General features: G+C 37.8%; 3 protein-coding genes across 5 annotated transcripts; 1 reads left to right on the forward strand and 2 right to left on the reverse strand.

Annotated features, from left to right (window-relative positions):
* Positions 1-1906: 1906 nt before the first annotated feature.
* On the reverse strand, positions 1907-7580 carry mettl9 (methyltransferase like 9). 3 transcript variants are annotated; one of them, XM_038277940.1, is made up of 6 exons: positions 7412-7580; positions 7058-7216; positions 4726-4916; positions 4437-4646; positions 3269-3453; positions 1907-3188 (listed from the first exon to the last, which is right to left on the reverse strand). In XM_038277940.1, exons 2-6 carry the CDS (start codon positions 7148-7150, stop codon positions 2959-2961), a joined length of 909 nt encoding a protein of 302 aa, XP_038133868.1. In that variant the 5' UTR covers positions 7151-7216; positions 7412-7580; the 3' UTR covers positions 1907-2958. The 3 variants fall into 3 exon arrangements, with proteins under 3 accessions (XP_038133868.1, XP_038133869.1, XP_038133867.1); XM_038277941.1 differs by having other exon boundaries at positions 7058-7219; positions 7424-7577; XM_038277939.1 differs by lacking the exon at positions 7412-7580 and having other exon boundaries at positions 7058-7405.
* Positions 7581-9507: 1927 nt separating this feature from the next.
* On the forward strand, positions 9508-83520 carry si:ch211-119c20.2 (caskin-2). Its single transcript, XM_038277942.1, is given in 23 exon segments — positions 9508-9579; positions 15046-15480; positions 45445-45496; positions 51341-51438; positions 54135-54280; positions 55780-55875; positions 56618-56751; positions 59632-59740; positions 59847-59955; positions 60046-60140; positions 61597-61714; positions 65541-65663; positions 68523-68600; positions 69709-69836; positions 69950-70013; positions 77014-77087; positions 77269-77379; positions 78118-78219; positions 78374-78512; positions 79054-80867; positions 80869-81271; positions 81372-81600; positions 83135-83520. Coding segments are annotated over 22 exon segments (4431 nt in total). The 5' UTR covers positions 9508-9579; positions 15046-15368; the 3' UTR covers positions 83232-83520.
* Positions 83521-87079: 3559 nt separating this feature from the next.
* Positions 87080-121202, reverse strand: LOC119778616 (Na(+)/H(+) exchange regulatory cofactor NHE-RF1-like). Its single transcript, XM_038277943.1, has 6 exons — positions 120548-121202; positions 98881-99051; positions 92745-92898; positions 92608-92657; positions 87941-88045; positions 87080-87863 (listed from the first exon to the last, which is right to left on the reverse strand). Exons 1-6 carry the CDS (start codon positions 120995-120997, stop codon positions 87702-87704), a joined length of 1092 nt encoding a protein of 363 aa, XP_038133871.1. The 5' UTR covers positions 120998-121202; the 3' UTR covers positions 87080-87701.
* Between the last annotated feature and the right edge of the window lie 10785 nt (positions 121203-131987).

Consider the following 131987-nt stretch of genomic DNA (forward strand, 5'->3'; position numbering starts at 1 on the left):
TAATTGGTAAAACTGAATTTGTAAAAAAAAAAAAAAAAAAAAAAAAAAATGAAAAAGATCCAAAGGACCTATCAGTAACTATGTCTGTTCCAGCACATATCATTAGAACTTCTTTGAGTATTATGTCTTCAGTACAGGGGCCAGGACATGATCAACAGGGGCACTGGCCCCCGTTGGCCCCTGTCTAGATCTACCTATGACCAGAGAGGATTCCAATGACAAAAAGCTACCCTTTCTGGACTATTTGGTGAGCATGGAAGGAGATGAAAACCTCTACATTGAAGTGTATAGGAAATCTGAATTATACAGACCAATATCTTTTTTTTTTTTACGCACACCACCCACTGGAACACAACTTTCAGTCATCAGAACCTTACAACACCAGGCAGAACATGTCCCTACAAAAACAGAAGGGAAGCAGAAGAACAGAAAGGAAGGAAATCCAAAAGACACGCAGCAGAACATAACGGTGAGAAGATTTAACGCAAAAACATCACCATCCCTTATGTTGCTGGAGTCTGTGAAAAACTCAAAAGGATTTTCTTCAAACACAAAATCTCAGTACACTTCAAACCAAACAAGACCCTCAGACAGAGACTACTGGATCCTGAGGACAAAAGCCTGAGACCTGCAATGAGCGGATTGGTGTATGCAGTTCAATGCAGTGAGGAATGCTCTGATCTTTATATTGAAGAAACCAAACAACTTCTTCACAGACGCATGGCCCAACACAGAAGAGCGACCGCATTGGGACAAGGCTCTGGGATACATCTACATCTTATGGACAAAGGACATTCTTTTGAGGACCAAAATGTTCACATTTTGGAAAGAGAAAGGTGTTTTGAGAGGGGCATAAGGGAAGCCATCTATGTTAAGAAAGAAAAAACAACCTTTAACAGAAGGGGTGGACTCAGATTTCACCTTTAAAAAACCTACAATGCAGCGATTAAGTTGATCCCTTCCCGCTATCATCGCAACCCCAACCCCTTTATAGTCTATAGCATATGAGTATATAGTCTATAGTATACTTTAATCCCTGAATTCTAACTTTTTTCAGAATTCTGACTTTAGTCTCGGAATTCAGGTTTTTTTTCTCAGAATGATGACCTTAATTTAAGAATTGTGACCTTAATCTTAGAATTCAGACTTTTTTTTCTCAGAATTCTGACTTTAATCTCAGAATTCTGATTTTAATCTGACAGCTAACAAACATGTTAGCATCAAGTCATAGCCATGTCTGTCACCTTCTGCTCTTCCATTAATGAAATAGCATCACCTGGGACCCCTCAGGCACGTAAAAAGTCGCCTAATTACGTAATTTTCCACCAATGTGTCACTGGCCCTCCCAAACAACTCACATCTTTGTCAGTGAATCTCTTCCTTAATGGTGCCCATCTACATTCAGAGTCAGAATTCTGAGATTAAAGTCAGAATTCTGAGATTAAAGTCGAAAGTGTGACTTTTTTCTCATATTATACTGAAATAAAAAAATCAGTTAATTCTTTTATTTTTTTTCATTGGCCCTATTTCTCTTCTGTATATAAGTCTACCCATAGATCACAGAGAAGTAAATACCACACCTTTTGCAAATGAGCCTTAAAAATTAGTCTCTCTGCCGAGGGGACTGAGTTATTTTGGACTTCAGGGGGGCTGTTGAAGAACTTTTATAAATGTGGCCACAGCCGTCTTGTATGGTGGATATTAATGGGAGCAGCAGCTTATCAACAGCTCATCAGGTAGTTTGACAGGAAGAAGCACTCACATCCTTGGCGCACAAAGGAGCGTCATCACAGATATTTCCTCCCCACTGTTGTACTTTATAACCACCACTGCTCCCAACAAATAAAAGTGTTATGTGATCACTTCCTTGCCATTTCTCCATTTTTTTTAAATAAAAAACACAAAATACAAATCAATAAATGCATTGTTTTTATTATTTTAATTCAATAAAACAATCCAACTATCATGGCACATTTTCAAATAGTGGTTTGGCAACATCTCAAAAGCTGTTAACAGGAAAGCATCTATGATTTTTCTTAGCTGTAAGTTCCAAAATCCATTCAGCTGGATGAAATACCTTATTAGGCCAAGCATGTTAGTGGAAGGACCTAAAAGTATTTCCTTATCTGTGTTTCCTACCCATACAATGACGGCCAGAGTAACAGAGAGGATAGGAGGTTCTGTGTCTGAAGCTTTTTGCAGTCTTTCCAAAACAGATTGCCTTTTATGTCTATAAGCAGCGTTTTCCAGTTATCAATAAGCACATTCTGACCATCTAAAAAGAACAGTGTCTAATCTAAATAATCACTAGAAAAATACAGAGGTATGCACCCAAAACAGCAAGAACAAAAGTTTCTGAACTGATAAAAAAGTGTCTCAGAATATCCAAGGAAGTGGAGACAATCACAGCTATAGATCTCACTGCGCCTGAAACCAACATATACAGAGAAAAGCGAACTTTTTATCGGTTAAAGAATAAATCCAAAGCGCTTTAAAGGACACCTTAATTGGCATTATATTACGGCAGGTTCTCATTTATTTCTGCTGAACTTTCACTGTCCATAGTCAGCAAATGTAAATAATTCCACAACAAACACCCACCCTGTACAAAAGTTTAATTAGACATGTCTCCAACTGAATTCCCACCACCATTTTTTAATGATGTAAACATTTAAATATTACAAGGAAACACTGGTACCCGACTTTACAGATGTAGACTAACAGCACAATGATATGTTAGAGGAGAAAATCTTCAGTAGTCATGACGGCCATCCATTTTTATTCTTTATTGCTTAAATAGATGAGGTATCAGGATCCTGAAGATCTGAACTGCAGCACTTGAGCTTCACTTCCGACTCCCCATCTCCACCAGTCAGACGCCAGAGGCTGTAAGAACGACGCAATGCGCTAAAATCCATGAGAAATAAAAAATTTTTAGGTTCATTCCTTCACAGCGTTTCATTTTCCCTGAGGAGAATCTTCCTCTGATGCCTTGAGAACAAAAACGGCATCGTCCAGCACATAATAGTCGTTATACATATCGCCTTCGCAGAGGTACGGCAGTCGGGTAACGGCCTCCAGCTCGAACCCGACCCGCTGGAAAACCTCGCTGCAAAGGTTTGTCACTTGCTCCTCCCACGTCTTTCCTGCGATCTTAAGGTGCTCTTTTGGACGCTCCCACTTCCCTCCTGAGAGAAAGAAAGACTGGAGATGAAATCAAAACTGTTAATACAGTTGCAAAGTGGAGAAAATTTTATTTTCTACTGACCGACTTCAATGTAAGGCTGGAAAGGAAGCACAGCAGCCAGAACCAGTCTTCCTGTCTTGGGAATCAAGGAGCTCCTGATGTCCCGCAGGAGAAGCAGTGGATCATCGCAGCGATCCAGCAGGTTCAGGCAGCTGATCACATCATACTGGAAACCAGTATGCTGCCACTCATCTATGCCTAGCAGCCTGTGCACAACACAGGTATACATAAAGGGAAATATATTTTGAGAATAAATTCATAACTTTATCAGAATAAAGTCGTAAAATTACGAGAATAAAGTCGCAACGAGAATAGTTATAAAATTACGAGAATAAAGTTGTCACCGTATGAGAATAAAGTCATGAAATTTTGAGAATAAAATCGTAACACTACGAGAGTAAAGTCATAAAATTACGAGAACAAAGTTGTCAAACTTTAAGAATAGTCATGAAATTTTGAGAATAAAGTCGTAACGCTACGAGAATAGTCATAAAATTAAGAGAATAAAGACGTAATATTAAGAGAAAAAAAGTCCTAAAATTACGAGAATAAAGTTGTATTTTATGACAACTCTTACAAGAAAAACTTTCTTCCGTAAAATGAGGAATGTTGAGCATCATATGAAGTTATACTTTGGCATCGGTTTGACAAGTAATTAAATCTTTTAGCACATAAGCATCAAATTGGGCAGCATATCAAAGTGGACTCAGGTTGCTGTTCTGTGCTGCAGGTCGGCCGTCATATGCTGGTTTCAAGTCAAAGGTTTCTTTCTGAAACTGGTTGTTGTATGATGACTTAATTCTCGTAATTGTACGACTTTACTCTCGCAATGTTGCTTCTTTACTTTAGCAATGCTGCGACTTTACTCTCGCAATGTTGCAACTTTACTCTCGCAATGTTCTTTTACTCTAGCTTTTAGTCAGTTTTAGTTGTATATTCATCCCAAAATCTGCATCTACTGCAGGACATTTGAAACCAATCGTTAGTTCAAATGCAAAGTGTCTGCTATTTTACTGTAAGGAAATCATGTTATGAGTTCTGGTTAATATCATTACAGATTTGTTCTGTATTTTACTTAAAATCAAGAGGAATATTCTGCGATTGTTTTCTCCATCTATCATTGTGTAAATGACCAAGATCCCTTAAAAGCCTTAATTGTAAAATCTTAGACGTTTCTTATCTCACTGACGTGTAATTCCTTCGCTGGAGATGCCACTTCATTGGTGGGGAGACCTCAGTTGCATAGACCTCCCTAAAGTGGACCCCCATGACCTCTGTGACTCCTCCATCCCCGGCTCCAAGGTCCAGGAGCCTCTCTGCCTTCCAGTCCGTCCCGATCCGTAGCAACTGCTGGAACTGGTTGGCAGAAAACACAAACATGGATCCCCGGCCCAGAAACCTGAGGCAGAGATACGGTCAGTTGGGGAGGCAGTATAAAATAACTCAGTTTGAAACCAAAGAAAGTCTCCAACACTCACCCGTTAATGGAGGTGCGTGAAACCAAAGGACTGAGGACACTTGATATCAGAGAGTGATAAAGTTGTGTGAAAAGCCAACTAGACTTCTCCTGACTACGCTTGAGAAATGCCTTGGTGTCAGAGTCCAGGTGGCTCTGGACAAACAGCGGGCGAACAGGTTCTCCCAGCAGGTCGGGACAGACCCTATACCACTAAACAAAAACAGGAAAAAACCAAGACCTTAAATGGGGAGTTAGTTTAAGTAAAAGGGTAAATGACTAAGATCTGTTGCTCATTACATGGCCAAAAAATGCAAATGGGTTATACATGTTTATCTGCAGGCAAAGCTAAATTAAAACAACCCAAAACAAAACAGAGTTAATGTGGGGTTCCTCATGGCTCCATCCTAAAGCTAGGCTTTTTTTGTGCTACTGGAAGTCAAAGGAAAAGAAAATGAAGTCATTTTATTTTACATTTCTATTCAATGGAACAAAACAGGAGTAAACTCTGGTCTTTAAAAGGTTCTAAATTATTCAAATCTAGTCTACTCTTTAGTGTAAAAAAAAAAAATACATCAGATCCACAACAGAAGAGGAAGAAATAAAGTTTATCCATTTTTCTTACACATTTAAATCCAGCCAGACCACTGACATCATTATTAAATGTTTACTTAGGAATTAATGTGATCAAACAACAAAAAGAAGCAAATCATTGAAAAATAAATGTTAATATTAGCTTTTTTGAACAAATAAATGTGTATCTGTATTTTGCACATACACTTTAATACCTCTTAGTGAAATTCAATTCTTTCTTTAGAGTAAAAAAATGTGCATAGCCTTATGTCGGTATGACTCCAGCTGTTCTACGAGGACTTCAGAGGTTTGTTAGAGAATATTAGTTTATAAGAAGCATCGGAAATACTCAGAAAAAACATTTGATTAATCAGGTGTAAAGATGTGGAGAAAATCAGAACAGCCGCAAATGCAGATTTAATTTGCTCATAAAACATTTTCCTGTAGAAACATTAACCGAAGACAATAATGCACATGTTGTGAAGGGCATCCGTAGCTCTGGTTACAGTGCGATCATTAATACAATCATCTAGATCACACGCTGCATTACTATAGTTGTAATAACTAAAGGGACAACTCTTTGGCACTGAGATGTTGGTTCTTTTTCTATGGTCAATATAAATATAGTTGGACCAAAGCAAAATACTGCGTTTTACAAAAATATTGTTTATTTTCTTTGGTAGTAAATTTCTATTATAAATAGCTCTGACCTATTATTAATGAAAATTATTAGTTTTAAAACATTTTTCCCCCCCAGTGTTGAGATCACAGATCTATGATCCATTCTGAAAATTACTGAAGCTAAAACTGTATTGCTTTAATATTTAAATCATAGTTAAAACAGAAACGTAAAAAATATATTCCAGAGACAGTTCAGTTAAGTTGTCTGTGTTAAAGCATGACAGTATAAGATTTTTTTTTTATTAGTATCATTATGTTTTCTGGCTGCAATAGGGGCCATTGGCCCCTGTTGGCCTCTCTCTAGAACCACTCTTGCCTAGGAGTAGCAGCTGTACTCTATAATCAGAGAGCCTGTGACAGAGTCCAGCAATGCATTCTACGGCTTAATGGAGATTAATCGATTACTGAAACAATCGTCAACTAATTTAGTAATCGATTAATCATTAACTGGAGTATAGAGACTCTAAAACATGCCTTTAGCTGACAGAGCGACCCACCTTGAGAAGCAATTATACAAAAATTTTGAAAAAAATTTGCATTTTAGATCAGAGTTCTTCAACAGGGGGCCCTCCACTAAGGGGTCCACGGAGGTACTGCATTGGGGTCGCAAAAGTTTTGGTTGATTAGACTTTTTTTATATCCTTCCCTGCAATTTTTTCCACTAATGAAAATGTCTTTAAATACACATTAACATGAATTCAACACACTGTAGTAAACAGATAAATGGAGGCAGACGATGTCTTTCAGTCATCAATGCACACATTCAGCGACACACAGGAGCTCTTCCAAGCTGGGCACCGTTTCATTCACAACACCTGTCCCATCAACCAGGAATCAGAATCAGAAATACTTTAATATAAATACTTGGCCTGGAAAACGTTGAAGACCTCTGCTTTAGAGTAAAACATTTTTTCATTTGTCAATATCTTCTATCCAGAACTCCTCAAGTGGAAAAGTTTTAGTTTCACAAGGTTTAATTTAGTAAAAAGTCTTCTTTAAGGAACCTTTGTCTATCCGATTATTAATCGATTAATAAAAAAAAAAATCGATTTGCCAAATCATGGTGACTGGCAGCCCTAATGCATTCAATCCCTCCTCACCTCCTGCGGGTCAGCTGCTCCTGCCTCCCCCTCCACCATGCTCATGTAGAGCGAGCGGACCAGCGGACTGCGGATGTGCTTTCCTGTCCACATCCTCCTGATGGAGAGCAGGAAGGCCACGTAGCCCAGCACCCAGGCCACAAAAACCAGAGTCCTTAGCTGCACGGGACACATAATTGAAGAAAAGGGGGAAAAAAAGATGTCTGAGAAGTGAAGCTGACAGAGAGCAACTGCCTCCTTCCAGGAGAAGTTCACACAGCGGCCAGAGATGTTTTCGTTAATAATAAATGGTGACAGAACAGAAGGAGGAGCACACCGACATGTCTCCGCTTTCAAAACAACAACTAAACAAACCTGAGGAGGGCGAGGTGGGCTTAAGGAGCCCTGCTACTGCTTAATTCTTCTTAATCTTCAGAAAATAAAAAGTCATTGTGTGCTGATAGAGAACAAACACTGTCATGCTTGGTTTTTAAGCCGCACGAGCCTCTGCTCTGCCCTAAGAGAAAACAAAAACAAAAGAAGTACTTCCGGGTTGTGCACTTCCTGACCTGCGCGACTAGGATGCGCATAGGTAAGCTGACAGGAGCAGCACTGAAAAGTGGCAATTGAACCAAATAAATAAATAAAATTAATGAAAAACATATATTTCTCCTAAATTAAAATGTTGTTATCTTCTTTTGCCTATGTTGTCTGCGGAAAAGGATTATGGCCACTGAAAAAAATAAAGTTAACAGATTTTTTAATTTTATTTCAGTTTAATTTGGGAAAAAGTCAGAATTCTGACTTTTTTCTCAGAATTTTAACTTTAACTCAAAATTCTGACTTTTTTCTCTGAATTCTGACTTTAATCTCGGAATTCTGAATTTTTCCCCATATTTAATTGAAATAAAATTTAAAAATCAGTTAACTTTATTTTTTATTTTTGAAGTGGCCCTAATCCTTTTCTGTAGCTGTCATTTCAGCGAGCGTTCGCTGCATTTCTCAGTAATGTTGATGCAGAAATTTAACCGAACTGATTCATATGAAAATTTTATCTCTAGTAGGAGAGAAATAAATAAATATTAAGGAGCTCACTCAATTAATTTTTTTAATCGACAGGTCTACGTTAGATTTAAGAATAAAATAAGTGAAAATTCTCCCTTTTTCTTAAATAGAAGACAAACATGTTCTCCATTAATAAACATGCTCTCACCTACCAGAGATAATGATTAAACAAAAAACATGCTCTTTGTTTTTAAACCATATTTGCTCATTTAGACTACAAGTAAAACTGCAACAACTGCTCCTTGTGTTTTATTTTAGTGTGGCAGATTAGATAAGATTTTATGCTTAAATATTGTCAACATTTTCTTTGCAGATTATATATATATATATATATATATATATATATATATATATATATATATATATATATATATATATATATATATATATATATATATATATATATATATATATATATATATATATTTTAGAAGAACTGCAATTAAAAACTGACATTTCCTGAATTGTGCTTCTGTCCATAGTTCTACTTTTCTAGTAAACCTTTCCTGCAATGCATGATATCTTGCTGCAGGTTTCATCTGCACGAGCAAGAGAGAAGCAATAGATTGTTTATTGACTGCAAACGTCATAACTTCATTTTCACCTATGATGAGTCAAGTCTAGTAGTCTAAGAAGGTTGAAGTTGCAGGCAAACACTCTAGATGTTCTGTGCATCTCCAGCTCTGTTTTCAACCTTATCCAGGTCTTCTGGACAATCGACCAATGGAATGGGGAAAAAAACAACATACAGTATATTGCACATAATTATGTTTAATTATTATTTCATTTAAATTTCATTTAAATATTTTATGTTAAAAAGGACTCAAATTTTCTATTTCTGATTTGATTAAAACTGATCACTTCAAAATATGGACTATTCCTGAATCATTAATGTACATTCGCATAAATAATTTGTTGTTTCTGATGGTCTAGAACCGCCAGTGTTTCAGTATGAGCAGGGGTCCAGATAAAATAGTTTTGTTTACATATGTAATTGCAGTATGAAGCCAGCAGATGTCGATGTTGCACAATTTCTATGTCATTTTTATCTATGTAAATAATTGCATTTTCTTTGTCAACATATATTCAGTCGCATAAATTTTATTGTTATTTCCTGCAGATTCTTAAGAGCCTTAACATCAGACATTGTTTTTTGTTTTAGTTTTGTTGAACTTGTCTACTTCCAGATCGACACTGGACAGGTTCTGTAAATGTTGTAGAAACAGAAAACTAATAAATAAAACGATTAATAAATAAAACGAGGACCGAACAGATGATTGATTTCCATTCACATATGAATTTTCGACTCTTATTGAAAAACTCCAAATGTTAATATAAAAAAAACCCAAGACTTTCACGTGACAATTAGGAGCATTATTTTGAAAGCAAAGCGGAAACGCTTCTAAGTTACTCTAATTGATGTTCCTCAGTGAGCGGCGCTCAGTGAGTTGCGCTCCAAGACTGCGCGTCCACATCAGGTGAGAACTCCATTACTTTCTATTAATGTCCTTCTGAAACGTTACTGGGTTCGGTAAATGAGAAGAAAAGGTTTGTTAAACCTCTAAAGACTGAGCTGGAAACATAGTGACAGCAAGGAAAGAAGTTAGGGAAGGGAAAGGCTGAGGATCCCTGAGGATCCCTAACAAATGCTGTTTTTCTCTCCTCGCTTTTCGTAAAATAAACTTAGAGCTTGTATGATAACTTTAATCCATATATTAGGCATATTTATTGATTTTTGTTTTTAATAAATTCAGAAAAAAATCATATATATATATATATTAATTGAAAGAAAAGATATATATATATATATATATATATATATATATATATATATATATATATATATATATATATATATATATATATATATATATATATATATATGTGTGTGTGTGTGTATGTGTGTGGGTGTGTGTGTGATTTTGAATTTGTTAAACACAAAAATCAATAAAAATGCCTATATGTTTTGACTCTTAAGTTTTTCTATAGAAGAAGGTTTCTCTACTATCACTGCAGCTCCACTGAGCCACTTGGGGATAACAAGCCAGATTTGGAGCCCTTGTTTACATTCTGGCTCATGTTAAGCAGGATCTGTGCAGTTGTTTACTGCCTGGCAAGGTGCCTGGCTGCTTTTAGATCATGTGTCAGAGGAGAGACATGCATTGGCATCTGCTGCAGGGCTGCAGTGCTGGACAACCACCTGAGGTGGTACTGACTGTGGTGCTGCTTCAACCAATCCGCACTGCAGGTTGGATTTTAATTCCAGGCTGATTTGTCAGTGGCAGAAGTAGATAAATCCCCAGAGACAGAAAATACTTTTTTTTGGGGGGTTCGGTTAGTTTCTTTTTGTAGTGATTCTGCTGTCAAAAAGAGGTGATTTTTAAGTAGCAGCTGCCTCAAAGTATTAAACACAACTAAAGCCTTTTTAGAATAAACTAGAAAATTGCTTAACTACTCTAAATAAATCCTTTCTAAAGTTTTTTTTTGCAGCAGAGGAAGAGAAACAGATCAGTTTCAGGCTTGTGACAGAGCAAGCTTCCAAGTTAAGCTCTTATTATTTGGGGTTTTCTCTGCTTTTAATGTATAACTGATGTTAGAGAAAATAAAATGTTTCAGTGGATTCAGGTATTTCAACCAACAACTAATATATGACTGACAATTCATATTAACTGTTAGATATATTCCATGTGTTGCAGTTTTGTAAAGGCTAGGCCATTAAAGTTCTAAAGATGGGGATTCCAAACCTGACAGTTCTTTCACAGACCGATAACCTTTGTAAATAAGGAGCCCACTTTAATATGTCACCACTAAGAAAAAGATTTGAATTTATTTCATTTTGTTGTAGCAAATAGAGAATATCTACAGTCACATAAATATTTTATCTCAATTTTAAGACTTATGTAAGTTTATTACATAAAGAAATCCCACTTATTCCTTTTGGATGAATTTTAAAACCAACCTATTTTGTAAACTTTACATGAGGAATATTCAATTGTATGATCAACTTTATTTCAGTTACATAATCATCAGTTTTTATATTTAGTATTAATAAAGTTTACCTACTTAAAATGACTAATAACGAAGGTATTTATGTTAAATACATAACGTTTGTTTGGGTTCCATAAAAGCAACCTTGATTTTTATGCAATTCAATAAATAAACTTTATTTCTTCGAAATAAAAGCACTTAGTGATAGTAGGATCAATTCCTAATGGATAAAATTAATGTATTTTATATAAATAAGCTATATCAAAATATTTAGTATGCACAGTGTAAGGTTTATTTAATAGATTTGTGTTAAAAAGTAAATGGGATCTTGTTTTGTAATAAAATTAGAGATGCAGCGATTCAGTTCCCCCCCCATCCAATCCGATCCGATACCCGACCTGAGTGTATTGGCCGATATCCGATACCAATCTGATTCAACTGTGAAATTAATTCACCATATATATTGATATGGAAGTGAAGGTTTTAGCCTTGAAATAAACACCGTTAAAAAAAGGTAACAAATGAACATAAATAAAAATGTCCCTTGTATCATTTATTTAAAAAATAAGCAGCAAGAAGAAAGAAATAACAGTTCCATGTAAAGTGCACTGGATTGGGTCTCCGATATCCAAAATCAAATCACCAATATCTGATCTAGCTAATTAGTCAATATTTAATATCAGATCCATGTATTGGATCAGTGCATCTCTGAATAAAATGACATAGAGTGAAATATTTTTATGAGTGTACAGCCTCAACCTACAAACATTTATTAAAGGGCCTTTTAGTTTCTTACAATACTTTTAATTGAAAGCAAAGAGTAAATAAGTAAAATACTTTATTTATAAAGTTCCTTTTACACCCGGAAGGTAATACATAGTGGAAAAAGAAGCATAAAAAGCACAACAAAATTTTGGCACAAATGCTGAGATAAAATAATTATGTTTTTATTCATTTATTTATTTTTTTAAGTATACCCAGAGAAGTTCAAGAGGGGAAACAGTTCTTTGAATGAAAGGCACCGTCCCCATTCAATCGTTGTGCTTGCACGGGGAACAGTTAAAAGACTCCGGGTTTGGAACTGAAGGCAACAAGCAGCAGAGTGTTTAGCTAAAAGCTGAAGCAGATAAACAGAAGGCTTCCCATTTAAAGCCCTATGGATGAGAAGAGCTTCTTTAAACCCACTTCTACAGGTGCTGGTCATAAAATTAGAATATCATGAAAAAGTAGATTGATTTCAGTAATTCCATTTAAAAAGTGAAACTTGTATATTATATTCATACATTACATACAAACTCATATATTTCAGATGTTTATTTTGTTTAATTTTGATGATTACAAATGACAACAAATGAAAATCTCAAATTCATCATATCAGAAAATTAGAATATTACTGAAGACTTATAGAAATGAAAGGATTTATAGAAATGTTGGCCAACTGAAAAGTATGAACATGAAAAGTATGAGCATGTACAGCACTCAGTATTTAGTTGGGCCTCCTTTGGCCTGTATTACTGCAGCAATGCGGCGTGGCATGGAGTCGATCAGTCTGTGGCACTGCTCAGGTGTTATGATAGCCCAGGTTGCTCTAATAGTGGCTTTTAGCTCTTCTGAATTGTTGGGTCTGGTGTATTGCATCTTCTTCTTCACAATACCCCATAGATTTTCTATGGGGTTAAGGTCAGGAGAGTTTGCTGGCCAATTAAGAACAGGGATACCATGGTCCTTCAACCAGGTACTGGTAGCTTTGGCACTGTGTGCAGGTGCCAAGTCCTGTTGGAAAATGAAATCTGCATCTCCAAAAAGTTGGTCAGCTGCAGGAAGCATGAAGTGCTCTAAAACTTCCTGGTATGTGGCTGCGTTGACCCTGGACCTCAGAAAACACAATGGACCAACACCAGCAGATGACATGGCACCCCAAACCATCACTGACTGTGGAAACTTTACACTGGACTTCAAGCAACGTGGATGAAGTGCCTCTCTTCTTTTCCTCCAGACTCTGGGACCTTGATTTCCAAAGGAAATGCAAAATTTAATTTCATCAGAGAACATGACTTTGGACCACTCACCAGCAGTCCAGTCCTGTTTCTCTTTAGCCCAGGCAAGACGCTTCTGACGCTGTCTGTGGTTCAAGAGTGGCTTGACACAAGGAATGCGACAGCAGAAACCCATGTCTTTCATACGTCTGTGTGTGGTGGTTCTTGAAGCACTCACTCCAGCTGCAGTCCACTCTTTGTGAATCTCCCCCACATTTTTGAATGGGTTTTGTTTCACAATCCTCTCCAGGGTGCGGTTATCTCTCTTGCTTGTACACTTTTTTCGACCACATCTTTTCCTTCCCTTCGCCTCTCTATTAATGTGCTTGGACACTGAGCTCTGTGAACAGCCAGCCTCTTTAGCGATGACCTTTTGTGTCTTGCCCTCCTTGTGCAAGGTGTCGATGGTCGTCTTTTGGACAACTGTCAAGTCAGCAGTCTTCCCCATGATTGTGTAGCCTATAGAACTAGACTGAAAGACCATTTAAAGGCTTTTGCAGGTGGTTTGAGTTAATTAGCTGATTAGAGTGTGGCACCAGGGGCCATCAATTTTGAACCTTTTCACAATATTCTAATTTTCTGATATGATGAATTTGAGATTTTCATTTGTTGTCATTTGTAATCATCAAAATTAAACAAAATAAACATCTGAAATATATGAGTTTGTATGTAATGTATGAATATAATATACAAGTTTCACTTTTTAAATTGAATTACTGAAATCAATCTACTTTTTCATGATATTCTAATTTTATGACCAGCACCTGTAAGATCCAGTGGAAGTTATTATAGAGACTGGCTGTCATGTTCTCAGTAGCTCACAGAAGTGAAATTATGACCAAAATACATGAAAAACACTTTCTGTTTCTGCTGTTTTTCACATTTAGAAACATTTCCAAAATAACATTAACAAGAAAGAGAAAAAAAATCTGATGTTTGCATCAAATGAACAAGACATAAAGCGGTGCAGCTTAATGGAAAATAAAACATATTTTTAGGACAACACAGAAAGCATAGTAGAATGACCTTTCCTCTTATTATTGTTTTATTTCTACTGTCTTTATTCTGTTTTTTTTATTGTATTTTGTCTAATGACTTACTTACTAAATTCTTTACTATTTTCTAACTCTTTGTCTTATATGCATGTTTGAAACAGTTACTCTTAAATATGGAACGATGTGTTTCAATGAGATATACTTGTAAAATTTAATTCATTTCAGTTTATTTATATAGCGCCAATTCACAACACATGTCATCTCAAGGCACTTTACAGATACAATTTAACCAGATCATACAGTCAAATTGTAAAAATTAAAGTGAAATAAAAAAAAATACATATAATAACAATGTTCATGCAATGCCACCCCTGACAACAGGGCTACACTGACATGGAGGCAATTTGATCAGGTAGTAATTAAAGGGTAACTCAAACAAGACATTATTGGGGCTGGTATCAGACTTTCATAGTAAGTATTTAAGTATTCTTAAAAAAACAACAACAAATATCTGCAGCAATAGTGCTCCTTTAAAATACTGCAACAGTGATGCCTCCCGCTGTTCAATAAGATTCAATAAGTAAATGGGTTTATCTCCTGTTTATTGCCCATCTGCTTTTTATAGCCTGATGGTGCACCAAGCTAATATTAGCTGGGTACTATCAGCAGAAGCAACTCAACCGTACGCAGTCAAATCCTCCTAATGACAGAATTGTTTGATTAAGCTGTGTTAAAGCAGAGCAACATCTAAAAGTTGCAATCAGTGAATTAAATGTAGCCCTGTGAAAGAGTTTAGGTCAAAATGTTTAAAAAAAGTCCCTTTTTTAATGTTCAGAGGCATGTTTCCATGGTAATGATGTAGGTGATTAAGTGTATCTTTAAAGGGAAAGACTTAAAGGGATTTCTCTCTGTGTATTTTCAACAGGTCACCTGCATTGTGATGGCAGGTGGGGCTACTGGTGCCACCTTCATGCTAACAGAAATGGACTATGACCATCCTCTAAACCCTTCTGCAAACTAAACCATCAGATAATGGACCTGAACGCCGGTGCCAAAAGGAAGGCTATATCCCTGATCACTGAAACCGATTATAGATGAAGCTTAAACATATGTTTTGATATTATTTAACAGCAAGGATTCTGGGGTTACCTTCTAATATGCAGACAGAAGTTTGCTGAACATCTGTTTATTAGAGAGACAGAGAAACAAGCCGCCTCTGCCTCCATCCTTTGGACAAGCTTTGCCTCTATGGTTTCATCCGCAGCCATGGGAAAGGAACATGATCTGCTGGTGGCTGCGAAGAATGGAGATCTTCTGCAGGCGCACAAGCTTCTCTCTAAAGTCAAGTGCAACAAAACTAGTGAGTAAAGGTTATGAGAGGCGGGTAATGCTGTGGTGTGTAAAGATGTTAGAGCTCTGTTTGTTTCCTCTAGGAAAAGCTACCGCAATCAATGCTGTTGTTACTTTCCAGCTGTATTTGGTTGGAATAATCACGGCAGCAGGTTTGGCTGTTGACTGTAAAAATAGCAGCTATAACCTAGATTTAAATGGAATCAAACTGCAGCATCAGCTTAAATCCAAGTCCTCTATCTTGTGGGGTTTAAAAAGGAATTGATTTAGCTGGAGTTTGTTTTTTTTTCTGCATGTATTCTGAATTGAACAAAAAGCCTGGTCTTTTTTAGTGTTGCATTGTTATAAATAACTAAAGTTTTTGTTTTGGCAAGAGTTACGGAAAGTAAGGGAAACGCTCGGCTGGAGCATCTGTTTGTGTTGTGATCTCAGTGACAATCTCTGGGAACAAAGCAGCAGCTGTTAAAGGACAGAAGGCGCTAAGTGAGCGGCCACTGCTTGGCAGGGAATAATTAAAGTGGTTCTGTTTGCTTTGGTTCTTCTCTGTTTATCTGTCACTTTAGCAGTTCTTAAAACAACCTCAAACAGGAGGCAAAAAGTTCTGTGCTGTGTTATATGAAGGCTGTGCTACACCAGGCTTTTTCCCAGGTTCAGTATTTTAAGCTTTGGAAAAATAATAATTTTTAAAAGGAAAAACAGATCAAACATTCTGTAGAGCCCTGATATTCATTCTTAATGAATGCTTTTTATTTTGAGGGCGGGTGCTGTAACTGCAGATTTTAACGATCATTGGTATATCTGAAGGCTGGCCACCTGACAGCTTTGGCTGGGCACAGGACAAGATAATCTTAGATGGGCCCCCACTCATGACATTTATTCTTTAAAGACATGATTAATACTGATACTGTATTCCATTAGCTTCTTTCTCCATTCATAAACCCTCCACAAACCAACCCTATTTGCACCATGCTTTAAATCTTTTAAACTATACTTGTTTGCAACACCTTCTAAATTACTGTATCTTCTATCTGACAGTGACACAATGTCTCCATTAATTCATTTCTTGGAGCAATAGATAAATGAATCTGATGTCTTCAACAAAGGCTATGAAAAAAAGTATTTACTTATTAATAAAGAGTTTTAAGGTGTATAAGTTGTTTGCTTATTTAAATGATTCAATAAATCCTTTATTTTGAAATTTAGAATTAGCCACAGCGGTTTAATCGCTTGAAAATTTTGGGCCTTTTTGCTTTCCGTATTTAACAGTTTTTAGAGCCCAAGCTTGGTAAAACAGTCTGATTTGGTCAACCAATTTATGAGGATTATCTAAAGCTGGTTTTCTACAGGTAGTATATATAATATCCCCACAGGGATAAATAGATCATTGTAATATTATGTACATTTGTATCCCAAGACCTCATTGCATGTCTGGAGAATCTTGATGACTTTAATGAAGACTTTGTGCCATGAGTCTCTAAAAGTCCAGCTTTTGCGAGGAGAAAGACACTCTTCTTTTTTTTTTGAGGTTTGCATTTCTTTCAAAGTAAGCCTTGGCCTCTTCCCTGTATGATTACTGACTTTACCCTATTCTTGTTTTTAATCCTCTGTCCTGTTTTGCTGAAATAAGTCTGAGTCATTCTGTTGTTCTCTGGCTATGTCTAATGGTGCTTCATTGACTATTTTTTTGTTGTTGTTGTTGTGGTCCCCTATATAAAATCCTGATAAGTATTCCAAATTGCTCATCTACAATAAATAAAAACACAAAGGAATTAGTAACCTTGATGGGTGCTGGTGCCTATCTGGCGGGGTACACCCTGGACAGGTTGCCAGTCCATTGCATGGCAACACAGAGACAAACAGGACAAACAACCATTCACACTCACACCTAAGAAGAATTTAGAGAAGCCAATTTAACATAACAGTCATGATTTTAGACTGTGGGAGAAAGCCGGAGTACCTGGAGGGAACCCATGCATGCACAGGGAGAACATGCAAACTCCATGCAGAGCCTGGAACCTTCTTGCTACAAGGCAGCATTGCTACCCACAGCACCACTGAGCAGGCTATAAAATTAATTCTCTATTTTTTATTTTTTTTTTCTGTTAAAAATCTATATTTAAACATTTTGTTCTTTGACCAGTACAATCAGCAATCGAGACTTTGTACTTCATTTGGTATATATGCAACTTCATGGTAACATGCAAATTATGAACTGCACTTATCAGCTATGGTAAGTGCAATTCAGTGAACTAAACTCCCTACCTCCACTACACAGAAAGGTGCCCTAGAGTTATTTCTAATGTGCTTTTATTCTTTATTTATTATTAAAAAAGTTAGGTTTCTCTATTACTGTAATATAAACCAAAGGATTCTTTAAAAACTAACTGAGAGTAAGCATGAGTCATAACCAATATGAAGTTATACCAAGATTAAAAAAGATTGATTTTTGAAAGTTCAAAAACTCTTTACCCCTATTGCTGTTTACATTTGCTTTGTTTTTCGTTTGTTAAAATATTCAGTTTGATTCTTTAAAACAAGCTTGGTTGTTTTATTTCTTCATCTATTGACCAGAAAACACTTCTGCTGGGTATTTGTGGGTGTTTACAGATGACAAAACTTATTTCTCAAAGGATTTGAATTGATCAGACTTAGAGTTATAAATTGGGTATTTAGCATGTCCATATGACACGCAACTAGACAGGCAAATTAATCAGCTAAAATCTGAAAAAAATTTTGTTATTGCAAAAGATATGAGCATGTCCTGTGTTCATACTTGCTTGGTATTAACTCATCTTTCCATGAACGGATGGATGATGTCAGACTGCAGAACTTGCTGCTTTAGTAGAATTACGACGGACGACTTAAATTTTCTCATAAAACTTACACTGCTGGATATTTGTTTTAAGTCTTTGTTTGAAAGAGAGTTAAATCAGTCAGTGCACCTTACCCAATGAACTAGCACAGGGGTTCAAGCAACAAGTCGGCACAGTGATTATGTAATAAGCTCAGAATATAGGACCCAGTATTCAGGTGAAACAAACAGTGGAATACTTGAAAAACAATTATTTAAACACAGGCAGACCTGCTTAACTGCAGCGACTAGGGTGTCGGAAGCAGGAACGTCTGTTGGAGAGAAACACAAGTTTGTGAATGCAATAATCTGATGGAAGATGATTATGAATGCTCGAATCACTAACCTGGTGTGACAGTTCAGTCCTGTGCCCAAAGAACGGGGATGGTTCCAGCCAGTCGACTGAACAGAAGCAGTAGTTGCTGCCAGAGGGTTCCATACCTTGGAAGGCTGCAGAGCTGACAGGAGATCAGATCCAAGTAGACAAAGACAGACAGGACAATCAAAAGGGCGAAGTCAAGAGGCAGTTCCAGGTTCAATCCACAAAACTATCCGACAGGAGACCAAACACAGGTAGGTAGGCAAACTAATAAGACAGGGGCAGGCGAGCTCAAAGTTCCCAAGACAGAAACTGATCAGGATCAGACAATCAGAACACTTAAGTAACGCTAGAAAACTCGTTACTCAAAAGGCTCAAAATTAATCTGGCACTGTTGGCTGGGAAACAGGCAGCCTAAATAGGAAATTGGAACAGGTAAATCTGATGAGTGAAGAGGAACGGGGCAGATTTAGGGAAGTGAAAGGAATGATCAATCAAGCCAGCCACTAGTGCCAAAATCTTGACAGATAATGTCTTAAACAACTGATCGACTGTTGTACGTGTCAATCATCGTACTTGTTGAGAAGTAACTGACTGCCATCTTTAATGGTACTTTTACCTTTCATGTAAGTCGGGCCAGTCATTGGTCAACTGAGCTGTAGTTTTAGAACAAAAATGGTGGAAATTGCATCTGCCTCTCTGTCAAATCAGCCATGTTTGAAAAAAAATTAAAAGGCAGTTTCTTTACAATGAAAAGACTTAAACTTTCATGATAAATGATAGGTATGGTCAGTTTGTTCGATTTCTCTAATAGCCCCAGCAGCACAACGGGGAAGCACAATGAGAACGTAAAGATACGATGTCCAAGGCCAGCTAATAAACCTACAAAAAAGTTTGTTTAATATGTATTAATTCACTCTATATTTATAACATTGTCTTTTTGATTTTATTTTCCCTGAATCAGTATCGAGGATTCCCCTCCCTCCATGTTAGATTGATAAATACGACTTCACCCATGGTTGAATGATTTCAGCACCTTCTACGGTAATCCATCCCACCTGGTGATTTGGTAGTTTTTCCCACACAAACCTCGCAGTACCTGATGCTGTCAGAGCATTGCTATGCTCTGACGGTGTCAGCTGTGTGTCCTCTGGCGATCTCCTCTTCAAGGGGGGAAAAATGGGTGCTATTGCACTGTCAGTAATGTTCTGGATGATAAAGTAAGATTCTTTTGGTTTTTAGAAGAATTTTTTTGCTTAGAGGAAAAAGTAGGTGGACTAAAAGTAGGTACTATATATTGCTCCACTTGTTAAGCTCCTTACATAGCTTCTAAAAATTTATAAACACATTTATTAAAATAAGTTATACATTTTGCACCTCTAGAAACAGTTATAAGTAAGTTTTTCCAGCATTCTGTTGAGGCATCACACTAAGGCCTCCCAGAGATGCTCTCATCTTTTCTCTCTGTCATGCTCTCACTATGACACGTAGCTTTCAGCTCATTCTCGAGAACTCTTGCAGGGTAGAATTCATGGCATGCTCATTTGTCAACTTGGGCAGAGCAACGAATGTCCAGCAGCAGCAGATCAGATGCTGCAGCTGCTGGAGAGGGCTTCACAGACGACCTCCCTTCTCTCCTATTTACAGAACCCTGTCAATAAGGCAGGATGGAATGGCTTGTATGATCTACTTTTAAAGGACAGAGAAACAACCAGTCCAAAAATAAGGTTATATTGAGAACTTGTGCTACCTGTTTACTAATATAGACTTACTCTCGATAAATGGTAACATAATTTTTCCCCCTAGTGGTAAAAAACACAACTCAATGAATACCCTACCAGAAACTACTTTTGATGGGAAAAGATTGCCACTAACTGAAAAAGCCATTATAAATTGTGATGAGGTTGAGTCCCACTTAAAAGCTTAAAGACTAACACACAAACTCTCCATCTGGATCTCTATTGTAAGCTATCCCTCCATCTTTCACACCTTTTTCCCCTTTCACTTACCTCATTACCACAAACATAAAGAACTATATCATAAAGAACTATGCATATGGCCTGTCATAAAAAAAATACTCTTAAAAGCCAATAAAAAATGTATCTGTGCGCTCCTTTAAAGGGGCCCTAAATTGACCTCTTTGCAAGTTTTACTGTCAGTCTGTCGGCAAACCCTGTCCATTAGTGCAGAACCTGTAGGAGGTCAGTTAGTTTTTAATTTTATAGAGCTGTTAAGCAGATCAAACCTTTCAACAAACTTCAGTGTAAAACTTTAGGCCTCATGTAGGTTCTGAAAAAACAATCTCCTCTTTGATTAAAGGTTCAAAGGTACAGGCATACACTGTACCAACAAATTGAAAAGGTAATACATCGATTGTTGTGTACCCCTGTTGGCACTTGGCGTGCTGTTAGAGGAACATACTTCTTCATGAATTACTTGCAAAGTAAGTGTGAAAAAATGAACATATAGGGCTAAGTAGCATAAAAATCCCCAAACAAAAGTTGTTTAAGGACAGGTGGGAGTTGTTCACTCAGCAAGCTGGATAAACCCTATTAACAATACTAATAAATATTAATAAAAAATATAAAATAAAACTCCATTATCGAGTTTTCTTATGATACTGCCACCTGTGGCCAAAACACAGAACTGCAGCACCTTTCTGCTCCTTTGTCGTAGGTCACTGGATTTAGTCGTGGATTTGCTATTGGTGTCTGAATTGAGCATAATTTCAGTCACTTCTCGGTATCTACAAAATCAATCTTGGACATAACACTTTGATTGTTTGCTAGCTTGGACCCATTTAACATGGACGACCTTGACTTCACATCCACAAAGCAGCACTGGAACTTCCATCTTTCCGTCTTTCATTTTTTTTGTGTGTTTCCTGTTTTGCCAGTATAGCTCTGGGAATATGTATCGAAATAGCTAGATGAAAGCCCAACAGACTTACTTTCACAAGCAGACCACTATGACTGTTGCCATAAGGTTCTGCTTGGTGTATGTACATGAAACTTTATTGAAAATTATTTAGTTAGTAAAATTGTATACAATTGAAACATAGACAGAAAAAAAGTGGTGTGAAAGAAGGAGGGGATAAGAACTATGGGGAAAGAGAAAGAGATAACAGACAGGAAAGGGTGCATGAAAATAAAATGAAGAAAAACAGAGAAAATAAAGAGAACAGCAAAAATAGACAACAGAGAACATATGCAGTAACTCCTATAAGTCTGCTTCTTCCCCTGTATGAGATGAGAGAGACAGAGAAAAGAGAAGATAACAAGAGCAAAAAGCAGAAAAGAACCAAAGTAAACATCAAAAAAGCTTCAAGAGCAGTGGGTATCCTTTAGATATCGATGTGTGTTGAAGTCAAAACCTATGGTGATTACACAATATTATAAAGGGTGGAATATATCTGTAGCTGCAAAGAAGTATTTAGTGTGTATCCATGAGCACCTGGAACCAAACTTCCATGGTATGTATGCATAGGCTTGCTCATGTATCAAAATTTACAAAGCTTCTTTAGAAGGTATATATGCTTAATAGCAGGTGTGGGCAGCCCCAGACTTGCCCTACAGGGCCCAGGACCGCAAGGACGGGACCGAACACTCTAATGCCCTAGACCCCCATCGAATGCCAGGAACCGGCCTTCCCCATCCCAGCGGATGGATGAGACATCAAAGCTCTAGTACGGGAACCAAAGGCCAGAGAGCCTATTTTCCCCGAAGTACATTCAGGAAAAATTGAACTAGTCTGCTCACGAAACAATATTTTAGTCATAAAAGGATATATTTCAGTACAATCTTGCATCATGTCTCTTTAATGTGCATTTCTTAGCTTTTGCACTTTCAGTCACTCCAGCTAATTTTCTCTAAAAAACAACTGTATGATAGTTTCTTTCCCAAGATATGAATATTTAACAGTGTAAACAAACTCCTATTTTTTAAATTTAGCTATCAGGGTTTATATGAAATGTTTCATTCGAATTTAGAGATCAGGCCGGTAAAAAAACAAAACAAAAACAACAACAACAAAAAAACCTTCCCAAATTCTAGAGTTTTCTGGGGGTTTTTTCTGTCCGAGCTAGTAAATTTCAACTTTTAAATCAAGATTATCCTGAAATTATACTGTCTTATCCAATCATAATTTTGATTCATGGGAAAGATTTTCCCTATTCCCTCTGGTTTTTGTTTTATGGTATAAATTATGACTGAAAACTCCTGTTACATTATTGCTTTAAAAAGGTTGTAAAGACAGTGCTCCTTCTTGGATGGTATTAAAAAAAGAAAGAAAAAGCAAAAAGATTTAGGATCCACTGCTCTAGTTTAGTTATTGAGTCTGCAACCTCATCCAAAAACACCTCTTTGCATACACTTCAGCTAAATAAAACTAGTTCAGAGCCGTAATTTTACGTGACCCTTTTAAACAAGACAACTCATGATTACTGAAAAATATCTACAGCAGGAAATGGAATGCCATTAATAGAGAGCTATAATTTTAGTAATATTTTAAGGTTTAAGAAAAAAAAACTTTGCAAAAAGACAATGGTATTGTCTTCTATAGGATGTAAAAATTAAAGCCTTTTTTTTACCTAATGAAAAAAATAGATCTCAACAACACATTACAGGTATTTTTACCGTCAATATTTATAGAAATTCAATCAATTATTCCACAAAAAATCTGCATAAAACCTGATTTTTTAGATCTCTTTCATGATTAAAACTACTAGCCCAGTCTTCATTGTTTTTAGTAATCAAGAGTCATTGTGAGAAAGTCCAAAGAGCCACTTACAGGTCAGGAGCTACAGGTTGCAGACCCCTGACCAAAATGCTGGAGAAGAAAAACTATTAAACAGTAATTTAGAAGTCTTTCTGGGACAGCACAAAACTAAGCCAAACTCTACACATTTCATACCATCTATATAGTTATGGAGTTAAAAATGTAGTCCATTTTACAAACATTCTAACAAAGATCTTTACACTACCAGGTATATACAGTGCTTGAAAGTTTACATACCCTTCTAAATAAAATCAATCAGCTGCTGGTAAAATAAATTTAAATTGAAAAAATTATTAATGTATAAAATTGTAACAAATGCAAATCATGTCATTGATTCTGAATACATATTTAAAGATTGTTTTATAGTTTTTTTTTTCCAAAATTTTTTTAAATTAATATTTTATTCTCCTAAATTAGGATTTACCCAATTTATGTTTCTTGTTGCTATTTTAGTTTTCCATCCATCCATCCATCCATCCATCCATCCATCCATCCATCCATCCATCCATCCATCCATCCATCCATCCATCCATCCATCCATCCATCCATCCATCCATCCATCCATCCATCCATCCATCCATCCATCCATCCATTTTCTTTCACGTTTATCCCAAGCAGAGTGGGGTGCTGGTGCCTATCTCCAGCTGTCTATGGGCAAGAAGGCTTTTTTTTTAGTTTTGTGTTATTTAATTTCTAGTGTGAATTCATCATTTCCTTTAATGGGAGGGTGTGTAAACTTTCAAGCACAACTGCATGTCACCAGTTACATATGGGCTGCAGGGTCTCTTAATGAGGCTGACTGGGAGCTTCCAGAGTGGGACATACCCCCCTAGCCCCCACCACCACCACCACAACACAGGTTGACTTGATGGACATGAAGCTGAGATGGGATGTTTCCTCTCTAATCAGCCAACTGCTGACATCAGGTCAGGGCTCAGTCAATAAGAGTAAACTGGCTCTTTTTGCTCTCCGTTTGCAAACACAGCTCATATAGAGACACTCTGAACAGCAGTGTATGGTTTACAGTTTAGAATATTTTTAAAATAGAAAAACTGGCCTCGATTCTTAACACAATACTTTTTAAATTGTGCAATGCACTGTGAATGAAATCAATGAATTCAATGCAATGAAATCAAACTAAAGGTCAACCCCTGCTGTACCTTACATTTAATGCTCAAAGTTTATTCTTAGTTTATTGATCCGAAATATATTCAAAATCAAAAGAATTATTGGTTCTGTTTTAGAACAGAAAAAAAAAAAAAAAAATTTCACTCAAAAAATATGATTTGTGATATGTAACCCCCCCCCCCTAGCTTTTAATGAGAAGGCCTAAAACACAGTGAAACTGACCATATTTGCTATTTTATTGCAATTAAACCTGCTAACAAACTATCCTTGACCAAGAGTCAATAGATAGATAGATCAAATCATCCCGCCTTTCTCACACCTTTGCTTCTACTTATTTGCCCAAAAACAGACTATGAGTGGGGATTTTGGCCACTGAAGATCAAAGGTTTTAATTTTTTCCCCCATTATTCCAACAGGTTTTGATTGGCTGATAAGATGACCCTCCCCTTTATGCCATGCTAAATTTAAAACCTTTTGGGTCTTGGGCTATTTCAAGTATTTAACCTCACTATAGTGGCCATATGAATCATATGGGCATTGTTCTGACAGGGACATTAAGAAGTCCATGTTAGAATAGAATAGAATAAAATAGAAAATCTTTTTTTGTCCCACAATGGGAAAACTCTGGTGTTTACAGCAGCAAGATTATATAAACAAAGTCACATAAATGTGGACCTTAGAAAAATGAATAAGAATAACATAATAGTGAATGGTTAAAAGATAAACAATAAAATACTGTACTGTAAAGTGTTTTAATAATATAAAACTGTACCTGGAGAATAAATAACCATATATGGCCATATATGACATTTTTACAGTAATGGATATTTGACAGTAAAAACAGCAAAAACAGAGATGTGCAAAATTAAAGCAGTGTTTTATTTAACTAATTAAGGTAAAATTGTGCAAAATCAGCATGAATGTAACAACTTATTGAAGTTTTTATGTCCTGTCGATCCAAATGTGAGGCAGAGGAATGGAGATTTTTTGCAAAGGTTTCATAAAAGCAAAAAGATTTCAACATGAAACTGAACCAATTGTTGGGAGAAATGTGTTTAGATTTTTAAAACACTTGGATTTCACCATAATATCCTCACAAAATTTCATAAAATTCAATATCTAAAAACCTTTTATTTATTAGGGACTTACCAGCTGACCAACCAACACGGATCAATCAAAAGCCAAGCTGAATTTGGATCCAAGGTAACTTCAACTTAAAACAATAAAACAAACTGTTTGCTCCTCAGGCTTGAGACAGGGTTACCCACATGTGAGGCCTTTAACCCATGCCTCCTCCTGCTCCTCTCCTAAAGTGTCCTGGGGCCTTAGAGAACTGATTACAGGTCAGCTCCTTCAGTAATGATCTGTGATTGTAAATCAGAGGGAAAACATGTAAAGCTCTTTGTAAACCGAGGTGGTAAAAGGTCAACAGCAGTGTTAATGGTTTCAATAGGTTTTATACCATCACTAAAGATGTCGACGGAATTCTTTTTATTACATGTAAAGAAAATCCATCTTTTTTTAATAAATTCTTTTACTATTTAAAGTAGCTACACCCAAACATGTCCTAGTGTTCTACTTTCTTAATGATTTTCAGCTCTACTTATTGTAATGAGTAAACCTTTTTTCCCACCTAAAGATAATAAACTCAACTTACTGCACTTCACTTAAACTAATGACAATTGGAAAACCTTTTGTACGCTGGCTAAGAGCAGCTACTGATTTTTTCAAATTTAGATCATTATCAAATCAATATATAAAAATGACACCTTGATCAGGGATCTATAACAGTGTGAAAAAAATAAGTGAGTAAGTGCATTCCTTTAACACTTTGAAAACGTTGAAGACCCCTGCTGTAATCAGTTAGCTTGGGGCAACCCCCCCCCCCCCCCCCAAAAAAAAAAAAAAAGGCATGAATCAAATTGATTATCCATCACCAAGGCTTTAACAGCTTGGAAGTGTTTGCAAAATGTGTTCGTTTTAAGAATGGGAGGATTTGGCACATCTATCATTTTTTTTCCAGCCTTAAAGACTCTTTTCTGAGTCGAGCAGCAACTCCATACATGCATGTTTTCAGATACATGATTTATGAGTGGATATATGTGCTTCAAAAATGTTTGCCTCCTTATTGCTAGTCTTTCTGCTTACCCCTGCATCCAATTAGCCGTGAACCAGGCACACCCAGGTTCTTCTCCTGCCTCTTGCAACCCCACCCCCCACCCCATAGTCTTCTGCTTTGAATTAGGAATTACCCATCTGTCCTAATGTCAGATTAGAAGCCTGTTTCACCTAAGGACACCCAAGAAGAAGCAAAGTTGTGTATGGTTGTGTAGAAATGTAAAGAAGAGTTGTTGGTCTTATGCACATATGTATGTTTTGATTGTTTATTCCGTTATTCCCTTTAACCTTTCCTTCCAGTTCACGTGTATTTTGCCTATTAGATAGCAACTATCTGGGATTAACAGCCTTGGCTGGCTAGCTGCCATGCAGTCTGTAAAGGGCTTTAGGTTTACCTGCTCTTGCTTTGTATCACACACACAGACGCACACACCAACGCACTAATCCTGAACCTTTACCTCCCGTGACAGATGGAGTGGCCTGTCTAGGATTGCTCGGGAATTTACCAAAGGAATTAACTTGTGTGTCGGAGGATTTTTGTGTCGGCCTGTGTTTGTGTGTATTGAGTCAAACGCATCACTTAATTTAGCATTAACAACCTTTTATTGCTGCCTTTAGGCGACACATAGCTCAGTCTGGAACTCGTCTTCATCTGGTTTTTGTCTTCTGAAGCTAAATAAAGCAAGTTGCCAATCAGCCAGGTGCCTAAAACTACTTAAAGACAATCCCTTACAGAAAACCTGTCTAAATTTTCATGTAGGTCCACCGAAGTCTCTTATACAAAGTCAGCAGATTGTCTGTTAGGTTGTTTTTTGTGTAAAAAAAAAGACACGATAATTGAGGGGGGTGGAGGGGCGTCTACTTTACAGGAATTGATCCGTCTCAGTCTCAGGCAGCAGTAATAGGAATCAACCATAGAAAATCCTGTTTTGTTATTCAGCTTCTTTCTTTTCTTGTTTCTTGCTTTGCTTTACTCTAGTCTTAAGACTAAAATAAAAAATGTCAGGATAGCAGCCTGCTTCCAACAAATTAGAAAAATGATTGGAGCACATGAAATTGCTTTAATGGCCTCCTCTTGAGTTGTGAGATTTTTCCGCATCTTCTGTCTTAAATATTTTACTTCCACACAGACAAACTGTATGTAGATTATGTCGATCTTTTAGCTACTTTCTGACTTTTCTTATTTATATTTTCGATTACTGTCAGAATGATGAACTGATCTAGGTACCCAGTCTACTTCCAAATACATGAATTTATGCAAATAATGAGGTGCAACTGTAAGGGATGGCTACTGATTGGATTTATGTAACTGTATTTATAGTTAAACAAATTTAACAAGAATGAAATTATCTGAAATTTATCATTAAAAATGTGGTCATGAACTCATTTGAGATGAACTAAAGTTCTCTTTATGAAAAACCATTGATACCACACTGAAAAAAGTACTTATTGACCATATACTGAAAAGGAAAGAAACATGAACCACATCTTCTGGTTAAGTAAATAAGCAGTGAACAGCTTTAAAACACAAATGAAAGACATTAATTATGGTCCGCCCATTACATGATACCCTTGATGGGAAGCCATATTACCCATATACATTTATAAAAAAAAAATCCCTCGGAACTTAAACTTGTAATGTTTGAAAACAACACCATCTCTTTTGCAAGTTAAAGCCATTAGTCCAATTAAAGCTTTACTTCCATATAGTTGTACCATCTGTCCCACCTTATCCCCCATCCATTGTATTTTATCTGTGACTCTACCCATGTAATTCTAAGACTGATGTGTATACATATCAACAAAATGTGAATTATTATAAGATTTCAACTCTAATATCAGGTTTAAGTATCATAATGTATGGAGTATTTGTTTCTCGTCATAAAGCCAGGGCTGGATAACAAGGTTAAAACTTGTATCACGATAGATTTCTTTTTCGGTCGATAGAATGTATTTTCAAAATCGATATGAAAAAAAAAAAAAAATGTACAAAAAACAGCATGAATACCCATGATAGATCCCCGTACGAAGTCATTACAATTATTTTGGCTCGTCTAGAAAACTCCTTCAGTGTAGTATTTTAGAAATAAATGCTGTAAAAACCAAAACACTCAGTGTATTCTCATTATCAGTTCGTATGAAATCGTACGAAAAGTTATGCACAGTATTTTGTACGTTTTTGATGTTTTTTTCATCGTATTTCGTCGTATTTTTACGTCTTGCCTTGAGACAAGATATCCTTGCACATGCGCATCTTACACACCATTCAATAACATAGAATTTAACATACAATTAACCCTAACCCTGACCCTAACCCTAAGGTACAAAACAGCAAGCAACCTAGTGAGAGACATCAAGAAGTAATTATTGCACTGTTTTTCCCAGTTTTACATCCGTCCGCGGACTCGTCTGTCTGGCTGCGCATGCGCACTGATCTGTTTTTTCGAGGAAAAACGTCAAAAACGTACGAAATACTGTGCATAACTTTTCGTACGATTTCATACGAACTGATAATGAGAATATGTTGAAACACTCCAATTTCTCCAATTTTATTTCATACCAAATCCGATTAATCGTTTTTTTTTCTCACTTAAGTGTGATAACAAAAATGAAAACAATTATGTATACTGCTTTCAAAAGCTAGCTTTGATTTTAATCTTCCCATTTTTTGAGGCAGGCTTAATTTAAAGAATAATTTAAGCTTTGAAACATAAACTAAAGGTGTTCCACAACAAACCAGGAAAATATAACACACTAAATGTTAGCAGCTCATAGTGTCATGCAGTGTGCTAATTTATTAGTTATGAGTACGCATATAAGAACAAAACAAGATAAATTGATGAATGGAAGCCTGATGATGATCCAGGTCGCATATGGACAAAAAAAATCGGATTTGGGTCACTTTAGGCTGCAATGTAAACGTAGCCTTAGAAAGAAAAATATTTAAATAGCTGAAATAATATATATATGTATATTTTGGTTTGTTTTGCTCTAAAGCTTAAAATTATGATAAAAATAGGCCCCTTTGCTTATAAGTTAAAGGCTCACAAAAATACTATTTCGATTAATAAATCTTCTATTATTTAAACTCAGCTCTGACAGCACCTCTTCAGGTGCATTCAGACCAAACGGTGTCCGTGACGAGAGTGGTTGATTTATATAGAGGAAATAAACTAGGATGAAATAAGCAATACTTTTTAGGGTTTTTTAAGTTACTTTAAATCTTATTTAAAAATGTGTTTTTTTTATTCTTCTCTGCTCCACTCATGTTTCTATTAAACACGTGCGAGACCGTGCATTTAAAACTTGCTGCTTGCATCGCTCATACCAGCTTACTTTCCAAAAGAAGATTTGCAATTTTTACACTATGTCAGACATTTTCACTTACCACTGGTAAAGTTAAAAAAAAGTTAAAAAAAAGTTAAAAAAGCCTTTATTGTCATCATATTCTGCAACAGATACAATGAGATTTTTGGGACTTCCATTTATTATCCATATATTAAAAGGAAAAGGAAATGTAAACAGTACTGGCACAGATTGTGGGGAGGAATAGTGCAAAACAAGTGTAAAGTGACCAACAGTGCAGGTCGGAGTTGAGGGGGGCAATGGCTTGGGGAATATTGCAAAACAGGTGAAAAGTGTCCGTCAATGCAGGTCGGAGTTGAGTGAAAATGGGGACGAGCACATAAGGCGGCCTTACGAAAAACATATCGCCAGAATGATTGACAATTAGGAGGAACACTTATTTTGATGAAACACCTGGAAATAGAACATCCTCCACTATTCCTTTAACTCCAGCATAGACCTTGGTCAGTCGTTGCCTTTACCCAGCACAGGTGCTTTCTGTGCTGGTAGATCTCAGGAAGTATCGTCAAATGCGACCATCATCCAGATGCAGCTCTGGATGAACCAAAGTGAGCTACTTTTTCAGTGCATCAGGAGCTTTTCCCAAAAAAAAATGATCATCTTCCAAAGCCAAATCAAAAGTTGTCCATAGAGAGCAATTTAGCTGCAGTCTATGATATGTTTCCCCTGTGCTTTTATTATGAAATGCCGACAACAAGACCTTGACAGGAAATGCTATGGGATTCCAAACAGTTCCAAATGGAAGAATCCTAGAGGCTCATATGCTACTTAATCTTGCTACTAAATCATTCCAGCAACTAAATAATGTAAACATGCATATTGTTATATTCAATAGCAACACAGGAATGACATTTGACATCATCCAATAGCTAACATCTGCTGGGATGGCGACGTCATTGTTCAAAATAAAAAATAACTCTATCTTAAAGGCATCCCCGCGGACTTGGGACCTAAAGAGTTGATGTCTAGGAGTTATTTTAAGTAATTCCTCAGACCAATATACAGCACTGGACACTGTCAATGCTACAAATGGGGCTCCCCTCTTGAAATACTGACTATATAAGTTGGGAGATGATGGACTGTCACTGGCTAGGTCATGTGACCTGGAAGAACGTATTGCTTTATGGCCACATGCTCTTATATCGTCATGGAGCTAAGGATTTTGCTCTACTATTTCCACCTGCTTGACTACTGGTCATGGCTGAAGCAAGGAAGGAGTTGAAACCTTCTAAAGAGGCTTAGAAGAGAAAGTGTGAAAGGGATCATGCATGAGGAAAACAAGAATCGTTCATGGAAAGGAGTTTATTTGTTGGCGCAGGCTGGAAGAAGAAGCCAATGTTAAACCCATTCTCTTTTCTCAACTTTATTCTTGGATTCTTCTATCTTTGCTGCTATTTCCGATGTTGTCAGGGTGCTGCGGTTCTTTCTGTGCAGGCACAGTCTTTTAGCCATACATGTTTGTTCGGTTCTGAATCCCACTTCGGAGCACCTTCCACGATTGAAAGGATCTCTGCCGAGCTGATCAGCCTCCGGTCCGCTCCGCAGCTTCTCAGAGATTCAAAACGTCACGCTAATCGTCAAGTCAATCAGCACAACGCCCAACTGACTGTCAATTCCCACCAACCTGGAGAATCGGCCATGACCTGCCTATCCCTCTATTGACCAACCTCCCGCTTTGCAGCCACCTTTGCAGCAAGCTCCTGCATTTCCCACATATGGACCTCCACAGCCCGGCTTACTCCCCCTGGTGGATTGTTCTCCTCTCACACTCCCTTTGTTTCCAGACGCCCTGAAGAAACCCTGCGGGTTGTCCATGTTTTTTTTTTTTTTGAGTAAGCATCCTTAAATCTGCCCTACCTGTCTCCTTGGTGTGTTCCTAATGTGGGTCAGAAAACAAGAGACCATGACAGAAGTAAAAAATGGGTGGTTACAGGTCTACTGCCCCTAGTGTCCAAAGGTTACAGTGTGCCTTTAAAAACCAAATCAGCACAAATGACAGTTTTACCACCACAAACACTGAAAAAGTTGGTATTTTTGATTCAATTTGGAGCGTAACGGGGTGGAAGGTTGACCTTTGGATGACCTAAAAATTATATTTAATATTTTGTAAAAAGAGTGATCATTTTAATGCAGAAACCTGCACTAATGAAGCTCTAACCATTCAGTCTATTTTGTTTTCACGGTGGTGGGTTTTCAGCTTCACGTAGCTGAATCTCCTCCTATTTGATGATATGGTCCAAGGTGTAAAGACTGTGCATCTGAAAAGCAGAGTGGTGAACTCCCCATGTGGCTTGCGGAAATCATCACTGACACCTTGTCCAGTCTGAATGCATCTTTAAAGAAGCACACTGTTTCATTGGAAGGAAAAAAAAATTATTACATAGTGTAGGACTAGGAATAGAAAATTGGTACTGGTCCAAAAGGTACCAGCAAGAGAGACCTAAATGGAAATCGGAAATCAGTACCAGCCTAAAAAAAGCCTGATTGATGCGTAGTACAGTGTCAAAATGCATTTTCACTCATATTTAGACACAACTGGAATCTCCTTTCCTTTCCTTTCCTTTCCTTTAGATGTTACAAGCGGCCACACAGTCATTCTCTATCCTAAGCCTTAGGGTGTAGCATCGGCGTCGCCAGACCCCATTTACTGGGGCACGTGCCCCAGTATAAATGAGCTGTGCCCCAGTATAAATCTCATGAATATTTGCAACAGTATTACATTTTTTTTATGCATCAATTTAGATAATTCCAACGGAAGGAGACGTATATTTCTACTCAAATGCGCAGCAAGTGTGTTGGTAACTCCAAATTGAGGATGTATTAGCGCCCCCACGTCAGCGCATGTCACTGCATGAACTGCATGAACTGCAGGTAAATTAACACGCTGCTCTCAACTGAGTTGGATGGGACACTGTGCGGCCACGACGCATGTTTAGTTCTGGTAACGTTTCTTACCTGTCAATTTTATTATTTTCCCAGTGAAACCACATGATTTATAGGCTACTAACTGAAAATTACTGCATTGGTTTGTAGATGGATATCAGGAAATTCCTCACATGAAGCAGAGACAGGGAAGCAGTAAAACAAGATGAGAGAGAGGGAGGCAAGGTCCCGTAATGAATTAGTGATTTAAGCTAAGCAGTTACATTAGGGACGTTATAAGCAATATGATAGATATTTACATAATTATAAATTTACGTTTTTTTTAATGTTTGCTGTAGAGAATGAGAATGCAGGTGCTGGAGTAGGAAAGGGAGGAGGAGTCGAGACTGACAGGCAAGAGACAGGTGAAGGACAGGAGAGACAGGACCATGAAGGTGATGAGGATGCAACAACCAGCGTCCACAAACAAGAAGGGGACATTAGTGACTTAGGGGGAAAGCATGATGGTCCTAAACAAGTGAAGTTGTCCCACCATCCCCAGCACAAATTTGGAGTAAAAAAAACGTTCATTTAATTCAAAATGGTTTGAGCTTTTCGTGGTTAAAAAAGAAAGCCTTGTCATCAAGGATATGCAGTGTGTTTTCAACTTGCTTGATAACATCATATTCCCAACACTAACGCAGGCCATCCAGATCTCCCTCACAATCCCAGTCTACAGCTGTAGTCGTGAAAGGTCATTCAGTGTGTTGAGAAGGATCCACACTTGGCTGAGGTGCACAATGGGACAAGACAGGCTCCATCATCTTGCTATTTTATCAGTTGAAAAGGAAGAACTTTCTAAGCTGAGTCACAAGTGATTGACCACTTTGCAAAAATGATAAATAGGAGGTACACTTTAATGCTCAATAAATAAAAGGAAAACTTAGCTCAGGATGAGTTCAAATTTCCCCCGAACTAAAACTCTGTAACCTAGGAATCAATGATTACTTCAGAATGTGTATAAGGAAACTTTTTATTTGTCAAAGTTGTTGATGTCTTATTTTTTATAGCTGCAATGTTGAAAATGTTCATGTTTGTTAAAACAAATATGCTCTTATACTCATTAATATCTCAACTGGTAAATTTTGGTAGGAATGTATCAGGGTTGGGCAGTGTGCTTGTCTGTATTTTAGTATGGAAGGAGGGGCATATGCACTAGGGGGCCAGTGCCCCAGTAAAGCTTTGTGCCTAGCAACGCCCCTGGGGTGTAGTAATAGAAAAATAAAACTCAGGTTCATGAGGCGTTCACTAAACTGAAATTTGTCACTTTATTTTTTGCACTACTAATGCTGCCTCATCACCACTTGCACCTTTGGTGAGCAGAGTCTTTAGTTTTGCTTGTTGTGTGTGGTTTGCTGCTTACTATAATTATCACTTGATATTAAAAACACATTTTCATACAGCCAAGGCTTTTATTTTTCAGTAATAGTTTTTTTTTTTCTCTCTATTCCTTTCAAGTTTAAGTTGAACAATAACCTCTGCCTTTTGATGGTAGGTCTCCATCCATAAAGAATTAAGAGCCAATTGGAATAATATCACAGATTCCAAATTACAAACAGTACCAAAGCCTCGAGCCTTTTTTCCAATTATATTACAAAGGTCTAATTAATAACCATTGATTGTACGTGATCTACTTTAGTCTGTGACCTACTCCAGCTAATTAGCAGGGATGTGATTATTTGACCTCCACCAAACACCACCAACAGAATCCGGAATTTTATGCACAGTGTTGGTAAATCATCATCATCATCATTTGAACAACAGATTTTTACAGTTTTTGGCAAATGAAAGATATTGAAATATTTTCTATGATGCTTAAAAATAGTAAGACGTAGCAATATTAAATATATGTTTTTTAGATAAATAGAAATAAGTGGATTAAATAAAAAAAATAAATCATTTATAAGAATACACCATTTTAAAGCCCTTCCTACTACTACTACACTATGAAAACTATTATTTTGTATTGATGATTAAACTGTACCATGTCTGGACTTTACCTGAGCTCCAAAAACACGCAAATCTTAAACATTGTACACGGCTGTTGATGTTTAAAGTTAAAACTCCCCTGAAGTGAGAGTGTCCAACTTTGGTCATGAACAATTTCTGAATATTTCCAGGAGTAAAATTGAATATTGCTTTATGCAGTGGAAGTTCTACGTACTTACAAAAAAACATGACTAGATGCTGATCCCTGATCTTACAGGACAAAAACTGTGTTCCTGTCTTAATAAGTAATAATTATATATAAGACGATATATTGAACTGGTCTAAGTGACGAATCAGTTATGAATCATTTAGTTGCTTTAGCTGCTTCTGTTTTTAGACATAGATCATCTTATTCTCTTGGCAAATTGTCTTACCTGTTTATATCATGGGAAAATAAAACTTTTTTCAATAAATGTATTTACTTAGATTTAAATTTTTGTAATATATGTTTTCAGTACAGGGGTATGGCGGTTTCTGGGACCTGTTCTACAGGGCACTGGCCCCTACTGGCCCCTCTCTAGAGCCGCCCATGAATTTATACAGAATTTCTTCTGTCTGGAAAAACAGCTAAGTCTTTAAATCCGAATGTTCTTGATTGGAATAATATTTAATACACAGACCTCTGCAAAGTATTTCTATTACTGTGTTTCAGTATCAGACTTAACGAACAGCAGACAATATGGAGTGTTTTATTTTCTGGAATGTGTTATTAAAGACAGAAATAATCCTTGACAATTTACTATGTATATATTTGAAATGAGATTTCATGTTTATTTCATTTGAACTATTACACCATGAAATATGGAGCCTAGGCGGAAGTTCAACTGAATAAACTAATTACTCACCTTCATTCGCCTACGACACAGCCAATCAGCTTTGAACCATGCCTCCACGAAAGCCAATCAGCATCCAGAGTTCATCTTAAAAGGCCACTATTGGAGCAGTACCACTCCTAAAAAGATGATGAACTTAAACTGGATAACTTAAGATCAATGTGCAAAAGCAAGCTGTGCTATCCGGTGGTGGGAATTTTTCCGACTTCAACCTATTCCTAAACCAAAAGTGTTTACACACTCAAGGTTTGAAAAGCTGAATCTAAATGAGACAAAACTTCTAAAAAAATGTTTTCCCATTAAAAACAGCACCATGTTAGCAGAAAACCAAACACAGCCTATAATCACACTCGTTTATCAGCCGCAGGACCTGGACAGCTTATTAACTATTATAACACTACCGCAAGCATTGAAACACACCACTGTAAACCAGCAGCCACCGCAGCTTTTGTTAAATATGAAATTATAAAATGATCCAGCTGTCTATATAACAAGATTATAAGATTTGCATAGTATCTTTTTCTGTTTAAAGTGGGTGTTAATTGATATAACTGTTTTATTGAGTATCAGTAGAAGTCTTTTGTGTTATATCTCTATATTATTATGAAATAGATATACCCAACACACTGTTTCCTTCCAGGACAGCATTTTTTTTGGTAGAAAAACAGCTCTGAACTGAGTGTTATATCTTCTAGTTGTTGGAAGAGCATGTGGAAATACAGGAGGGGCTCTGCTAAGCAGAGTAAACAGATGATTTGAATGGTATGTAAAATGTTCGGTCCCTAAGGTGCAGAGTTGAGATGCATCATGTAAGACAAGACCTGCAGGTGTGTTTATGCCCATCAGTAAACAGATGTAGCAAGCCTGGTTGGCACACACATGCCATAACAATATAGCAATAACACAGCCGATGATCTGTTTAATTTCCCCACTGGCTCCTTTTGAGCTCATATTGAATCCATCTGACCTACTTGCCAGCCTCATCCTCTATGTTGCTTACAAGGGTATAAATTATTTCATGTAGCATCCTGGAAATGGTATGAGGTACACAGAGCAGTGCTGGTCCAATTAATAAAGTGTTGATGAATCTTCCTGTGTTAATATATATGGTATAACCTTTGCTCTTTTCCTATACTTTGTGAAACATTGATTGTTTACCAGTTAAATCAGCTGTTTGGAAAGTCTTTCAATGATTACCACTTAAATACCTTCTTAAAGCCTGGCGATGGCCTCACTTATGGGCGTATTCATTGCTACAGACTCACATCAGCATGATGTAACAACACCAGAGTATTAGACAGATACAGTGCTGTGTAGAAAAACCTCCTTTTTTTCACATTTTAACCTCAAACCTCAGCGAACTTTATAGGGATTTAAAGAGACCAGCACATTTAAATTCCAACATAAAGTCATGAAAAAATGTGTGGTGGAAAGAAAAAAAATGATGACTTTCAAAATGTTTTGCAAATGAAAATCTGAAAAGAGTGATGTGCATTTGAATTGATTCCATTGGAGCTTAGCACTTTATAGAGATATCTTTCAGCTGTTAAGGATTTGGGGCATGTTTCTACCAGTTTTGTGAAACCAGACACTGAAATTTGTGTTTCTATACCTGAAGTTTATTTATTATGAATGTAAATTGTCTATTTAATAGTCTTGCTATAGATAATTTGGATTTGTATTATGTCCCCAGACTTGGACATATTAATTTATGAATATAGTTTGATCCACTGTTTTTCTGCTCATAGTCTTTTGCAGCCAAAACCAGCTTTTCTTTTATCACCTTTGACTGGGTTCCCTGTTGTTGTAGAAAACAGGTTTTCCTGCAGCCTGATGTTCAGAGTGATACAGTGTATTTTTAGGCCACTCTGATGGCTTGATTTTTAAAAGGTTTGCATTTATTAAAGCGTGAGCAAACTTGTCAGCAAACATAAAGCCTATTTACAAAGCAAGTGCAAAACGAATTGCATGTGTAAAATGAATTGAGCCGTAGCGCAAGCTTTTTAGCCTTTGTGCCTTCTGAATATGCATATTATATTTCAATGGAGATGTATGGGTGGAGGATATAGTAATGTAAAAATGTATACAAGTTTTTGATTCCAAATTTTTAATCAACTAATTAAATTCCTCAAAAACGTTTTTTGTTCACTAGAGATGGGTCTTTTTTTTTTTTTTTTTTTTTTTTAAGGAGTAAATACTCCAAAGAGGAGATGGCTGACTAATAATGCAAACGTTAGAATCACATTCTGTCCTTTGCATCTCTGGATGGCATATACTGTCGCTAATGCTGACATGATAAAGGAATTACAATTTGCCTGATTGCAACACCTTCATTAAAACCTCAGCCCATCTTTGCATCGCCTGGTTAATTCTCTCCATTGAAGAAAACAAGTCTTATTCACATTCTAAAAATGTGAATAAGACATTTGGATGGAAACACGTCTTTGTATACGGGCCAGCTTGTAAATTGGGCAAGTAATAATCGTGTTAATGTTTTTTTCCAACTTTGGCTTAAGAACCGGACTCGAGGTGGAGTTCTAAATCAACCAAAGTTGATATAAAAGAAAAAAAAAGAAAAAAAAAGGAATTAAAATGAAAGAAAACATTGATGAAGATCACTTTAAAATAACAAAAACAACCAAGAGATCATACCTTTTTTTAAAAATTGAATTGTGCTTTTGCAAGATTCTGCAGAACAATTTCTGCATTATTTCAACTTAATTGGTTTAATGCCTAGAATAAATCCTAGGTTCATTTCAGTCAGGAACGGCTCAGGCCAAGCTGACACATCCTGATAACAGGATGACGACCTCTTGGTGAGGCGTCCCATCCTTGTGTAATCACATCGTTTTAAACTCTTGAACACCCTCCTAAAGAGATTTGGAGATCACCTCCCCAGGACATTAGCAAAGCGAGGGTAGCACTGCTTAACACGGACTTTAAAGTTAGCCGCCTGTATCATCATAGACTGGAAAACTTTATCTTTCTCTTCATTCAGTAACAAGTTCAGACTGTTTCTTTCTGCTTTATTTTTACAAGTGTTTTGGAACAGCCAGGGAAAATTCAAGCCCACGCTCTGCCTTGGTGGTTTGGTCTAAGAAACTATGTTTACACTCTCAGTAATCAGTGCAGCAAGATAGATGAGTTCCTCCGATAAGCGTTTCCCTTGATGAGGCCCCTACCTAACCACAAGGAGACGGATGATGACCTGTAATTAACTCTCTTCTCACTCCTATGTATTTAGGTCCTACCCCAGCCGCTTGCGGTCTTGCTGTTTACCTTCTTCTCATTGCTTTGTGGGGGTTTGACCTAAAATCAAACATGTGCTTTTTGTTTTGTTTGTTTGTTAATAGTGAACTGGTATGGGTGGACGTTGATTTGCATGTCCTGTATAAAGGTATGTTTTTGAATATTGTGGGAAAAGGATCAGAATTCACTGTTTTCCTCATGTTATATTTATTGGGCATTCATTGGATATGGAGAACATGTTGGCAAACTTCAATTGAAGAAAACTGATTCTCTTTCTTTGTGTCATTTTTTTCTCAAAACAGTTACGAGGCAAAAGGCACAGTTACAATTTTGAAACTTTTCTGACACAAAACACCAAAGATTGATCCCCATAATATTACATTTCAGACTTGCAACAAGGTACAATATGTATTTTAGTTCAAACAATGGTTTTAAGGGTGATTTCACACTAAAAGAAGAACCAACCTGATTGTTGATGGTCTTTGCAAGGCATTCTGGGATGTAGCCTCTCCCTTATCTTACCACCAGGTAAACACTTCCCCATTAAAAGAGGAAAAAAGGGAATAATCTTTCCCCCAAAATATGGCTGAAAAACCTTCTCTTCCTTTCATGAAGCCAATATCCATCTCATTTCATGAGCTGTGTATAATCATAGTAATTAACCCTTCCTAAATTAAAAACTTATCTCCTCCTAACGTTTTCATGGAATTTTTTTTTTTTTTGTAGATCGTGATCAAAAGCCTTTCAGAGAAACCAAGCAAACTGAAGCAACAAAGGCATCAGCCTGCTGCGAGTCCTGATGAATGAGGAAAAAAAGACAAACAACCCAAAATTTCTTTGTTGTTTTTTATTGACTCTACCCCTGCTGATGTTCCTGTTCTGAAGAGCTTCAGAGCTATCTGGAAGCTTGTCTCATCTTGAAGCGTGTGTGTTTGTCGATGTCTGACACACACAAAAACCTGTTTCTTGGTTGCACCTGAGCCGAAGGACGGATTCATGTTTACCTCTCCTCCTCCCTGCCTATTAACCTCATATTAATGCAGCTTCTCTACATCAAAGCCTCTCTTGTCTGAAAAGCTTAAACTGCTTTCAGAAAGGCTCTATTGCTGGTGTTTTCTTTTGCTTGTTGTAAATAAAAAAACAACAACAAAAGAACAATAGAAATCTTCCACACTGACAGCTAAAGCTTCAAGCATTGAATAATTTATCTCTCCATGGACAGTGGGCTTCATAAGCTCATAATCACAATACCTGAGATTTACTGCTTCAACCCTCAAGGGTGCTGCTAATTTATCTGCAGCAGACATGAGAAGGAGGTTCTCCCGCCTTTTGGTGAGGGATGGAGACATGGAACATGTAGGATAGCATGGTGGGCACGCTATGCAAAGAATGCAGGACTCATGTTGGAACTGGAACTCCTGAAAGGCTCTGTTCTTTCCACGCTTCTGAGACAGCTCAGACCCCACTTTGGCGAGCAGCCAAGCGCCCAGCCCCATCCGTATCTGTCTCTCTATCAATGCGCTTTTCTGTGCCTTCAAGCTCTTGTTTTCAGGAATATGAGTCACCAGCAGCATTGCTGCTCAACAAAAGACCTGCTGCTGAACTTCACTGGGCTGCTGTTAAACAACCAATGCTAAATCTATGCATGACTGCACCCAGTTTGTACACATTGCTATCTACGTTTCCTGCAGGACTCTAGGCATAGCACTGGTGGTCTCTGTGGAATCTCAATCCACTGACTTCCATTTAAAAAATAGATAAGAAGCAAATTATGGAGTCATTTATCTTGAAAATGTTAGGACAGAGTAAAATATAAATGACCAATCTTGATTCTTAGAGGAACTGATAACAGAAACAGACTTTTTTTGTCTTTTTTTCGTTTTGTTTCCATTTATTGAAAAGGTATGAAAGAGGCTTTTATCAGAAATGAAGAGTCCAGATTAATCTAAAATGACTTAATAGATGGCTGGCATTGTTGTACTTATGGTCCCCCCCTTTGGTCGCAAAACTTCTGCTGTAAATAGCAGCATCAGTGAGGACATACCAACAAATTGTAAATATAACTTGCAGTGATAACGCCGGCAGAGACATCTTCTTATTAGTGTTGCACCGATACCAGTATCGGACAGGGCCCCGATACTGCACTAAAATAGTGGTATCGGTGCCATATTTGTCTGCACTCGCCAATACCGATACCCCCATTGTGGTGCAGTATCGGGGCCCTGTCCGATACTGGTATCGGTGCAACACTAATAAGAAGATGTCTCTGCCGGCGTTATCACTGCAAGTTATATTTACAATTTGTTTTACAATTACCAAACCAAAAGTTTATTCATCTATTGTCAATAATCAACAACTCCAGGTAGTCAATAAAAAAAAAAACTCTACTGGATTCACTTTGTATTAGTCTTTTTCCTGCTTCACAAAGGTAGGCCGCAGCTTGACAGAGTCATGATGGCAATTATTTTACGCCCAAGTAGTATGCAGTTCTTCATAATTACACATACATTTCAAACAGATTGTATTAGTATTGGCCAGTACTGCACAGCCAGGTATTGAGTATCAGCATCGGGGCCAAAAAAATGGCATCGGCGCAACACTACTTCTTATGGAGATTGCTCCCTCCCTAGGTGGAATACAAAATTACCAGTGGAGGCGTTCCAGTGTAGAGAACTTTTGCAAAGAAGGGGGCACTGACGCATGTGCATGATTAAAAAAAATACACAAACAGCCGTTGGACATATCTTCCACCACAGGATCCTCTTTCCTTACTTTAAACACTACACAGAAAATACAGCTTCAATGGAAGTCGGACTATTTTCCCTCCTCTGACTTTCTGAGAGCTGAATAATAAACCAGAAAGAATATTGGATCATGGCTTCAGTGGGAACTCGTTCAGATATTCTCTAATTTCTTTATATTCTAATATTCTTCTCATGTGTTTATGTAGTCCGCTATTTGAGCACAGAATGACTTTAATTTTTAAATATTTACTGCTGAATATATAATCCATCATTCGCCCCCAGAGGATTTTAAGCACATTTCTGTCTTTTATTGCAGTGTTGCTCTCAGTTCCATTGTTTAGCAATGCCTCCTTTTCCCTCTTATGGATAATAAACTCTAATATCTGGGATTAAGGGGGAGGTAATATTACTTATGTCAGTTAAATACGAAACAAACAGCAGGAGTTTCAAAACCATGTAAGTTAAATGCAGACATTTTCTTGGGAAATACTGAGTCATAGTCAAAGCAGCGCTTTTTGTAAATCATTTACCAGAGTTTGTAGTCCCTGACAAAGATGAGTGAAGGGTGTGTTTGTTATCTTCTGATGAGTTGATGACATATAATACAAAAAAAAAATATATAAATGAATTCTGGGGTACAAGACTGCTCTCGTAGTTTCCTTTTTCTTCTAGAGAGAAAAGAAAACCCTTACAACTCTTCTTTCTCTGATAAACTCCATTAAACAAGCTACATACATCTGTTATGGCTCTTTGATGGTTGATGTTTCACTGCCGTTTGCCCACATCTGCAGAAATGATTTCTCAAATAAGAAAAGCAGAAGAAGCTATCTTTATTAAAAAAAAACAAAAAAAAACAAAACAGAAGAAGTATCTTGAGCTTTATTTTTTCTTACATTGCTGGGCAGTTTTTCAGCAAATTACACCTTCAAACATCTAAAACTGCTCATAGGTTGTTTAAGGGCCAGGTTTGAATAAGCAGGTTATAATGACAGCAGCATTGAGCTAACCAGAGGGTAGGGTTAGTGAATCATGTTTATTTATTGCTCCATTAGTGACTTCAATTGCCCCATTGTTGCCCTTGTTCTGACTACAATTTATAAAGCAGTTACTTCCAACCATATTCTGAACTGAATAAGCCTTTAGGACAGCGGTCCCCAACCACCGGGCCATCGGTCATTTGGTACCGGGCAGCACAGAAAAAAGTATATATATATATATAATTTATCAACGATCAGAGTCTGAGTGATGTTTTATTTTGAAAAATATAAAAAATTGCGGTATTCTTTCCCAATTACATCAGTCGGTGCATCTGTGCCTCTTGACACAGGTTAATTCAGTTCAAGACTCATCCTACCTATAACATCCTATCTTTGAGAAGCGGGATTTTCTGCGGTTAGAGCGACCAAAACAAAGCTACGGAGCAGACTGGACATCAGGAGCACACTTCGTGTGTCATTGTCTCCGATTACGCCTAGATGGGACCGGCTTGTTGTTTTATTTTTATGCTCTTTGTATTTGATTTTATGCCAGTCATATCATTTTACTTGATCGTAAAACACCTGATCGATTTAAACACCTTTGAAATGATAACCAGCAACACTGCAGTATTTTCTGCTGACTAGTTGCCATTCATTTGATAAGGAAACATTTACTAATGTGTGTAAAATCTTGACTTGGGTTTGGAGCAACAAACCTCAGTCTTGGAAAAACCTGGAAAAACAACATTTTTGATGTTACTGGTGTTCAGTTAGGTGGTTTCCTAACGGACAACTGAATTAAACTGTTAAACAAACAAATGAATAACAGCAGCTGTTTAATTTTTCAGCAGTTCTACTGATTAGGGTCCGTTCCCTCCTACATAATGGGGTTTAATTAAACGGAACTCTGGGCCTTTTACAAACATGCTTAGTAGATTTAAATAACACACTCAGATAAAAAAAATCAAACAAACTATAGATTATTCTTTGATTTTAAGATTGTAGAACCAATAATACCAATTAGAACTTGACAGTTTCTCTCTAATAAATGTTGAGTTCATCCATCAGTCGCTCTCTAGATGTGTAAAAATCTATTTTCTATCCTTCTATAGTTTCCATTAAACCCTTTTTTAATGTAGTGATAAGAACAAAAGGATCATAGTACAGGCTTCAACATCTTATCAGTAACATCATCATATTGGCAATGAGTGCTGTTAGAATGGCAGGTCAAGATCCTAACATTTAACATGATTTTTCATCTTTCCAAAAGTATTCAAACCCATCTCTGGATCCTTTGATGGATTCATCATCCATTTTATCCAGTTCCTCATCTGTTTTCAGTAGCCTGAAGGAACTGCAATACATTCTAAAACTGAAACTGTACCAAAAAGTATTTCTTTCCATATTCTTGCCTCTATTGACTGGAAAGAAGACATTTTATATATTTTATTGTCCTGTAGCCGGTCAGGGCCTTTCACTCCCAAAAAACCAAAAAAATCCTCCAGCTCTGGTTTTGTTGTATTGGAAAGCAGTATCTACCAGCTCCCACAGTCCCACTCTATCTCTATCTCTTCCTCTTCCTCTCTGTCTCCATCTGCGCTGTCCAAACACACACTCCTGTGTGGTATTCTGCACCTCTGTTGGAGAAAACAATGGGGGTAATTTGCGACCATGAATGGAGTTGATCTGGAGCACTTGGCAGTCTGGTCGCTGTGTGGGTCCCACTAAACAGCCGATCTGTTGGAGCGGGCAGGGGCTGTAGGATGTCAGATCATATTTAGCCGGGTGACACAGGAAGTTTCAGTCATTGTTAGAGAAAGGAGAAGGGTTAGATTAATAGACTGAAAAAGATGTTTAATATTTGAAACATAGATGTCTAATGAATGTTGAAGGGTTGAGTAGATTTGAGGAGTTTACTGATTTAAGATAATACTTAAAGAACAGAGGATTAGGCCTTTGAAAAGGGAAGTTTATGTTTTGCGAGTACAGATCTTTTTTTGATACCCAGGATTAAGGAAATTATACAACACTGCTTACACTGCACACATTGTGCAGCTTTGCAGCCATGTTATTGAGGACAGGATCTTGGAAGTGCCGTTTGTTGATATTGTTGTAAGTTTGATAAAGAGTTAAAGCAGCATATAGTTTAAGTTGCCACCTCTTTGTGATCCTGGCTACAGTGGCAGTCGATGCAGAAGCAAGAATAGTTGGTAATAAGTGAAGATATGGGACAAATAGCGGCGTGTCGCTTTCAAGGTGAGTGGAAAAGCAATATTTACAGCCAGGCTGACTGAGATCTTGTATGAGCTTTCCCCTGGCATTCGTTTTTGTTTGTATGGTTGTCAGTTGAAATTCCAAAAGATCCCTGCGACGCTACCATTGTAAATGAGGTGGAATGCTACGTTTCTGTGCAGCGGAGTAATTTGTATATGAAACCTTTGGCTTCCACAAGGATGTCAGAAGCGCTGAGAGAGGGAAAGGGTGAGACGGCAGAGGGTGAGGAAAGCTCTCCATCCTGTCAGGGCTGTCACGATAAGACATGGTGATGAGGAGGGGAGCTGGAGGGAAAAAAAACACATAAAACACATGACTGGAAGGATTTCTGGTGGCGTCAGGTGAAAAAACAAACTTTGAACCAAAAACACTTATTGCCTGTTTTTCCATGCCCCAACCCCCCCACCCCCCTGTCTTTGTCTTTGCAGAGTTGCTGGGCTCCAACAAGAGACTCAACATCAATTACCAGGACTCAGATGGGTAAGAGGAGCGCGTGTGCAAGAAAAGCATGAAGTTGGAACAGTCCGACTTGATGAGTAGATGGGGCGGAAAAAATACTATTCTACATGTGACTGCCTACTGTTTGTTTGCAGCCCTCACTCTGTGACTCACAAAGCGCACACAAGTACCGACATATACTGTTGCTCAGAGTCATCATTTAACCCCAGGGGAGTAAATTACTGGGTACTGAGTCTGTGTAACTCATCAGCTGTCAGACTATTGGAAGAGAGTAAAATGTACTCTTTGTAATTCTGCATTAGGGAGGTATAATAGAATAAATCACAAAATTGAAATGTTTTAGCTTTTTCATTTTTGTATTCAAAATTAAATCGTGACAATTTTGGCACATGATTAAAAGGGGGATAGTTATATCATGTATAGGTAACACTGAGACACGCAGGACCAACAACGTGGAACCAAGGGGTAATCAAAAGTAAAAATCCCCCTATGCACTTGATAAAAATACAAACGCCATGATAAAATAGGTTTTCGTGGGGATTTAAACCCTTCTTTTCTTCTCAGCAATCTAAGCATGTGTGAATCTGGATCTGAAAACAATACTCAATTCTCCTCTTTCTCCTCAAGGCCATAAATATTAAGATCAGAAGCTAATGAATGCAAGGCATGTGAAGGCCAGACAAAGCAAGTTTCTTTCTGCAAAATATTTCATTGATGAGAAATTCAATGACCCGAAGATGAGAAAGGAAAATAAAGAAAAAAGAACATTGCATGGAAATAGTTGATAATAGAAGTATTGCACTAAAAACATGTTCTAATGATTTTTAATTTTTTTTATTATTTAATCTTGATTTAAAACTGTTGTTTCGACACTTTCACAGTTTTATGGAAGTTTGCTTAAAATTAATGGAGCATAAGAACTAAAACCTGTTTCTCCAAGTTCGGTTCTGGTTCTGGGTTATGCTGGGAAAATTTAATCAGAAGAACTGAATGGTTTGCACACTGTTTTTCAATGTTGAACCTTTTAGAGTCGCTGGTATGAAGGTGTACTAGAATCTGTTGCATTAAAGTAAACAGTAGACACAGGCCTACAGTTAGACTGGGATTAAGTTAGAGTCCAAATCGGGTTTTCATTTTCTTTTTCATTTTCTTTCACATTTAAACAAAAATCAAATTATAGAAATAATTTATACCTTTCAAAAAACAAAAGGGACAGCCCGTATTGAAATTAAAGCAGTTAAATGCCTTATAAGCATTATTATTGTTATTATCATCAGTATTGCCGATTTGTAGTTTTGCATCTTTCCACTGGTATTTTGAGCTATTTGTCTTTAGGTTTGGAAGGACTCTTTACCATGACAATAAACTTTATCTTCCTCTACATATTCTCTGTTTAACTAAAGTCCAGACTTAGAACATCAGAGGTCCTTTTCACAAAGCAGGTTTAAACTCTGAGTTGAGCACATGCCAATCTACTATAAAAACAACAATAGGAAGTGCCTATTACACACCATTGGAACTAGACATTTTAATGCAGAATAATAAAAAAAAAAAAAGACAATGTGTATAAAAGACAGAGCAACACCTCTACAGGTGCAAAGGAGAGGAAAATGGCGTAGGAGACGATTGCTGCTCGAGTTAAAGCGAAAGTTTAGTCTGTTATGGTTTCCAGTAAACCTGCTTTGTCAAATGGGACTTAGGGGGTGTTACTTTTAAATCAAAAATACATTGTCATTCATTTATTAAACTCTAGGTGTGAGAATAGTTTTTCTCTTATACAACAACAACAACACCTAAAAGGACAATGAGAAAAAATAAAAAATATTTGACCTGCAGAAAGAATATTGGCTTATTACCAAACTATTATATCCACAGTCTCATCTTTTTTTAAATAGAAGTGTAAATCACAGTTATTTTTCTGCTTAATTAAGAGAAATTATTAAACCTTTAATAAGATCAGGCTTAACTTTGCTTGAATATTTACATTAGTGAAGTTGGCGCTAAAACTGTGTAAACTTTTGATACCGGAAGAGAGTGAAAAAACGTACATGTTTGGGTTTTCAGAATCAGAATCAGACATACTTTAATAATCCCAGAGGGAAATTACTTAATGTTTTAAATTACTTACTATTAATTACTAATTAATTACTTTATGTTGCTACTGAACATTTAAGAGCAAAACCTGTAAGGAAAACGAAAGAGCAAAGCAAAGAAGAACTAAAATTGTAAAAAGGATTTAATAAATGCTTACAGTGGGATTTAAAGCAAGGAGATATTATCAATGGTTTAAACTAGGAAGATATTCTACATGTAAAAAAGTGTATTTCTAGTCATTTGGGCACTGGGGCCTGCAGTATTTTCTGGTAACACTCTTAGTAATCACTGCAGAGTCGAGTCCAATCTTTTAAACAAGCAGCCTGTTTAACTTTGAACGGTTTGTAATCTTTGTGAGGGGTTTGCACAAACCAGCGAGAAAACCACTGAAATTTTTCAAAAAAATGTATTTATTCCAAAAAAGTGTTCAAAAAATTATAAACTGGGCCCAAAAACAGAGGTCAACAAAACAGACTTCAATTCAGGTACTAACATAAAGAACTCAAGCACAAAATGACCTAACAAACAAGACATGAGGGAAACTTAAATAGTGGCTGACAGACCACTGTTGACACACAAGGGGGATAACTCTTGACTAAAAAACTAACAAAAAAAATAAACATAATTAAATAGATAAATACTGGCCAGACACTAAGTACTTTTTAAATGTAACAAATTAACAAAATTACCCAAACTAAGAATATTTAAACAAATGATAAAAAAATTTCCCTTCCCATCACAAATGGTTTGACCCGCTGAATAGCCTGCAACGATCAATATAGGAAAGCTGGAGCTCATTGCAGCCCTTCACGAGCAGATCCAAAGGAAACTGCCAACTCCAAGAAAAATAACGTAATCAGTTGCATCTTAACCAAAAAAGAACCTGACAAAGTTAACTAAATGTGTGCACTGCAAAAACCTAACTTAAAGTCAGGCTAATGAAAATATATGAACTATGTAACTCATTTTGAAAATGAAAAATATAAAAGTTACCGCACAGTTTCAGAGTGTGACAGCAGTCTGTCACATTTTTTTAGTATCTTAATTCTTTTGCTCCCACTCCTGTTTACTTTTCCTACATCCTGAAGTCCTTAGATTACTGTTTTAGATCTCAAAGCAGCTTCCTATTCTATAGAATGTATTTCAATGTGATGTGATCCACCAAAACAGTCCTTGAAAAATTCAAGGTCTGTGCCGATTGTTTTTGACTTCCTACATTGTGACCGAATTGAATGAAAACTGGTATGTGTGTCTGCATGCAAACACCACATAGGCGTTGACATCAGGTTGTCCATCTGGGAGAAGGCTGCTATGTGGTTGGATGGTGGGCAGGAAGGGGTTACATGTGCAATATGAGATCATTTCCTAGGGGTGAAGAGGATTGTAAAGCGTGAGTAAACAGCTGGCTGTCACTAAGTCAACACCATCATACTGACACGTATTCAGCACATGTCAGTGGAAAGTTTCAGCAGCAGGTGATGAGACATGGGTGAAGTGTATCGGCAAGTAGAGTTACAGCAGGAAAAATGCACATTAAATACACTTCTATTTCCTTATATGTTCAATTGATTCAAGTTAGGTGATAAAAAGGGTCCTTCTGAAGCTCTATTGTACAGTAACCATTTCAAGGTTTCTGTGTCAGTTAGCTGTGTGTTTGGGATCATTGTCCCGCTGAAATTTCAGAGGTTTTATCTAAAGCATTCCGGTAGATGAAAGTCATGAAGAGCTTCCTGGTATGTTTCTGTAGTCCAGAAGTGCATGGTGATTTGGGATTGATCAAGCAATACTATTTATTTTTATCACGTTCACAATGACAGTAGAGCGTAGAACCCCATTGTGGGTAAGTGTATTACCTGTTATTTTCATGGGAGCACTGTGCCCACTTCCTGCAGGCCTTTTCAAGGGTTTTTGTGAGGCTCCTTGGTTCTAGGAGAAATTTTGCAAGATGCAGGTGAATAAGTTCCTTTCCCTGATTGGTCCCAGCCATGGTCACCAGAAAACTCTGTAACAAAGGATGCTTCAAAACTTTAGCCCCCTCTACCCCTCTGAAACTGATCCATGCCAAGTTCGGACCAAGCTTGGATCAGTTAACCGTGCCAAGCTTGGTTCTTACGACCATTTACACATCACCTAGCACAGTTCCTCGCTTCCTATCGGGTGTCCACGACACTACAACTCTCAAGGCGGGAATTGTGCAAACAAAAATGGTGGCGCCAGGAACTTATGTGCCTGGATAGCGTCCCCTGCCCTGATTTAAATTAGAGCCTCGGTCATCATCCCAGGTCACACCACACTCTTTTGATGCCATTTATTGTTAATAGGCTGAGGAGAGGTTAGTGTTGTGTACAGTTGAAGAGATCTGAGAAGAGAGAGAACCAAGCCACAACTGAAAAAAAGCTGAGTCCTACTGTTGAACTATTACTAGATCCCAAGCGGTTCAGTTGTGTCTGGCACAGTCCAGTTCAGCTGCGTTCCATTTACACTTAGCAATTATCTCGGTTACTGTGCTCGTTCTCAGCACGATTTCAAAAGGTTGGTGTAAATGGGGCTTAAGGCTACGTTTACACTGAAGCCCTTAATGCCTAATTTCAGCAATTAAGAAATCGTCACATTTCCAAATGTATGCAACTTGTATACGCTCTCATGTGTGACCTGCTTTCATGCAACTTAAACGTCCCGCATGTGCATTAGAGGAAGCAATGAAGTTAAAATAGCGAGCTTGCTTGTGGGCTTAAACATGGGTTTCCTTAGAAACACATTTTGGATGTGATCAGCCATTAAATTGTTGTTATTATTAGTACCATGGCATGGCTTCAGACTTTGGCTCCTCTAGCTTCTAGTAGGTTTATAATGGCTGATAATATACCATTTATCGTTGATAATAGCCACATAATAATAATAATAATAGCCGGAGGATTTATTTACAATTTAACTACTTTATACATTTTATCCATTTCTTTTTTACCAAATACAAACTTTTTTAAAAACTACATTTCACAACTTTACTTCAATGAATTCCTCTTTTCAGTCATACAGATTAATTTTAATTAAATGTAAATCCATTTACTGTGCCACAATGGGGAAATCACTTTCTGCATTTGACTCTCTGCATGTGGCTTTTGAAAATAACTTGGATGCTGACATGCAGAGAGTCAATCCAGTACCTCAAATCAATGTATATACAATAGATGAAGAAATCCTATAATTCAGTTCAGATAACACAAATTTACATCAATTAATTCCACTGGCGAAAAAGGAATTACCTTAGGATTTGGCTTAGGTTTGATTTGGTGATAAAAACCAACTGATCCTACTGGGAGGTAGGAGGCACAATCTAAAGCCATTTAATGGGCTGATAAGATCCGAAGCAGCTGCTTTAAATTGAATTGTCTCTTTAAAGTCCCCGAGATGAGATGTGCAGTGAATTGGTGCCATTTAAATAAATAAAACTGAACTGAAATTGATTAATTGTGATGAATCTGATTCATTCTTTCAGCCCTAATTTAGATGTTCTGCTTCAGAGGAATATCTCACATTTGCTTAGGGATCAAAGTTTAAACCAGAATTATGTTGCTTATATAGTTGTTTTTATTATTAAATATGAATGCTTTTTCTGCTTGGTTGTATATAAACTTTTAATTGTAAGAATTCCTTTAAAAGAAAAAAACCTAATCTGCATTGAGGTCTAAGCATTTAGAGGGATTTATAATTTATGTCATGTTCTCGCCCTCCTCACCCATTTTCTCTCTCTGTATGTATTTTTGCTTTTAGGTTCTCTGCATTGCACCATGCTGCTCTGACGGGCACCACAGAACTCCTGTCACTACTGCTGGAGGCCCAGGCCACCGTGGATATCAAGGATATCAATGGTATCATAATGACAGAACAAATGCATCGCTTCTCTTGAAATCAGCCAGCGGCTCTATGATTTTAGAAAAAAAACATTTAGTTAAATACATGAAGTTCAGTTTTCACAAGTCAGTGGGGATTACACTGAGCCTGAAACGTCTTCATCGGCTCTAGTGCTCTGCAGGAAATATGCTCAACCGAAATGAAAAAAATAAGAAATCTTATTCGCTTTGAAGTTTGCATCCCACAAAATGACAGTGGATCTAAATATTCACTCACTTCCAAGCAGAACAGAAATGGTGGAATTCAGAGCTGCAGCTCACTGACTGAGCCCAGGAGCGTGTGAGGCTCATAAGCATGATCGTCTCGCCTCTGAGTTCAACCATCTATTCCACAGAACTCTGTGAAATGTAGAATTTAACCTCCAGCACTTCCACTGTTGGATATCCTCAGTGTAATTTAAATGCATAGAAAACTGCATAAAAGTGAGGACTAACAAATAAGAGTGATGGGTTTTTATAAGCTGACTTCTTCTTAGAAAGAGAATTGAATTAGTAAAGTTTTGTGGTCATAGTTTAGATTTAAAGAGAAGCCATATTACTTATCATCCTGTTGTTCAAAGCATGGTTGCTAAAACATCATCTTCTGAATACCAGATTATTTAGAATGTGCTCACAAGGCTAAGCAGCAGGAGGGAAGGGTCTGATTTCGATCTAGGTTCTTACAGATTCAGATCAGTGAGGTGTTTCGAAATATGCTGGTTAAGATTCTAAGTCTCCAGGTCATAGCCATTCCAAAAAAGTTTAAAAACAATCCACTGGACTTTATTTCCAAGTTTGACGATGTTTTGCTTCCCATACAAGAAGCTTTTTCAATTCAAAATGTCAGGAATAGCCTTGAGTTCGAGGTTTTATACCGTAGCCCAACAAAGACTTATTTTTGTTTTGAAAATATCCAAATTGAAACGGAAGAAGGGGTCCACCCCTATGGAATTATATTGGACCCCTTCTTCCGTTTCAATTTGCATGTTTTCAAAGCAAAAATAAGGTTTTGTTGGGCTACGGTATAAAACCTCGAACTCAAAGCCATTCCAGACATTTTGAATTAAAAAAGCTTCTTGGATGGGAAGCGCAACATTTTTATTTTGGGATGTTTGTAAATGTTTCATTTTTATTTTCAGTAGGGTTAAAATTTTATTTAAAAGGGAGGTGTCAAATACTTTTTTTTTTTTAGCTCTCTACTTACTCTGTACATACATTTATAATCTGATTAGGTCACAGTTTCAGAATTTAAATCAGTTTTTTTTGTTTTTTTCCCCTTTCATCAAGATGCACCCACCTTGTTTCCACAGGGGTTAGTGTCTAGGACAGAAAAATCAATTGTAGCTATTCCTCCATTTAGTTGAGTGTGTTATTGCATGCGAAATATGAATGCATTCCTCTTAAAATGTTAACAGTCTATAAAATACTGCATCCCAGGAGTCCGCTACGATTGCAACAACAGTGACAACAGAGATTTAATAAATCGCGCTGCTCTATTTGCACGTATTAAGCACTTCTTGTTGTTCAGCATTATGAATAAGTCACTTTTATTATAGGATGTGATGTCTGGCTCTAATTTACATTCCTACTTTTATTATGGCGCTGGAGGACCCAATATGTATGGGTGTCTGATGTAATAACTTTCCACAGTTTTGAGCAACATTGGTTTTTGCTTTTATTATCAGTCAGGCTCTGGTGTCTAAGTAACTATAAGCAAATAGAGCATTTTCTTTTCCTAAATTGTTAAACATGTTTTGCTGTTGTAAACACACTGACATTATACTAGGTAGTTAAGTTAGGTCACTAAAATCAGAGAGAACAAACATCAGAAATGATCAGTGAAATGTCATGACAGCTTTAAAAAATGAAATTTTGTTTTGTATACACTCTCTGCATACAAAATGACGATAAAAGTTGTCTAATTCTAAGTCATATGTGTAAATGTTGGTAGGAACAAGTTACATTTACTTCAGCAACCTTTGGAAAAAAAAGTTCTTTAGGAGTGGGTGTGATTCACTTTACTTTTAAATGTACTTAAATATTATTCTTAGAGAGTCTCGCTAATCTTGTTTTAGTTAAATATCTTTTTTACTCCACCCACCACAAATAATTTGAGCTGTGCAGAGATCAGGTAAAATATACTAAACTGTAGATAATAACATAAGTGTATCACCTACTGTAGGTTTAAGTTAAAAAAAAATGATGCAGAAAAATTGTTTCTTTTGGCCCAATTTGATCATTTGCAAACATGTAACTTATTTATGTTTTCATGTTATACTTTAAAATAGTGGAATTTTCTCATAACTCCCTGTTTGACTGCATACGTTAAAGCATCACATCAGATTTAATGACCCAACGATTGCTTGAGTAGCCATTTTACCAAGAACCTTTTTTATTCTTACTTGAGTAGTTTTTTTGGGGGGTGACAACTTTCTACTTTGACTTGAGTGAAAAATGTTTTACCCACCTCTGGATATGTGTCACATTTTACCAGGAGGTGTCTAAACAAATAAAGTGTTAAAGAAGAATAAGTCCTTTAGTTTAAATCTATATTCCACAGCTTAAATTATTTCAATTGGTTTAGATCTCAGCTAGACGTTTGCGAATAACACAATGTTAGCATTATTTAAAAAAAATTCCTTAATTCCTACTTAGCACCTCTCTGTCATCCCCAGGCATGCGTCCGCTCCATTACGCAGCATGGCAAGGTAAATCTGACTCTGTTCTAATGCTGCTGAGAGGAGGCGCTTCAGTCAACACTCCGTCCCATGATGGACAGATCCCCTTACATCTCTCTGCACAGTACGGACACTATGAAGTGGTGAGTTCAGAGCACACACACAATCTGATTACCAGGCATCTCATTTCACTGAAACTTAAACTCATCGTGTCATTGGCTGGTATTGTTCAACAACAATACAGGTAATTCCATTAATGCCAACCGGGCCGCACACATTTCTTCTAATAACATTTATTCTCCTTTTAGAAGTCTCAGTAGGACAGATACACATATATAAAACCTTCACAAACATAACTTTCTATTCCTCGTCCTTATTGTATGGAAGTCCGATCTCTGTACTGTAACCTTACAGGAGCTCAAGTCCCGTGGAAGCGAGGAACCATCGGTGCTGCTATTTAAACTCATTTGCCCTCACTAAGAAAAGATTGACTTTATGTAAACAGATCAGCATTAGCGCTGAACAAGGGAGACAAGGACAACTCAAGAAGAGCTTTAACTCTTAGGAGAGACACAAAAGCCAAAATGGCGACCAGGAGTTTGGAGTCGGTCAGTAGGGGTTAATAAAGGACGCATGAACTTCCCCTTCAGGTCATAATATGGTTCACCAGATAACTGCCCCCCAACGTCTTTTCTATCAAAATTGTCTACTTTCTTCTATTTCTGTTTTTTCACACACTTAGCCTCTGCTCTGAGAGAAATTAAAGCCTTCTTCCAGACTACTTTACATTTTGCCACTCTATTTGAGGTGTGGAACGGGTAAAAGATGGGGTACACAGCTTGTAAACACAAGCGCGCTTGTGTTCTGAATACTGGGGGAGAACTCATTTATGAACGGAGAGAACGTGTGAACTCCAAGCAGCATGGCCGTGGCCAAAAGGGCTCCATTTGTAGTCGCTAGATTGTTCATGCAACTCAAGAACAATTTCTACACCCTTCCCCTGTCTTTCTTTTGTTTGTTCACTCTCTATTTGTGCCATTTCAGATTATGAAAGTAACCTGGACTGATCTCTTTGCTCATCAGCTTTCCCCCCATATTTTTCTGAAAGTGTTAAGTAATTGTTCAGAATGTATCTGATTTTGAGTGAGTGTCCACACCCCTGTTCCTTTCCAAACTGTTTGATAAATATTTACCAGCAGGGGAATATTATGTCACAAACCATAACTAGTACATGCTTAACGCTTAACTTGCAGGTTACCTCTGATCTTCACCTCTTTCCTAAAAATAGTGTTTATCAAGACCTTTATCAAGACCAGGTCTTAGTTCCAAAGAAGAATATCTGTTCTATCAAGCTGAATAATTATACCAGAAAAGTTCAGAGGTAACAAAGACCATATGTGCAAACAGCCGTCCTCCTGTAACATGACCCCCTTTGAGGTCTGACCTCTTTAGTAGAACACAGTTTAACACAATGGCGACAACCCTTCCCAGGATCCACAGCAGCTATCAAATGTTCCTCCACTCTGGTAGGAAACAAAACATCAAAACACCTGTAGAGGATGACTGGTGTCTGGATGCACCTGCATTATACATGAGGTGATCCTTCTCACATTAGATTGCACTCTCTCCCTTTCACCCTCAGTCTGAGATGCTGCTGCAGCACCAATCTAATCCCTGCCTAATGAACAAGGCGAAGAAGACACCTTTGGATTTGGCCTGTGAGTTTGGTCGACTCAAGGTACTGGATTATTTCTAGCGTATTTTTCTATGGCTCCCATTTTGTTTGTTGGTAAAAAAAATCAAGCTGGCTCCCATACTAGTTCATATGGATATAAAATAGGGCTTTTGTGGCCCTATGCATCAGCAAATTTCAGCACAATGAAAGCTGAGACCTGTTATGAAGAGATTTTGACTCATAATCCAATTATTTGCATGTGAAAACACTCTTTATTCTTTATGTGTGGAGGAGGATTCCTTATGACAAACATGAGCCAGAGATCAGAAAGAAATGAAACTGCTCAGCTAAGCCTGTTGAGGGAAAGGACCTCAGTGGCTCTTTTTGGACATTGTAATGTTTGAAGACATTTGCACTTGGGGAAAAAATACTGTTTCTCTGCTATAGGAAAACAGATTAGCCAGTCTGCAGGATGTGCTGCTTATGCTAAGATTCAAAATTAGACACACTCTCCATGCTTTCTTAATGCGCTCTCAACTAGGTTGACTTTGGGCTGTTTTTACCGCTCACATTTTGCCTTTAGACAGCTGCTGGGCAGTGGATAAACCCTAATTTAGGAGTTAATCTCTTTCCACATAAATATCCTATAATGTCCAACAGTGGGGACATTCAGTACATATAGGTCAATGCACAAAGAAGAGGATGGTTTTGCATGTATTCAAATTTTTTTTATTTACTGCTCATGTCATAATTTCTGTCCTAAGTCTGTTGGTAAAACTTCATCCTCAGACATATTTCCCTTTAGGTGACTCAGCTGCTGCTCAGCAGTAACATGGTGTCAGCGCTTCTTGAAGGAGAGAGAGGAGACGACAGCTTGGATTCTCCCTCAACCACTGCTCTTCACCTGGCTGCTAGGAATGGACACAAAGACATCATCAAGTGAGATAACTAAAACCATCCAATCATTTCACGCTTGCAGATATGTGGTGGCTGGTGTCCATTCCTGGTGCAAATACCCAGGATATGGGAAAATAGCCAGAGAGAAATTATTTGCATTTATAGGGAGATGAGTTAGGGTTAGAAAGACTTCTGTATATTTGAACTTAAGAGTTTCTTGCTGCAGGGCAATGGTGCTAAAAACACTCTACAACTCCCTAACCACAACTCAGTGATGTTTAAATGAGAATTTCTCTGCTTACCAAGTCTGGTTAGGACATAAATATGTGGGCCTCGCCTGGTCTTCAGATGAAGGAAATGAAATGCTATATGAACAACATATATCATTACAAGGGCTGTCATCACTTGTCTTCCAAAATCTAAGCCAGGATGCAGAACAAGTTTACTTTTTAAGTATGTCCACCCCATGAAGCAATAGTTCTAAAACCAACTTCATCTGCTAGCTGTTATGTAATCATGCCCCTAATGTTAAAACACTTTATTTTGCAGGGATTTTAGACCCTGCAAAATAGGCGCTGGAAACAAAAAATACTGAATTATTTTATCAGCAGGTTCCTTATGCACCACTGAACCATTTGACTCTGGACCTCATTTAGTCATTGCAACACCTTGATTCCTTGAGCAGACCAGTCCTTGAGTCCTTGCAAGTCCCCATTTGGAATACTCAGACAGAGGGCTTCTGAATTACTTCGGAAATATAAAAAGCTTAATGTTGACTTTAAAGGAATAGTACACCCAAAACATGATTAGCCTTCATTTTCTACTCACCTCCATGCTGAACAACACTCTGGAGTACTTTTTTGATATCTCAAATGCATCTGGAGATCTGGGAGACTTCTTGCTGTCTGCTGACATTCAAATAATGGAGGTCTATGGCGCCCGAGACAGAAAGGTCCACAAAAGTCCACAAAAACTTGTCAATATTCCTCCATACTGCTCGTCCAATGTAATCCAAGTGTCCTGAGTGGGTAGCATCCAGAATTTACTCGAAACGAAGTCATTTAGAACGTTTTAGAGCCTAAACAGTAGTGTATAGGATTTCCTAATAGCGCCCCCATGCGCGCTCACGATTCTACGGAAGCCGGCAGACCAAACCAGCGCATTCAGCTCGGCAAAGAACTCATGCTCTTCCTCAACACTGAAGTCCTCAGACATTTTTCTTTCGTTGTTTCTTTCTTTGCACAGGTAAACAGCACATTTCTTCTTCTACGCTTGCATTATCGGCAGACCAGACGCTGAATGCGCACTTCCTTCCGGTTTGGTCTGCCGGCTTCCGTAGAATCGTGAGCGCGCATGGGGGCGCTATTAGGAAATCCTATACACTACTGTTTATGCTCTAAAAACATTCTAAATTACTTCGTTTCGAGTAAATTCTGGATGCTACCCACTCAGGACACTTGGATTACATTGGACGAGCAGTATGGAGGAATATTGACACGTTTTTGTGGACTTTTATGGACCTTTCTGTCTCGGGCGCCATGGACCTCCATTATTTGAATGTCAGCAGACAGCAAGAAGCCTCCCAGATCTCCAGATGCATTTGAGATATCAAAAAAGTACTCCAGGGTGTTGTTCAGCATGGGGGTGAGTAGAAAATGAAGGCTAATCATGTTTTGGGTGTACTATTCCTTTAAAGATGCTATGGTTTAGTCGCTGCAAAACAAGACCACACCATCACTCTTACCCAATTGTGCGATGACTACAGCTTTGGCTATTGCTGACCCCTTTGAGAAGCCATACATCTCCATTCTGGTTTTATTTGTGCTTTATTGATCATAACATTAAATGTGGCATTTTGCCCCTCATCAGTAACTTTTTTTAAGATGCCTTTTGAATAAAGGCAAAATGCTTACAATAAATGATAGCAGATGTCCATTTGCATTTAATTTAAGCAATCAGGATTTTCATATCCTGGTTGACTTTTAATATTCAAGGGATATTCTGCTAGTTTTTTACTCTCATGCATTCCTAACTACATTGAGCAAACATGTTCTGGATGAATGAGGTATTTGATCCTTCTTTAGAAATCAACCTGCATGTATCTGCAATGAGAGGGGTTTGCATGTGTGTTGGATAATGCCCTCTTTTTAAAGATTTTTCATAGATCAAATAAGTAATATAGATCATGGGTTTCTGACAACAACTGTTAGCTGTTGGAGATTATTGGATTGTGAAATGGTTAATTTACATCAATCCAATGATTATGAATGTCTTATACTTTTCACTTTTGAAAGCATCACTTCATTCTTTACAATTTTGGACTCAAGTTGTTCTTACTATGCATTTTTTTAAAGGGCAAACACCAACTCTGTTTTATCTTAAAATTCAATTAGCATTATTTATTTGATCATTTTACAAATTAGCCACCATGCTCTGCATAAAGAAGCCATAGTGTAAAACTGTGCATGGTAGGATAACTGTAGAGTCTAAATCGGCCTTTTGAGGTTAATGTAGCCTGGCCAACCAGACTGACTAACGGGTAAGGCTCAGACTCTGCCCTAAAGCAAACCAGTGCAATCATCGTGTGGGAGATGGGAGCACCATATTGCAACACCGCTGTTCTGTAATAATAACATTCAAGACTGCAGCTACGATGCAGTCATTATTTTACAAATTGATTAATCTGTTGATTATTTTTTTGATTGAGTGATTAATAATCGGAAAACCTTTAACAAAACTCCTGACTCAGCCCCATTCTGCATAAATGCCATGGTATGCTACTAGTAAGATTTTCAAATCTTGGCCTCTAACAGACCTGCAGAGATATTTTTTTGTGTGTGACTTTTGCATATTTTCAGATGCTAGATAGATAAAATCTGCATGCTAATCTCACAGCGCATGTTTTCTTATTAATTTTCCCAGGTTGCTGCTCAAAGCTGGCATTGACATCAACAGAGCAACCAAAGCAGGGACTGCTCTGCATGAGGCTGCCCTCTACGGCAAGACAGAAGTAGTGCGACTGCTGCTCGATGTAAGAAGGGCTTACTGTCGATAATTTTTCGGACAACTTTATAATTTGAAGCCTTACATTGTAATTTGCTGGTGAACACAATTGCTCTGACGTTGTATGTGTTCAGGCCGGGATCAATGTGAACATCCGCAACACATACAACCAGACGGCGCTGGATATCGTCAACCAGTTTACCACTTCTACAGCCAGCAGAGACATCAAACAGCTACTCAGAGGTTTATTTCAGCAAGAATGACTTCCTAGTTCTGATCTCTTAATGACAAAGAGCCGGTTGCCATAGGAGTGATGGTTCTTTGTCCTTGCAGAAGCATCCAGTTCTCTCCAAGTCAGAGCAGTGAAGGACTACTGGAATCTCCATGACCCTACTGCTCTTAACCTGCGGGCTGGAGACATGATAATGGTGACTTTTTTTGTGTTTCCTGTTACACTGTCTTGGAGTCGCTGTCAGCTTGCAGCAATTTCCTTTCCCACGCTGGTCCAAAGCCACAACATGATATTACATGAATGCTTTCTGTGTTTTATGACGACCAGGGTGGGGCCAAAGTTAAATTTAAAAATAATTCTTAGGCTATTTTAACTTTCTCTTCCCTCAGTATCAGACTTTACCTTCACTACAGCTTCAGATAAATGTGTGGCCTCTTGTGTAGGTAGTATCCACGCTTTGCCATTACGTCTTAACCCTAACCTGCAGAGAATATTGTAGCAGAAAGAAAGTTTTTGTCAAGAATTAGTGAATGAGTCTTCAGAAGCCAGGAGGATATTTTCTTCTACTTTTCCTATTCTCTAGAAAAAATTTTGCCACCAGTGCAGAGCTGGGTTAACATCAGCAGAAAACTGCATTTCTAGACAGGCTCGGGTGAGGACTATTGCAGCAACAGATAGGCCACTTCTGTCCTGGAAAAAATAATAGGAACAGAGTGAAATCATGCAGTTTATTTGATACATTTTCCTTCTGATTGTTTAGGAAATAGTTTTAACCAAGAAAACAGGCAGCAAAGGTGTGCATTATGATTCACGATTGGTGAAACATTTTCACCCAACCTATGTGTGAGATTGCTGTACATCCCAAAATGGAGGCCCCTACTTAACATCATGTCTTTAAAAGTTAAGGAATCCCATCATAGGAATCTAACATTGGTATATATAATGAGTTTTTAAGTATGGATGTATGTTTCCCATTGTACACAATTTGTCCTTAATCTGTTCGAAAATGTAATATAAATTTTAGGAACAGGTCATTAAAATCACCCAAACCAAACAAACTCCATCCTGTAGCTGATTCCCTTTGCTTTGTGTTGTAGATCAGGGGCTTTGGATTCTCTGCAGAGGGTAGAAGAAGTTGGTGTTGTTGGGATTTGTGTGGGATGTTTTGGGATAATTAAGTAATCTCCAAACATGGCACCACAGCAGAGAAACGGGCTCAAACTTGTCTAATTACCAGTTTTTCTTTTGCCCAGCACCCCCTACCCACCCACTAACAAACACCTTAACTCGTACATTTGTGCATTTTTTCTGTGGTTCTGTTCTAATTTCACGTGTTTTGATATCTGAATACGTGGCCCAAATCATGTTTGAACTCGACTGCAGCAGCGGGTTTGTTTTTGTTTCTTCTAGCACTCTTAATCCATGGATTGTGTATTTACACATGACTGACGTTCTCATATTATCTTCTTAAGTGCTTCACTGCAAAAGTCAGACATTAATTCCAGCTGATGCTGTGCTGACAAAGTAGCTTATATCACAGCTTTAATCAAACCTCAAATTTTTCACATTTATTTCATTTTTTCAATTTTTTTCATGTTTATGGAGACAACAGCGTTTTCAAACTAAAGCTCTGTCATTTTTTTTGCCATCAGGTCCTGGAGCAGCACTCAGATGGCCGCTGGAAAGGCCACATCCATGACAGCCAGAGGGGGACAGACAGGGTGGGCTTCTTTCCTCCTTCAGTGGTGGAGGTCCTCAGCAGGAGAGCAGGTAGAGAAACACACATGACTGTATAAACAAGAGTTGGGTTTTTTTTTGGCTTAGGACTTATGGTTGAATATTACGACGGAGTATTAGGGCCAGGCTAGAGATTTTTATTTTTTTTATCCTATTCCGAGAATAAAGTCATAAAATTACGAGAATAAAGTCGTAACATTACGGGGATAAAGTTGTAACATTACAAGAGTAAAGACATAGCATCAGGAGAAAAAAGTCATAACATTACGAAAATAAATTTGTAACGTTACGAGAATAAAGTCGTAAAATTATGGGAATAAAGTCGTAAAATGATGGGAATAAAGTCGTAAAATTATGAAAATAAAGTCCTAAAATTAAGAGAATAAAGTCCTAAAATTACGAGAATAAAGTCCTGAAACTATGGGAATAAAGTCCTAAAATTACGAGAATAAAGTCGTAAAATTACGAGAATAAAGTCCTAAAATTACGAGAATAAAGTCGTAAAATTATGAGAATAAAGTCTTAGAATTACGAGAATAAAGTCATAAAATTACGAGAATAAAGTCGTAACATTACGGGGATAAAGTTGTAACATTACAAGAGTAAAGACATAGCATCACGAGAAAAAAGTCATAACATTACGAAAATAAATTTGTAACGTTACGAGAATAAAGTCGTAAAATTATGGGAATAAAGTCGTAAAATTATGAGAATAAAGTCTTAGAATTACGAGAATAAAGTCGTAAAATTATGAGAATAAAGTCCTAGAATTACGAGAAAAAATTTGTATAATTACGAGAAACCAGTTGTATTTAATGAAAACTACTACAAGAAGCACTTTCTTCCCTAAAATAAGAATGCCTAGCATTATGTGAAGTTTTAAAGAACTTAATACTCGTAATTTTACGACTTTATTCTCGTAATTTTATGACTTTATTCTTGTAATGTTACGGCTTTATTCTCGTAATTTTACTACTTTATTCTTGTGATTTTATGACTTTTATGACTAAAGTAGAATGAAAAAAAATATTCATATCAGTTTAAATTTAAGTTTCTGTCATATTGCAGCCAGAAAGGTTAGTGTTTTATTTGTCCTTTATATAAAGTCCTTTTACCCAAATTGGCATGGCATATATTATTATTAACATTATGCTAAGAGGAATTGTAAATTGTATCTATTATTCCATTATTAAACACTGGAATAAAAAAAAAAAAAAATTGAATCCTATGTCTAAGTGGAGATTTAAAAACACAGAATTCATAAATCTGATTATAAATACCTTTCCTTGTCACATATTTAAAAACCGTATTCCTTATTCCATTTTTTTTTTTTTTTTACCTTGCAGTTTTAAATCTTTTCTTGAATTAGCATTTTCCTTTTACTTTCCCCTTTCCATTTACTTCTGCTGTGACCCTTCTGGTCCCTGTGCACATTGAAATTCAGTTAGGAAAATCACAGTTGCTCTTCAGATATAACCAGCTCTCCTATTGGTTATTTTGTTAATCAGGTCTGGCAGCCTAACCAATGAGAGTGTTGGCTGCATCTGAGGAGCAACTGAGATTGGTTTAAGTGGTTATCAGAGCCGGGGTCAGAAGGGCCGTGAAAAAGGTAAATGGAGCAAGTAAAGCAAAAAATGCTATTTTAAAAAAGATTTGAAAATGAAAGTTTGAAAAAAAAAATGGAAATTGAATAAGGAATTATCTTTTTAAAATATGTTATTAGGAAAGGTATTTATAATCAGATGTATGAATGAAAATACATACAAAAAATTCCAGTATTTAATAATAGATTATTAATATGTACAGTTTAGAATTAATTTTTAAATTTATAATAGGAAAATGCAATTAAAATGGGTTTCAAATTACATTATTTAAATGTTACATTTAAAAGGGCTGGTTTTATAATGAACTCTCTATGTCCGCCATAGCAGCGGGGCCAGAGGTACCACTATCAATCATTGTCCATCCCTATGGCCACCCAACATACTCCACCACCTCCTGAACAAGCAGTCCCTCTCTAAACCAGATATCAGATATCAGAGATAAAGAACCATTTAATTTGTATCTTAGATATATAACTGTTTTTGACAGCACTGATGTGTAAATTTGTGTGTATATTCTTTAGTAAGGGCTTCATGAAAATCTAATCTGTTTTCTGTTATTTATTTGAAAAAGTATGGATGTTTTGCTTGTTTATTTTCCAGTTAGTACAGTGTGGTTAGTATATCCTGCACCTAAACTGGTTTTGGTGCCTATTGGTTCTCACCGAGCCCTCAGTGCACATTGGTCCCTGTCTGAACCATGAACATGGTCTGCCCTGAAAGTCATATAACGACTAACAAACAAAAAAAATGTTGTGAAGCCTAAAGAATGGAGCAAACACACCAGGGATGAGTTGATTAGAGGTTAAAAGTTTAAAACATCTTAGAGTACTGTTCAATACATCATCTGAAAATAAAAAGAACAAACCACCACTGTAAACCTACCAGGACATGGATATTTACCTACAGGCTGAAGGCAAGGAGGAATTTTAATAGAGGAGCAGTCAGAGGACCCATTGTAAGTTAGGAGGAGCTGCATAAACCAACAAATCAACACGAGTTTGCACACAGCTATGGAAATGTACAGTTGTGATAACATGTGAGTCTAAGGAAATGACTGTTTTTACATCAACTATCAAAGCTTTTCTACCGGCTGTCAGGGATCCTGTGTCTGTTTTGTTCTTGTTGTAGAGTGTGGGGGTATTTTCCATATCCTCTTAATCCATGCAGGTTTGTGGAACATTCTGGGTGTGTGCGCAAATGGAGGATTCCTGCTAGAGAACAAAACTGTCTCTCAAAAGACAAATGCTTCTCTAAGATCATCACTGATGCCTTTCCTGTGATAGCTGATGCTCCACACAAGAAGAATTTCTGAGTGTTCTTCTGTTTTTAATCTATTTTTTTTAGAGAGGAATCCAAATTTAAGACATAAAGTCTTAATTTTCAGTAATTTTACTAATTTGTAATTTAATTTCTGAAAATAACTCATAAAAATGACTTAGTTAAAAATAGAAAGCTCAGACCAGCTAATATTTTTAAACAATCTCATCTCTGAGTTCAATTTACTCATTGCATTGAGTTATACTGTCTTTCCAACTGTAAAATCTTAAGTCACAGTAACAAGAACCATTACAATGAGGTTCATGACTATGGACGGCTTCAGTTTGCTTGTAGATCAGCTGTTTTGATCCATATGAATGAAAGCAATTTAAGCCCTGTGCTTGTTTTGCAGCTGTAAAGCCACTGACATTCAAAAAGCGGCTTGAGAGGCTGAGTTACTGCAACAGGCACAGAAGAACAGTTGCATATACGCGTGCCGAAGCATTCCGACTCACACAGACACACATTAATAGGATTACTGCTACCAGACCTCCAAGGTGTCAGCTCAGTGCTAAAGCCCCCACAGTCTCTGCTGGGATATGGCGTGTATTTGCTGTGCATATGCTCACGCATGAGGAAGAGAAGACATGAAAGTTTGACTCAAAAGTCTCAAAGCCACTTTGCATTTAAAGCAAACTGAGTTGTGTGAGTCTGTGCGTGTACGAGCTGTGTGGTATTATTGCGATCAGCACATGGAGAATCAGGGAGCCTCTGTCTCTCTCTGTGCAACTTTTGATCTTGCATTCCTATTCAGCTGCAAGTTATGTAACTCCAGAGAGGATTTGTCCTGGTTTATGCTTTTCCATATAGATGTGAAAGCATTGAAGCTCCAAACATGAGTGGGGATACCTCCCCTGTGCTTGCACTTCATTATGACCACACCCCTGCACTCACTCATGCATGCCAACCTCAACATACACATGTGTCCATGTCACTAGGGGGCGCTCTATCCCGCAAAGGCTCCATGCCATGCCAGAGACCACACCTGGCATCCAGAACTCCTCCCTCAGGCCCCACCCCTCAGACCGACGACACATACATCCTTGGCTATGAACCTTCAGGTATTCACACATGAACAATCTTTTCAGGACCTGCAGATGACGGAGTCTAAACAACAAACCATCAGGATAAGACAGCTGGCATACTGTTGTTGCATTTGCTCCTGATTTACTATAATATGAGTAAATGTATTCAGCCAGAACAAAAATGCGTAGATATGAGGAATTAAGTGGGCATCAAACCAATTGGGTTGCCTTAATGGTTATACATTAAGGTATAAAGTTGTTCTTTTTTTGTGCTATTCTAATTTCATCAAAAAGTCTGATTTGGATGCAAAATAATCAGATTTGCCTATACTGTATCAGGTGTGAGGACATGTAATAGTAACTTTAAATAATCCATCTTATCTCTTTCTTTGGGCTTAAGATAAAGCAGGAGGATGAAGTTACCCAGATCTAAAACAATCACAATATAAAAACCACACCTGTCTACCTTGTGTAGTAGACAGATCTAATAAAATCTAACACCTACCATCATTTTGGACTTTTAAGCCAATCAATCAAATATCCTCCAATTTAAATAGATTTTTTAATGAATACAACAGCATGGAAATAAAGGAAAGTTTGATACACTTGATAAAAAATTACATTTAAACTTCCTGGTAGAGTTGCATTTATAAATCCTTTATCCGAATAGAATCCGAATAGAAAGCTGAATTCTATTTTATTTTTTTGCTCTAAAGTTTCATAAAATAAATCTGAAAATTAATGCAGCTGTAAAAGTGAAATCTAGATAGTCTTATTTGGAACACACAGTAGCAGCATTCCCAATAAGCATAAATTTGGGCAAACTTTAATCATGAAAATAAACAAGCTGAATTGAAACTGCAATTTGGAAAAAAGAACTCAAGTTTTTCTATAAAAGGGCTTTTTTCAGTTGTAGAAATTCTTTTTTTTTTTTGCCACATATGAGTCAAATAATCCACAACTGGGCTTTACTGACTTGAAGGAAAATGCAGAAGAAGAATGGGGGACGATGGCGCCCTTTAGAGATGTGGCTAAAATTAGATAGATAATTATCCTGTGTTTACATCCGCTGCACCCATGTTGTTTTCAGAGTTATTACGTGAAAACACATAGTTATGTGCAGTCTAAATTGCATTTGTTTTTTTAATTGAAATACCACAATCGTGGAATTTTGCATTTTCAAATTTAGCAGAACATCTATATATTATTGGCCTAATTTCAGCCAATCATATATCAATGATCGTCTGTCAATCAAATTTTTTTGATCATAGCATCTTGATTCATCATGTTGCAGCTAATATACACAACGGTTGAAATAAGAAATAAGAATAATTTACTTTACCTTTTAGTTCCGTCCCAGTGTTCACGGGGATGGACGTCTGTGTCTTCGGCAGGCGTAGAGCTAACAGAACTTGCAGTGTTGCGAGGCAAAGGCTCAAACATGTACGGCTGTAAGACTTCTACACCAAACCAAGCTTCTGCCGCCCTGGCGTCCTCTTCCACAACATCTTCGTCCCCACGTTCCTCCTCTAAATAAAAACTGTATGACGAAGGAGACTCATCCACAACCTCCGACACAAAACTCTCCTCCTCTTGCATGTTTCCGCTGTCCATAGCGTTCCTTGACAGTGTCCTTTCTAAGTCACCAATTTGGTCCCAATATAATTTCCCATTGGGAACCTACTAGCACTAAATTGCTAACTGGTTAGCAAGATGCTTCCGATAAACTGGCCACAATCAAAATTGCTTGCGTACCTTCCGACACAACAACCCTGCCCCCTTGATAATCGACCAATCACATTCACTTTAATCACTCGTGTAAAGTCGTGCACCACTCTGAGAATTCGGAAATGCAACGGTTGGAACAGCAATTTCCCTACCACTTTAAGACTTTTGCATCTATTTCTACTACATTTCGTCCTTCCACACAACTTTCCATTATTATGTTTGGATCCAGTCCTGTGTTTACAGCCAGCTCCTTCAGCAGTTATCTTTTGAGGCTTAACCACCTTGTGTAGGGTCTCACTAACTGTCTGCTGGGCAACAGCTATGTTAGCAGTTCCTCATCATTAGCTAATTACATGGTTATAACACAACATTTCAGTATTTAAAGTCTATTTTTATTGGTCTGATGTAAACATTTAAAATGTCAGGGAACCCAAATTTTAGCTGGTTGCCAAAATTATTAATAAAAAATGCTATCACTTGACTTAATAAGATCAAATAATGGTCAAGCGTGGCTTAATTCACGTATAATGTATGAACTAAGCTGCATCTGGGTCAGATAATACATTTAACAGATGATTTATTCACATGCCACTTTTGACTTTGTTCCAAAGAAAGAAAGTTGACAATAAGTAAATTATAGTGAATTAATCCATTATAATCTTCCCTGTTAGCTCTCTAATCTTTGAGTTTTGAGTGTTTCATATTCACTTTTTCTATGACGGTATTTATTTTTTAACATAAAAATCATCACAAAATAATGTATACAATACAATACATCACTCAGTTAAATATTTCAAATAAATTAATTCCAAGAAATATAATCTTAAAGACCAATACCTGAGATATTAAACATCTACATCTATGTGTATATAACACATGTGTATATAATGTAGATATACAAAGGGACAAACAAAGTGTGTCTCTAAATGACTGTAAAAACATAGTAAAACAATAAAAACATTCACATTGTCTCTGTTTATAGCTTTATTTGACATTTATGACAGATGGCTGTTTTACATGTCTCTCTCCACGGGTCTGCAGTCCCACTCCCCCTCCCTCACCGCTCACTGTCCTCCTGGTGGTCATTGACAGCTCCATAGGTCCTGTCCCCTCTCTGCGGGATGCAGGAAAGCAGCGTAGTGTGTCTAAAGTGTGTGTGTTTGTTAGGTGCTTCACCGGCCACTCAGTTCTCAGCCCAAGCAACCCCCCCTCAGGACATTTGGGTCCTAAGGAGCTCTCCCACTGGTAAGAGTGTGTGACCCTAAACAACTGCCAATCCATCGTAAATCTAACCCCAAACTACCCAAACCCCTAACCTGGCTGGAACCTTTTCACATCCCATACCCTGCCCTTTAACCAGACTGCTTCTCTGGCTCACTTCTATCTGTAAAACATTTAGTCCCAACATCACAGCCTCACCATAACTACCCTGCAAATCCCTTATCCCCATGCCATCCCAGTAACACCCTAACCAACTGGCATTGTCTTGCAGCAGAACATAAAGGTAAGTGGTCAGCATGGCTTCATGTCTGGTTTACTGGCTCAGTCATTCATTGATTAATTGCCGATTATCTGACATAGTCAGGATATAGGGACATGTAGACCACTGAATTTCATTTTCTCTTCCTTAAAAACAATTCAGAACTCCAATTAATAGGGCCAATTGCTATAAATCAGATGATAAAATGTTCTTTCATTAATATTATTTGGCCATCAATACATGACGGTATTTCTCTTTATACTTAAAACCTCTGCCATTTTTTAAATACTGTATAAACAATTAATTCTGATTTAGAGGTGCTTTTGGGTTTTTAGTTATGAGAAAAAAATATAAATAATGGACAAGAGCAAAACCTTTTTTCAACTTTTTAGGAATATGATAATTCTTTCCAATTCTACCTCAATCATATTTGAAAATAAGACAAACTGAATGTCTTTCAACACATATCTGTTCAACAATAGGTTGTCAACAACTATTATAGGAAACAAATTCAAATTTTAATGAAATGTAGTGATTTTAATCAAATTTACTGAGTTAAGGAAACACAGAGAGGAAAATTAGCACTTTTTTTCTGATGATTTTTTGAGTATCAGTGAAACACCTGTAGTAGAAAACAGTTACAGATAGAGATGCAGGAACTAAAATTTCCCAGAACTTCCATTAAAGACGATTAGTTAGATGTGTGTAAGACAGTTTTTCAGAAGATAAAACACTTTTCAAAATTTTATTTTTCTACTTTCACGCTGAGCCTTTTCTTGTCCTTAATATATTTTATTATACAAAACTAATTTGCAAGAATGAAAGACAGAGCCTTACGCTACTATTATGCATTGTTGCATTGTCTTATATCAGGTGACAGAAACAGTGTGGGCAGCACAGGCAGTGTGGGCAGCAGTCGCAGCGCTGGCAGCGGCCAGAGCTCAGAGAGCAGCCGCAGACAGAACGGGACCCACGGCCGCCAGCACAACGATGGCGTCAAGGTGAGGCAGAAACATTACTGTCTTTCTTTTATTACAAAGAGTGTTGATGTTTGAACAACTAATAATGAGAAAACCTAAGGCCTGATTGTCTGGTGGCATCTTTGTCTTTGCAGATGGCGCCATCTGCAGGTGAAACAGGAGATCAGATCCACAGTACTGCAGCTGAGCAAAGTAAAGGTGGGTGACATGATGACTCCTTAGTTGTTTTCAAATTGTATTTATTTAGAATTTGATTGTGCATACAATACTTAATGTCCATTGGCTTGCAAGTTAAGTCTTTATGGCTCTCCTTTTCTAAGCTGGAGAACTTTTCTTTAGGGATGATCTGATTCCATTGTGATATTAGAAATCAGTCTATCAGCAATATGAAAATATAAAGTAATACAGCGGATTGCATCTAAAATCTGAGATATAAGCAAGCTGATGGAAATTTTTTTTTTTAAGTTTATGTAACCCAGTTGGTAATAAAGCAAAATTCAGTTGTTCTCGCATATGCTATTGATGACTTTTGTTTTGTTTTTGAATAATATCACTGGATAAAACCATTTTAATATTCTGCACTACACAATGAGCAACACAAGCTAATACTGTTATATCGTATCAGATATTAAAAAGTATCAGATCAAATTATCATAATATTGCTTGCTTTTACTTTTTGAACCAAGAATTTCCAGGACCTGACTTTACCTGGGTCATTAAAGGTATTGTTAAGGGATTTTTTAAAAGACCCGCTCTCTCCACAAAAAATCGCGCCTGCAAGAGCATACATTAGCCCATTTCTCCTGTGCATGCCCTTTTTAAAATGTACTGTTCTCATAGCTCATACAAGCTTACCGTGTCAACATACTGCTGGGACTATATTAGGGCTGCAACAACGAATCGATAAAATCGATAAAAATCGACGTTTAAAAGCGTTGGCAACGAATTTAATCATCGATTAGTTGTGTCGCGCGATTAATGCGTCATCCGCCGCCGCCGTCATCCCGGGGAAGAAAAAAAAATATGGCGGAGCGAGTCAGCGCCGCAGTTGCAGTGTTGCCAACTCAGCGACTTTTCAGACCCCTCCAGCGACTATTTTTTTAAAAAGCGACTAGCGACAAATCTGGCGACTTTTTACGGTGTCACTGGCGGCTTTTGGTGACTCTTACGTGAAAGCATGTATCGTTCCTACTCTTGTCCTCCAGCGGCAGCTGCTGCCGTGGGGCGCCTCCCCCATCCCAACGCCTTTCTCCCTCTCCCACAGGAATCCCTCTCAGCGTGCAGTCCGAGCCGCAGGATTTTAGTGAGGAGTTTACCCTCAGCGTCCAGACTGCAAATGAAGCGCGCATGCCCCGGGATTGACGGCGCAAATTGATCACAATAATTAAAATAGCCTGCGCTTTGTAAAGTGAAAAAAGTCGTAACATGCAACTTTTGTAAAAAACAAATGAACATGGCACGGAAGCACCACTGTTATGACGCAGCACCTGAAAAGAAAACACGTTGGAGCCTTCAATGGCAGTGAAGATAGCTGATCAGCAGGATGAGTAACCATGTTTGTTTCATTTTAAAGTGGGGAAACGTAAGTTAGTTTCTCAGATAGCTCATCTGATGCTTTCCTTAGCTTGTTAGTAGGTTACAGACAGTGATAAGGTTGGCTTCTTATTTTACTTTTAATTTCATTTGAATTAGCTTAAGCAGCGTTTATATTTTCTTTATAAATAAATAAATTTGCAAATTATGAGGGCAAGGCTTTTAAAGTTTAAATCTTCTGGCAAAGAAAGTAAAGAAGATCCTGAAATTTATGGAAGTAAAGCAGAATAAAATCCAGCAAGATCAGTAATATGTCAATTAATTATCTGCCACATTCCCATGTAAATATCTGTCTTTGGAGGATGTGTTTTTTTAACACCCCTAGTTCTCTCATTTTTATTCCAAATACAATTTATAATTTGAATCACAGGGCTATTTTTATCTCTATGCTTAAGTATTTTCTTAAGTAGCAACTTTAACTGCTATACTTTCCTGTCTTAAAAGGCAGAACTCTTCTAGTCAAAAAAAAACTCATTTGTTGAAATGGGGGGGGCTATTGTTTGAACCCCTTAGGGGCTTTAAAAACAAAAATGTCTTTTTTTGCGCTTTATGAAACAAAGTACCCTATATTTTGTGGATGTACAGCTACATTTCTCATGTAAGTTTGCGTAGTTTTAACACAAACATTTATTTTTCATATAGCACCAGTACAGTTAATGAGAAACCTGTACTTGTGTGCTTGTTTGTTCTGTCTAAAATGTTTATTTTGGAATAAAGAGGTTAATATAAAAAAAATATTTTGTGTCCGATTCATCGATTAATCGAAAAAATAATCGTCCGATTCATCGATTTTCAAAATAATCGTTAGTTGCAGCCCTAGACTATATAGTGAACTGTATTGCAAGCTCAGTTAACTGACCGTTTCGACAGATGATCTTTACTTTTAGCCCCATTGGCCTCGTAACTCCTCCTGCGGCTTTATTAGTCACCGCTGTTGGGTAGCGCCAGCCTATGGCGACAGCGGGCCACTGTGAAAGCAAATCCCAAAGTGCTGTGGTAGGAGAGCTCTCTGCGCAAAGCATTCTGGGATATATCTACCTCTTCTGAGGCCTTGCTTTTCTTCTCATACACTTCTTCTCTTACGACCCTCGGCCATTTTTAAAGAACCGTGGTGAGAAAGGTGAGCTTCAACGACTGTCTGAAACCATTGCTCACGACATATATACGCCTGAAAGTGTGCATGTGCATGTGTGGAAGATTCTAGCGGTACACGAAAGTCTTCACGACACGAAAGTCTCCTAGCCTTCTGCCAGGGTGGCTGGCACCTCAAAGTGGAGCTCCAAATCTTTCTCCTGAATGGCGAACACCGGTGGCTAAAAAATATAAACGACAAAAAACGGAGAGAGGAGCCCAGTGGCGCTAGAAGGAGCATTCTTGGCTGATTTATATTCGAATATATTTGTTAACAGACAATTTACTGACATGTCAGTACATGACAGTACATGACATTTATCAAAAATATACAAAAATATAGAGCTTTCCTTTTAATTTTAGAAGACCTACTAGCCTTCATTAATTCTTTCCTGATGGGGATAAATGGTTTGAGTTATTTATACAGTTTATATTCACAATAATCAACTGCATCCAGTAGAATCCAAACATACATGGTTTTTACTCCTGGTTCTCAGGACTCTTATTCATTCATCCTTTACATGTTTCCTGCTGCAGCACACATGAATCAAATGATTGTATTTCCTGCTGCAGAGACCTGTTAACCATCCCTTTTCTTAAGTCTGTTCTTGGAAGGAGGGGAGAATCTACAGTATGCAGGGCAGTAAGTCCTAAAAAGCAGGTTAGATAACCAATAATATATAGAGATGTTTGACTATGATCAGGCTATGTTATGAAACAACACAGATAATTCCAGTTAATAAGCAGAATTCTACTGGAATGTTCTGCTCTTCTGGATTCAGAGATGTCAGGGTCCTTTGGTATTTTGTTTCTTAATAATCCGTTATGTTGTAAAAACTCAGAGTTCACTCTGACTTTGTTCCTTGTCTGCTCTGTCGCTGTGTGCAGATACCATCCAGTGGGAACTGCAGCTGTAAGGCAAACAATCTAAAAATGCGCTTTAAGAAAGATTCAATATGAAAAACCTGAACTAAAAGCAAAAGACCTAACATCTGAATATATCTGCCTGGAGACTTTATACAGGAATTTAATTTTTTCCTCATGGTTCAATGCTACTTTAAAAAAGATTTTGTACTTTACTTTTTAACCTCTGTTTTCAGTTTTTTTTATAAAGAGAAAAAGTAATACATTTTTGATGAGTTTAAGGCTTTTATAAACACCTCAAAGGTTGTGAATGTTTGCTAAAACCATAAAAGTTTTAATCAGATTGTAATGTATTTCTCATTCTAGAGTACTGCTTTAAGGTCAGCCAACTGAAACTAATTCCCAGTTTACTCTTAAATATCTCCAATAAATAGATATTGTTTTTAACATCCTGATTCAAAAAGGGCAGCCTAATAATAATAAAAATAAACTGAAGTGAGAGATTTCTCGGACCATGATTGCAGATTTTATAGTAAATACTCTCAAATCTGCAGAAACTCTCTGCATCTCCAGAATCTCTGGTTTTTCTCCTGCCCTATGAATGTCTTGTTTCCTTTTGTTTCACAGTCAGCATTTATTACTCTCTAGCTAAAAGGAAATGAAACAGAGTGAACAAAGACTGACCTCAGCTCACCTATAAAACCAATAAAACCACTTTCTTTTTTCTCTCAGCTTATAAGATTTTGGAGAACTTTTTATACCATCAGGTGGTACTAAAACCCCTGGGGTAGCCGCTCAAAGCCAAGCGTCTTTGCAAATGTTCAGGTGTCACACCAGGGGTTAAGGAGTGAGGAGGGTGAGGTGCTCGATCGGAGAGGGCTAAAGCAGCTGGGGCAAAACACATCAGTCAGAGAGAAGCAGAAAGAGGGTAAAGCTTTAAGTTGGGACCAAGCAGTTCAGGCTGTGCAGCTTGAGGGGTAAGCAAAAAAATCAGTCAGATGTCAGGGGATCTGCAGCTCTTTGCCCTCCTTAAGGGTAAGAATTCTTTTTTTTCCCAGCATTTTTTTGTTGAGATTTTAGGTTTGTTTTTAGTAACACAGATTGTATGAGAAGCAAGGTAAATAAAAAAAAAAATAGGAAGAATATGGAGTAAAACAAATATAATTTCTTTATTTCTTTCACTTCTGTAATTTGTGAAGAGCAAAAGCTAAGTGATGAAGTTTTGACTCTAGCCTAAGGGCCAAATACCTCTGCTCTAGGTACTGCTCGCAGTTTCCTTGGAGACCAGGGCTCTGAAGTCTCAAGCAAAATAAAGAAAACCCCTAGAAAAGCTGAAATAAAAGGTGAGGAAGTTAGAGTAGTGAAGAGTTGTGTGAGTCTTTATTATGTTAAACTGCATTATAAGTCCTTTGTTTAGTGGTTTACAGGTGAAGCCATATTGGTGTTATGTTTTAATTCTAGTAATTTAGAGGGTATCTACCGGTACGTATATTAGACATTCTGTTCTTTTGGGACAATTTCTTTAAGTGGATATTATGTTCCAGTAGAAATATATATGTGCAGGATTCAGGGCAGAATTAACGATTTTGGTGATTTATTTGTTTATTTTATCATTTTGGTCACTTTTAATATGATAAAGCCAGAAGTGCAATAACTGCCTGGTATTGTTTTTAAGCAAATATACGTAAAAACACTTAGCCAATAATGAAAATGTGCTTTAGTGTTCAAATTCAATTAACATAAAAAAAACTATTAATCCCATTGGGAAATTAAATAGAAATTAAATTGGAAACCTACTTGTCTTTTATGTCTGTCTATTATGTCTGTCTATTATCGGATAAAGGAAATAAAAAGGTTATTTTTAACTTCAAACAGTGGTTTGGTACATATTTGGGTTTCAAAACATAGGTTGCATTCAATCATAAAAAATAAATAAAAATAGACACATATGTTGAACTTTAGTTAGCAAGAAACAAAATGTTTTTCCAATTCTAAAATAAAATAGATTTTAGCTGCAAAACCCTAAAAGGACATTTTTTTATTCATTCTAAGTTGCAGTATTATACTAAAAAAATATTTTTTAAAGACTGTCCATATTTACGAATAAACTGTTAAAATCACTTTGGGGTCATTATGTTTCAACACCCTGGTGTTCCAACTGTTCTTGAATGCAACAAGAGCTGCTATTTGCAAATCATAAATCCATGACTTAAAATGTGTATTATAGACTGTAAGGCTGACTGGATGCTACTGTACAAGTAGCCATTTGGAAATCTGTTGTTTTTTGCTATTTACATTTGGCTTTATGAGGTTTCAGAATTTTAATTAGTGTTGTGCCGATACCATATTTTGGCCCCAACACCGATACTGTGCAGTATTGGCCGATATTATCTGTTTGAAATTGATGTGTGTGTGTGTATATATAAAGAACTGCATACTACTTGGATGTAAAATAATTGCCATCATGACTTTGTCAAGCTGCAGAAAAAAGACTAATACAAAGGAAATCCAGTAGAACTTTTTATTGCCTACCTGAAATGAGTGACAATAGTTGAATAAACTTTTTGCTCTCAAAATGGTAACAGTGCCCTTTGTTGGTACGCGCTGATACTGATACCACCATTTTAATGCAGTATCAGGGCCCTGCCTGATAACTGTATCAGTATCGGTGCAACACTAATTTTAATCACAATTTCCATTTTTCTATTGCATTTCTAATCAGTTAATTCAAATAGTGCAAATTTACAACATATGTCATCAAGGCACAGAAACAATATCAGATCATCCCTTCAGATTTTTATTTGTGATTCTATTAATTGCCTCAGTAACTGGCTTCTCCCATTCTGTCTTTTGATTCTTTGCCTGCTGTTTGTAGAAGGAGGCCAATTTTGATTTGTCTGTGAATAAAAGAGATTTTAAATCCTTTACCTGCTGTTCGTGCTTGTTTGCTGCAGCATATTGGTGTTTCTGCTCTGGGAAGCAGACTGCAACATGGAGCAGATAGCAGGTGGAAACCCTGCAGCTGAATTGTTGATAAATGAAGCTTAGCCTTTGATGCTGCGTGCAGAACTGAAATAATAAAAAATAAAATAGAATAAAAGAAACACACCAGAAATATTTTCAGTTATGCATTTCTTTACTTCTGTAATTGTGTTCGAAGAATCATGCTGTTTTCTTTTCCAAACTGTAATTATTTAATGGTATGTGTGTGATTGTGTGTGTATAGGGGGGATTCCTGGAGGTCACCTAACAAAAACACAGAAAACTGGTGTTTTAATGAATAAATCAGCTTAACCGCAGGCCATAACAAGGGTTAGCAATGGGAGAAAAGGGTGAAATCCTCAGATCTGCGCTAATGTATAGAAAACAGATTCCTTTACAGACCCGAAAAGATTGAACCAGGCCTGCTCACTCAGCAGCTTGGCTTAAAAGCCTTGTTTTATTTTGTTTACTAAATTCAACTGAGACGAATGAACAACCCTGACACCATTAAATCCTGGATATATAACTTCCTCTGTGTTTATTTTTTCTTCCATTAAGCACTTATTAGTCTGTTTAGTTAAACCTAAAAGTTTAACATCCCCCAGGATTTATGATGTGTGTTTTGTAGGTGGTTCCCGTCGCCAGGCCAACAGTGTACCGCAGAAAGGCTTCATCAGACCAGAACAGCTTCTTGAGGGAAAGGTGTGATCCCTTTAATCCTCTGCTCATTTCCAAACAATATGCTTCCAAAAGCTCAGATTGAGATGTGTTTAGTAGTCACACATTATCCATCCGGTCTTATCAGGCAAAAGATTAATCAGCAAACTTTGTTCTGAGCCTTTTAAAACATTTATCCTGAAACTTTTCCCCTGTGTGTCATTAGGACTCTGAAGCCATCTACCAATGGTTGTGCGAGTTCCAGTTGGAGCAGTACACTTCCAACTTCATCAGAGCGGGATACGATGTCCCCACCATCAGCAGGATGACCCCTGAGGTCTGGTAACCTTCTAGTATTCTATCTGGAAACACAGCTTTGGAAAAAAAAACATGAAGATATGAGCTGCAGCATAAAAGATGTTTGAGTTTATGTTCTAAGATGTACCTGTTCTGTCTTTGTTGATCTCTGATGATGACACAACTGTTGTTTTTCATGCCATTTAACACTGTTTAGGTTGGAAGCATGATTTAAACTGTTACTTTTTCATTTTTATATTCACACCTGATGCTGTTATTTAGAAGACTTTTAGATGCTGATAAAATGCTTAGGGAGCAATTATCATTTAATTGGTGTTTTTTGGATCAAAGTAAAGGTTAAAAGACCAACTCTGTGGTTTGAGTTTTCTGGAGTGCCCCCTAGTGGATGAGAATGATATCCTGACAGTATTAGAAACTGACAGTTAAATTAATTCTAAACATGACATTTAAAAAGCCACCGTATTATCACTCAAAATTGATGATAGGTGTAGCTGGTAATGAGTTTTTTTGGTTAAATAGGTTCTTTATTATTTGCTGGTGAGCTTAACAGCAAACAATGCAAGAAGCTCTGCAAATGTTAGTATCTACAGACTTAATTTTTAACCTGTTAAAAACCGAATATGAATCAAACCAAACTTCCAGGAACCTCTTATATGTTTTTTACAGTTTAATGGGGCGTTGTAGATTATTTTCCTGTTACTTTATCATATTTATCATAATTTTTTTTTCTCATTATTTCCATCACCACTATCTTCAGGATCTCACAGCTATCGGTGTGACCAAACCAGGCCACAGAAAGAAGATTTCATCAGAGATTGGGAAGCTGACCATACCTGAGTGGCTGCCAGACTACATTCCTGTAAGAAATTACCCACTATTTCTTTTCTCCTCTCATAAAGATGCTGTTCTCTTTTATAGGACTTCCTATAAAATATATTCCTATTATAATTTAACTTAATCTTTTTTTCCTTGACTCTTTCTGCCACAAACTCTGTGTGTTTGTTACAATTCAGTCGGATTTGGGGGAGTGGCTTAGTGTGATTGGTCTACCTCAGTACCAGAAGCGGTTATGTGACAATGGCTATGACTCCATCAGCATTGTTAAGGACATCACCTGGGAGGACCTGCAGGAAATAGGGATCACTAAACTGGGTGAGAATCAGATTCTTCCAGGTCTGATGTCTTTGATCTGTTCTAAGGTTATTATCGTTAACTTCAGCTGTCTGTCATTATCTGAGGATTTATTTATATAATTTTATCTTAGTTTTTTTGTCTTGATCTAAGTTGTATGTAAGGTGTATTAAATAAAAGACTAAATTATGCATGAAACTAGTAAAAAACTTAACAGAACCTTACAAAACTTACGAAAATGACTAAAGAAGTATTGGAAATACTAAAGAAATCTAAAACAGAATTGAAAATCAGAAGTCAAAACTAAATTAAAATAGAAACTGATGAAAATGTCTAAATTATTTATAGGCTACCTTTATTTCTACAGACCTTAATTTATAGAGCAGACTTTTAAAGAATACATGACATCGCTCTTAATAGCTTAATGTAAGAACAACTAAAAGACCTATTCTCTACAATTTATTTTTTTATTGAAAATAGATATAAAAATGATATGATCCATCTTTATCTATGTCCTAAATATAATAAGGTATTATTGCTAAAGAATTTCTCTGGTTTTCAGGCCATCAGAAGAAGCTTATGTTGGCAGTAAAGCGACTTTGTGACCTGCAGCGCTCTCGCAATCAGGCCGACAAAACAGGGGAGGAAAATCTCAGAAGAAAGCTACCTGCGGCTCTAGAGTTGGTGGCTATCGAGCGGACGCCATCTCGCTCTCATGTTCACCCTGATGTCCCGTCTGAAACCTGCTGCCCTTCCCCTCGCACACCCAGGGCTCTCCTTTCATTCCAGGACTGTGAGCTGAGTGCAGAGCTGCAGAGCGCTATGATGGGCAAGGCGGGCGGGTCAGCTTCTGAGGCTTTCAGCATGAGAGGAGTACCATCCTCTGTGGTAATAGCTGCCATGTCTATCAGTCAAGAAAGCATAAGCAGGCGTTCGCGGGGCTCTGGGAAGTCTGGAAACTCAAATTCAGGAAGCTCACAAGAAAACCATACAACATCTTCCTCTGCCAAAACATCGAGTATGCCTGAGGAGAATCCTGGCATTGGAGGAGAGGAGGAAGCCAAACTTAGGCAGAACAGTCCTGGAGTCAGAAATAAACAGATCCCTGTGGAGATGTGGGAACATCATGCTTGGTCTGGTTCAGCAGAGGATAAGACTTTCCCCGCCACCACACCTCCGAGGACCCCCAACAAGATGTCTCGCTTTGCTTACCCTGCAGTCCCACCGAAAACCAAACAAGTCCAGTCCCCCAACCGCCTCTATCAGCCTCAGTATCACCCCCAGCACCAACCTCTACCTTCTCCATCATCTCCAGCCCCACAGCCCTCTCCCACAAAGAGTTACTTTAATCACCAGCAGACTCAGGCCATGGATTGCAACGGCTCTCCACGAGTGCTTTCTAAACCTCTGCCTGGAGCCATCCCCGTGCTTAGACCCCCAGCAGCACAGTTCCAAGGTGACAACTCCCAAAGGGGATTACAAAAGAAGCACAGCCAAAGCTTGACTCGCAATGCTCTCTCTGATGGAGAGCCTGATGAAGATGAAGATCCCCCTCTTCCTTCCTCTGCTTCTTCAGTTACTATGCCGTCCTATGCAACCCTGTCTCGCAGGCCAGGACGGGCATCAGGACCCCCTCGTCAAGTCAACCGCAGCCAATCCTTCGCTGTGCGCTCTCGACAGAAAGGTCCACCTCCTCCCCCACCCAAAAGGATGAGCTCAGTGGGTAGCAGCCCTACAAGACAGCAAGGAAGCAGCAAAGTGGTGGAGTCAGAGCCGAAGGCCGGGGTGGAGATCGACAGTGCAGGCAGCGTGAGGAGCATTGCTGCTAGGTTAGAGGGTAGCAGCAACTGCAGTAGTCCATCAAGGAGGATAGATATACCACCAACCTATGTCCATGTTTCACCTGTTCCCAGCCCAGGCTCCTCACCAGTCTCGTATGGATTACCTTCATATATTATTCTGCAGCATTCCAAACCTGTTCCTGCTCTAGGTTTGGGAGGCCTGAGGAGGGTACCAAATGAAAGGACAGAGGGAGATACTGACAGAAACAGAACTGGAAGCAGAGAAGGAACGACCGAAGAGAAACTAAAAGCAAGGAAAAGTGACAAACTGTCAAGGAGTAATTCTGCCTCTCCAAAGGCAATTTCTGTGAATCATCTACCTTTTGCTGAAGAAGGAAACCTTACCATCAAGCAGCGACCAAGAATAGTAGTTGTTAACCAGGCAGACACAGAAGCTAGGTCTACACCAGACGGTCCAGTTCAGACCCCGAACAGCTTGGAGCCTCCAGAGTTCAACCTGAAAGAGTCTGACACTGTAAAAAGACGACATCGCCCCAAAGACAAAGGTGCTTCCACACCTGAAGAAGCTACCACCCCCCAACCAAGAAGACAGCCAGCTGCTTGGAGCCAGCCACATCACACACAATGAAGTCAGAGCTGTACGAAAAGCGGAGGTTCAGACACCAGGGGATGTTTTCCACAGAGTTGGTTCTGTAGGGAGAGGCTCCAAGCCTCCTGTGTCTTTAAAACCTTCCAGTCCTCTAAAACAAACCCCAAATGGAAGTCTAATGAGTCCTCAAAAAATGAATCAGAGCGCACCACTGAGTGCACAAACAGCCATTCCAAAACTGACCAGTGTACAGATACACACTGTTTCTCCTAAGATAAGCAGCAGCTTGAACACCCAGACATGTATGCAGAGCCCTAAATCTGTTAGACCTGCACAAACGTTTGTGTCCAAGGCAGAAAATCAACAGAAAGCTGATGCTCTGCCTGGAGGTAACTATTTAAACTAAACTGAAACCTCTCCGTCTTTTCTATCACATTATCTCACTCCAGTTATTTTCTATATGTGACATAGAACAACTTGTTTCCTCAGGAACAAACCTCCAGGTGATCCAAGGGGTCTGTTTCGCTGCTCCATCCTCCAGCACATTGACATCCTGCTCATCTAACTCTGTCTCATTGTGTCAGACAAGGAGCGCAATGGGCGGCGTGGCAGGTTTAGAGGTTCTAGCTCAGAAGAGACTGGAGCAAACCAGTACATCACTGGAAGCTGCTCTTAAAGTGGTGGAAAATGAGCTCGCACAAGGCAGCAATGTGGATGGGTAAGTTCATGTGAAAAGGCGTACACACATTAAAAATCTTATGTGAAGGGTATAATCAATCAGGACATGGGGTGTGGATCGGAACCAAGGTCCACCATATGGATAATTTGAGCCTTTATGTTATCAATATTATTCTTAAAAAGGCATTCCAGAGTTTTCCAATGATACTACCTGTTGTGGCCCAAACACAGAACTGCAGCGCTCTTCTATCCTTCTCATATCTCATGCTCGTACTTAACAAGGTTTTTTATTTTTACCTTTTTACCTTACGTGGAGTTGCCATTAGTGTCTGAGTTGAGCTTGATGTTGGTCGCTTCTGATTATCCACAAAATCCATCTTCAATATAACGCTTCGTTTTTTTGGGCGAGGTTGGACCCATGGATGCACTTGACATCACATTTGCGAACTTCTGACCTAAAGTAAATTCAGGAAAATAGGCTACAGGGTTATAGATGCATCGGGGCTGAGCTACTGAGGTTTCAGTCTGCGCATCAAACAATGTTACAGTCATAAAGGGTCCAATAAATAGGCTATTTTTATATATTTTTCTGTGAAAACGTACATAAAGTCTCTTTAACTGGTTCAATCATACAGAAAACTCGTTTGTACTTTTATGGCCAAACATTTTTTATCTTTATGCTGTTGTATGGTATGTTTGGTGGGTTGTGGATTAGCTGGGAATGTGGCACTAAATAGGCTTAAATTGGAGGGAACAGAACTTTTGCTTAGTTCTTCTGAAAACATGAACACCTAGCCAGGAGTCCTTATCAATTCTTAAAATATATTCATACTCCAGCATCAACCTTATATCATTCCCAAATTTTTGGGAAGGACTCTTGAATAGGCGTTGAAGTTCTTTCAGGAAAAACAGATTGAAATTCTGGTTCTCTCTGATTTAAACCTGTTTCATGGTCGACTAAGATCACTGAGAATTTGCACATTCTTTAAAAACGCTGATTCCAATATCTGATGTTTGTAAGCAGTGCTACAGACATGATTCAATCACACTGTTTCAAATGGGATTTATAAACACCACATGATAAAATCAAAATGTTGGGCAGTGTTTTTCTAATCTGTGGTGTCAGCAGTGTTTTGTAAATCAGGTTAAAGGAGAGCACTTGGGAAAATTTGTAACCATGCGGACGGATCCGTGCCGCAAAACATGACAAGTGAGCAGCAGCTTGTGTCGGTGAGGGTTCACAAATTTAAACATCTAGAGACAACCCGTGATTTAGCTTATAAATATCACCACTATCAACAGATTGTGGAAAAACTCCAGGAAACAAATTGCCGTTACTCTCGAAAGGCATGAAATTGACTTAACAAAATTGTAAACGGCTATGGAGATTAAAGCTTAAAATCTCTGAGTACAGGAGTCTATCAAAGATTTTTCCCCAACTTTGGGAAACAAAAACACTGCAATGCACCTCCCAATTAATACAGGTGGCATTGCTGTGCTTGTTATTATCCGTCTACTGAAGATTCACCTAAAAATGAAAGACTCTCTCATTTATTCTGCTGTCTCTTTTTCAGCAGTAGCGGTTCTGTGAAGGCAGCGGGGCATATTCTGGATGACATCGGCAACATGTTTGATGACCTGGCTGACCAGCTGGATGCCATGTTGGAGTAACGCCTCAGCTTATTAGCTTTTTTCCAAAGCCAGCAACAGATGGGCAGCTGAAACCATCACCTTTTGATGCACCTTGGACCGAAAAGCTCAGCTCCCTCTCAGGTCTTCTGGATGAATCATTGGAGGCACATCTGAGGATTTTTCCAGAGCAGTATTTTGCAATTTTGATTTTCAAACCTAAGCACTTGGCCTCAGGACACAAACCTGGGAATATTCCTGGATGGACAAGAAAAAAAAAAGAACAGTAGCTGAGAGCTTAGGCTGAAGACTTTAGTTCAATATGTGATGACTTAAGGGAAAGAGGGTCCATCATACATGTAAATACAGAGAAGTATCTAGCCCCATCTCTTTTTACTGGATATATTAGAGCTACACTATATTGCCAAAAGTATTTGCTCACCCATCCAAATTATTGGAATCAGGTGTTCCAATCACTTCCATGGCCACAGGTGTATAAATTCAAGCACCTAGGCATGCAGACTGTTTTTACAAACATTTGTGAAAGAATGGGTCGCTCTCAGGAGCTCAGTGAATTCCAGCGTGGAACTGTGATAGGATGCCACCTGTGCAACAAATCCAGTCGTGAAATTTCCTCGCTCCTAAATATTCCACAGTCAACTGTCAGCTGTATTATAAGAAAATGGAAGTGTTTGGGAACGACAGCAACTCAGCCACGAAGTGGTAGGCCACGTAAACTGACGGAGCGGGGTCAGCGGATGCTGACGCGCATAGTGCGAAGAGGTCGCCAACTTTCTGCAGAGTCAATCACTACAGACCTCCAAACTTCATGTGGCCTTCAGATTAGCTCAAGAACAGTGCGCAGAGAGCTTCAAGGAATGGGTTTCCATGGTCGAGCAGCTGCATCCAAGCCATACATCACCAAGTGCAATGCAAAGCGTCGGATGCGGTGGTGTAAAGCACGCCGCCACTGGACTCTAGAGCAGTGGAGACGCGTTCTCTGGAGTGACGAATCGCGCTTCTCCATCTGGCAATCTGATGGACGGGTCTGGGTTTGGCGGTTGCCAGGAGAACGGTACTTGTCTGACTGCATTGTGCCAAGTGTAAAGTTTGGTGGAGGGGGGATTATGGTGGGGGGTTGTTTTTCAGGAGCTGGGCTTGGCCCCTTAGTTCCAGTGAAAGGAACTCTGAATGCTTCAGCATACCAAGACATTTTGGACAATTCCATGCTCCCAACTTTGTGGGAACAGTTTGGAGCTGGCCCCTTCCGCTTCCAACATGACTGTGCACCAGTGCACAAAGCAAGGTCCATAAAGACATGGATGACAGAGTCTGGTGTGGATGAACTTGACTGGCCTGCACAGAGTCCTGACCTCAACCCGATAGAACACCTTTGGGATGAATTAGAGCGGAGACTGAGAGCCAGGCCTTCTCGTCCAACATCAGTGTGCGACCTCACAAATGCGCTTCTGGAAGAATGGTCAAAAATTCCCATAAACACACTCCTAAACCTTGTGGACAGCCTTCCCAGAAGAGTTGAAGCTGTTCTAGCTGCAAAGGGTGGACCGACGTCATATTGAACCCTATGGATTAGGAACGGGATGTCACTTAAGCTCATATGTGAGTCAAGGCAGGTGAGCAAATACTTTTGGCAATATAGTGTATATTTATACTTAAAATGTTTTTTTTTAACATTAATGACAGAATTAGTGTACATAATTCTATGTATATTTTGCAGCTTTATATCATTAACATGTTTGATGTATAGAAAAAAGTGATAGGTGTGACATTTTTACCAAAGTTTTCCCCTCCAATCTTTGCACTATCAGTAATGGAATTAAAAGGCTGCTCTGATCTTACAGCCGGGATTATTTTACAGTTTCCTTTAGGGTGCTAAGGAGAGGATTCACTGTTAGAAAGCTGCTTCCAAAGAAAGGGTAATGCCCGTCTTTTATTTCCTGCATTTTAGCTGAGGTCAGTACGTCTCTTGGGACGCTGGGAATGTTCTGCATTAAACAATTGAATCTGTGCACAGATGGATGGCTAAATTGTGTCTACATTTTTATTTTTTAAATAAAAGGCAAGATATTTAAAAAGTACTGAAAGTAATTTGAACAATTTTGTCTTAATACGTTGAATTTCATGTTCTAAAATTATTATTTTAAATGGATAGTTTCCTCAAACTGCTTTTCATACTGTCTCAATCCCATAAAGGGAATTTTCTCGCTTTATTTTTGAGTTTTCATTAAGCCTGTTTCAAATCCTGCCAGCATGTGGCAATGTAGCTACCGCTAGTTTTAGAATTAAACATAATGACAGAGAAACAGGCATAACTTTTCTCATGTAAGATAATGACTTTGACTGACAGAGATTAGAGATTGAGAGAGATTTGACTGAAGCGGCTGCCTTTATGATATCAAACCATGGTTCATTTATTAGAGCGTTTTTTTATTACTGCTGTGATGGAGAATATTTCTTAAATATTCACTGTGAAGCAAACAGGTTTCACTATAAGGAACATCAACCATCTCTCCTGTACTGAGCAGCTAAAGTTAAAGGAGAATAAACACAAAGTGTCTCATTTAATCCAACATATATTACAGATTACTGGAAATACTTCTTGGTTCCCAGTTTGCCAATTACTTATGGTGGTTTGCGGGTCTTGTATTTGGATAAAATGTTTCTCTTCTCTTTTAACATGAATATTTTTAGTCAACTTGTGATCAGCATTCATTGCTAAAGGATAAATATTCCTGTGCAAGTCGCAAAGTCGCTGGGATAAGCCGTAACCCCGCACATGGATTTGTCATGAATGTTTAGTCCCTCGGATTGTTTGTTTGGGATATCTAGGAAATCATCTTCCTTCCAAAGATTAATCAGTCTATGCTTGATGATTTTCTGACCCTTCCGGTCAGAAAGCTGTAGTTGTAATACTCTTTAGATGAGGTGATCCTGCTGTTTTCTTGCCAATCGTGATGCCCAGAAAAAAATCCTCAGAGGTTATCTGAGTTCATTTTATTCACTGAAAAAATTTCTGCAAGCACCTTTAAAAAAAGAAAAAACAAAGTACAAAGGTGCAGGTTTAGTAAGTTATAGACTTGAATTTATATTTAATTACAGCTGTATGAAAGGTTTGTTTAAATTGTTTTTTTTTTCCTAGGGCTGAAACAAATGAATTTTTTGCATACCGATTAATCTGTCGATTAACAGAATAATAATAATCGGATAGCAAAAGGTTCCTCAAAAATAATTTTTTTTACAGAATTAAACCAGGCGAAGCAACAACTTTTCCATGGATAGAACAAATTGACAGATTTTTGACAGATTTTGATCTTAAATGCATTTTTACGTTCTTGGTATAACTGCTGCTCAAGGTGGGTTTCTCTATCAGCTACAAGCATGTTTTAGAGCCTCTACAATCCAGTTAACGATTAATCGATTACTAAATTAGTTAACGATTATTTCAAAAACGATTAATCGGATTGTTTCATCCCTAGTTATTTAATTATATTTATATTTTTTTACTTCCTCCCACAATAGTGATTTTATATTTTAATTTAGAGATTGTTAAGATGTTACACTTTTTGTTTTATTGTATATTTATGTTTTTAACACCAGTTCAGCAACTTGTATTCCAAATTGAACCACCTAGAAATTGGATATCTTTGATTTAAAAAAAGCAATAAAAAGTGAATTATTTTGGTATATTTTCTGAAGGATTCCAGTCTGGATATGAAAAACTTGGTAGATCTCATCAGGAGGATCCATCTACCTACTGCACACATTAGGTCAGTAGATTTATAGTAGAGCAAACAAAAGAGAAGAAGCCAGGTAAAATGTTGCTGAATGCTTCATGACCTTTGATGGACATTACAACACAGACTCGGGTGTTTGATCCAAATGCTATATTTTTCATTATTACATTCTACGTCACAGAAACATCAGAATATTTTTTTTTTTTTGTTAAAAACAGAAATGATTTCAGCAGAATCAACAGAATTCACAGGAATGTTCCAGACTTTTACTTCGTCAGTCCAGCTAAAACGTCCTCTCAATCCGCTCCGTGTATTTACATGCTTATCAAAAACAACAATAATGATATCTCCTATCTCGGAATCAGACATCAGAACATAAAACGTAAAGGTCCCAGTAGTTACCGACTGGAGGAAATGTTTGTTGATTCACTTTCGATGCAGAATCTGCCAAGAATTACTTTTCCCCGACACGCTCCTCATCATGAGAAACAGGACGGAACTACTTTCTCTCCTTAATATATAAACATTCATCTCTGTGTGAAATGCTGGCAGTCCAGCAGTCATTAAAACATGAAAGAAAGAAACAAAAGTGGCAAATCTCTAAATTAAAACAATAAAATCATGACGTAATACTGTTAAAAGTGGGTTTAAGATGTGTTGCGTTCATGTCTGCAGCAGACGCACACGGAATGAGAGGCTGATTGTCTCTGAACTCTCCACTAGAAGGCAGCACAGAGCCCCATGGAGGTGGTGATTTTTATAAGTTGCTGAACAGTTCGTTCCTCTTGCTCCAGTCCATTGGCGGGGCTTTCTTAGAGGCTCTCTTCTGACGGGCCCGTTCTCTGGCCTGAGCCAGAGACATGCTGAGGCCCAGGCCGTCATCGGTAGGGGACGACTCCGGCTCCGGGCTCCTCTCAACCTGCACACATGCACTTAGGGTTAGAGTTCAATTCAGATGCATTGCTGCAGGTTTTTTTCTTCTTCTGGGACTCCTACCCGTGGAGGCGGTGAGCTGCGTTCTGCTGCTGGCTGGGAGGCGTTGGATGAGGCACTGGAAGCGTGGGAGCTCACTGACAGCGTATGCTTCAACTGTGATGCTACCTGTCAAACACAGATCCCAAGAACACTACGTTTTAATCAGGCAAATACAACTTAATACAAAGCAGGAAGGAGATTTAAAGAAATATCTGAAAAACATAATGAGTAGTAGCAAGAAATCCCTTAAACTGTTCTTCTGTTGCTTCAACAAAGCAGGTTCTTCTAGATACCATGAGGATCCAAACAGGATCCAGCTCTTCCAACTAACCAAATCCTTTTCTGATGGTAGGTCATGAGCATCTGTTTATCAGGTTTCCATCATAAACATATCAATGGACTGCGACCTGTAAAGATTTACAGCTAATAAATTAAACCTACTAAAGCTATATAAACACTGATGACTCCTGATATTCCGTAGACTGGGTGTTGTTGGTTATAAAGCCACAGAGGAAAAGGAAAACACTTTTTGTAACACTCTTTAAATAACAATAATCGATGTGATTAGTGAGAAATGTTTGTTAGCCTTGTTTGGTTGTTGTCTGCAACATTTCAAATTAAAAGAGCCATTTTACTCTGATTCAGGCATAGGATAAGTCGTTTGAAACCGCAGAGTATTACACGACTTTGTAATAAAAACACAACCCATTATTTTTGTTATATATCTGCCATAGGAAATCTGCTGCCATTTAAAACAACCAACCTTTTGTGTATTTTTTTGCTTTTCAAAATAAAGAAAAACATATAATGTTTCATAAAGATGAAGGATTGATTTCCTTCTATAGGTTATTATTTGATGTAAAAGGAAAAATTACTGACTCATTCCAAACCTAATTCAAAGAAAAATGGCTCTAAAACATATTTCTGGCCCTTTTAATTTAATTCTTTTGTGAAAATTCAATATAAATTCTCTAAATACTTTATAAAAACCTAAGGTTTCTACAGTAAGCCTGGTATTTGTTATTAAGATGTAGAGGATCTAAAGCGCCACTAAGCAGCTCCAGAGCTGCAGTTTCCAGACCCCTGCTCTATGGCATTCATGCATCTACCTGTTAAAATGTAAGGTGAAGATGCTTCTATCACGTAAACAAAACATAAAAGAAGCTACTTCTGGTACCCAATATATCTATTTTTTCCCCTCCATCTTATTTTTGAGCCCCTGATTGAACACTCCTCTATTAGCAGTTTTATTCCTAAACAAAGTCACCAACAGCCATAGACTTTGTTTACTCCATCTCTTAATCTCTAGTCAGGTTCAGCAGATAGTTGCTCATATTAGGCCTGGTTCTGGTTTCCTGATCTTTTCCCCGTTGGCACATGTTGCAGTGATTGCTGCAAAGTCTATGAACCACTGGAGTTTCCTTAGATTGACCTATTTTACCAGATGTCACTTTAAACTTGATTAGACTAAATTATAATTAAAACAAAATTTGAATATATGTAATTAATTTCAAACCTGTAAGTGTGAGTGGACTGATTTCACTATAATTAAACATCTTTTTAAAAATGCAATTAGTTAAAAAAGGATATTTTTATGTCTGTAGGAGTAAACAAGTTTTTCAAAATAAAATCAGGTAAATTTATTTTTTCATCTCCTCCACCTTTACCTCTAGACATTTAAACACTCAAAAATTGCAGCATCATATAGTCAATCTAGTAAAGCATCATAACCAGAGGCACTGAGATAGAGCAGAAAGTTTGGAAGCATTTCTTTATGTTTATGAATTAAATTGTAATAGGGTGGTCTAGGGCGACGTCCAGCCTTGAGTTCATTCTTTGACCTCATGTCAGACATCCGTTGATCACTGCTGTCCAGCAGGGGGCTGCAAAGACTTTCAAAAACTCTGGATCCCCACCTTTAATCCTCATCTCATGACAGGCTAATTAAAGAACATATACTTGTCTAATGTGTTCCCTTCAAAACATGACCCCTTTAAAAAACAGCCTCAAGGCTGGACAAGGCTGCTCTCCTATAAAAAACCTGGAGTTCATATTGGTGGACAAACACGGCTGATTGCTGCGCAACATCACAGCAACGACATGTGAAGCTTTCTCACAAACAGAATCAGAAGGTTTCTGTGGCGTCTAGTCTCTGTAGCCAAAATGGAGCCGTATGGTGATAAAACCCGGGGGCTGTGAGGTCAGAGGTGGCGGCATTGGCCGCGTTACGTAACAGCTGCTGAATGAGGGATTGTTATGCTGCAGGAACGCAGAAAGTTCCTGCATGTGAGAGTGTATGAGTAGCCTCTGCTAGATACCTCGTTAGCATAATCCTCAAATTAAAGCCGACACAATCCCATGATCCTCCAGGACGCAGAAAGAGACAGAGAGTGGTGAGCTGTTGTTGCCATGGTGAGAGGTCAGTTACGGTGTCAGCAAAGCCAATTGGATGGTCCTGCGTTGTTTGTGTGAGTGGGATGTGATAAACTTCCATCCTCTGACACACTTGGCTGAGACAAACGGTTAAGAATGCTTTCCAGATCTTCTTATCTGCTCCCAGGATCACCAGAGGTCAGCAGGCTCGTCCCAGACCACTATCTATAGGAATGTGTTCAGAGCTGGGAGGAAGTATTTGACCACTGACATTCTTCAGTGTCACACATCCAAATGTTACAGATCATAAAAAAATACAAAGATTAACTGATAAACTTTTCTGTATTCCTCCCATGGGTGAACAGTTAATTACACCAAGAGGGCATCAACAATTGATTCAGAAGGGCTCAAAAGACACAAGAACAATGACTAAATACTGCAGGCCTCACTGGCCTAATTTCAGAGGGAATTCCCTGAGTGATGGGCTGTACAGTGATGCAGTGGGTAGCACTGCTGCCTTGCAGCAAGAAGGTTCCGGGTTCAATTCCTGTCTTTGTGCATGGAGTTTGCATGTTCTCCCTGAGCATCTGCGTTGCCCTGCAATGGACTGGCGACCTGTCCAGGGTGGACCCTGCCTCCCGCCCATTGACAGCTGGAGATAGTCACCAGCACCCCTCGTGACCCTAGCAGGGATAAGGGTGACGGAAAATGGATGGATGGATGGAAATGAGGGATAAGCACATACCAGGAAAAAGGGCCCCTATCAGGGTTCAGAACCGAAACCCAGGATCAGAACGGCCTCATGTCTCCTCTAAGCAGAATCATTAAGGTTGCATTCAACTGAAACAGTAGTGAATTTCAAGTTCTCTACTCCTTAGGAGGCAACTAAAGGGAGGAACTAACGTTCTGCTCTCACACGTTCCCCATATCATGAATTTTCAGTCTCCTTTAGCATCAGTTAGTTTTCAGCGGCGTTTGAGGCTTTTAAATTTTAAATTGGTGAGGAGATGCCATACCTTTGAGGCATTAATTAAATATAAAAAAAGCACCGATCGCTCCCAGTTCACCGCCTTCAGCAAGCAGCGAGTGCTGCTGCAAGGCCCACCTCCATGGAAAGCAGTCAGTCAGCGTTAAACTCTGCCTGCAGTCAGAGGACTGATGTGACTTTTCCGTTTTCCCATATTAGTGGCACATGAGCAAAGTTTACACTGATTCCACCCTGGATTACAAAGCAGTAATTGATTTATTCACAGCCTTTTACACCCTGTGGTGGGTTCTGCTATCTTTTGATTGAATTTGATCAGTCATATAAGTGGTTTGGGTTCAGGTAAAATATTAATGAACACTTGAGTTGATTTATTTTACTGTATTTTTAAGCATATTTAGTGTTTTTAGTCTCTTTTTGTCCTGCCAATTTTGATATTCCTCTCTCCTCAAATTATTTAACACACTTTTTATTAAAGATATTGCGTTAAGGCCTTATGTTTATATACAAACTTATTTATATAGTGCTTTTATTGCATTATTCATATTAAAATAATTATTCATTTTGTAATTTTATTCTAGAGTACTTTTGTTCCAAATGATTCAAAAACAAACCAGTCAGTGCTCATTATTTGTTTGCTTTAATAAAACATGTATTGATAAGGGTATTGACAAAATACGGGTTCAATCAGGAGTATCGTAAGAGTAGCAGTATGAATAAATCCTTAACGACACCCGTACTAGCACCTATAGGAGAGTTCTAGGGCCAAAAGCACCGTGGAGTGTAAATATACCTAAGAACTTGTTTATATTTGCTTAATATCTTTTAATAAATATATGGGCAGAGATAATTAAAGTGAAGCTTCAAGTAAGAAATTCAGTTATAAAATAAAAATATAAAATACATAGCCTGTAAAACCAAATTTTATACTAACAGTCAAACATAGTGTTGGTGGTGTCATTGTCTGGGTCTGCAAAGAAACTCTGTTTGTGACCTAAAGTCAGAGAACAGCAGGGATCTGCAGTAGGATAATGATCAAAGTAAGCGCAGCAGCAAGTCTACCTCTGAATGGTTAAAATAAATCTATAAAGGTTGTGGTTTGATAAATTAAATGTCAGATTGACCTCTGAATGAGATGTTGTGTTATTACGTTAAATCTGCTTTTTATGTTGAAAACCCCTAAAAAAATGTCTGACATTCACATAAGGTGAAGTTGGTTTGGATAGCAGCTTCATCGTCTGAAAATGTCATTTTGACAAAAAAAAAGGAAGAAATCTAAATGGGGGCGAAGCAACTGGTTTCCACAGCAGTCTGAGTGTGTTTCATTTACCTCCTCGTCGGATCCTCTCTCTGACCCAGGAAGTGGCTCAGGAAGTGGTCCTACAGGCACAGAATTCATGTCAGTTTCTATCAATCATCTCTTAAGCCACCTACCCCCCAGGCCAGTGCAGCAGGGAGTTGTCTTACCTCTGATGTAATCCTCGGTGGGCTCGATGTTGCACCTAATGAAGAATTCCTCGGCTTCGGCATCGACCACCAGCAGCCTGGTTTCGTTTCCGCCGGCTTTGATTGCCGCCACCACCTCTGAGTGATGCAACCCAACCACTGACTTCCCGTTGACCTGAGGGGACACATCCAACAGATACTCAGCTAAAATTTACATAAAAACATTAAAAATAAACAAAAATAAAAAATTCATCAGCTGCCAAAATTTTTTAGCAGCATCCTTTTGTGGAATTTCATCAAGCTGTCTTGGTCTCAGGAGCTTGTTTTCTACAGGCATGGTATTAAAGGTGTAGTGGAGGATTTTCTTTTTCTGTGTGGATCATCAATATAAGTGGTCCTCCTAATTGTTTACATAAAGTCGTCCTACGTGCTTGCCCCATTAGCTGCCTTTTTCTGCGCATGCGCACTTTCAGGCATATTTGTGTGGTGAGCTACGGCTTCAGACAGTCATTGAAGCTTGCCTTTCTCCCTGCGGTTCTTTGAAAATGGCCGAGGGTCGTAAGAGAGATCGTAAGAGAAGAGGCAGGTATATCCCGGAATGCTTTGTGCAGAGAGCTCTCCTCGCACAGCATTATAGGATTTGCTGTCACAACGGCCCGCTGTTGCTAACCGTCAGCGGCGACTAATAACAAAGATGGTGCAGGCAAGATGGTGTACGTGACAAACGGCGAGTTAACTGAGTTCATTATAAAGTCCACTATATATTCTTCGCTCTATACAGCGATTGAGGGATTTAGGGGTTAGAGCGGACATTCAGACAAAGTAAGCTCGTATGAGCAATGCAAACAGCAACATTTAAACATACTGAACTTGCATACTGAGAAATAGGCTCGTGCATGCTGTTGCATGTGTTTAATTAGTGTTCCCTCTCGGGAGCTTGTACAGGGTTGTGCATGTGCATTTTTCTTTTTCACTACACCTTTAATCCTAGTATCTTAACTGCTTTTTTTTTTTTTTACTCTAATCGTAGGTATGTTCTTGCTTTAAACTTGTGATACAGAGTTAGAAAGTACTTTGACTTAGGTTGGTTTAGTGGTTGGTTTAGTGGTTTAGTTGGTTTAGTGTTGGCACTCCAAAAGACTAATGGAAGCTCTCAAATTTTTGTCTTCAAACAAATGATTCTTCGGATGTCTCAAACAAGTTTGAGCCAGTCTGCTTTACTCAGTTTTTTTCTTTTCCATTTTCTTCAGAATTTCCTTCTACTGAGAGCTACAAAAGGAGACAAGGATTCCAAGAACATCTGACGCTCTTTCATTCCAGCCAACAAGGCCTGAAATCTTTAGTCCATTTGCTGCTAGATTAAGACTCAGGTGGCTATGATTTGATGTTAAACAGATTGATTTAAATTAATTATTGCTGGCTTTGAACTGAAACTGACTGAGCCAAATTCAGTACAAGGCCTTCTGTACCTTGAATGCATCACGTCCCAACGAAACATTAGAATTTCCCTATCATTCTATTTGTCGTGTGTCATATGGGAACGTTTTAAAAATGTTGCCCAGCACACAACACACTGCCTTGCCTGTTTTTATTCTCACTTTCAGAACTCGACTACAAGCACTTTAAAAAAACTTCCCCAAAGGTTTTCCCTGTGATATTAATACAGAAGCTGAAAAGTTCTAGTTTAAGTTTGGATTCAACTATATAACCTGTTTGCACATGTTGGACTGGTATGCAAAGTTAAACCTGAGGCACCACAAAGGCAAGACCCAAACTGCCGGGGCTAGAGTTAGGACGATAAATAAATAAGGAGATGCAGTGTTTTTCCAGTTTTTCTCCTGTGTACCATGTTTCCATGATAAATCCAGACTAAATTTAAAACCTGTCTTACATATAAAGTGCTGTCTATGAAGTCATGCTCCTATAAGCTTAAGCTGCTGGAGGACATGCTGACCACTTTCCTCTCTCTGTTATGTTCTCCTACATGATTCAATGATACATACCTTAAAATTATAGTTTTTTTTTTTCTCTCTGTAAAAAATAGTGTTAACTTTTTCATAAATAAATAAAGAGCACTACTGTATAAGCTAGAAACGTTCCCATACAACTCTTTCATTTCTGATATTCCAGTATTCCAGCTCTGAGTATTCACTGAAACCAATATAGACCAAGTAGGACATCAGCATGAATCATACACTCGTTAATATTTGTTTTGCAGTGTGGAATATTAGAAAAGGTTTAATTAACTGCGGTTATTAAAAAAGAGAGCAATTGTCAAGAACAGGTCTGAGAACAACTGACCCACTGATAAGTGGTATTGATATTTATATACATATTTGGCTAATGTCGAGCAGATTTCAAATAGCATTATCAATTTGGGACATCGCTAGTATTAGCAAGGATCTGTTAGCTGTGTTTGTTTTCAAGGCAAAGCCATTTACAGAGCTACTGCTGCTGTTAACTGTATGTATTCAGTTAGTCTTAGAAAATAAAAGCTACTAATAGACCTCACATTGGTTGCAGGACATCTTAAGTCATAATAAGCCTAGTTTTGTTAGACGTGTCTCCCTGTTAAAAGGGAGTCATTCTTCTCTCCCATCTCAACATGCTAAGTCAGAATGATTGCTGCAAGGTCAATAGAATAACTGACGCACCCGTCCCAATTTGACTAGACCAATACTTTTATACCAGCTACAGCCATAAGCTGAACTTCAATTTATTACAGCCAGGACACAATTTAAATTCATTCCTGCGTTTTTTTTTTCTTGTAGAATGCCTGAATAGCCTTACAAAAATTAAAAAAAATGGCGTTAAGGGGAAATGATTAAACACCATGAAAGAAACGGAACAATGTGACAAGGAGATTAGCATCAAGGCCTCCCTGCAGATTTACAGCAGGGGGCATTTCAGTGTTCGATATTTGGTAAATGTTTAACATGTTGGGAAATGCATAACAGGGTCAGTAAATAATGATAACATCCAAATGAAGAGATAAACGGTGTAACAAAATCATAAAAAGCAGGGCAATAAAATTACAACACAAAAGGTTTTACTGCAGAAATCGCATCATGGTTGTTCTTTACCTGCAAGATGAGGGCCTAACAGGCTACAAGGGTTATTTGCAATAATGATTTGTTTAAACCAGATATGTTTACCACATGTTTCTGGACATATCTGCTGCACAGCTGAAAGGAAAATTCGGCCAGTAGGAAAAAAAAAACCTACAACGTGCACCACTACACATTTAACTGCTAGGCTCAATAAATGGCTGCACTTTGTACCAGGCACGAGGGAGGATAAGGTCCATGAAGTAACCTGTCTATGCTGAAACAGAAAAGGCAAATTACTCTGTAACCAGTATCTGTTAGAGGAACCGTTTACTATTTCATATGAAGGTTTCTGATCTTTCAATGCAGAAAACATCTATTTTAAATCTCACAAGAGATCCTACAATAACATTTTTATTCTAAATGCATTAAACTTAATACTTTGCAGTATTTTTTAAATTTAAAACAAAATTGTTCAAAAAATTTGCTTACTATAAACCAATAATCCGTCAATTTCTACACCATCAAGTAGATTGCTTACACACCCTTAAAAATAAATAACCATCAATGCTAAGAATATGTATCCAAGCTTCCTAATGTAATTCTCATGAATTTGATCCTTAAGAGAGTCAGAAACTATAAACCTTGTTTAGCTTTGGCATAAAAAAGTGTAATAACTAACTTAAAGAGAAACAAAAATCCTATTCTACCTCTCCTAACTAAAGCCTGGCTTTGTTTAGGCTGATATTGATTGAATAAATATGTCCAGAAAGAATTTGGTACTTGTTGGACCATTTGAATTTAGATAATAGGAACCAAGTACAGTCTAAGGTTGCAACTGAATACCTCAAATAGGTGAGAACACTTACGCCATAGAGGAAATGTGCCAGGGGTCGCCAAAATAAGTCTATCCAAATAGTGTTAGCAGCAAGGAAGGATCTAGGATCATGCAGTAGGCTTCCCAGCTCCCTTAATTTAGCATAGAGAACTACTGACAGGAGCTATGTGACGGCCCACAGTCTTTTGCATGACAGGACCTAACACAAAAAATACAATTTTATTCTAGTAAACTCTGTATGAAACATGCTAATGTACACAACTTTATATACTTCCGGTTTTAGAATGTAGAGTGCAAATCTCTCAACATTTGTGTAATTTTGTTTTTTGTAGTTCTTTTCCTGAAGGCAATAATCCTAATTTAACTGCTTTCATTGTCCGTAGCACCTTTCCAGCTCTGGATAGTGTCCTGGCTGTTGACCCCGCGAAAGGTAAAAAGATAGGAGCAAGGATCAGGAAGTGAGAACTTCCATTTGTAGTATTTAGACTAGGTGTTTATTTTGGTTATATAAAAAAAAAAAATTATAAATGGATTGACCTTATTTTCCAGCCTTGAACTTTGGCTCATCAATTAAAATAAATTGCCAAATTGGGCCGCCCCTCCAGGGAGCTTAATAAAGTTTTTCCAACCACTCTTATGGACAGAAGAGTATAAAAAAAACAGCACATAGGTTTCACAAATTGCTTCTACAAACATTGGTGAAAAAGATGCTCAGTAAATTCTAGCAGGATAGTGCAATTAAATATCACCAGAGCAAAAAGCCCAGTTTAGAAATTTGTTTACTGCTTAATGTTCCACATTCAGTTGTTAGTGGGGCGATAAAGCAGAAGTGATTGCGAATGGCAGCAACTCTGACACAAAGTGGTCGACCTAGTTTGATGCCTTGGGTCAGCAGATACGGCATTCAGTTAGTCTTAGGGAACAGTGCAAAGACATCTTCATGAAATGTGTTTTTGTTTTTTAAGTTGCCATGCAACAAAACCAGCGGACACAGTTGAGGGAAGGCCCCTTGTTGTTCTTAAAACATCTGTCCACCAAAGACATGGATGGGTAAGTCTGGTTAGGCAGAAAATCAACCCATCAGTACCCTTTTAGAAGGAGTAAAATTGGTACATGTCTTAAGGGCTGGTTATACTCCTGCAGCAGTGTGTTGCAGTGAACTTATCAAGGGTATAGCACAGATATTTTTGATTTATGCCCAATTTTGAAGCGTGGTCTGGGGACAGTTATGATCTAGCTGTTGTTCTAGATACGGCCTGGGCGGTGAGGAAATGGAAAAGCCCAAGGGGCAAGTTTGTGCGACAATGGCGAGACCTGATGGTGAAAAAGAGCGGGGATCCAGGTCCATCTTCATGAGTCGTTTTCCACAATGGCGGTCATACAAACAAAACAAGCCGGTAAGGTACCAAACAGGAAATACACTTAGTGTAGAGTGGATGTAGATTTGGCCAATCAGAGGGCTCCCGTCTGTGGCACTGTCACCTACAATTTCACAGAGGTGCAGCAGAGTGTCTACGGCAGGGGCGGGGGCATATCTGCGTTAACTGCGATACATACGAAGACGACCTGGTATAAATTGGCTGTTAGAGCTTGTAGGTGACAATAACAGCAAATATGACCCTACATCACAGAAAAACTATGGATTAAGAATGGTAAGTCACTCTCATGTTTATATGTACTTCAATGTTGGCCTAAATAGACTAAATGGTTTCTCAGATTCACAGTAATATTTGACAGCATTGAGAAGTAAAAAATGGAAGGCTCCTTGATGGAAAATGCTGGGAGGTGATGCTCTGAATATGAAGCATGGCCCAAAAACACACTCCTAGAGCAAGGAACAATCAAGCACTCAGGCCGATAGGCACTGATGAATTCTTGTGGGAGTAAAGTAAGAGGTGGAAATAAATACAGGACGTCTTTAAGTCTCACCAGCTCCCACACTGACTGTAAACGTCAGCAGGTGGTACAGAACAATCTTGTGGTAATAAACTCCCCACCCCAACACAACATTCAGCACATTCCCTATCAGCACATCAATCTTGGTGTAGGGTTGTAAGGTTAAAATCCATCTCTGGCTGAATACGATAAGACTTAGAAGCCTATTCAAGCAGGCTGTACGATCAACAGAAATGCAGCAACAGGGGTACACACTTCTAAAAGAGATTTCCAATTTTTCCACTACTGTAATAGGATTACAGCTGACTTACATGAGGCACAAACACAGTAAAACACCCAAGCAGGTAGCATGAGGGAAAGAGAGCGTAAGGCAGACCTCGAGGATCTTGTCCTGCGGTCGGAGGCCGGCTCTCTGCGCCGGGGAGTCATCGTCAACGGCTCGGATGTACTGTCCTGGCTTGTTCTTCTCACTGTGCAGGTTGAAGCCATAGCCACTGGACCCCTTCCTCATGTGACAGAGCCGAGGCCGCGGTCCGTCCCTCTCCACCTGCAGACACATGCGAAAAGTCAGCTCAGCGTAACCGTTTCTTTAAACAGAGCGTTCCATGTATTGATACAACAAAAATTTCATGCGGTTTGGTCTCATAATTCTAAATACACTCCAAGCAGGAGATTCTCACACCTTAAAAAAAAAATCTTGTTTCCCCCAGTGACACCGAAATAAGAGACTGTAGGATCAGGGTCCTTATCAGTACCTTTCATGACGAATCCATGCTGGGATTGTAGGGCATAAGCAGCATGCAACTGAAACTTGTCTTTATTCTGTGTCCAACCTCTTTATTTTGGAATAATTTCCCTACTTAGAATTCCAGCAATCATTAGGATAACAGAGAGTTTGCTTAGGGGAATGTGGAAAACATTGTTACAGCAGCCAAACTGAGTATTTTACACATTTCTATTAGCACTGTGATTGCAGATATATCTCCTCTGGTATAGACTTTATCATCCAGAGTATGTCTGGGAATACATTAGCTAAGGCAAATCAGCCGTCTCATCCAGAAGGGATTGTTTTTGTTTATTTATTGTTGCTTTAGGTTAATTTAGGCAGCAACATCATAATCTACTATACTGAGCACTCCACACAAAAAACAATACAACAAAAGCTAACTCACCAGTTTTTTTAACCAATATTTGTAAAACTTTTCAAGGTTTCTGATGGTTTACAGCTAAAGGAGAAAGTACAGGATGCACAGAAAGCCTCATTTGTCAATGGCTAATAAAGACAGAGGTGCAAGAAGACCAAATATATACTATATCACAAGCTTAATTCACACTTACTGGTGTTTAAACCAGTGTTGCTGCAGATGAGAGATCTGTGGTGAACATTTTATTTAGTTTGCATTTCCACATTAAGGAAATGCTTCTAATCTTTATTCTATTTCAAAGAAAATATTTTCCAATAAAACCTTCTTGTCCATTTTGTTGTTTTCCTTTGCACCAAACTCTTATGCTATCTTTTGCTTATTAAACCACACTGCATTGGGAAAATGAGACCCAACGTTTCAATGAAACTTCCCTGTATAAATGCAAAAATAATCATAGAAAAAAACGTTACATCTCGAAGGTTAAAATCAAAACTGAGGAGAATCAAACCGTTACTTATGTTAACCCTTATCTTGGAATAATAAATGTATAGAGTTGCTCCATATGCAGAGAAGAAATTGAAAGACATTGCTGAAAGGGGTGCCAAACATCATGGGCTTTTACTGGCCATTTGGTTTAACATATGGAGTCAATAAGTTTCTATCAGCTTAAATTTGCCAAGGTGTACCTATAAAATAATAAAAATTCAAGCTTTTAAAAGATCCAGTGCTATAAAACACACAAAGCCAGGGCTCTGAAAAGGATCAGCTGCCAAAAAAGGGTATGTTATAAAGGCTTTCCACAGTAAACGTCTCTGAATTCTCTCCTTTTCAGCTTTCCTTCAAACATTCTCTGTGAGATTTAATACCTGGGACAATGAAATCTGTAAGGTGTCGGCATATTTGGGAAGTGTTCATTTTACTGGCTGAATATCCAGTTAACCTGCAAAGAGTGAAATCGGGATACCTAAGATGCATCCGCAAAGGATTCATTTTTCAGGCTGGGTAAGACTCGATTTAGACGGGAAAAGAAAACAAGTAGAATGAATATGCTGGAAGTTTTGGATCAGAAAGAAACTGATTGCTGTAGGTTTGGCAATGTGCTTTTATGTTTAAGACTATCATATAAAATAAGATGCTTTTTCAGTTACAGATATGTTTTATTTTAATTCTCGAAAGCTTAAACCTAACCCTGAACCCTTAAACAAATATTGATACAGGTTTGATAACAGGTTCTGTGTTAGCTGTCATGGTCACTAAAGACTATTTCACAGCTAACAAAGCAGTCTGGACAACAGTTGATCATTTTTGCCCCAAAATCTAAAAATCCTTGGATTCTCCAAATCTGAAATGGATTATTCTGCACAATACAGAGATCAAATAAATGACTGCAAGCTTTGTCTTAAGAAATTGTAGGTTCAAAGGTTACAGATTATATAAAACCAAGTTTGTGATTTGTAAAATTTTAATATTCTTGGCGTTCCCCAAAAAATATCAACAGAAACCCTTTTTTTTTTTTTTGGTTCGAAGAAACCTAAAAACAGTCATCCTGTCTGTTGAACTGGATGGATCATAAGCTGATGAGTCCCCCTCAAATCTATTCCATCCATTGCTGTCTTATGTGTCCAAGTCTGGGAAAAAAAACAGTAGGTCCAAATAATGTGACTATGTCCGGCATCAAATAGTTCTCCTGTTCACTATGCATGGCTTAAAAATGCCATACTAGAATCCAGGTAGAAAACTTTGACTTATTTGTGCTTTAGGACTTTCTTGGAGTCTTTTCTTAATGTCAGTTCTTTAAGTGGCATTAGCCTGAAACACTTTAGGTGACTCTTAAAAATGTTCCACAGCTGGAGAGATTGTTCTTCTTCAGTGGTTTCATAACGACAGTAAAAGTGATTATTACATTCCAACAGATGAAGCCCCAAACATTCCATCCATCTAAGGTTAGCAGAAAGCAGACATTTTTTTACTTTATGTCGGGCACACAAAACTGGATTAAAACGAATTTTTGGGTCAGTTGAACCACGGGCTCCAACCAAACCCCTGTTCTTCAGGGACCCCTGTCCTGCATGTTTTAGGCGTTTCCTTGTTGCATCACACCAGAAAAGAAGGATTAATTAAAAGGCTTCTGCAGCACTTGATTGTAGAGGAGGAGCCCTCATTTGAATCAGGTGTGTTGGAACAGAGACCTATCTAAACCATGCAAGGTAGGGGTCCCCTGAGGTCCAGGGTTGAACCACGGGTTTAACCTAAAGGACTACAGTTCAACTTACAGACAAATGAGAAGCAAAAGCGGAACACATTTTAGGAACTTATGGACATCATGCTGAATTTGAAGAACTCTACACAGGCCGGCCATGGTTAGTACCTTGTAGACCAGGGCTGAGCAATTCCATTTCCTAGGGGCCAGAATCCTGCAACTTTTTGATCCATCCTAGGTCCAACACACCTAAATCAAATGGCTTAGTTACCTCCTCAGAATGCAGTCAGTTCTTCAAGAGTCCTCTCAATCATCTAATAACTTGATTCAGGTGTGTTGAACTAAAGGCACAAAAGTTGCAGGATACCCTTAGGAACTGCCCACCCCTGGAGTAGACCGTAGTGACCAGGTAAAGACAACTACATGAATTTGACATAATCTTTGTGATGAAGAGAGGTAGTCAAGACGACTAGGATAAAAGGAATAATCCCTAAGGGTTAGTTACCACCAACCTACCCAAACATTAGAGAACAACCTTTTGTATGATCCTGTCTGTAAATCATAAAATCAATATTTAACACTTTAATGTTTAACCTGGCTTAAGTTGCTGACATGCAGTCAAAAAGTCAATGGCGAGAGATTTGGCCACTTTCTGTAAGTAAGACTATTACAAAATGTTGAAAAGAACAAGACCAGTCTTGAACTTAATGTAGATAGTCACACGATGTGGTGCAGGTTCTAAGAAATAAGAATGTTGTTAAATATGTCCCCGACATAATGTATTATTAACCTCCGTTTACTGTACACTAATCGTTTTATAATCTTCATCTGCAATGACAACACTTGGCTAAAAATGAGGAAAAGGGTCCCCGCCCTTTGGTCGTACTTGATAAAACTAGGACTATCGGTGCATCCAAATGCTATCTGCACATATCTGTAAATGATTCCCTTCCAACGGAACATCGAAGACCAACCACTGCAACCTCAGCATTACCTCAAGTTAAATGCCACTTCTGGGTGGCTCACAGCAAAGATTATGTATTTATCCACGGGTTTATATAAGAATGAGGTGGGCTGATGATTGTTAAAACGTGTTGACTGAGTCACTGAGTGATCCTGGGAGGACTTCAGGGTGTGGTGACATCTGCACCTTTGGATGGAATAAGGCTTTTATGACAAGGCTGATCACTGTGCAGGAACCCTGTAGTTCGGTGATAAGATTATATCATGTCACATGCATAAGCAAACCTTTGCATGTTCTTCCAAACATGCACTGATTGTGAAGAAGTAGTTGTTTGCAAGGGGTGGCCAAGGTGTCCGGATAAAAAGAAATTAGCTATTCTAATACAACACCACAGAAATGAATGCCAGTTCTGATAAGTTCTGTGCAGTTTGCACATTCTCTTTATTTACAGTCTAAATACATCCATCTTCTGTTCAACCGTGGGTTTAAATTGTGTAGCAAGAAATCTACTATATTTCTCTTCAAAGATTAGTGTTTTTGTAAGCATCATCTAGGTGATGTAATGCATTGAGTCCCAAATCTGAAGGCAAGTGTTTATTTATGCTTGTTATACTTTATTCATTCTTGAGACTCTTATTTTAAAGATTCAGATGAAGTAGTTCATAAGAAACGCTGTTGTGTTAACAGTGGTTCTACAACCTTAAAGCGTATTGCGACTGGTCAACAGTTGGCTACTAATAATGTTAGATTATTTTAAGTCCCTGCTGTATTTGATCACTTCTAGATCAAAATCTAAAATACCTAAACAAAAATTATATCGATGACTCTACACTAAACAGAGATCCCCTGAAACATTGAAGCATATTTTAAACATTTTGAGAAAACACACAAAAAAGCCATAATCAGTGCATTTTAGGAATCCAGACAGTAGAGACTTAGAGAGGCCAAAAGAAAAAGAAGCCTAATATATAGAGCAGCTAAAGCTAGACTGCAATATTCTACATCCATTACAAATTGAAAAATAGATTCCCCTGCTGTATTATTAGAGCAGCAGCTACTGAATATATACATGACTGTCTGCCTATACTGTATCAGACCTGTGATGACGTGAGGGAGAGAATAAGTCTGAAGATTTTTTAAAGATAAGATTCATGCAATACTTTGCAAAAACAACGTTGCATCAGGAAGAGAGCTACTGAATATAAAACAGAAAACATTTCTCTCACAGCCACCGGGCATAAAGTGGCTTTTAAATATAGTGTTGAAAACTTTCAAATCCATTTAAATCTTTATTCCTCCAGCTGATGAGATTTCTTCTCTTGTAAGCTTTGCAAGCCTTAGAGTTCAGACCGCTCAGCAAGAAACACTTTCTAGTTGCTGATGAGTGTCACCCATGTTCTGCCTGAACCCTATCATCCAATTAGCTCTCACCAGAGACGCTCTGGCTCTGCAGCAGACCAGGACGATCTGGGAACCCTTGCATTTGCAAGAAAAATATCAGCGAGAAATTAACAGGGCCATTATATGGTGTCCCCAACTCCATGTTTATATAATTTACTTTGGAATAATCTCCTCAAATGTGAATCAGATTAAGATCATGTATGCCATCTTGCACCCCACTCCAAGACTCATAAGATGTACCTCTTAAAAACCAAAACCTCTCCTTGGAACACAAGATTTTGCATGTTACTGCCTCTAACCAATTCCTTTGAACAGGTTTCTAAATGGGTCTATCTTAGCACACTTAAAAGTGACTCATTGCACTACTTCCTGTGTGCTCTACTGCAAGTCTTTGTGACAAAGTTGTAGTTTCTTTATTAAAGCTGGTGGCAGAATGCTTCCAAAGGACCCAAATGCAGAACTGATATATGATGCAGACAATCTTATAGTACGATGGTAGTAGTAGGTTAGCAGTAAGGTATTTGGAGCTGTTAGGTGCTACCTTATGAGATCATGTAATAGATGAACAGGAAACCCACAGTATCAACAGAGATGACTACACATGGCTGTGTTAAAATATGGCAACACGTAAGGTAAAATCTAGAATTGTTTGTTCCTAAAGTGACAATGGTTTTATTTTAAATATTAAACAGGCTAATCTTGGGTGAAATGCTCAAGAAGGTTTCAGAAATTATATATTAGTGGAATTTCTGTGTGGATTTCAAAGTGATAAATGTCTCACTTTAAACTAAGGAAATATCCAATTGATTTCAACCAAAATGACTGAAAAAAACTACTAGTGTATAAAATAAGAGCCTGCTACTAAAAGGATAGCAACGTCAGCCATCGCTTTATCCAAGACAGTGAGCAGTTTTACAATTCCCCCGAAAACAATATCCACTTTACACTGAATATACACCCTCATAAAGGCAGGAGGATTCTAGTTTTGGTGTCACGATAGAAAAGCCAAGAAGGAACCGCTATAAAGGTTCCCCATGTTTGCCTGGTATCAGAGGTTAATACTTTTATTGCCCATTATAGTTAAACATCACATCTTGTAGTTTAAATCCGTGTTCCATAACAAGGTCAAACTTTCTATAAAAAAAAAGAAAAAGAAAAAAAAAATACGAGGATTGTCTCAGACATTTGGTAGCAACAATTTGAAATAAGTAGCTTAAGTACTGGAAGCATTATTCTTTGTACTATGGCAAAAAAGCCAAATAAATTACAAATATGCTTCAGTTTCCAATTGCATGAGGCAGAACAGTCCCTAATGGCTTGTTAACATCTCTACACTTTAGTGAACCCTACAGATTATATAAAGAAACAGCTGATCAGAATAATCCTCATGATCTAATTAAGTCTGGAATCATTTACCTGAAAGGAAATCTTGCTCAGAGTAGTAATTAACCCAAAACGGCACAAAAAATACCTAATCTTTGATTTTAAAATAAACAAACCTTCCCTAATGGTACACTTTTACAAGAACCTCTTATATGGCATAGTTTTAGCATAAAACGTTTCAAAATAAAAAAAATCTAGCACCTTTTGTCATTAGATTGTTAATCCATAAATCAAATAAATAAAGCTTTTTAGTTGCAGCCCTTGCTTTTTTACTTTTAGCCATTTACAATCATTTTAACATACAAAATATATATATATATACTAAACTTAATAATATTAATAATTATAAGAACATATCTTAAATTTATTCATTTATAGAAATAATGCAAAGCTGCAGCACTAAATTAGATGGGGAACTTTAGTGGAATCAACCAACCATTGTTGCTCCATCAGGAATGATCACTCTACCCCCATGAACTGTAACAATTAACCACTAGATCGTGTATGGAAAAGTACAAAACAAAGAGATATTATCATCCACTGTCCATCTGATCTGATATGATGAATGACAGTATCTGATTATAACGACATTCTAAGGAAGAAGGTAAACAACCTTGCTACTAAGCTAAAATCCTGAATGCATTTGAACCGTGTGCATAAGGCTGAGATTGTATTCAGCCCTGGGGATATCCCCAATGGAAAACCTCCAACACACAAAAGCTCCAAGTTGTAAGCTCCGCCCGTTTAAGTTCTGAAATAACGGACTCAAATTTTTTTGGTTGCAATGGATTATTTGCTGTGAATTTGTTGTAAAATCTCTGATTGTAAATTTGCTTTAATCAGGAAATATTATTATCAACTGCTTGGCATTCATTACCCATTATTTCATTGTCTCAGCCAAGAAGCCAAGTTTTCTTCAATGTTGTTTGTCTGTTTACAACTTAACTAAGAAAGTTATGGGTGAATTTTGCTGTAATTTTGAGAGAAGGAGCGTATTGTGACCGACAATAAATGATTACATTTTGGTGATGATCCGTTACACTGTCTGGAAATAGGATTTTGTGAATACAGGTATTAACTTGAGGTTGAAGTCACATTATGTTGGAAATTATGGGGGAAATAAGCTACTTGTAAGTATGCGCTCTCTGAGTGCTTTTCTGGTAAATGTATTTTATATGATCAGCAAACTGGTATCATATGAATATAATGTATTTGAAAAACTCTTGAGCAAATAAATGTTTTATATGTTAGCTCAAATGTATGTGTCAAAATAAAAAGAACTCTTGGCAACTTTGACAACAATAATTCAAACTAATAATACAATATAATTACGCGATACTCTGTGATGGACTGGTGACCTGTCCAGGGTGTACCCCGCCTCTCGCCCATTGACTGCTGGAGATAGGCACCAGCACCCCTCGCGACCCCAATTGGGACAAGCGTGTCAGATAATGGATGGATGAATTATGCGATACTATTTTCCACAGCAGGATATACAGAATAATACATGGCCAAAAGGAATTTTCTTTTAAACTGCAATGGGAAATTTATTTTCACATTATCTCCATATTTAGACAGCTGTTTTGAACCCAGGGCTGATAAACTCAGTAATTTTTTATTAGAAATAAACTAAGTTAGTTTATTTCTAAGTTTTAAGGTTAATTTTAAGCAGGATAAATTATAGATGGTCTTACTTTTTAAAACCTTAAAAAAAAGGTAATCATTAATTTCTTGGAAAACTGGTTTAAATATCATCTATATATGTTTATGAGTATGGGTTTATTTGTTTAGTTCTTAAGGCTGTTATTAACTCTCCTATTAGTGTCTTTATGCAGGTTTGCCACCTTCTGAACCAATACCAAAATAATATCCTTACTAACTAACTAAACTACTTACATCTTTGCTAGAAACAAAAGTTAATCTTACAAGAGTAAATATAAAAAGAGTGTCAAAAGAACAGAGGAGCTTCAGCATATATCAACAAGCTGATTGAACAGGAAGTGGTTTCGTCACTAGTTCCACCCCATCACTCTGTTGACAGAGGAAACTGCTGGTTAAAAGAGTGTGTAAGTGTGCACAGATAAGGCCATTAGTGCTTCTTAAATGTTTGCTTATTTCTCCGCTGGGCCGACTTTCTGAGTTACCAAGGAAACCTACCACACAACTTATGAATCAAGTAGGCTCAATGAAGAATACCCTGCATCCTGTTTTCATCCAAGTCAGAACAAATGTTGAGGCCTTTTAAGAATAATCTCTGCTTGCTTTTAAAACTGTGGCATGTGGTTGTGGTGAAGCTCCGCTAAGTATTATGTCACTTTTATTATCAGATGGAGAATAAGACTCAGCAGTAAGCTCCAGAAAATTAAAATAAATGTTTGCAATAGACAAATAATAACAGCAGGTGCTGGCTTGACCATTTATCCCAAGATGGCTTCCTCTGCACTTTGCTCGCTCGTACTTCTTGTTGCTGTGACTAGAGTCAAGGTCCTTGACCCCCGGCTCACACCGACTCCAGTCTTACCGTTGCGGTGCGGTGGGTGAGGCGCCGCAGTGATTCCAAGTCATTAAAAAGACGTAAACCTCTCTCACCGGCTGCTGAGCTGTCCGGCTGCGGTTACCGAGACACTCCGGCGCTGCAGAAAATTCAGCAAGAAAGCTATCCTTGCGGCATGCCGGAGCTCTCCGCAACAAGCTCTCGCAAATATCACGGCACAAACAGGAAGTTTTCCAATGAGAATAAAAGACTTCCTGTTTTTTTCAAAATAAAACACGTTCGTTTGCATGTATTGTCTGTCATTTCTCTCCGCCTTCCCTCTGTACAACCCATATGACATCACTGCCGCCTGGTGGTAAGACGGGGTCAAAACTTTGTGGCCCCATCACTTGATTCATTTACATTTGGGCCGTGTTATCGCGTGAAGTTACGTGAACTCAAGTGAACTTCTGTTTTCGCGAGTTAAATCTCCGGACCTGTTGCCGGAGCCGCAGAGCCGCACCGCACCGTAGTTAAAAGGGCGGTGTGAGAGGGGGTGTGCGGGAGTTGCGGTCTCCGTCGGCTCGGTAACAGCACCGGAGCCAGTGTGAGCAAGGGGTGATTGTGCAGCAGGATCACAACCAAGTTCAATTGATTAAGATTATTTATACGGCTTGAACAGACGAGATAACATATCCAAATGGTTTGGTCCAAACTGACCCAAATGTAGATTAGAACCAATGGGAATTAGTGTAATAAAACCTTTATAAAGCTGAATTCTACAGTATATGTGAACTTGATATGACTGTTCAATCATGGTGGTGAAGATATTTATCTAGTATAAAAATCATAATTAATGTTTTCCTTCCATTTAAGTGCATTGATAGTGTTGCATTAAAGAGATGGCTCCTATAGTCAACTCACAGGATGACGGTGCAAAACTTTAAATGTAAAAAAGGTATCGGGCCCATTTTTTCTGCCAGACAGAAAAAAATATATAGATTTTTTTAGGTTTTTATGGTACTATTGGCTCATTTATTGTAAAGTGGGCTGACAGGAAAGGTAGTATGAGAGACATGCGGCAAAGGAACACAGGTCGAATTCAAACCCGGGTAGGCTATGTCGAGGACTAAGGCCTCCATACATGGATCGTGCGCACTGCACCACTAAATCTATTTTACCACGTAAGATGACAGAACCCATTGAAAACATTTCATCCCAGCGCTGTGTGTACCAAGCCTGCAACATCATCAGTGACCCCTCACACACCCACCATGGACGGTTCTCCCTGCTGCCCTCTGGGAAGAGGCTTTGCAGCATTTGATGCAGGACCAGCAGGTTCTGCAACAGCCTCTTCCCCACAGTCATCAGACTGTTGATCTGTTGAAAGTCGAATTAAGACACTAATCAGGACTCTGCATCACACTGATAAACATATTTGCACTATATGGCAAATTTTTTTCATAATCCCTTTAAAAAGAACTCAACTCCATGTTTCTACTGCAGTTGGACCATGTGTATTTATTTATTTGTACTGCACTGACCCATTCAGTATATCAGTGCCTTTTGCACCATGTCTTTAAACTGGTTTGCTTTTCGCCTACACTTTTTACATTCTAATAACTGCTGCACTTTATAAATGGAAATGTTCATTTTGCTCATTTTCATTGCTAAGCTGCTCATTCACTGTTGAGAAGCTGTATCCATCGAAATTTCATTTGTCTAAGTTTAAAATGTCCAATTATCTATAGGAGCTTTTACCAATTATGCTACCTAGATGAGGCAAACACCAATGGAAAGCTCTTTTCACATATTCAACAGCGATTCCCATCAGTTGGATGTTGTAAGCATTGCATTTTGTAACATGTGAATGCACACATAAATGGAAAATATTATGCAAGAACAAAAAGAGCCCATAATTCAGTGATTTAAATCACTAAATACTATAAAAAGCATGTTTTGTATTGCCTTGACAATACAAGTCATATAATGAATGCACACACTTTCCTACACAATTGAACATTAGCTAATAGCACCTATGTTGGTTTAGTTATGCTGCATTTTGCATTTAGTTGCCTCTATCTAGAGCCCAAAGCAAACAAAATTTCCTGATTACAGACGGATTTGCAACTCACTTTCAGTTAGACCTGCAGAGAACAAAAATATGGTAGGAGTTGCTCTTTCTGCCCTCTTTTCATTGGTTTTATTGGTGCTTAAAAATAGATCCAAAATAACTAAGGGTCTTGGAATCCCTGTTTGATTCTAAAATCTACTGGATGGTAGAGAAGATGTTTTGCCTCTCTGCTCTGGTTACATAAACTCTGTCACTGAGAAGGCAGAAAGCAGTTCAGCAAAGTTCAACGGCACATTTATGGTGTTTGTTTTGGACAGCGGCCCATGTGGAGACTCATCAGATGACAGATTGTTCTGTTATGCAACTTATTTAAGATCAGTACCAGTCCCTGTGTTGTTCCACATGCGTTTAAAATCACATGTGCATGATAAAGAAGGACTTTGAATTAATGTGGCATTAAACGTTTTCATATCTGTTAAGGTTGGCTCCTTTCTACTAGTAAGATTGTTCACACACAGGACTGTCAGGACAGAAAATAATAAATATAATCTAATCTGGTGATGATGAAGAAGAAAGAATGATCATAAAATGCTGAAAAAAGATATGCCTCAAGGCTTTCGTTGTTATGCAACTGAATATAGTTGGGTTTGAACTTTGATCCTTCTTTAGCTGAAGTCAAAATAGTCCAAAGTATTAGATGGAAACTTAGCAACTCTGCACACTAACTCAGCAGAAATATCCCTTCCGGTGTTCTATTAAAACAATTAGCTAATAGTATCAGCAACAGGAACTTGATTCTTAAAGCTGTCTTACGAGCTAAACTGGTGGTTACTTCTGCTTTGGGTTGGGTTTGTCAGGGCGGAGAGTGACTAACTGCAAATATATATAACTGTTAGCAAATTTGGGGAAATAAAAAAAAAGGGCAACAGGCTTTAAAATAAATTAATCACTTTCTCCAGCAGCATTATAACATTACAATGCTTAAAGTAATCTGCCATTTGAATCCAATTTTAGGAAACATTTGCCTTCAAAAGCTTCACTATCTCACAATATATGGTTTTAGGTTGAATCTTTTTAGTTAACAAACCATGTGGTTAAAAATATAAAGGAATGATCACAGCAACAAAAATGGGGCATCTAAGAAGAGTGACCAGGTCTTTGTGGTAACCAATTCATTAGTTAAATGAAAACTGGTTGTGTAGAATTGGTTCTGTAAAAATACTTTGTCCTACCATCATATAAATGTAAAGTTAGTTAATTAGACTAAGATTGAGGTTACAAAACAGCATACCACATCCCGGTGCACACTAAACTGTGTGCTTGTCAGGATAGAGTTCCAAAACATATGACCTAATCAACACAAAAATGGTTCCCTACATACAGAATCCACCTTCATTTATAACTAACACCTCAGACCTTAATCCTTTAGCGAACCTGTGAAGCAAGCAAGGGATAGGAATCCATCAATAATGGCTGTGGATGGTAGAGTGGAGACCTGTTTAACTCCATAAACAGTAGAGCTGTAAACAAACCTTGTGGTTAATTGTTGATTATTTGGTTATTAGATTAAAACAAGTTCCTTTCAATTGACAGATAATGTCCACTTAGATGGAATTTCCTTTAGCTTTGTAGTACTGCTGCCATCCAGTGTAGGGCCCCGCCGCTCATTCTTAAGAAGAGCCACACTGGTATTGGCAAAAGAATTAAGGAGGCATGCTAGAGCAGAAACATCAATCGATCCACAGTCTAGTCTCTGCACTGGGGGAAAGGATGCAGAATGCACTATATGTAGTTCTGATGTAAAAATAAACACTCGATAAACTCCATAAATTGTCACCTAAATAGCTCCCATTTATCGCTGCTGCATAGCGGAGCAGCAGCTTATATGTTGTGTAAGGAAGGCAAGACGTGATACTAAAGTAAAGGGCATTACACAAAACATTTGCAATTAGCACAGCTGATTGAGAAGGCTTTGCGAGTTAAAGCACTTCATGGAGCCAAGTTTTAACGTTCCCCCAGAACCTCATGTTTCAAAGCACTTCTGATAAAAAAAAAGAATAACTGAACTTTATTGATCTCATTGGAGAAATTTACATCTCCATTGGGAGCAGTGGGCTGCCATCGTGGGGAGCCCGGGGAGCAATCAGGAGCTAAGATATTTGCTCAGAGACCCAGAGTGGCAGTCTGTGGGAGTGGGTTTCGAACTCACCACCTCAGGATTCCAAGCTCTATGTCCTAACCACTAGGCAGCCACTCTCCACTTTTTTTTGTTTTATTAATAGCAAATCATTAAACACTCAAAGCAGCTAGATCACCGTTAGCATCCATCGTCCATCTCATTGAAATAAAGTGGCAAATAGCCTGACAGCATGTGAGAGCGACATACTTCATCTTTATATTCTAGTTTTACATCTATGTACATTAAAAGAAATCATAAGTGGTTGACTTATCTAATTTGGTAACCTAATAGATTTTTGCTCCTAATAAAATAATTTTAATAATTTGTAAGAAAACGGTTGGTTTATTCAGTTGGTATTTAATATACCTGTCTGATTTGTTAAAGCATGATGATGTGCTATTCTTTAACTCAGCATATTGTGAAAAATAATACAATAGCCTTTTACATTATGGAAAGAACCTATTTACAGAAAAAGAAAAAACAAACTATCAATTTACCGTTGGTGAATAAGTAGTGATAAGATCAATAAGAATTCAGAATAATTCAAGTAGTGATACTAGCTCTATGGCCTCTACTGAGGACATTTGAAAGGACTGGAAATAAGCATGTTTTTAGGACTATATAGATTGCTGCATAGAATCTGACAGGATGGCTAAACATGCCAACTTAAAAAAACAAAAAACAGACAGATCTGCTTTTGGCCAACTTGGCTGAGAATCAACAATTTGCCAAAAACAGCCTTTTTTCTTGTGTAAAGCGCTTTAGCCACCCACTTAGCCAATATAATAAATGAATTCATCACCAAAAATAAATAAATGAATTAGTTTATATATAGCAAAACCATTTAGAGGCTGATCCCATTGTTCAGAGCCAACAGAAAGTCGGCGTGCCCAGAGCTGGCTGCTGACAAGCCGTTATCAGCCATGTTCTACAATAATCTGCAACATGTTTAATCTAGATCATTCTATAAAAGCAAAGTCAACATGAGATCCTACAGCTGAAAATTAGTTAGCGTTTTTCTGAGGTCCAGCAATAGCAGCAGAGTTCATGATAAGATACGAGTAGGAGGGTGAGGTGGGTTATCCAGCCAGCGAAACTGATACCGATACTGGCATTTCACATTAACAAGTAATTAATGGTTGGTAAATCCTCGTGACTAAAATGTTCCAAGTTCACTCTAGTCTCATTCCCAGTGTGCAGGGGCTGTGGATGTGTTTCAGGGTCATCATGGCCTCTTCTCGGAGGCGTGAGAGTGCTCTCTCTTTTTCTTTCTGGCCCAGAAGCCTTTCTCCACAGGCAAACACTTGGGACAAAGCCTCTTTCTGCCACTTGGGATCTCTATGGTGACCCACAGCTAGCTCTCAGTGTGGCGGTGGAGTCAGGATGTGGAGCAAAAACTCCCTGAAACTTCCAAGTTTGTTAAAGTTTTTAACCCAAAAAAAGGGAAAAAAGACCAACCTAAGGACCCTTTCTTTCCTGAAGAAAAGTAAAAGCTTCGCTGCCCTGCTTATGTTACACCTAACTCCATTATCATGTGAATGGGGCTATTGTTAAAGCACGAGCAGGGATAGTTGCAGATCATTGTCGGTCATCCCACTCGAGTTTAACCCACTGGTGGGGGTTACGGCTGGTTCCAGTCACCCATATCAAACCCCCACTCACAGTGCGCCAAGTTCCCCATCAGGGAGGGATTCTGCTGAATTTCAACATCATTCCTCACAGCAAACTTCACACTTGGCAAGAAAACCAAGATTAATGGTGCAATCAAATTCAGCAGAAAAGGATGGGGCAGAAAAAGCAGCATTAAGCATTTGAAATAGTCTTTAAAAGTGCAAAATTCATAAAAGGAGTATATGTTTCACTTTTAAGTCCATCTTTTGGTTTGGTAAACACCATGGTGCTTTTAATCAACAAGGCAACTCCAGTTTATACAATAGCTATTAAAAAAAAAAAGCTGATGTTTAAGCCTATGATTTGAATCACTACAAAACATTAGACTGATAATAAATGAAAGAATTAGTAAAAGGAAACAAGGTTTCAATAAATATACTTTTTGACACAAAAAAATATAATAACTGATAGAGTGATTTCCATTAAAGGAATAGTACACCCAAAACATGATTAGCCTTCCTTTTCTACTCACCCCCATGCCACAAAAAACGTGTCAATATTCCTCCATACTGCTCGTCCAATGTATTCCAAGTGTCCTGAGTGGGTAGCATCCAGAATTTACTCGAAACGAAGTCATTTAGAATGTTTTTAGAGCATAAACAGTAGTGTATAGGATTTCCTGAAAGCGCGCACATGCGCGCTCACGACGCTACGGAAGCCGGCAGACCAAACCAGCGCATTCAGCTCGGCAAAGAACTCATGCTCTTCCTCAACACTGAAGTCCTCAGACATTTTTCTTTCGTTGTTTCTTTCTTTGCACAGGTAAACAGCACATTTCTTCTTCTACGCTTGCATTATTGGCGGAGCAGACGCTGAATGCGCACTTTCATCTGGTTTGGTCTGCCGGCTTCCGTAGCGTCGTGAGCGCGCATGTGCGCGCTTTCAGGAAATCCTATACACTACTGTTTATGCTCTAAAAACATTCTAAATGACTTCGTTTCGAGTAAATTCTGGATGCTACCCACTCAGGACACTTGGAATACATTGGACGAGCAGTATGGAGGAATATTCACACGTTTTTTGTGGACTTTTATGGACCTTTCTGTCTCGGTCACCATAGACCTCCATTATTTGAATGTCAGCAGACAGCAAGAAGCCTCCCAGATCTCCAGATGCATTTGAGATATCAAAAAAGTACTCCAGAGTGTTGTTCAGCATGGGGGTGAGTAGAAAAGGAAGGCTAATCATGTTTTGGGTGTACTATTCCTTTAATGAGCGGTGTATTCTGACACCGCAGATAATGATTGTATCATCAAAATATGGTTAAATGTGAGCGTTGGAATTTATGTAAATGTAAAGAAGCCTAAGGGAGCTGTACGATATGCAGAGGTTCAATCATCATAATAATATTAATGTCTGCAATAATGAGACAACAGAGGACTGTTTGAACTTAATATTTCAGATGCTTTGCTTAAAACATTCTGCTCTATTAATTGCCCTTTATGGCCTAACCTGGCCACATCCTACAGTGCAACATTTGAAAACGACGGCTAAAAAGCTGCAAAGTTAGAATAAAAAAAGTGAAAGTACAGACAGCAAGTTAATTGCATCAATATATATAGACTAGGGCAGAACTAATAATGGCAATTAACCAATTATTAATTGAATTGTACACTAATTTGGTAATGTATTCATTGTTAATTAGAGTATGCTGGCTATAAAAAGTGCCACTTTCACAACTGGCATCTCTGACCACTTAAAAGAGGAATTTCCTGGTACAACTTTTTCATGTACGATATAACATCGATCCTGCAACTATAAATATCAGACGTTACTGATATTGAACAGATACGATATTAGCTGAAAAAAAAAAAATACTTGTATGAGTAATTTTGTTGTATGAATGTTAGAAAAGTAGCCTGGGTGCCATTCCGAACTTAGTCCCGCCCACAAGGTTTGAGGTCGGGAAGTTCGGTCTGGCTCTGCTCCATAGTAGCGCGAGTATGATCGCCCACCCTCTGGCGATCCAATCAAATTGTCAGGGCGGGCTTTATACGATGATGGACAGATGATCAACAGTAACGTAATAAACCACGTGACAAAAGCGCGCTTGGGCGACAACAACAATGGCTGCCGCCGGAGAGTTGAGGTGAGTAGATTCTGCTATTAGGTCTGTTCTAGAAGATATCGACAGCAAATTAATTTTAAAAGAGGAACAGAGAAACGCGATCACGGCTCATCTTCTTATTCTAAGCGCGCAACTGCGCGCTTTGATTTTTGTTGACAACAATTATGCGTCGCTTAACATACGTCACGCACTCCGTTGCTCTTATTGTTGTAGATCTATCCAATTGAGTGCAGAGGCATTTTTTTTCCTGGTCCGTTCAAAACACGCCCCATAATCACAGCTCTATGGAGCAGTATCAGACTCATATTCTGACTAGAATTGAGTAGGATTACGTCAGGCTATTAGAAAAGGCTACCGTATATCAAAGTGAAACAGAGAACATTACAGCAACAGGTATGATAACGTCTTAGAAGGGTTGCATCTAATAATTTTTAGCAAATTGATTAATCTGTCAATTATTTTTTTAGGTTCATCGATTCTCAATTGGATAGCAAAAGATTCTTTTTTTTTATATTTTTGATACAATTTCTGCTAGGAGTGGGTTGTTCTGTCAGCTAAAGGCATGTTTTACAGTCTCTATACTCAAGGTAACAATTAATCGATTACTAAACTAGTCTACGATTATTTCAATGATAGATTAATCACAATTAACAGCCCCACATCAGACTCATTATCATTAACCAATGGGTTACTTTTTATTTTTAGGAAGAAGCAGAGCGTTTCTATCAGCTCCCTTATAAGAGATATTTTGGATGCAGGCCTATAGATTTGCATATTCATATTTTGGTTTATACATTATTTCCAAAATCAATGTACAATGACTTTTTTTTGGGTGGTGGGGGTTAAGCTCTATATCATAGAAGAAATTCAATGCATTTAAAAAATTAATAGTTTTTTTTTACATTTATTTTAAGCTAAAAAAATTCTTCTACGAGCATCTCTTTTTAATCTTTTTTTAGATTAAATTAATGAATTGGGAAGTGCCTTGGAGCTAAATAAAAAACTTCTTCTTGCATGTTGGAATTCCAAGTTCAATCCTCTACAAAGAAAAAAAACAACCAGATTAATGTTTGAAGAGTAAATTTAATGAAGCTTAGTGACAGCCAGGGTAACAAGTGTCTTATTGGCATTAATAACCTTATTGTATAACACATACGCCATATTTAGCACACTGCGATGATATTCAGTTAAAATGTCATTTTTGTTGTTAAAATAAATAAAAATATAAATAAACCCCTACTAAAACTGAAACGTTTAACTTATACAGTCGGAGATTTCTCACCAACTGACCTGGAAATCTAATTAGTCTTCCTCACATATTAAGCGTGATAATGAGCAGCTCTAGTGATCACCGTTTTATTTGCACCTCTAACAGTTATTACATAACCAAATCAGTCCCATTAAGTGCTGCAGCGGGTTACAGCAGCATTTAAAAACAAAAATGTTGAATGCTCAATTAGTATTAAAACTTTGTGCACTCAGAAAAATCCTCTAAGTTGTAGATGTTTCTGTTATTTATAGGAAATAAAAACTTTGCTGCACATCATCTGCTGTTATTTCCTATATTTCCAGCTGGCTGCCTAATTATTAAAGTTAAATGATTGGTCTGCTTAAAACATCTCATTGTTTTCTAAATAAAAACAGTTTCTAATTAAAGCTTCTCCACAATGAATCTATTCTGCAGTTCTGTTGCGTAACCTTTAAACCTGGGGCCCAGACTTTGTACCGACGGAAGACGTTTCACAGCCAACAAATCCCTGCCATGTTGTTAACCCTCTCAAAGATTAACCCCTATAAAATGATTCAACCACCAACTACAAAAAAGCTTTAACTTCAAAGACAAAGAATCTGAAAGACACCAGAGTAAAAGAAGATTTAACTTATAAAAGTAGAAATGTCGTTTTTTTTTAGATTTCTTTCTCATTTAACCTCCAGGAACCTTAATGGAAAAAAAAATCTTGGTCAAGCTTAAGGCATGTAAATCAGCTGCACCCGTTTCCTCCCAAATGACCTCAGCTCAGTTCTCTAAAAAAAACAACAACATTCAGATGACTAAAGGGAGCAGATGCTGATGAGAGCTTCAGGTGTGACAGATGATCTCGTCTGACAGGCTAAACCTGACAGGGAATCCTAGACAGGAAGCAAAGGGAATTACACATATCTGGAAAACAAAGACTCTGCTGAGCGGCATGTTTCTGTCAGCAGCTTATCTTCTCTGTAAGCTGCTCCTGAGGTGACTGCTAAATAAGGGTGTGCAAAATAATCGTCAAATCGATGAATCGTGATTCTAATTTTTGTGATCTACTGAATCGATTCTTGAAGGCAAGAATCGATTATAAAAAAAAAAAAAAAATGAACAAATAAAATACATGAATGGTTGGCGCACATCAATCAAACCAAGTGGAATACAACTTCCAGGCCAGCAGATGTCGCTGCGGATGTGTTGGCGCCTGCTGCTTTGTGTCATAAGCATGTCCGGACTGATTATCCTCATTTTGTTATTTTAAATTTGATGAATCCTAAGATCTTTTTGTTGGTGTGTCCATGCCAGTAATAGTAATATTTCTGTCCAGTATTTGTTTTCATGACAACACCTCCAAAAGTAATTTCAATAAATACAGCTATGTATGAATTCAGTTGCTTTCAGTTATGTATCAATTGAAGACACGATCCAGATCACACCCAGCCAGTCAGCCATTGGTAAGGGCTGTATCTTTTTCTTACAGTGTTCAGTGAAAATATCACAATGCATCGCAATATTTCAAGTATCGTGATGCATCGTGATAGAATCGCATCGTGGCATGTGAATCGTGATTCGAATCGAATCGTGACTTCTTTGCCAATACCCACCCCTACTGCTAAACTAGGTATCTGTTCAGATGGCCATCACCAGACCTGTGACTGGTTGCTTTAAATATGTATATAGCACATATGTCACCACAAAGGGGTAAAAAAGGAAAAGCACTACTGTAGGTACTCTCCATGACTTCATGCTTTCACAAGATAGTTTCAGCTTTATTTTAATTTCTTAGCTATCCTGTTTATTTTTTGGGGGTATTTTTGCAGCATTTAGGCACCACTTGACCCCATAACCTTTCCCAGATTGTTTGGGAAGCAACACTTGCTTTGATAACCGGATTGCTGATGTGGTTCAAGCTTAGCATTGGGCTAATAGTTCATGGTTTCTGATTGTAAATCAAATTGTGTTTGATCTGTAGCACCTTTCAAATCAAGCAGCAAAGGTGATTTTTAGCTGCTAAGGTCTCGGTTTTAGCAATGAACTGATAATACTAATAAAACAAATCTTTTTAGCTTATATTTTGCTTGTACTATTTATTTTATTAATAATATTATATTATTAAAGCTGAAAGTTAGACCTAGTTTTCCCTTTGTCATTTTGTATACACAAGTGTAAACAAAAACAAATTTTTTTTTTCATTTCGAACAGCTCTCTTGACTATTTCATTTTTTATAGAGCAGCCTTTAAGCAGCAGTGATAAAAAAAACAGTAATGTAAACATATGACTGTATAGTTACAGTTCTAACATCCAGTTTTTTTATTTCATTTTGTTTTTTTGCTGAAACAGGACTTGAATTGCAGATAAAATACGTATTGTTTATCTTTATATTCATGCTAAATTTTAAACTAACTCCACTTGTATGGTAACATGAATAATAATAATATAATAATTCATGGGCGGCTCTAGACAGGGACCAACGCCCCTGTAGAGCAGATCCTGGCGCCCTGTTATGGCCCCTTTGATAAGAAAATACAGTGAAAATATTGAAGTCTAAGAAAATCTTTTTTGTTTTGGTTTATAAAAATGAATTTCCCTTGATTTGAGCAGGAGGAAAATACAATTTGCCAATGGAATAAGATTATTTATATGTAAAAACAGAAAAATAAACATCTTCTTTCCAGTGCATCATATCTTCTTATCTTGTATGAAAAGAAAATACTCATTCCTTTGTTAGATCATCTTATTTATCTGCTCAAATGAAGGAAAATACACTTATCTTAAGAACGTCTTTACTTATTTAGATCAGTTTTAGCAGTGTGGTACTAAATAAATTTCTTATGAAGACTTGAGCTTATTGACCAATTAAATATTTAATCTTAACAATTCACTTTGACAGTTAGAATTCAGGCAGCTTTGAGTTCCAGCTGTATATTGTTTTTATCCATTAGACCAGAGGTCTGCAACCTTGGAATAGTGATTAACCTTAAATATTAGACAATGTTGTTTTTTTTATTAATTTATTTCCTGTGTTTTTTTTTTTCAGAGAGAAATTGACTTAGAAAGAAAAATGGACTTATATTTAAATTTCTGGAGTGTATGCTTTCAGAACAGGGACCCATACAGGGACCAGTTCAATAGGGGCCCCTGTCAAGAACGTCAATCAAACGTCCCCCTGATAAATATGGTTTAGAACCGCTTCATGATATAATATAATAAGAATAATATAATCTATATTGAAGTGTACCTTGGTGCTGGAGCTGACGCTCCCTGACCTCACAGAGGACCTGTCCCCGTTCTCGCGCGGGACAGGGCTGCCGCTGCTCCGTCTGTCCTCGCGCTCCGAGTCGCTGTCCCCTCCGGGCAGGGGAATCCCCTCCCTCACGTACTCTTTCCGGCACTGCAGGCTGTGTTTGCTCAGCAGCTCTGCCGTTTCGGGGTCCACCACGATAAGCTCCAGAGCCCCGACCGTGGCTCGTATCCTCGCCACCACCTGCTGGTGGCTTTCTCCCTCCACGTTCTCCCCGTTCACGAACATCAGCCGGTCTTTGGCGAGCAGCCCGGCTCTGGAGGCGGGGGAGTCATCCTCAACGAGCCGGATGAACTGCCCGGTTTTGCCCTTCTCTCCGTGCAGGTGGAAGCCGTAACCTTTGGGCCCTTTCTCCAACACGCAAAGCCTGGGTCTAAGTTGAGACATTTTTTGCTTTTTTTTTTTCACCCACAAGCCGAACAAGTTGAGCGTTTCACACAACGACCATAGAGAAAAAGGGACACCTGTTGCACAGAGGCTTCACAAAGGTTATACTTCCGCGCGGGGAAAAGTTTCCTCAGTTCAAAAAGTAGAGCTTTCTTCTTTATAGACTGCCTCTGAGATCCACGCCTCTCTGCTCCGTCCCACCTCCAACCCTGGACTGGACCAGCCCAGTCAGGCTCAACTATTCAAAAAGGGGCGTGATGTTTACAAAATAAAACACCTACAAGAGAATAATCCAAAAATAAAACTTTCAAAACTTCTTAATAAAATAAAGGTTTTGAGTATACCTTTGCTATTTATATTAGATTTATTCATAATTTTTGTCATTTTTTTCCCCAGTTTTTAATTCTTTTGACTACGTAAGAGGATTAGGGCCACTGGGAAAAAAAAAAAGTTAACTGATTTTTAAATTTCAGTTTAATATGGAAAAAAAGTGACTTTTTTCTCAGAATTCTGACTTTTTTCTCAGAATCTCGACTTTTTTCCCATATTAAACTGAAATCAAATTTTAAAATCAGTTAACTTTTGTTATTTTTTCAGTGGCCCTAATCCTCTTTCGTATTCGACAGTTTTTTGTTTTCAATAATTTTTTTCCCCATTTCTCTTTCTTAGATTGAGTTTTATTCATTGCATTCCCTTCAAATTGTGATCTACAGATCACCAGTTGCGTTTCCATTAGATATGTGTGCAAATCTAGATCAATGTTCTGCTAATTTCGCAAATGCTAATATTCTCAACTGTGGTATTAAAATGAGAAATACAATAAAAATTGGACACAAATAGATTTGTTTACGGGAAAACTATGAAAATAATGTGGCAGCAGCAGATGATAACAAATTAGATGTTTTCAATTCAGGTTTAATTCAGTTTATTTATATAGCGCCAATTCACAACACATGTCATCTCAAGGCACTTTACAATTTAACAAGATCACACAGTGTAGGAGCCAATTATTTTTTGTTAATAATTAACAAAGTTGTTTTGTTTTTGTGGATAATCTAGCTAAGTTTATTCTACTTTACTGATACCTGTTATGAGATTATGTTTTTTTGTTGTTGTTATTTAGTCATTTTCCTTTGTTTCTGGTCAGTTATGATTCATTAGGGTGAATTATTTTTATAAATAGGCTGTCAATGGTAGGACCAGCATGCATATGGGTGGGCGTATGTTTTTTTACCAGCGCAAGAGAAGCATGGAGGAAATGTTTGTCCTTTTTTTGCTTGCCTGAGGAGAAATAAACTGAGAAAACTGAAGGACGTTACCTGGAACATTTTTTCTTTTGCCTGCGTAAATTACTTAGTCCATCGTCCATCTGTGGCCTTTGTCGATTTCTTTATTTTTGCGTGTGTCATCAAAGTCAAATTGATTTAAAGTTTTCTATTGAAGGAAAACCAGTTGATTGCAGCGATTCATTGACTCTAAGGCAATCCCTCACACTAAGCATGCTTGTAGCGACAGTGGAGAGGAAAAACTCCCTTTTAACTTTAAATTTAGGGCAGATTTAAAGTCAGTCATTTTAATAAAACTGATCGACTCTAAAGATACACTTTAAATTGTCTTTAAATTTGCAAACTAAGATTACTTTAGATTAGAACTCAATAGCAGGCAGATTATCTTGTGTCATATTTTATTCATCTTATAAAACCAGTTTTATCAGTCATTAGGCTGGTAAAAATGAAACCTTAAAAATAAACAAACAACACAAAACAAATGAAGCGCCTTAATTTGAATCCATTCAGCTCTCTAAGCCTTTTTGCTAATGTGATTTATGAGCACTGCTGATACATTGCTTGAAATGTTTTGAGCTATAATTTTATTTTTGGACGGACATTCAGCGAACATTCCTCTGAAATTTGCAACTATTTAGAAAGGCTTCACATCATTTAAAAAAGATCTAATGTTTACGTCTCATCATCCAAATATGCTTTTAGACTCAGCGCTGATTTAATGGGAAACATTTATTTGCAACATAATCCAGCAACCCCACTGCCATTAGAAATATTATTGATTTTATTGAGCAGTAACATATTGAGTGTTTAATATATTTTTAAAGTGATTATAACACTAGGTTTTTGTTTTTGTGAGGAACTATGGAGGACAAGCTCTACCATATTTAAAAATAAATACACAAATAAATAAATGCTCAATAAATGAATAAGCATACAATTAATTGCCCCCAAAAATACAATAAACAAAAAAATTTAGGTAAAAATTAAATTAGATAGGGTAAAAAAAGACAAAAATATAACATGCAAATAAATAAATACTTAAATAAGTAATTAATAAAGTTGATTATAGCAGGAAATAAATAATTATGGTAATTATTATAAAAGGCGAAAAGATAAAGAAGCTAATTAAAAGAGATAGGCTATATACATTTATGTCTCTCTGTTTAATCTAATTTCTACCTATATTTATTTGTTTATTGTATTTTGAGGGCAATTAATTGTATGCTTATTTATTTATTGAACATTTAGTTATTTATGTATACATTTTTTTTTTATGGCAGAGCTGGTCCTCCATAAGTAATGACCAAGACATAAATAACTTGTTTTTTTCTATTAATTTTCTTCATGAAACTAATGCAGATTAGATAAGATACAAATATTTGGATACCTTTGTAGTTAAAGCTACAGTGTGTAATAATTACAGGGATATACAGTCAGAAATGTAATATAATTATACATAACTATGTTATTTATCATCATCTAGGAGCTCAGCCTCTTAACCTTAATATTTGCGTTGCCTTAGAATTCGTTATTTATAATTACATAGGAGCGGGTCTCGCAGCCATGGAGGCAGACATCTTTGCGCTATGGCAGCGCAGAGCCAACAAACTAGTGATTGCGAGATCGCCCATTAAACGTATATTTATTATGTTAAGTCTACATGAAATTTATACCCTACACAGACTAACGAAATACTATCTGTAAAATGATCTATGTAAACAAACCTCATCACTTGAGAAGGTAGGTGATGCGGACGTCGTGGAAGACATTTTGTCCCATAACGCTCGCCGTACTGTTGGGGGGGGAGAAGCGGTGGGGGGGAGATGTCCATGTTGCTGCGGTCTGCAGTCTACGTTAGATGTCGCTGAAAATTGTGGCTTTAAAGTAAATGTAACAAATTTACCTGGGGGTATATTTTCATGAAAAGCATGGAACAAAAACCATGGAATCACCTTTTGATATATGAAGTTAGATGTATTAACAAGAGTTAATTGTGACTGTGGAGAACTGCAGATGTATTAGATAAAAAAAAAAAAAAAAAAAAAGAGGTGCACTGATTTATCCGCCTTGATTTTATTCATTTTAGGAGATCAGTAATCAGCCAATACTTAGATCTTAATAGCTGATCACATTTATTTCTGTAAAGGTCTGAAAATCAGCAAATGTCGATGCTTTTTCATTATACATTTAATTATTGCTATTTTCATTTAAAAGTTAAGTGTTATCTTGTGCGTTTAAAACATGTTTTTATTGTTATACAGGTATTGTTATCATTCTCAATAAAATAAGATTGATTAGAGGCTTAATGCAATCCTATGACAGCTGTTATAAGGAATATCGGTATCAGTCAGAATGAGGAGGTCAGGCTTTTTATAGATCTGTCCATAGAACTGCAATCATCCCTAAAACTGCTATTCTATCTCAATACTGCTGAATTTAAAATTGCAACACCTTCAATTTGTATTTTTTGTGGATTTAAACTGTGAAAAAAAAAAAAGAATATAACCAAAACAAAATTCAGTGGTGTTTGCTGCTATTTTTCTACATATCCAGTACTGTAAAAAAGTCCATAACTGTATATAGATAATTTATTCTCCAGACGCACGGTATTTATATTGTACAGTACTGTACAGTACAGTATTTATTTATATATATTTTTTTACACTGTCACTAATTCTGTTATTTCTATACACTTTAATTTTTCTATTCTATTCTATTCTATTCTATTCTATGCAATTCTATTCATTTAAACTGGTCTCTATTAGAACCCTTTTTGGTTCAATCGAAATCCCAACTTTTGTCCTCACTCTAATCAGAGCCAATAAAGCTAATCAATGAGAGCCATTCTTGAACCCATAAGGATCCACATTTTAGTCCATCCACAAATGGTATTTGTTCATGCAATAAAATAAACAAAACAACAATTTAACAAAGAAGATTGACTTTGTCTGCAAATCATAAACCTATGTTTGTCATTACCTCTCATGTTATCACAGTCAAAACTTTTATCTTGAAGGCTCAGCTGATAAACAGGAAGTTTTGTTCTTTCTTCATTCCTGCTCAGACCTCTGCCTACGCCTACCATCAATGCAGCTTTATACGTTTAATAGCTGTATCCTGCTTCAGAATTCTTTTTTTAGGCATGCCTTTGTGGCAATCATTGAACAACAGAGCTTAAAAGACAAATGGGATGACAGAAGATTGGATAAAAATAATTTATTCTTTTAGGCAGCAAACAGCACATCAAACACACCTCCAGGCTGCAGGAGCAAAAACACAAGTAAGAAAGCTGCATACGTCACATCAGATCTAAAGGATCCACAAAGCCAAAAACAATCAGACATCCATTGACCAATTTGGAATAATGAGCAAAACAATTTGCATATCATTGGAGGAGAAAAAATTGCATAAACGTAATGCAGCATCACAGAGGTGTTGTTTTGACATCAGAGTTTCTTTAAGGCTTCACTAATCAGCGCATTGAAATATGAGGTCGATGCAAAGATCCCTGTGCTGCAGTTTACCTCCTTTCAGCTCATTGGTTTGTTTGCAAATGTCATGACTTTTAAGAGAAAGGCTCCTCATGTAACAGTTAGTTCTATCAAAGCTCACAGATAAACTAGTGGACACCATGTAGCTGTAGCATCATTTATATGTAGCATCAATATGTTTTAGGCTAAAAAAGTTCTGACTTTGTAAAAAAAAATACAAATTTTATTTAATGAATTAATTTTGTAAAAGCTAATTGTCAGAGATAATAAACTAGGTTTTGATTTATAGATTAAGTTACAGAGTCTCTCACTTAAAGTTATAGTGGAGGATGTTCTTTTTCCGGGTGGATCATCAAAATAAGTGGTCCTCCTAACCGTCAGTCCTTCTGGTGATAGGTTTACATAAGGCCGTCCTACGTCCTCGTTCCCATTTTAAATGACCTGTGGCGAGTCTGTCATAGTGGAAAAATTTCAAATCTTCTTTTGGAAAGTAAGCGTGTTTGAGTGATCCAAACTTAAAACAGAGCATGAAAAGAAATGGCTCTTGCTTTTGCACGCGATAGGTTTTCCCTATCGCGTGCATGTGCATTATTTTTTTTTTTAAGTGGAGCGGGCAGGTCTTTTCAAATATTGTTAAAAATCCTCCACTTTACCTTTAAGGTAAAAACTTTTTTTATTGCCAGCTTCCTTCAAATAGTCCTGTCACTGTTCAGAGGTTTGACGGTTGGTAAAGTGTCAACTTAAAATCATAGGGAAGCAGCTGTTCCAACTGTTGCATTTCTAAATTCTCCCAAGTGGTGCACAACTTTACACAAGTGAATAAAGTGAATATGATTGGTCGTTTATAAAGAAGGCAGGATTGTTGTGGCGGAAGGTTTGCAAGCAAGTTTAATTGTGGCAGGTTTGTCGGAAGCATCTTGCTAACCAGTTAGCAACTTAGTGCTAGTAGGTTCCCAATGGAAATTACATTGTGACAAAGTGGCACTAAATTGGTTACTTAGAAAGGACACTGTCAGGGAACGCTATGGACAGCGGAAACATGCAAGAGGAGGAGAGTTTTGTGTCGGAGGTCGTGGATGAGTCTCCTCCATCATACATGCTTTATTTATAGGAGGAAAGCGGGGATGGAGATGTTGTTGAAGAGGACGCCAGGGCGGCAGAAGCTTCGTTTCTGTGTAGAAGGCTTACAGCCGTACATGTTTGAGCCCTTGCCTCGCAACGCTGCCAGTTGTTTTAGCTCTACGCCTGCTGAAGACACAGACGTCCATCCCCGTGAACGCTGGGACGGAACTCAATGCGAAAGGAAATTATTCTTATTTCTTATTAAAACCATTGCGTATATTAGCTGTGACATAGATATACGTAGATATATGATTGGCCCAATTTAGGTGTACAGGCTGACATAACTAACTGTCCTGCATAGGATAACAAAAAAAAACAACAACCAGATTTTAAGACAGGAATATTTTTTTTAAATAGTAATTTTCTAAATTTTGGGACAATTTTGTCAGATAAAGAGTACATTTATATACATGTTTAAGCCAGAATGATTGGACATTTAAATATGATTTCCCTACAACTTTAAAGGAGAAGCAGAATAAAAGGTAAGTAAAAAAAAAAAAAGAATAAATATTTTTCAAACCAGCAAATCAATGCAGTTGCAGAGATACGCTAAGATAGGGAAACCAGTACTTGTAGATCTCTCAAAACATGGTTTCATCACTATTACTTACTTCTGCTGTTTTTGAGCTAATTAACCATTTTCCTTTGTGCTTGGTGTATACTCTGTTTGGTGTATAACATTCTAATGGCAGCTTAAGAAGCTTGTTATCCTAAAAGTAATTCTTTAAACTGTCTCTTGAAGATGGAGAGCCTTGGAGAACCATCCCACTCCTACATTCCATGCAGAAAGACCCCAGAGTGGAATGTAAGCACAGGACCTGGCTTTCTGCAAGACAATATAGCTAACAACTGGATCATTTTATTTTAGGAAAAATTATGTCACGAATCCTCATTTTATTTTTCTCCCCGACTAACAATAAAAACCTTTTTTTTTTTCATTTTCTGTCTAGGGATGCAGGAAAACCCAGAAACAAAATTGATACCACATACAAACGTTGGTTAGGCAGTTTTATATCACTGCTTTATCATCACATAAGTAAGCAAATGTTCTGACAATCTATAACTCTTAATAAAGTGATACATTTTTTAAAACACAACTTAACCCTGAGCTTTGACTTGAAATGTTATAGACACGTCCATTAAATATCTTTATATGGGTCAAATGTTTTTCTGAGAAATCTCACAGCTAGGGAACATGCAATCAAGCCTACATGCAAACGGACCAAACCTCAGGCTTAGCATTGAAAGTAAAATACATGTGCTTTGAGTTTATTTGATGATGATGATGGTGTCTGTGTTAATTAGTCTGTCCAAAGAGCTTCATTTAAAAGTAAGTTCCCTGAACTTGTAGTACAGAAGGGCTCAGAAAAAGACACTCAACTCTAATAGGTGATCCGTGTAAAGAGCCTTCTGATGCATAACGTCTTCTATTTCTTTCCTGACTAGAAGGAGCAGAAGAACAGAAGCGTCCCCGTTATGTTCTGAGAAACTTCCTCAGCTCCCTGATTTAAATGGCTTTGCAGCTTTGAAAAAATGAGAAGTCTTTAATTGATTTTAAGAAAAGGGTATGGATCTACATGAAATATAGATGTGAAAAATTGGAAACAATAGACAACTTCATTGTTATCAATATTTTTGTAGTTTTGTAGCTTGCAAAAGGTCTTAAAGGGAGGAAAAATGTATCTTAAACAAAAAAAAAAAAACGTTTTGCATATATTGATGTCAAATTTAATCTGTTCCCGTCTTAAATTTTTAATTCTTTACGTCCTAAATCAACATGAATAAGCTGGTTTGTCTTAGCTCTTCATGTAATTGCATTTTCAAACACATGTAAAACAACATAAAGTAAGCAAAAACAGTCACACTGGCAATGTTTTGCAATATAACGAGCAGCGTTTATAACAACAGAAATACACTAAAGAAAATATCCAAATAGACAACCATTATAAAGAAAACACCTGTAAACTAGTTATATTACACATTTCTGATCCGTGGTCATACTCATTTGCAAGAATGTAAACCTGGCTTTCATTTTCTGTCATGGCTTTTGAATAAAATTGTTTGAAAAACTGGGAGTTAGACTTAAACATCCCTGTGTTACAGTAAGGTTTGACTTTAAGAGGATAATCCTCAGAAGCTGCTGTTACTCTATATCCTCCCAACACAACTAGTATGTCTAATGCTGGACTTAGAGTCGATGTAACACCACTGATCTCTACTCGCTGGATTGCTGATAGACCGAAAATTCTGAAGTCACCTGTCGCCATCTTGGTACTCCCCACTTTAACAGCCATAAAAATGCCAGTAATGTAATGTAATGTAATGACCAAAACAATGTAATCTGTGATGGATGCGTGTACAGCCACACAGTTGTTGAAACATTTAGTTTCTTTTTAATATAGGGTTTCATTTATATAGGGTTTCATTATTAGGAATTTATTTATCACCATTGCACCATATGTCAAAATTAGTGTGCACATTCTGGTTTACTATGTTCTGTTATGAATAAGCTGAATTCATACTCTGTTTCAGTTGCTCTAGTGCCTTGGCTTAGCGGCAGTAGCAGGTGGCCAATGTGCTGGGCTGATTTGGACTGTACCAAATCACTGCTATGGGGGGGTGGGGGTGGGGGGGATGGGGTTTTGCTTAATTTCGTTTAGTTAAGTTTGTGTATGTTTTGCCCCACATGTTTCTTTTGTGGACTGATAAGCCACTATTTCAGTTTCTCTTTGTTTCAATAAGGCAGGTCAGTTTGCTTGAGTCAGTTACGTTACTGGTAATTTTTATTTTTTGTCCCTTTGACCCCTTTTCTGGATCCATTTTGCACGTGTTAAATTTTTTTCTTTTTTGGGGTATTTAAAGGAAAAGTTGAGTCATATTCAGAATACAAACTTCTGAAAAGTATGAAATTATTACATACTGTTTCACGCTTCACAAAAGACATCCATGTTTGTCAAAGAGCACTAATACTTCCTACCGGTCTGTGACGTCACGGTGTGGTATCGGCTGTTGATCAAGCCCCAACGCTGTATCTGGTGTTTGTCACAACGTGCTTTTATCCATGATGGCGACGACCCCTGCACTATGTGAAGCAGAGGCTGAATAATTAACAATTAACGGAATAATGACATGTTTCTCTGGCCAGGAGTTGGATGGCAAATCGTCCCTCTTCAAGTTGGCAATCTAAGGACGAACTCGTGGAGGAGCCATTAGTTGGAAAGGTGAAAAAGCTAATTATTTTCCACTTTTACCCGATGTATTACAACATCCAACTGCCATGCACGTGGGCATTGTCAGTTTAACTGTAGCTCTCGCAAACTTCAATGGTGAAGTCCTCTCGAAATCTTAAATAATTGTTGATTGCAGATGTGTTTAGTAGTTCCCATTGATTTTGCTTCTCTCGGGGAGAATGGCCTTCGGCTTACTGCACTGTGACATCACTACCGGAAGGTGTCAGGACTGAGGTGTTACTATATTTGGGCAAAAATGGCCGTTCCCAGACTCAGTGATTGCAATGAAAAATACTGTTTTTATCATTTTACTGATTAAGGCTAAATTCATTAAACACCTGCAAACATATTAGTTTCAGTTATAAATAATGACCCATTGGTTATTTCTTTTTCTTCTTTTCCTTCAGAAAACCCAGTTTTTTTAAACTACACCTGTGCCTGATTGTCGTTATTGCTCTGTCCTTCACACACATATATATATATATATATATATATATATATATATATATATATATATATATATATATATATATATATATATACATATACAGGTGCTGGTCATAAAATTAGAATATCATGAAAAAGTAGATTGATTTCAGTAATTCCATTTAAAAAGTGAAACTTGTATATTATATTCATACATTACATACAAACTCATATATTTCAGATGTTTATTTTGTTTAATTTTGATGATTACAAATGACAACAAATGAAAATCTCAAATTCATCATATCAGAAAATTAGAATATTGTGAAAAGGTTCAAAATTGATGGCCCCTGGTGCCACACTCTAATCAGCTAATTAACTCAAACCACCTGCAAAAGCCTTTAAATGGTCTTTCAGTCTAGTTCTATAGGCTACACAATCATGGGGAAGACTGCTGACTTGACAGTTGTCCAAAAGACGACCATCGACACCTTGCACAAGGAGGGCAAGACACAAAAGGTCATCGCTAAAGAGGCTGGCTGTTCACAGAGCTCAGTGTCCAAGCACATTAATAGAGAGGCGAAGGGAAGGAAAAGATGTGGTCGAAAAAAGTGTACAAGCAAGAGAGATAACCGCACCCTGGAGAGGATTGTGAAACAAAACCCATTCAAAAATGTGGGGGAGATTCACAAAGAGTGGACTGCAGCTGGAGTGAGTGCTTCAAGAACCACCACACACAGACGTATGAAAGACATGGGTTTCTGCTGTCGCATTCCTTGTGTCAAGCCACTCTTGAACCACAGACAGCGTCAGAAGCGTCTTGCCTGGGCTAAAGAGAAACAGGACTGGACTGCTGGTGAGTGGTCCAAAGTCATGTTCTCTGATGAAAGTAAATTTTGCATTTCCTTTGGAAATCAAGGTCCCAGAGTCTGGAGGAAAAGAAGAGAGGCACTTCATCCACGTTGCTTGAAGTCCAGTGTAAAGTTTCCACAGTCAGTGATGGTTTGGGGTGCCATGTCATCTGCTGGTGTTGGTCCATTGTGTTTTCTGAGGTCCAGGGTCAACGCAGCCACATACCAGGAAGTTTTAGAGCACTTCATGCTTCCTGCAGCTGACCAACTTTTTGGAGATGCAGATTTCATTTTCCAACAGGACTTGGCACCTGCACACAGTGCCAAAGCTACCAGTACCTGGTTGAAGGACCATGGTATCCCTGTTCTTAATTGGCCAGCAAACTCTCCTGACCTTAACCCCATAGAAAATCTATGGGGTATTGTGAAGAAGAAGATGCAATACACCAGACCCAACAATTCAGAAGAGCTAAAAGCCACTATTAGAGCAACCTGGGCTATCATAACACCTGAGCAGTGCCACAGACTGATCGACTCCATGCCACGCCGCATTGCTGCAGTAATACAGGCCAAAGGAGGCCCAA

This window comes from Cyprinodon tularosa, unplaced genomic scaffold (assembly GCF_016077235.1).
Source record: "Cyprinodon tularosa strain WSP-4 unplaced genomic scaffold, ASM1607723v1 ctg136, whole genome shotgun sequence".
NCBI lineage: Eukaryota > Metazoa > Chordata > Actinopteri > Cyprinodontiformes > Cyprinodontidae > Cyprinodon > Cyprinodon tularosa.

Coding starts and splice junctions, on each gene's coding strand:
- mettl9 (XM_038277939.1), bottom strand. CDS start 7,231: ATGTGTCCCGTGCAGCTAAGGACTCTGGTTTTTGTGGCCTGGGTGCTG. Junction 4,917..7,057: donor GAGCAGCTGACCCGCAGGAG/GTGAGGAGGGAT, acceptor GTTTTTGTTTAG/TGGTATAGGGTCTGTCCCGA. Junction 3,454..4,436: donor CTCCAGCGAAGGAATTACAC/GTCAGTGAGATA, acceptor TGTTGTGCACAG/GCTGCTAGGCATAGATGAGT.
- LOC119778616 (XM_038277943.1), bottom strand. CDS start 120,997: ATGTCTCAACTTAGACCCAGGCTTTGCGTGTTGGAGAAAGGGCCCAAA. Junction 88,046..92,607: donor AGAGAGGATCCGACGAGGAG/GTAAATGAAACA, acceptor TGTGTTTGACAG/GTAGCATCACAGTTGAAGCA. Junction 87,864..87,940: donor GCAGCTCACCGCCTCCACGG/GTAGGAGTCCCA, acceptor GCATGTGTGCAG/GTTGAGAGGAGCCCGGAGCC.